Source organism: Macaca nemestrina, chromosome 12, assembly GCF_043159975.1.
Source record: "Macaca nemestrina isolate mMacNem1 chromosome 12, mMacNem.hap1, whole genome shotgun sequence".
NCBI lineage: Eukaryota > Metazoa > Chordata > Mammalia > Primates > Cercopithecidae > Macaca > Macaca nemestrina.
In genome coordinates this window covers 117777380-117899782 of record NC_092136.1, presented here as the reverse complement: position 1 = coordinate 117899782, position 122403 = coordinate 117777380, and the positions used below count along the sequence as shown (strand labels likewise).

General features: G+C 46.0%; 2 protein-coding genes and 1 long non-coding RNA gene across 7 annotated transcripts; 2 read left to right on the top strand and 1 right to left on the bottom strand.

Annotated features, from left to right (window-relative positions):
* The first annotated feature begins 8646 nt into the window (after positions 1-8646).
* LOC105476424 (small integral membrane protein 35) lies at positions 8647-77830 on the top strand. Its single transcript, XM_024791137.2, has 6 exons — positions 8647-14632; positions 39890-40037; positions 57328-57444; positions 58390-58423; positions 59231-59407; positions 77678-77830. Exons 1-5 carry the CDS (start codon positions 14507-14509, stop codon positions 59328-59330), a joined length of 525 nt encoding a protein of 174 aa, XP_024646905.1. The 5' UTR covers positions 8647-14506; the 3' UTR covers positions 59331-59407; positions 77678-77830.
* On the bottom strand, positions 72053-87381 carry LOC105476423 (interleukin 10 receptor subunit alpha). Its single transcript, XM_011732377.2, has 7 exons — positions 87232-87381; positions 85156-85276; positions 84046-84224; positions 80130-80299; positions 79391-79541; positions 77830-77951; positions 72053-74828 (listed from the first exon to the last, which is right to left on the bottom strand). Exons 1-7 carry the CDS (start codon positions 87296-87298, stop codon positions 73896-73898), a joined length of 1743 nt encoding a protein of 580 aa, XP_011730679.1. The 5' UTR covers positions 87299-87381; the 3' UTR covers positions 72053-73895.
* A 42-nt stretch (positions 87382-87423) lies between these two features.
* LOC105476422 (uncharacterized) lies at positions 87424-122156 on the top strand. 5 transcript variants are annotated; one of them, XR_011611098.1, is made up of 5 exons: positions 87424-87592; positions 89701-89886; positions 92099-92240; positions 97495-97559; positions 119561-122156. It is a non-coding gene; the product is annotated as an uncharacterized lncRNA (long non-coding RNA). The 5 variants fall into 5 exon arrangements; XR_011611099.1 differs by lacking the exon at positions 119561-122156 and adding an exon at positions 102805-104982 and having other exon boundaries at positions 92123-92240; XR_011611096.1 differs by lacking the exon at positions 119561-122156 and adding an exon at positions 102805-104982 and having other exon boundaries at positions 92104-92240.
* The last annotated feature ends 247 nt before the right edge of the window (positions 122157-122403 follow it).

The following is a 122403-nucleotide window of genomic DNA, read 5'->3' as shown; positions in this document are numbered from 1 at the left end:
CATTCAAAATTCTGAAAATCACTATTGGTGCCCTGGCTAGAGCCCATGTCTCCTTGTCCACAGGGTCATTTCTTTCTTTCTTTCTTTTTTTTTTTTCTTTTTAAAGACAGGGTCTCTCTCTGTCCCCCAGGCCGGAGGGTAGGGGCGCAATCTCAGCTCACTGCAACCTCTGCCTCCCAGGTTCAAGTAATTCTCATGCTCCAGCTTCCCGAGTAGCTGGGACTACAGGCGTCTGCTACCATGCCCAGCTAAGTTTTGTGTTTTTGTATTTTCTTTTCTTTTGAGACAGAGTCTCACTCTGTTGCCCAGGCTGGAGTGCAGTGGCACGATCTTGGCTCACTGCAACCTCCACCTCCCAGGTTCAAGTGATTCTCCTGCCTCAGCTTCCTGAGTAGCTGTTGGAATTACAGGTGTTGTGCACCACCATGCCCGGCTAGTTGTATTTTTAGTAGAGTTGGGGTTTTGCCATGTTGGCCCGGCTGGTCTCAAACACCTGGCTTCAACTGATCCACCTGCCTCAGCCTCCCAAAGTGCTGGGATTATGGCGTGAGACACCACACCTGGGCCCACAGGATCATTTCCGATTCATGCTCTGCCACATCCTGATAGCTGGAGCTGCCCCCCTGGCCAGGGGATGCGCAAGGTGAAACCTTATAGCCACAGACATTTTTCTGGGAGGGACTTGGATAATTGTCCACATTGTTCCTCCATTCTGTGGGTGACAAAACTAAATTCCAGAGAGGCAAAGTCAATGACCCAAAGTCATGTAATGAATTAGTGTCTGGTTCCATATGAATCTAGATCTCCTTCCATTTCTCAGACCTGACCCTCCCAGGAGACCAGCCTGGGTTAGACGTGTGTATTAGTCCTTCTGTTGATAACGTGCTTCTATGTATCAGCCCTTTAATTCTCCAAAAACAACAACCCCAATATTTTGTTTCCATTTGTCAGCTGAGGAAACTATAGCTCATGGACATGAAGTAGTTCGGGGCAGAGTTGGGGCTGGAACCTGGTTCTCTTACTGGTTCACATTGCCAGCCTTGTGAACATGCTAAATGGAACACAAGTGTCTGAAAGCTCCGGGTTTGTGGTTTGGGATAATATGGCCCATGGAGGACCCCAGTGATGTCTGAGCAGGAGGAATACCGGGTCAGTGTAACGGATTGTTGGCCAAATCTTGGCTGATGAATGCAGTGTGGCCTTGTACTTGTCTCTGAGCAGCAGAAATCTGAAACTGGCCTGAAGGGCTCTGGAGCCAGCGCAGTCCCAGCCCTTCCTTACTCAAGGCTGGTGGCCTTTAGAGTTGGAAGTCTTGGGCAGAGACAAGAGCCTGTGATCTCAGGAGACCTCAGGGTCAGGGATGTGATGATCCAGGCAGGCACCTCCCCAGCAGCAGGGCAGTGAGAAGCCAGTGGGCCACTGGGAGCCACGTTTTCAGTTGTCTTGGTTCCTCTATGTGCCAGGCTAAACATCTGGTCCACAGGTTTGCATTGCTTCACCTGGTGCTCAGGTGATGAACCAGGAAAGAGGCAGCTGTCTGGGCATGAAGGCTGCTGGGCATGGCTGGTTGGAGGGATGATGACTCAGCCTTCCTGGCTTCTGCTCCCCGTTTGGTCTGGGAATTTGTGGAGCGGTCTGGGAAGAAGGCGCATGAGCAAGACTGGGCAGGGTGGTTGTGATGCCTGCAGGTGGGGGTGAAGGTTTACAGAGGGAGGCACAGGGGCCTGGAGAGAGCAGAGGCCCCCCTCTCCCAGGTGCCGGGGAAAACCAGCTGGACCAGAGCCCACTTTTTTTTTTTTTTTTTCTGAGACAGGGTCCTACTCTGTTGCCCAGGCTGGAGTGCAGTGGTGCAATCTCAGCTCACTGCAACCTCCACCTCCTGAGCTCAAGGAATTCCCCTGCCTCAGTCCCCCAAGTAGCTGGGATTACAGACTTGAGCCACTATGCCCGGCTAATTTTTGCTCAAGCCACCATGCCTGGCTAATTTTTGTAGTTTTTTGAAGAGACAGGGTTTCACCATGTTGGCCAGGCTGGTCTCGAACCCCGGAACTCAAGCAATCCACTCGCTTTGGTTTCCCAAAGTGCTGGGATTACAGGTGTGAGCCACCACACCCGGCCCAGAACCCCCATTCTCCCAGAGGAAGCCTCAGCTCCCTGTCAGCTCCGTCTTGCCTGCCTCTTTCTCTTGCCCACCCATCTCTTTAGATTCTCCTCCCATTTTTCCTCCCTTCTTTCCCTCCCATTACTACCCTTTTATCTCTTCTTCTTTATTTTTGACATTTTTTCTCTTCCTTCTTCTCTTTCCTTATCTGTTTCCAGCGTGTGTGTCAAGATCAGAGGCAGAGTTATCATGAAACTCCTGAATCTGAAGCTTCAGAGCCCGTCAAATGCACGGCTCCTTCCAGGGCCCTGGGAAAGGGACCAGCAATATGTTCACACTATCATAGGTTTTTGCAAATTTTGCCGAATATTTCTTTGATATGCTTTTTTTTCAAGAAAGCCCCTCAAGAAGTGGCCTATCCCTGTGAGTGAAGGCCAGAGCCTTCCTCACCCAGGCTGGTCCCATACAGGTGACCTCAGTTTTAGGACCAAGAGGTCTTGTCCAGCTGAGAGCTCCATGCACACCAGATTCTGAGAGGTGTCAGCAGCACTTCAAAAAACTTTGTTGTTTGTTTTCTGTGAGGTTTCTGGACCATGGACTGAGCTCAGACACATCCTGTGGGAGAATATTATTTCTGTAAAGATGGTTATTTAACCCTCCTCCACCCCATCATGGCGGCGCTGCTGAGGGCTGACCCAGAGGCCAGGGCAACTCACTGGTGTCCATGGAGGAGGTCCGAGGCCTATTGCCACAGCCCTCCCGCCTTGCACAGCACAGAGGCGGTCACCCCAGGGACAGGCAGGCACCCGGCTGCTCCTCTCGCCCTTCCTGGAGGAGGCGCTGCCTTCTGTCCCTGCAACTGCCTTCCTTATGGGCCAGCCTGACACTCAGACTTGTTTGAAGCTGCACCGGTAGCTTTTTTGTCTCTTTTCAGCATTCACAACAGCCAGGGACTTGATCTGAATGTATTTTAAATCACATTAAGTAAAGAGTCTGTTGCTTTTTGAAAAAAACCCAAGCCCCTCAAAATGGGTAAGCTTCAGGCCTCTTAAAACCTGGATCCTCCTTGGTCAAGAGCATGAGCTCTAGTGGCCTGGGGTCCTGCCTCCTAATCTCAGCCACGAATGATTTGTGCAACCATGGGCATTTTATTTAAACCTCTTGCACGCCACCTTCTTCATCTGTAAAGTGGGGATAATAATAGTACTGACTTCATAGGGTTGTTATGAAGATTAAGAGATAATCCTGGCTGGGCGCAGTGGCTCATGCCTGTATTCCCAGCACTTTGGGAGGTCAAGGCAGGCAGATAACTTGAGGTCAGGAGTTTGAGACCAGCCTGGCCAACATGGCGAAACCCCTATTAAAAATACCAAACTACTCTACTAAAAATACCAAAAAAATTAGGTGGGCGTAATGGCGGGCGCCTGTAATCCTAGCTACTCAGGAGGTTGAGGCAGGAGAATCGCTTGAACCCAGGAGATGGACCCAGGAGGTTGCAGTGACCCAAGATTGTGCCACTGCACTCCAGCCTGGGTGACAGAGCAAGACTCTGTCTCACAAAAAAAAACCAAAAAACAAAAAACAAAAACCAAAACAAAACCTTCACTTCCATGTGAAATGTTTGGTGCCTAAGAGAGAAGTTGTAAATGGCACTCTTATCCCCATTCACTTCACAAAACGTGTTTATGTAGCTCATGCTAGGCCTACCTCTTGTGTTAGGATCTGTGGATTAAGAGGTAAAACACAGGCTCTGAATACACACACCCCACAGTCTACTGAAGGAGACAGGAGACATCCATACATCATAGTAAGCTTAAAAAGATGTTCTAGTAGAGATAAAAAGAGAACATTTGGGGGTTTGGAAACCTTTTTTCATTTTTACAGTTCTCTCTGCTCCCTTCCTCCTTCCTTTCCTCTCTGCCCGATTTCCTTCTTTCTTCCTGCCTTCATTTTTCCCCTAGATATTTTTACTTAGCTACAGTAATTTGTAGGATGGTATATCAATTGCCAGTTGTTTCTTTTTGAAGACGGAGTCTAGCTCTGTCACCCAGGCTGGAGTGCAATGGCATGATCTCGGCTCACTGCAACCTCTGCCTCCCAGGCTCAAGCAATTCTCCTGCCTCAGCCTCCCGAGTAGCTGGGATTACAAGTCCCTGCCACCACACCTGGCTAATTTTTGTATTTTAGTAGAGACGGGGTTTTGCCACATTGGCCAGGCTGGTCTTGAACTGCTGACCTCAGGTGATCCACCCACCTTGGCCTCCCAAAGTGCTGGGATTACAGGTGTGAGCCACGGTGCCTGGCTGCCAGTTTTTTCTGATTGTACATTTGATCTCAGTATCAGCAGTCACCCACTCATCCATCTATATGTGCCTGGCCATCCATCCACCCATCCATCCAGCCAGCCAGCAAGTATTTTCTCTGATGATACCAGACAATGTGGTTAGACACTGTGGTTGGGGAAAGCAAAGTATCTTCTGCCTTGAAGAGCTCAGTCTGCCCATATACTGCACCTCCCTTCTAGGAGCTTCTGAGAGCAGCAAGCCCTGCAGATCCTTCCTGCTCAAGGTACGAGTGCCCATGGACCCAGCAACGCCACCAGTGCTGGAAGCTGGTTGGAAGTGCAGACTCTCAGCACGCCCCACTCTTACTCAATCAGAGTCTTATTCAATCAGAACCAAGATCCCCAGGTGATTCGAATTTACCTGAAAGTTTGAGCAATGCTGTTCTAGGTCTCTTCCCACGCTCAGGAGTGGGTAGAGGCTGTTATTTCTGAAGTGAGCTGAATTCAGAGACTGGAGCTTGACATAGAAGAACCCCTGAGGTTCCTTCCAGCCAGCAGAGCCTATGGTTCTTCCCTTTGAACCCAAGTAAATTGAGATCAGTTTCAGTGACTGGCTCGTTTGTTCACATCTCTTCCAAGAAAGTAGGTAGAGAAGGGTGCAGTTGGTGGGCATGAGCTGGCAACAGCCCAGGCTCACTCATACCAAGCAGCTCTGGAATGCGGCGTGGAGGGAACCCAGTGTCTCTTTCACAGAGGCCAACGGGGGCACCTTGGCTCACTGTGCAAGCAGGCTCCCTGTTGATTCACTAGCTTTCTAGAAAGGATTTTTACTGCTTAGCAATCCTTCTCCTAAGACATTGTTTAGGCTCAGAGGTGGTTGAATTGAGCCTCAATTATCTGTACCAAAGAACCGAGGCAATGGAGAATCCCAAACCTGGATCCCAACTCTGAGCCCTAGTCACCTCTGTTTGGTGGGAGCCGACCTTCCTCTGGCCCCTGCCAGGATGAGCAGGTGTTCCCTTCCACATGCCTGACTTAAGGCTGAGGGTGGGGGTGAGGGGAAGACAGGCATGAGCCTGACAGAATGGTAGGACACGTTTGCTTCAAATAAGCCACACATGGTAAGGAAACAGTTACCACATAATGTGTGCTCTCATGTGCCAGGCTCTTATGCCTGTGTGAAGTCTCATTGTCTCATTTTGTCTTTGCAGCCACCCTATAATGTGGGTGCTGCTGTTACCTCCGTTTCACAAGAGAGTAAACTGAGGCTCAGGCAGGGTTGAGATCCAGGTCGCTGTAACCCAGGATGCCTAGGTCCTTTGCCCTAGACCATGCACTGTGGGCCCTGCGCAGATCCTGGAGGGGTCCTACACTGGCTTCTGCAGCCCGCCAGGGACCTCTGGAAAGCAGTCAGGTTCCTGTAGCACCAGAGTCCTGTCTGAGTTTGCGTCTGTTCCAGGGGACAGTTTCCATATTGTCCATTAATTTGCTAGCAGTCTCAGTGAACATCTTGTTCACTCAGTCCTCTCCCCTTTAATTAGACAAGGAACGAATTTCAGATTATTTGTGAGTCCATAGCGTTTCTTTTCATCTGTCTCTCCAGGATAGTCTTAATTTCACCCTGGGGCAGCCCAAGGGTTAGAAGACACAAGAGGGACAGTGGAGCTGGGACATATTGCTTTCCATCCTACATGCGCTGTAGACTCCAGACCATGAACATACAGTGCTTTGACAGTGTTTTTAATAAGAATCTGGCTAGAGGCTGGGTGTGGTGGCTCATGGCTGTAATCTTGGCACTTTGGGAGGCCGAGACAGATGGATCACCTGAGGTCAGGAGTTTGAGACCAGCCTGGCCAACATGGTGAAACTCCGTCTCTACTAAAAATACAAAAATTAGCTGGGCGCGGTGGCGGGTACCTGTAATCCCAGCTACTGGGGAGCCTGAGGTAGGAGAATCGCTTGAACCTGGAAGGCAAAGGCTACAGTGAGCCAAGATCGTGCCACTGGACTCCAGCCTGGGTGACCTCTGTCTAAAAAAAAAAAAAAAAAAAAAAAAAAAAGAAAAGAAAAGAATCTAGCTAGAGAGTAAACAGCATAGATTTGCTTTATCCCATTTATTTTTCTCAGGATCTGGATAATGAACAACATGTACATGGAATTACCTCCATGCATAGCTTTAAATCTTAGCTCTGTTGCCTCCCAGCTGTATTGCCTTGGTGAGTGGCATGATCTCGACTCATTGCAACCTCCACCTCCCGGTTTTGTGCGATTCTCCTGCCTCAGCCTCCTGAGTAGCTGGGATTACAGGCGCCTGCCACCATGCCCAGCTAATTTTGTATTTTTAGTAGAGACAGGGTTTTGCCATGTTGGCCAGGCTGGTCTCAAACTCCTGACCTCAGGTGATCCACCTGCCTCGGCCTCCCAAAGTGTTGGGATTATAGGCATGAGCCACCATGCCTGGTCTTATATGAACTTCTTTCTATCCTTTTATAAGGAACCAGTTCCCAAGATAACAGCATGAATCCATTCACTGTGCTCTCATGGCCTAATACCCTCTCCTTAGGCCCTACCTCCCAACACTGTGGCATTGGGGATTAAGTTTCCAACACATGCTTTTGGGGAGACACACTGAAACCACAGCAATATTCTAGCTAAAACCATCTCCAAAGCGTATCTGGAGCCCCTGTGCTGAGCTCCTTGGGAGATCTCCCCTTTATATCTGTGGCACCAGCACAGTGCCTGGCAAACAAAAGGTGCGTAAATGCTGGTAGACTGAATTTGGTTTAAAACATAACTCCTGCCACAGAGGAAGATAATTCCGGCAGTGGTGTGGGGGCGAGGCAGGGAGAGGGGATTAGAGACAGTGCCAATAGTTCAGGCGAGAGATGGAGAAGATCTTAATTAAGGCCTGATCCAACGGCATAAAGACGAAGAAAAGGAAGATGAATATTATTTACTGACATTCTACTCTGTGTTGTGCACATATAAGATATCTAATAACCTTGCAAACGAAGTCTTAATGTTCCCATCTTACAGATGAGGGAACTGAGGGGGTGGCCCGATACCTCACAGCCTGTACTTGGCAGGCAGACCCAGAGCACAGGTGGTGCAGTGTGGGATGCTGGGGTGCTGGCATTCACAGATGCTGCTGATGCAGAATAGAGAGGACTGGAGGGGGGAGGACCTGGGGATGATTTAGTTTTCCATGAGGGTGATGAGTCGGTGGTGGTCCATTAACAAATGAGTTCTTTGGGTTGACCCTGTTGGAAGAGAGAATGCTTTTAGATCGTCGTGGTTGGACCTTGCCAAATCCCACGGATGATAATGTATTGATAATGCTGGTACCTCTGGCTCCACTGAGTGCTTTGGGCCATGGAGTGATGTGTGGGGAGAGACCATGGCTCCTGGATGCCGCGGGGCCTCTGTGGGGTGGCCGAGAATGCAGACACAGCGCCACCAGGTGGTGGAAGGTCACTCTGCTACCCCGGGTTTCTCCCTTTTCCCAATAGACCATCTGCAGCCTGAAAGGCCAGCAGGGAACAGCGCTGTGAGGTTCCACGTGCAGGTACCATCCTGGCTCACCCTCCCTGGCCTCGCTCCTTCATCCTCGCCCCAGCTCATTTCCCAGGCTGCCTGCAGAGGGGTGGGTTCGGGCTGAGAATGAAAGTACTTGAAACTGAAATCCTTGGGCCCAGACTGTCCCTTGGCCTCACCCCCGTCTCTGTAAAAGCCTCTCATTCATCCAACGTTTACGAGCACCTCTAGTGTGCTGGACACTGAGGACACACAGATGAATAAGGCGCTGTCCGGAGCTCTTTCACAGGCCGGGAGGGAGACTCGACACAGAGATCGTGCTGTCCTCCTGCTGGCCAACTCTAAGAGGAAAGAGCACACAGAGTCGGAGGGCTCCTTCCCCAAGGAGAGAGCATTTGGATTGTACTTAGGGGAGGAGCAGGACTTTGTCAGGTGGAAAACCGGGGGTGCAATGGGAGGAAGAGCATCCGGTCCAGAGAGGAGGCTGTGTGTGCTGGGGAAATGGTGACTGACCCACAGATACTGAGCATCCTTTCTGTGGCAGCTTGGCGCTGGGGCCGGGAAGATGAATCATACATGGCTCCAATTATGAGAAACTCTTGCAATAGATATTTTCTTTTGAAGGATCTGTACACAAGGAATTTGGACACAGACCTTATGTACTGGAAGTCTGTGATACTAAATATATATATATATATATTTTTTTTTTTTTGAGATGGAGTTTCACTCTTGTTGCCCAAGCTGGAGTGCAATGGCATGATCTCGGCTCACTGCAACATCCATCTCCCGGGTTCAAGTGATTCTCCCACCTCAGCCTCCTGAGAAGTTGAACTATAGGTGCGCCACCACGCCTAGCTAATTTTTTGTATTTTTAGTAGAGACGGGGTTTCACCATCTTGGCCAGGCTGGTCTTGAACTCCTGACCTCAGGTGATTGGTCTGCCTTGGCCTCCCAAAGTGCTGGGATTACAGGCGTGAGCTACTGCACCCAGCCAATTTTTTTAAAGAGACAGGGTCTCGCTATGTTGCCCAGGCTGGAGTGCAGTGGCTATTCACAGGCACGATCCTACTACTGATCAGCACGGGAGTTTTGAGCTGCTCCATTTCCCACCTGGGCGAGTTCACCCTTCCATAGGCAACCAGGCGGCCCCCTGCCCCTGGGAGGTCATCATATGGATGCCGAACTTAGTGTGGACACCTGATGAGCATAGCAAACCGAGGCCCGGAACTCAAGTGAGGACTCAAGCGATCCTCCTGCCTCAGCCTCCCGAGTAGCTGTGACTACAGGCACGTGCCACCGCACCTGGTGCATTTCTAATATTTAATATACAGGTTGGCCTCATGTCTGCACTTGGTCCCTGTTCAGTGGCCCACATGTGCGCATCTGTGAGGGTCTGAGGAGGTTAGCATATTGTGACATGTTTACACGTGGTCTGTGAGGTGGATTTATCAGTGATCTCATCTGGTTTTAACTAAATTAATCCTCATACAATGGACAAGATATTTAGCAAATTTCCTGAAAAGATATCAGGGATTAAGAGAAGGCCAGTAATGCGGGTAGGCACAGCAAATGGCCAGGCTCTTGCTCCCCTACTCAGAATGGGCTCTCATTATCTTTCTGTCTTGAGTATAAAATTGTAACAATCTCATTTTGCTTGATAGAAGCTGGCCAAAAAAAAAAAAAAAAAAAAAAAAAATCCAGAATTATCAAGATAATGTTTTGATTTTTTTTTTTTTTAAGTCAAGGTCTCACTCTGTCACCCAGGCTGGAGTGCAGTGGCAGGATCACGGCTCACTGCAGTCTTGATCTCCTGGGTTCAAGTGATCCTTTTGCCTCCTGAGTAGCTGGGACTCAGGCATGCCACCATGCCTGGCTAAGATAATTTGAAATATAGTCTCAAGTCTCCTGATGTTAGTACTACTCTGTCTCTCAGGGTGTATTATGCCTTCAGATATTGGCTAGTGATGTTAATATACATAAATATAATTTATACATAAATAAACAGACATATATTAGAGATGTGTGCTAAAATTCTTTTGTTATTGACAGAAATCAAAGAACTTTGGAGACCACAGCTCTAGGCAATAAGGAGCCAGCAGGAGTTGTTTAAGCAGGAAGAGGAATTGTTTTTGTTTTATTTTGAAAGATCACTCTGGTAGCTGTGTGGATGGAGAGCCTGGGGTAGAGAGAATAGTAGGGAACTCATGCAGAGGTCCAGGTGAGAGATGAGATCCCAAACCCATGGTAGGGCAGCCAGGAGGGCAGAGCAATTTCACATGCATGTTGGACTTGGTGACTGACTAGATTTGGAAAATAAGGGCAAAGAGATCCAATCCCAGGGTACTTCCAGGTGTCTGGGTGATTAGGCAAATAATGGTACCACTTACCAAGGTGGCAGAGGTGGGTTTGGGGAGAAAGATGAAGAGTCTGGGACTGAAAGCTTGAGTCAGAGGTGCCAGGGAGAGCCCTGGGTGGAGGTCATACTTCCTGGGGTCCTGTGGCTGGTTTGGGGCTGCAGCCACCTCTTCCCCAGCAGGGTCCGGGTGAGGGAGCGGGCTGGGTCATGGTCATGATGAGTAAATCAGGCAGTAATGGTGTCCTCTGTCCAGACCTCCTGATTCTAGCCTGGTCACTGGGTGCTGCATCCCAGGTATCAGACCCTGATTGTTATCAGTGAGGGTGTCTAGGTTCTTGGCGCTTCGAACAAAGAATTGGACAAAATGCACAAACAAAGCAAGAAAATAATGAAGCAACAAAAGCAGAGATTTAATGAAAACGAAAGCACACTCCACAGGGTGGGAGTGGGCCGAACAAGCGACTCAAGGGACTGGTTACAGAAGTTTCTGGGGCTTAAATACCCTCTAGAGGTTTCCCGTTGGTTACTTGGTGAACACCCTATGTAAATGAAGTAGAGGATCACAATCAGTCTGATTGGTTGTGGAGAGGGATCAATCAGAGGTTGAAGTGAAATTACAAAGTTACACCCTATGCGAATGTCTGATTGGTCGTGGAAAGTGACCAGAGGCTGAAGTGAAGTTACAAAGTTATACTCCTATGCAAATAAAAACTTGGCCAGCGACCAGCCTGATTGGTTGCGGGAGGGGACCAACTAGAGGTACTTTCAGTTTTTCATCTGCCACAGAAAAGGTAGGATGGGGGGTGATTACAAAGGGAGTAGCCTCTGGTCCTTTTGTTACTGGAGTGTGAAAGTTGGGGTTTTCCTTTTGATTTAGTTCTAGGAAGTCAGCATAAATTGGCCTTAGGTTCCCTGCCTCCAGGCCCTATTCTCCTGCCTCATGATCACTCTGTATATTTCACTTCTGCAAAACCACTCAAATGCAGGTACCCTGTCTTCCTCCTCCTCTGAGCCATCATGGACGTGACAAGGTTACTTCTTCATGGTGCTCTAGGCCAAAGCATTGGGAAAGCCGGGTTAGGTTGGGAGTGTCCTTGCTGTCACCGGATGCTGAGATAAGCAAAGTGAAATGCAGTGGAGAAGCGGGTGGGGCAGGGCAGGTTTGGGTGCTGTGCAACTGTCTAGGTTGGGGAGGGATAGGTGTTTGACCACTTGTAGATCCAAGCTAATCAGTGTCCAGCAGCCCAGGTCACAGGAACGGCTGTGGGGAACATGAGCAGGTTCTGTGGGGTCACAGGAACGGCTGTGGGGAACATGAGCAGGTTCTTGCCTCTGTGGAGGCCAGCGGGATCTGTGGGTTTTTCCCAGGGTTCAAGTGAAGTATCCTCCACCCCTCCCACTTCCTTTGATCCGACTGTGTTCATCTGGTAACCTAGTTACTGATTCTGCTTCTCAGGAGCACTAATGCCAAGAAGAAGGTAGCTCCAACTGGGGACCTGCCACTCTAGTCCCTGAAATAATTTACTACTTAAAAAATGCAATACATTGGCATAAAAGTAGCTAGAAATGCCACTTATTGAGGGAACACTTGCTAAATGCCTTCTGTGAATCGATCATCCAATCTTTTCAGTCTTGTGAGGTGGGCATTATTTTCTCCATTTCACCTACAGGGAAACGCACTAAGATCTGGGGTTTGCAGCTAGGTCTCTCTGCAGCTGAAGCCTGGGGTCTTAACCACTTCCCTTCTTGGAAGAGGCAGGGTTGAAATGATGCTGGGCTTGCGTCTTGGCCTGTCTAGAGCCTCTCAGTCATTCCCACTGTGGGTGTCATGTGTCTGTCATGAGTGGCAGTGCTCCCGTCCTGGAACAAGCAGGGCCACGACCATATGCTAGAACGGGTGACTCAGCAGAAGCGGTGCCTCTGGGAGCCTCTGCTGGCCTGGATGCCTCCCACTGGAGTTCCTCAACCTGCAACCAGGACACTGTGATGCAAGGCCACGGGGCTGGAGAGGGGCAGCATGGAAGTGCTTTCTCTGTCCCTCTCTTACTTATAGATCAAAAAAGGAAAATTAAAAGGGGGCCAGGGTGGGTGTCTGCCTGGGGATCCAAAGGATGAGGGCAGCCATGTGGGAGGGGTGATGGGAGGACCCATGTCTGGCTGGCTAGGAGAGACTTGGAAGCCAGACTGGAACTAGCATTCCAGAGAACCTGGAGCTGGCAGGGAATTAGAGGAAGGGGTGGGGAGGGGAACAGCCATAGGGACACCCTGGCTTCTGTAGAACGGGGTCCCAGACAGCCATTTGCAGTTGCTCTCCCAGACCCCCCGGGGGCCCAGAAGAACACAGGATGCTAAGCCTAGAAGGGAAAGGCTGCCAAGGGCAGTCTCCCAGGTGAGCATGGCAGCCGTCCCTGGGTTTCCACCACTAAGGCTTCCCGGGGCTGCCTGGCCCCTGTCCTGCCCTCCACTCCCAGCCTGAAAGGAAAAAACTGCCTATAACACTGGCCGAATTGAAACAGACGACAGCAAAGCTCTGACTCATGCCTTCCAATGCCAATAGACCTGATTTTGTATTTCCCAACGCTTTTATGAGCACCAAGAGCTATTAGAATTGCAAGAGGTGTATGGGGAGGTGGGAGTGGGTGCGCACACTCACAGCATGGGAAGCGGGGCTGAGACTCTTGTCGGGGGAGAAAGACCTCAGCCTCCCACCCCATCCCCGTTCACCTGAGAGGTGGTGGGAAAGGGAGTGGTCTGGGCTCTGGGCAGAGGCTCTAGGCAGGCCATACGGGTGGGGGACCTGGAGGAGAGGCATGTGAGTGGATATGGTTTGAGGGAGCCCCTAGAGCATGGGAATTGGGTTGTCATAAGGGGACTGGGCTTGGGTACAGCCCTGGCTGCCTCCTAGCACCCCACTCAGACTCCTCTCCTCCTGGGCCCTCACAAGTGGGTCTGCAGGTGTGTCTGCCAGGTCAGTGCAGGTTCCACTCGCTCCCAGGCCCAAGGCTACGAGATAAAATGCGAATCATTCCCTGCCTGTAGGCTCCTAGCTTGCTTCAGTACTTATCTTCCCTGTCATGGAGGGAGTGGGAGGTCTCCGATCCCTAGGCCGGCGTGGGAGCCGGAATTCTAGACCAGTTTATCCAGTAGGATTGAGCAGCTCACTCTGCATCTCAGATATGGGGGCTTGTAGCAGCAGTTCGGGTTTCATCTGGGCGCAGAGTGAGGCAGAGCTCTGGGATTCCAGGCTGCTTTTCCAGGTGAGGTGTCCCGTCCCGCGGGATCGTCAATGTAGGCCCTAGAAGAGGGAGTGGGAACTCGGGGGGACAAGAGACACGAGAAATGGAGACAAGACAGTATCCTGATCAAGTCTCGTTTATTGGTGGCAGTGTAATGCCTTATATAGACCGGCAGGGGCGGAGGTTGGGCCAGGGCGATGATGGTGGCCCTGCGGTGGGCGTGGCCAGGTAGGTTTCGGTTTCTTCGGTCGGACGTCATGTTGCGCCTGCGCCGTCGGTTGGTAATTTTCCCGGGCGCGGGGTGGCGCCTGCGCTGTAAGTTGATCATTTTCCCGGGCGCGGGAAAATGGGTGATGAAGAACCCCGAAGAGCGCCATTTTGTACTGGCGTATGAGACAGCAGAACAGGGAAGAAAGTAAATCTAGGGAGGAGGCATAGAGTGGAAGCGTATAGAGCTCAGGCGTCAGTCGTCAGTTATAATCGCTATGGCCGGGCCACGCAGCTCCGGACAGTGAGGCGGCAAACGAATGGAGGTAGAGCTACGTGGGAAGACCTGCCAAGACTGGAAGATCCTGACAGACCTCAGGGCACCCCAAGGCTTATCAGTTAGTTGCTTGCCTGGGCCCCATAGCCACTGTTGCATGTTGCATGCTTTTGGGTTTTTAACAACAGCAGCCAACTTGTGTGTCATGCTTCACAGTTGGCAAAGACCTTTCACACATTATGCACTCTGAGGTGTGTCTATGAGGCTGCTCATGTTCCACGTAAGAGGTGAGCCCTCGGTGAGTGGCAGAGCCCAGACCCCTGCAGGGCTGTGGGCTCCACGCTGGGTGCTCTTCCCTCCTCTCAGCACCTGCGTGAGGAGTGAGGGGCACCACTTTCCCTCCCAGACTGAGAACTGCCCCCGCCCCCATGCCTGTGCATCACAGGTGACAGCGTTCTTCACGTGACCTCACCTCTTCTAGAGACTTCTCACGTCGGGGCAATGTCATGGGATGATATTTACTGTGAATAGGAAGTCCCACGCCCTCCGGGTTATAACTCCTCTACGGGATGGCCAGGGGCTTGAAGATGTTCTCAATCACACACTCTGGCTTCTGCAGACCCTAATGCTGGACGGGGTAGGTGCCGGCAGTGCCTGGTGACTCAGACTGAGGCTGTGTGTAGACGCCAACCTGGGACAAACCCAAGTGTGGAGGAACTGGGAAGGCCCCTTTCTCTGGACAAGACCCTGGCCTGGTGGGAGGCCGCCCCCCCAGCTCTGCCACCGCGCTCTGGGGATGTTTCTGATGCATTTGTCGCTTGCCCCACTTGCTCTTTTTGACCTGTCTCCTGCTTCTCTGTAGTTACCAGCAAAGCCTCAGAAGCACTCGCTGCTTTAGGGATAGGAAGGTGGGGAGAGGCTCTGAAGCTGCGGCTTCCTCTTCTGCAGAAGGACGACTCCCACCCCATTCCTTCCCCAGGTCCCCGGAGCTGGGCTCTTGGTCACCTCCCAGAGCAGTTTGGCCTGGAGGCAGGACGTGTGCAGCGCCGCAGGCCTCAGGTCCTGGGTGGACCTAGATGGGTGCCCTGGGTTTTTGGTTCCCAGTCTGCACTGCCTCTGCTTTGATAGAGATGCACCTGCCCTGAGTTCCCTGAGGATTTTTCTCTTGTGCTTACAACCGGATTTCTGGTTTTGCTTCTACTCCAAGCCTGGTCCCTGGCATTTGCCTCTCACCTGTGGTTTTGCATCCCATTCCTCGCCCTGTCATTTCTTCTTGTGCCAAGGCTGCAGCTGCTTGCTGGTCCCTCATCCGTAGCTGCCCACCTGCCCAGGCCTGCGCCTCTCCCACCTTGGATTCATGTGCAGCGCGTTCCCCACACTCCTGGCCCTGGGGTGAATACTGAACCTGAGACTGGGATAGGAGGAGAGAAAGCTCTGTGCAAGGAAGGGTGGGCCCAGGAAAAGGAGACAGAGATCAGCTTGGGGGCTGCAGGGATGTCCTGAGAGGTACATGGCAGCCCATGCAAGCTCTGTTTCAAGGACCCTGCTCTCCTGGCCCAGCAGAACAGTCCTACAACAGGGTGACTGGCCCCCAGGCCACGGGGACCTGAGACAAACTTTTAACATAATTACAAAACTTGCTCTAATTAGGCAGGACAACTAATTAGCTGTCAGTATGACCCTACGTCAACTAGGTCACAGGGTCAATAGAGTTTAATCCCCTGCCTGCGGTTACCCTACCCTGCAGCCAGGTATCAAATTACAGACTTGGATGAACTGGAGATGAATGTCATCGTTTATTTTGAACAATAATGTCTGTTTGTGTTTCATTCCACAAAAATTGCCTCTTGGCATCATCAAGCTCAGTCTCTGGTCAGTCATCCTCCAGTCCTGCGCTGCCATCCTTCTAACCTTCTCACCCTCATGCCTGCATTCTGCCTGCTGTCTGCCTCATAAAGAATCCCAGTTCCCAACCCCTCCGATTTCTCTCATTTCATCCGCTCCTTCCTAGCGTTGCTTTCAGCTCCCAAGGTGAATCCCCTCAACATACCATTCACTTGCAAATATAATACCTTCATCCTTGTGCTTCTCCCACACCTGGCCAGCAACACTGCAGTCCTGGGGCAGGCCAGCCATCCACCGACACCACCCCTGCACCTGGGTGCTGAAAAGTCCTTCAGCCACGGGGCGGTGACCACAGCAATGGCACTGCCTCCAGCGCCCAGCGGAGTCTCCCACCCCCAGCAGTGTATCACCTGTGGTCCAGAGGAGCCTCCTGAGCTCTAAATCTAGATCTCCATTGCCCAGTGGACATCTCCTCATGGGGTCTGGCAGGTACCTTGAGCTCAACAGGATGGTAGAACTGCCTTCCTGCATGTCCCCAGTTTGATCAGGGGCACTGCCATCCACCCTGTTGCCTAATCAACACCCAGGTCTCCCTTCTCTCCCTAACTTATTACCTCCAATTGATCACCCAGTTCTGCTGACCCTCCCTTCCAGATGTCCCATCCACCTCTCCCCTGTCGCTTGCCCTGGGTCAGGCTCCCACCGTCTTTCCAGGATGACCCTTGTGGCTGCCTGGAGGGCCACCTTAGCCTGGGCTCGCTACTCCCAGCATGTCCCAACCCTGGCCGAAGTGAGCCTCTCAGGGGCCAATAGAATCCCGCCTCTCCTCGAGGAGCAGCAATGCCTCCATGACCTGCCCCGTCCACCACTTGATCCTCGGCCACTACCTGGCCACATGGAACCTTCAGGGAACCGTGTCTCTCCTGCCTCTCCACCTTCAGCCCAGATCCTCTTCCTTCACCACATCCTCTGCTGGCAACTGACTACTGACCGTCCTTCACAATTCATCACAGACCTCACGTAGCCCAGGGGTGCTTCCTTGACATCACCCTCAAATCTGGGTTTTGGGCTGTCCCCCAGTGCTCTCCAAGCCCCCACGTTTACCTCTTACAGCACAGATTACTTGTCAGTGTGGGCTATCTCAGCTCCTCTTTCTCTCCACCAGAGGTCTGCGGCTGTTTCTCTCATTTCCAGATGCCTGGCCTATGTGGGAAAACAATAGTATATGATTATGGAATCAATAATCAAGGAGGACTTCCTAGAAGAAGCAGCTATTAGGTGGTGTTTTGTAGGCAGACACGAACTGGTGTGAAGAGGAGGATGAGAATGACTTGCATAGAGTAGAGTCTCTGACTCAGAGCCCTTCAAGAGCCAGGGGAAACTGAGGGAAATGACTAGACATATTTGACAAAGGGGGGACACCAGCAGAAGACATGCTCCACCAAAAGACATCACATTCAGGTATGAATTCAGCACTGCAGAGGCCAAAAACGCACAGACAAAGCATGTCTTGGTTGGAGGTGGCAGGGCCAGGGTGGTGGTGGCAAGTGTGGCGTAGAGTAAGGCTGTTGAAATGGAACAGCTGGTAGGGTCCTTAGGAAACCAGGAATAGGGCATGACTTCCTGCAAGATGGGGTCTCTGTCGTTCATCCCGGCCCTGGCAGAAAATCCAGGTATCTTGGAGGCCCTGGAATTTGAGGGATCCACTCAGAGGCTGCCAAACTGGCCTTGGCAGCCACAAACAGGAATGTCATACCAGAGACATAGGAGGCAGGGATGGCCTTCCGTTTTTGGAGCTGATCATAATTCCAAAAGACACAATCCTGAATGTTGAAATCCTGAAAGTTCAAAATCCCAAAAAATAGGCCAGGCGCAGAGGCTCATGTCTGTAATCCCAGCACTTTGGGAGGCTGAGGCAGGTGTATCATTTGATACCTCACTTGAGGTCAGGAATTTGAGTCCAGCCTGATCAACATGGTGAGATCCTGCCTCTACCAAAAAATACAAAAATTAACCAGGTGTGGTGGCGCACACCTGTAATCCCAGCTTCTCAGGAGGCTGAGGCGGGAGAATCTCTTGAATCCCAGAGGTAGAGATTGCAGTGAGCCAAGATCATGCCACTGCACTGCAGCCTGGGCAGCAGAGCAAGACCCTGTCTCAAAAAACAAAATCCTGAAAATATAATTCTGGAAAAAATAATAAAAACATTCATTAAAACATATTCATTTACATTTAAAAGGGGATTTATATTGGAAACATATAAAAACACAACAGAATACTTTATAGTGTACATTACACAATAAAATAGGCAATGATAACATATATATTTTTGCAAGCATAAACACTCAGGTAATGACGGTTGCATGGTTATAAGAGTCATGAGCAGATGAACCATATTCATAAAGAAACAGGTCAAAAAGGGCAAGACATAAATGCATGTCACCAAGGTTGGTACTTGTGTGCACCCAGCTTTATAACTGTGGTCATCTGAAACAACAGGATGAGCAACCAAAGTCTTTCAATGAGTTTGATCAAAAACTTCGATGGATCACCACCAAAAATGCGGTTGTTTATGCGTGGAGCTGCATTCCAAGCTGCGAGGAGCTGAGATTCCAAGAAAGTTTAACTTCACAAAGGCAGATGTACAGAAAGGACATCTCTGTAACTACTGAGAAAATTTCAGTGTTTTTTTGTGCATACACAATGCATCCACAAAAGTTGACATTGTGATAATGCACTTTCAGGGAGCCAAATTTGAAAACAAACAAACAAGAACAAACAAACCAAAAATCAAAAACCAAACCAAACAAACAAAAAAGCCCAAAACCCTTCATAAAACAAATTAGAACTCTCTAAAAGTCTATACAACTTGGCCTCCAGTCTTGCAAATATCGCAAAGATGAAATACCTAGAATAGGGAATTGTGAAAAATAATGCTCAAAATTTAAAATAGTGAAAAAGAAAAGAAAAAAACAACAAAAAAACTATCCTGTGATTGTGATTTTGGGGATTTTAGATGTTAGGGGTTTTAGACTTTAGAGATTACGATCTTTCAGGATTTTAGCATTTGAGGTTAAGCGTTTGCGATTTTGTTTTGGTCCAACTCTTTTTCCTCTCTGAGACCTTATAGGCAGATGTGGAGACCACATCACTGTCAGGGGAGCAGGAGCTGGGGTGGAGGTCTTTGGGACCTTGAATGAGATGAGTTCTCAAAGCTCCTCTCAAAGAATAACAGAAATTGTAGGACTTAAGCCTCCAAGTGAATAAAAGCCTCGTAAACACATTGCTTTAGGAGGTTAAAGAGCTACGCTGGATATCCCAGGAATGCCCCACCTGTTGCCTCTAGTTTTTGGGGGAAGACACCATTTTAGCCACCAGAGGGCGCTCAGGTTGCAGGAATGGTTTCTCAGGCCTGCTGCTTGGAGGAGTTGAAATAAGGAATCTAAGGAAGGGTGGCTGGAGCATGGGAGCCACGCAGATGGGACTCCAAGACTGAGTCCGACCTTTTCAATCACTCTGCCATTGTCCCCAGCTAAGGCCATTAATTAATTCATTTATTCAAGGAACATTTGCTCTGTACCCAGGAGCCCTGAGCTAATAAGCTTTGTTTTTGTTTGTTTGTTTTGAGACAGAGTCTTGCTCTGTCACCTGGGCTGGAGTGCAATGGCATGATCTTGGCTCACTGCAAGCTCTGCCTCCTGGGTTCAAGAGATTCTCCAGCCCAGCCTCCTGAGTAGCTGGGATTACAGGCGCTCTGCCACCATGCCTGGTTAATTTTTGCATTTTTAGTCAAGATGGGGTTTCGCCATGTTGGCCAGGCTGGTCTCGAACTCCTGACCTCAGGTGATCCACCCGCCTTAGCCTCCCTAAATGCTGGGATTCCAGGTGTGAGCCACTGCACCCGGCTGTGAGCTAGTAGGCTTTGGAGACACAGAATCAGATAGACCTGTCTGGACCCTGGAGGAACCACAGCCTGGGCTGGGAGGTGGACCTTCAACACTGCAGTCCCCTGCGGGGTATTTGTGCTATGACAGAGGGACATGCTGAGCATGGTGGCAGCGCCCAGGAGGAAGTGTTGATTCTATCTGGGACCTGGGGGAAGGCTTCATATTGTTGGAAGTATTTGCTGTGGGTCTCGGAGGGTGAGCAGGAGTGCGCCAGGCTGAAAATTCGGGGAGAGGCAGGCAGGGGCACATTATAAGCCAATGCCTGCCTAAATTTGGAGAGAGAGGGAAATGCCCAGGTGGGGCTCATGAGGTGCGGCTGGAAGGTGGGGAGCATAGGCGATCAGGTTAGGGAAGAGATGGGGGCTTATCTCAGAAGAGAGAAACATTCTCTGTGGGAGACAGGGCAGACTCAGGTTCTGTGGGGACCTGAAGCTTACATAGTTTTGAGGCTTTCTTAGATGAAGAATACAAAATTATAAACACAAACTTAGGAAGAGGGGCTTGGAAGGGTCCGTGCAAGTGAGCAACTAGAGGCTTAGCTTATTGGCCTCCTGGCGAATCCTCCTCTGCGTGAGAGACACATCTTCCACAATCTCCCTGCTTCCCTGCAGGGGCCCGGCCTGCCCTCAGCAGCTCCCTGCTGGCAGCAAACCACTTCCCTCTCACTCCTGCCTCTCGTCCTTCTTGGGACCCCTGGAGTCTTGAGTAGCAGTAGAAAGCCAGACGCAGGAAACTGGAGTCTGAGGTTTCGTCTGGGGAAAGGGAGGCAGAGCTGCACAGCTGTTGCCTGAGGTGGTGGGTGGGAACGACCTTTCCTATGGTGTCTGTGGAAATAGCACCCCCTACCCCCATTGTTCCAAGAGCTGCCTTTGAATCTGGCCAGCAACTCTTATTCACGCTTTCAACAACGCAGTGTGGAAGAGTTTCCCCTCTTTGCCAGGCACTTTCATGCCTCTCATGTCATCTGCGCCATGTTCCAGGGAGGCAGGCGGTACTGTTCCCTCTGCAGAAGGTTCACGATTCAGACACATGGCAGGTGGGACCTCACACCTAGCACTCTCCCTGCGTCACCCGTGTCTCTTGTTCACAATCAACCCAAGAGTATTAGTATTAGTATTAGCATTAGCATTAGTATTAGCATTAGCATTAGTATTAGTATTAGTATTAGTATCAACCTAAAGTAAGATTGCCCTGCTGGGGCACCAGTGCAGGAAAATGAGTCACCGTAGACGTGAAACCACAGATGACATGGCTGGCTTTGTTTTTCTCCCCTTCCTGTGGCGTGTTTTGATGGTAAAGGTGTGCACAGGTGGGGTGGAGCTGGCAGCCCTTGTTACAGTGTCTGCACTGTAGTGAGAGTTCTCACCTTTACCCCCTTCTTGGGCTGTCGGGAGAGCTCTCGCCTGGGTTTAACCTCAATTTCAGGCTATCACCAGTGCAATGGATCGCTGAGACTCAGCACTGATTTGCAAGATCTGCTGGGTGTTCAATTTGATGTCTCATCTAGGGCATGGGGAGCAAACAGGTGACTACTAATTTCAGTAGCCTTTAATCAAATAAAGAGAACTGAGCATCCACCTGTGTTAGACTGTGCTAGGATAGTGCCCAATCAGGCATGGCCTTGTCCTCATGGCTCACTTCAGCATCCATGAACCGCTCCTGTGTGCCAGGCAGTGAGCTGGCCTATGTGAGACCCAGGGGTGGGTGAGCAAGCTGTGTGGCTGCGAGTGAGAAGTTCCCATCTGTTTCAGGATGTCAGCCTTTGTTATACATCCACAGAGAACAATACAAGGCATAGCATCGTCTGTACAAAACTGGATAGGATAGTTTCTTTGCTTCTTGTGCCACCAGTTAGAATGAAAGACAATGCCTCTGATATCCACTGGTCCTTTCTTGACTCTGCATACAGGCAAACATGAGCCTGCCTCTACCTCCCTCACACATCTTCACAAAAGCCCAGAGCAATCCCTTCTGTCTCTCATGCTTCACTGAAGGATAAGAATCAGAAGTAGGGGAATGGAATGAGTCAAAGCATCTTCCCTGCCCCCAGAGAAGCTCTTTTGCAGATGGGGTGGGGATGGATTGGGGGAGGTCACTGGAGCCATCTTCTACAAAGGATGCTCAAAGGTTTGGAAGTCCAGGGTCTGGGATTCAAGAAGCATCCCAGTGGCAGAGGTGACAAAGGAGAGAGAAATCATCCAAATATTTAGGTGTTTCAATGCTTTGGGCAGATCTACAAAACCCCAAAGCTTCTGAACTTGCAACCAATCAAAGCAGCCCTGATTTATCTTATTTTCTGCAGCATGCATGCATTGGCCGGCACTTACGGTGAGGAAGCAAGGACAGGGGCTAGAAGAGTGAGTGAAATGGAGGCTTTGAGGCAGGAGGACTGCAGGGGTGCTCAGGTTGGGTGACCGCCACTTTGTATGTGTCAGTTGTTTTTGCTCCTCACCTTCCTGCCCAAGGTCTGTTGGGGATAAACGGAGAGCCAAAGCTGCCTTGGGTCTGCAGATGGCAGGGGCGACTGACGGTTGGTGTCAGTGGCTGGGTGCTGGAGCCCAGCTCACCTGGGCTGTGCATGACTCTGGCCCACTTGAGCCTCTGCTTTGTCTGGGCAGGGGCCTTGGCCTAGGTTCCCCCAGCTGGCAGCCCGTCTTTGTAGACCTAGGAGCACAGGAGGCCTGTGGGGCAACCTGTGCCTGGGATTCTGCCTGGGTGAAGGAAGATGTTCTACGATTCCCCAAAGGCCATTTCTTCTTCCGTTACTTCATGTGACTCTCACAGCAATAGCACAAGGTATACACCACTCACCAGCCTCTTCATTTTATGGGAGACAACCTGGAAGGTTGGAGTGGCTCACCTGAGATTGGACAGCTGGTGTGTCCCAGGGCTGGGGCTGTAGCACATGCTCCTCTGAAGGCAAACCCTATGCTCATTCCAGTACTGAGAGACTTCAAAGAGCCTCTCTATATCCGTTCCCCACAAGGATCCTGGGCCCCTTGGTACCTTCTAGGCTCCAGTGACTCCACTACAGCATGAGGTGGTTTGAACTCAGTGGCACAGGTCTCCACAACACCTCCCTGACTATCCTCCCTCAGCGTCTAGTGTGGGAGGCACAGTTTGCAAGGCAGACACACTGACAGCAATCCAAAGCAGGAGTAGTTAGTGAGGAATGTGGACTTACCTTTGCCAAACTCTTTCGATCATGCCTCCCATCAATAAACAATTTTGCACGTGCACTCTGATATTTATGTATTTATAAAGTATATTTGTACTTATACTCAAACATATATGACTATTAAAAAGCACACATGCAAAAAATAAATTAAAAACATTAAGGATGGGCCAGGTGCGGTGGCTCACGCCTGTAATTCCAGCACTTTGGGAGGCCGAGGTGGGTGGATCACCTGAGGTCGGGAGTTCAAGACCAGCCTGGCCCACATGGCGAAACCCCGTCTCTACTAAAAATGCAAAAATTAGCTGAGTGTGGTGGTGCGCACCTGTAATCCCAACTATTCAGGAGGCTGAGGCAGGAGAATGGCGTGAACCTGGGAGGCGGAGCTTGCAGTGAGTAGAGATCACGCCACTGCACTCCAGCCTGGCTGACAAAGCGAGACTCTGTCTCAAACGAAACGAAACAAAACAAAACAAAACAAAAAATTAAGGATGGAACAAACATGTGAGAATTGCAGCTTCCCTTCAAATCATTCCCAGACAGTTCTGGGGTCCTCAGCCAGTGTCCCATATTCAATGTTTGGACCAGCCTCCCGGCCACTCTTGGCAGGGGCCATTGCCCCTCTCTGGCTCTGTGCAGCAGTGTCTCCTGTGGCCCCTGGTGCCAGGGCAGTGGCTACCCTGTGGAGGCCTGGAAAAGAGCCCTGGCCCCTGCCCACACCTGGTGTTGCTGCTAAAGCTCACGCTGGCAACGTCCCTGGGAAGTTTGGTGAAATAGCACTCTTACTTAAAAATATATGTTTTTGGTTGCGAAAGTAGTACATTATGATTATTGGCAAAATCATCATCATTTTCACTTGCTCTTTTACTTTATTTTATTTTATTTTTTTTGCATTTCTTCAGCCTGTGCCATAGGCATGAGGCTGCAGGAGGAAGGAAAGCTGAAGGGCAGGTTTTCCCCTTCCCCATCCTGGCCCAAGACCTGTGACACTTCGTTCCTTTAGGTCATGTCCTTTCCAGAAGACACCTCCATCTCTTCCGGGATGGCCTCCTGTTTGGCTATCACTCATGTGTTTAATCTAGAGCCGTGGTTTGTTTTTTGTTGTTGTTGTTGTTGTTTTCCCATACTTTATGACTTTTGCCTCATTCCAGAGCCAGTTGTACCATTATTTACTTAATATTTTTCTTTCTTTCTTTTTTATTGAGATGGAGTCTCACTCTGTCATCCAGGCTGGAGTGCAGTGGCGCAATCTTGGCTTGCTGCAACTTCGCTGCCCGGGTTCAAGTGATTCTCATGTCTCAGCCTCCCGAGTAGCTGGGACTACAGGAGCACACCAGCAGGCCCAGTGAATTTTTTTTGTATTTTTAGTAGAGACTGGGTTTTGCCACGTTGGACAGGCTGGACTCAAACTCCTGACTTCAGGTGATCCACCCACCTCAGCCACCCAAAGTGCTGGGATTGCAGGTGTGAGCCATCGTGCCTGGCCTAATGTTTTTCTTAAATCTGACTCACTTTTTAAAATTAATTACCTCCTTTAACCTTGTTCTAAGAAATAAAATCCACAAAATCAAGATTTGATATGCTAGTTAGGTCTCTTCTTAAATATGTGAAAATAAATGCATAGCTATTAAAACAATAAATGGCTCCTGGGTACCACCTCCCGTGTTACCAATGGAGGCACCCCCACCGTGGGGGCGGTGATGGGGAGGCATGCAGAGAGAGGCCTTGGTGAGATTCCATCTGAGCCCCAGAGGCACCTCCTGAGACTGTCCATAAGCCACTTGAAACATGCTGGGCTGCTGCCTGCATCTGCTTCTTCCCAAGACACAGACCCTGCCTAGCAAAACTTAGGCACTCAAGCCAGTACCCTGGGACAAATGTGGAGGGTCACAGAGATCCCCAGCCCACAGAAGGCATTTGCTTAGGCCGCTGTAAAGGAAGCTTTGCCTTGACTCCCCCCAAGGTGAGTGGCCATAGCTTATACTCAAAGTCTCATTTTGGCTGCTGAAATAACTTATTTGCTTCTCTGTCCACGGGGCTTCTCCATCCACTAAATCCTTCAAACAGAAGCACTATGTTCTCCGTCTCTCCCAGCCCTCAGTCTCTGGACAGGACAGTCTAAGGTCTGGGGTATACATCACTCACCAGCCTCTTCGTTTTATGAAAGACAACCTGGAAGGTCAGAGTGGCTCTGAGATGGCTGTGGCTGGCTGCGGGTGTATTGCCCATGCCTGCTCCTAGATGACATCTTGGCCGTCCTGAGCCACCATCAAGACTCTGTTCAGGAAAAGCCAGGACAGAGGAGCTGAGCTTCAGGGTGTCATCTGTCAAGAAGGCCCCAGAATGCCAAGCTCCAAAGCCCTGACTGGGGCCAGGGTTCATTCTTTGTATATTTTCTCTGTCTCTGTCTCTCTCCCTTTCTCTCTGTTGTCAGACACACAACAAGTGTGTGTATTCTAGAATCCTTGTTAATTGGTTAATTTAGTTAAAACCAGATGAGATCACCGATAAATCCATGTCACAGAACACATGTAAACATGTCACAATATGTAACCACCTCAGACCCTGGCAGATGCGCACAACATGTGGGCCACTGACACAGGGACAAAGTGTGTGTCATTTCTCCCAAGGTCACCGCATTGGGGTGGTGGCTGACTGTCAGCAGCCGGTTTACTCCTAAACTCAGTCAGTAGAAGGGAGGCTCACTTCTATTCCTTGACGTCGTCTTGCTTAGGGAAGTAATAAAACTGAGTGTTCTTGGGACTGGCTTCTACAAAGAAATTTAAAATGTTTATTTATCTTAAACTCCTTGACTCAAAACAATACATTTTCAAATCTAAACATCCTTCTCTCTAAACTTAAGTATATTCAGTATGACTCTCACTTTCTTCCTCCTCAATGTAAGATAATCAGAACTAATTACTTTGGGAAACTCCCTATACCGACTCTCATGTGAATGGACTTTGATGGACCCGTTCCTCTGTCCTCCAGACCCAAATGGTGTCAGTCTGGCTGTGAAAGAATCCCCTGGGGAACTTACTGAAAATTACAGATTCTTGGGCCCACCTCTGGAGAGCTTCCTTGGATAGGTCTGGAGTGGGTCCCAGGTACTCCATTCTTTGAAAGATCCGTAGGGAACTCTGAAGAATTTGGGAACAGCTGCTCTACACCTGCCCTGACTTGCCTTAATTGTAGGGACAACTTGGCTCAGACTCAAGGCAAAGTTCTTGATACCCAGGGGTCTGTTGAGATGGAGGGCTGAGCAGGCAGGAAACTACCTGATGTTAAGACTACATTTCTGACATAGCCAGGCACCAGGACTTACAGCTTCTTGAGGCTTCCTGGTTCTTCATAAACCCTATCATCAGTGCAAAGGTTGATGCCAATCTTCCTGTGTGCTTGGAAGGAGATCACACATCCATCTAATCTAATGTGGTATCAGACCAATGTGGCATCGTCACTTAAAGAGAAAGGGGCCCGACTCTGAGCCTTGTTTTATGTCACAGGAAATTGTGATCTGTCAGGGGCTGTTTCTATCCATCTCATTCTTGTATTAGAGATCAAAGGCAGACTTTTGGTTGTCAGTAGGTGGAGATCTCTATGGGCTCATGTAACTTGGTGCCTAACTGGTCTCTTTCCAGAGGAGGACAAAGGCTACTGATAAATTAATGAAGAGCTGCCTACACTCTTATGCTGTTCTAGAAAATTTCACTCTAAGTGAAGGAAAATAACTTATCGGATATCTACCATGTGTCAGGAACCATGTAACTCTCCTTTCACACACACGTCTCACTTAATCTTCACATTAACCTTGTGAAGTTAATATTTTAATTCCCATTTCAACATAAGAGAGGATTAAAACTCAACCTTGCCCGGAGTAATGATATTTTAGCTTCCAGATGGCCTGGCTCTAGGTCTCTTTCCATCATCACACACTGCTAAGGCACATATCCCAATGGTCAAGAGTTACAAAGATCTGCCTGAAATCTGCTGTCTGTTCATTCATTATACTGGGTTGAAAGATTCGGCACTGTACATTATCAGAGAGGGAGTGAGGGTAAAGTTTAGAGAACAGTCAACAAACCAGTGGGTCCAGTTTCAAACAGGAGATACTCGATTTTGTATTGTTATTATGTGATTGGTTCCTTTTTCTTCAGCAATATTCATCACACGAATATTTCTATTGAAAAAGATGAAAATCATATGAAATTGATGGTACTTGTTTTGACCTTTAAAAATGGCAATTTTATATGTTCAAGCTAATACTAAGGCAAAACTTGAAAGGCTCTTTTTACTTCTACTCCCTACCCCACTCCCCTGGTTCTTCATAAACCCTGTCATCACCTGCTTTACACCTGCCCTGTCTTACCTTAATCATAGGGAGAACCACAACTTGGTGAGACCCCCCCCCCTCTCTTTGTGTGTGTATGTGTGTGTGTGTGCATGTGTGTATACCACAACTAGAATTATATGATATCTATTCTTCTGCAACTTGAACTGATCTTTAAAAAATGGAATTGATGAGCAACAAATGAGCAACAAAGGAAGAATTCTTGATTCCAGCTGAAGAAAAGTGTAGGCTCCATAAAACCTGATGTATTGAGGGTGAGGGGGCTTAGAAGCCAATGGAGATGAAAATGTTCCATTTTTCTTGCCAAACCTGGACCTTGGGCAATATCATCTCCACATCTGCCTCCACCATTGATCCTAATAGTAAAGCCTAGGGCCTCCCACTAGGGTTTGTTGTACTCAGGTTTTGAGTTTTAGAACTTCCTTCTGGTTTTGTTTGATGTATTGCTAATCTTGCAGGGGGTTGTGCTGCTCGCTTGTTCATTTTTTGTTTTGTTTTGTTTTAAAGTTCCTTGTCAGTATGATCTAAAAGCTAGAGAGGTCCAATCACCTGCTGGAGGTTTCTTCTAAGTGATCAAACTAGGATTTTTAAATTTTTAAATTTTTTGTTGGTAGAATGAACTTTTTTTTTTTTTTTTTTTTTGGAGACGGAGTCTCACTCTTGCCCAAGCTAAAGAACAGTGGTGCGATCTCAGCTCACTGCAAACTCTGCCTCATGGGTTCAAGCAATTCTTCTGCCTCAGCCTCCTGAGTAGCTGGAATTACAGGTGCCTGCCACCACACCTGGCTAATTTTTGTATTTTTAGTAGAGATGGGGTTTCACTGACCTCAAGTGATCCGCCCACCCTCAGCCTCCCAAAATGCTGGGATTACAGGCATGAGCCACCGCACCCATCCTAGAATGAACTTTAAATGGGAGTTAGAGGGGCATTTGGAGAGAAATCATGATTTAGATGGGCAGTGGGATGACCACGTGCAAGATCTCCTGGCCTTAGGTCAGTTCATCCAAATGGCTTGGTAAATAGTAAGGTTCATAATGGCACCATTGCCTTCATGCTGCTTGGCATGTACTCATGGCTGTATTTTTTTTTTTTTTTTTTCAATTCTGCCAGACTTCTCAGTGACTAAGATTTGGTTTCTGGAATGTGAGTAGATAAGTACAATTAGGGTAGATTCCTACCCTAAGTGTAAGGATCTTGATACTTCTGCTTTTTGCGTGGGTTTTGAGCGTTATGTATCTGCAGGAAACCTGGATTATAGAAAATGTATTTCAATGCACTTCTTCAAGTTTAAGAATTTAGGAAATCCTCTGTCCGCAGGATAATTTAGACAGAGATACATATAGGCTGACATTTTATTGCTTTTTTTTAACAGCTTTGTTTAGATATAATTCACATAACATACAAGTCACCCATTTGTTTTTAATATAGTCACACATATCTGCAGCCACTATTACAGTCAATTTTAGAACACTTTCATCACCTGAAAAAAAAAAACCCATACCCTTTAGCTAAGATAACCCCCTCTTTTTCTCCCCACCTCCCCTGGGCCCCCATAATCTACTTTCTTTTTCTTTCTCTTTTCCTTTTTTTTTTTTTTTGAGATGGAGTCTTGCTTTGTCATCTAGGCTAGAATGCAGTAGTGCGATCTCGGCTCAGTGCAACCTCCGCCTCCCAGGATCAAGCGATTCTCCTGCCTCAGCCTCCTGAGTAGCTGAGACTACAGGCATGTGCCACCATGCCCGGCTAATTTTTTGTATTTTCAGTAGAGAGAGGGTTTCACCGTGTTAGCCAGGATGGTCTTGAACTCCTCACCTTGTGATCCGTCGGCCTCGGCCTCCCAAAGTGCTGGAATTACAGGTGTGAGCCACTGCGCCCAGCCTCTACTTTCTTTCTCTATGGATTTTCCTCTATAGATTTTCTGGATATTTCATATAAATAGAATCATATAATATGTGGAATTTTGTGACTGGCTTTTTTCACTCAGCATAATGTTTTTGAGGTTAATTCAAGTAGCATGTATCAATACTTCATTTCTTTATATGACTGAATATTCTGTTATATGGATATACCACATTCTGTTTATACATTTGTCTGTGGATTCCTTAAGATTTTCTTTTCTAAAAAAAAAAGAAAAAAGAAAAAAGAAAAAATCTTTTACCAAATACCGAGACTTCAAGGAGAAGGATTTTCCACGTATAAGACTGTGTTATCTGTGAATAGGGATATTTTCATTTCTTCTTTTCCAATCTGGATACCTTCTATTTCTTTTTCTTGACTATTTCCCTGGCTAGAACCTCCAGTACAATGTTGAACAGAAGTGGTGAGACCAGACATCTTTGTCGTGTTACTGATCCTAGGAAGAAAACATCTGTCTTTTACCATTTAGTATGATTGCTGTGGATTTCTCATAAAGGCTCTTTGTCAGGTTGAGGAAGTTCTCTTCTCTTCCTAGTTTGTTGAGCGTTTTTATCATGAAAGAGTGTTTGATTTTGTCAAATGCTTCTCCTGCATCTATTGAGATAATCATGCGATTTTAAAAATTCTACTGGTAAGACGTATTACAAGAATTGATTTTCAGATGCTAAACTAATCTTGCGCTCTAAGGAGAAATCCAGCTTGGTTATAATATGCACTTATTTTTAGATACTGCTGGAATTGGTTTGCTAGTATTTTGTTGAGGATTCTTTTTTCTTTTTCCACATACAATCGTTCCCAATTGTTGAGGATTTTCGCATCCATATTCATAAGATATATTTTTTCTCTGGTTTTCTTTTCTTGTGATGTCCTTGTCTGGTTTTGGCATCGGGGTAATATTTGCCTTATAAAATGAGTTGGGAAGTGTTTAGCCTCTTCTATTTTTTGGAAGAGTTTGTGAATAACTGATATTAATTCTTTAAATGTTTGGCAGAATCAGTGGGAAAGCTAACTGGGCTTGGGTTTTTCTTTGTGGGCATTTTTTTTAATTGCTAGTTCAGTCTCTTTATTTGTTATGCCTATTCAGACCGTCTGTTTCTTCTTGAGTCAGTTTTGGTAGTTTGTGTGTTTCTAGGAATCTGTCCGTTTCATCTATGTTATCTATTTTGTTGGTGTACAGTTGTTCATTGTATTTATTTATTATTATTTTTGTTTCTGTGACATTGACAACAATGTCCCCTCTTTCATTTCTGATTCTAGTAATTTGAGTCTTTTTTTTCCTTGTTTAACTTAGCTAAAGGTTTGTCAGTTTTGTTGATCTTATGCCAATTTTTTGTTTGTTAGTGTTCTCTATTGTTTATTTTATTAGTTTCCACTCTAAGCTTTATTATTTCCTTTCTTCTGCTAGCTGTAGTTGAATTTGTCTTTCTTTCTGTCTCTCTCTCTCTTTTTTGGTGACACAATCTCATTCTGTTGCCCAGGCTGGAGTGCAATGGCACGATCTTGGCTCACTGCAACCTCTGCCTCCCAGGTTCAAGCAATTCTCGTGCCTTAGCCTCCCAAGTAGCTGGGATTACAAGCATCTGCCACCATGCCCAGATAATTTTTGTATTTTTAGTAGAGACAGGGTTTCACCATATTGGCCAGGCTGGTCTCGAACTCCCGACCTCAAGTGATCCACCCATCTCGGCCTCCCAAAGTGCTGGGATTACAGGCATGACCCACTGTGCCTGACCTGTCTTTCTTTTTTTAGTGTCTTAGAAGATCAGGTGGAAGATTAGGCCATTGATTTGAGATCTTCCTTCATTCCTAAAGTAGGCATTTACAAATATAAATTTTTCTCTGATCATTGCACCCCACAAGTTTTGGTATACCGGGTCTTCATTTTCATTCATCTCCAAGTTTTTAAAAATTTTCCTTTTGATTTATTCCTTAATCCATTGGTTATAGGTTGTATTTAGGAGTGTGTTGTTTAATTTCCACATATTTGTAGAGTTATTCACATTTATTTTGCTATTGGTTTCTAATTTTATTTCATTGTGGTCAGAGAATATACTTTGTATTATTTTTATCCTTTAAATTTTATTGAGGTTTGTTTTATGGCTTGGCCTATGGTCTATCCAGGGGGATGTTTTATGCGCACTTGAATGCATATTTTGTTGTTGAGTGTTTTACAGATGTCTGTTAGGTGTAGTTGGTATGTAGTGTTGTTCAAATCTTCTGTTTCCTTGATCTTCTACTGAGTTATTCTATCCAATATTAAAAGTGGAATTTTGAAGGTTTCACTTATTATTGTTGAGTTTTCTATTTCTTCCTTCATTTCTGCCAGTTTTTGCTTCATGTATTTTGGTGCTTAATGTTTTAATGCTTTTTTCACTATTTTAAAGCAGTTACTCTAGGATTTACCATATATATCTTAGCTTACCAGAGGTCACTTCAGATAGCTTAATACCAGTGCTGTATAGAAATATTACTCCTATATAGCTCTAGTCTCTTCTCCTCTTTTGTGTATTATTGTTATATATGGTATATATTATATATTATTATATTATACAATATATTATTGTTATACATGTCACATCTATTAATGTTACAAACTCAGCAATATATTGTTATAATTATTACTTTATCAACTACAGTCTTGTCTTTTGCTCTATACTGCTTTGCTCCCATCCACCCCTTAGTGCTCTTATTGACAAAAATATTACATTTCTATATGTTATAGGCCTAACATTACATTATATATTTTTTAGATATACATAATTTTGTATGATTGCTTTTTAAATCAGTTATGAGGAGAGAAATATGCACTTATACATTTAAAAAATTGTTACTAGTCCCCTTTGTTTTTGTGTGTATGTATTCAAATTAACACAAGATCATTTGCTTTTAGCCTGATGGATATCCTTTGGTATTTCTTGTAAGGTGGGTCTGCTAGCAACAAATTCCATCAACTTTTGTTTATCTGGGAAAGTCTTTAGTTTGCCTTCATTTTTGAAAGATAGCTTTGCTAAACATAGGACTTTTGGTTGACACTTTTATTTCTTTGCGCATCAGTCCCTCTGACCTATAATGTTTTTGCTGAAAAGTCAAGTGCTAATCTTATGAAGATTCTCTCACAAGTTCCCAATGAGTTCTTTTTCTCTTGCTGCTTTCAGGATAGTCTCCTTGTCTTTTACTTTCATCATTTTTTACTATTATATGTCTGTTTGTGAATCTCTTTTAGTTTTTCTTACTTGGAGATTATTTAGCTTCTGGATATGTAGGTTATTTCTCTATTTTTTTTCTGAGACAGAGTCTTGACCTGTTGCCAAGGCTGGAGTGCAGTGGCATGGTATCAGCTCACTGCAACCTCCGCCTCCTGAGTTTAAGTGATTCTTGTGCCTCAGCCTCTCAAGTAGCTGGGATTACAGGTGTGCACCATCATGCCTGGCTGATTTTTTTTTTTTTTTTTTTTTTTGAGATAAGATCTTGCTTTGTTACCCAGGCTAGAATACAGTGGTGCAATCTCGGCGCACTGCAACCTCCATCTCCCTGGTTCAAGCAATCCTACCACCTCAGCCTCCCTAGTAGCTGGGATTACAAGCATGTGCCACCACACCTGGCTAATTTTTGTATTTTTAGTAGAGATGGGGTTTCACCATGTTGGCCGGGCTGGTCTCGAACTCCTGACCTCAAGTAATCTGCCTGCCTCAGCCTCCCAAATTGCTGGGGGAGCCACTGTGCCTGGCCAGGTTATTGTTTTTCAATAAATTTGATAAGATTTCTGCCATTATTATTATTGTTTTGAGACAGGCTATCACTCTGTCACCCAGGCTGGAATGCGGTGGTGTGATCATGGCTCACTGCATCCTTGACCTTCTGGGCTCAAGTAATCCTCCCGCCTTAGCCTCCCAAGTAGCTGGGGCCACATGTGTGCACCACCACACCTGGTTAATTTTTGTATTTTTTGTAGAGATACAGTTTCACAATGTTTTCCAGGCTAGTCTTGAACTCCTGGGCTCAAATGATCTACCCGCTTCAGCCTTCCAAAGTGCTGGAATTACAGGAGTGAGCCACTGTGCCAGGTCACTAGCTCCTCTATTCTTGTACAGCCTTAAAGAGGCCATTACAGAACTCCTGGACTAGGCAATAAATTCTGTGTTGGTCTGATCCAGTTTCCTAATTAACTGAATATAAGCCTTAATGTTATGTCTCCCACCAAAGCTACCTGTTCAGATAACTGGGTATTTGGTACTTATTCCATGTATTCCATGGCAGAGACAATAATTCCTCAAGGTTAAGTCACCACCTTCTCTTGCCTCCCAATTAGTCTTCCTCCCTTCATTTTTGCTCTGCTCTAATTTATTCTACACATGGCAGCCAGAGTTGTTTTAGAAAGGGCACATTTGGTCATGACGTTATACTGCTTAAATATTTGAGTGGTCTTCCATTTTTCTTATAATAGAGCCCCAAATCCCTAAAATGGATGATAAGACCCTGTTTATCTCTCCTGCTTCTTCTCATGCCCCTTTCTCTCTGTGCCCCACTCTCTGCTCCAGCCCCATCTTCACTCCACACCTTGCATGTACTCCAGCCACACACAAATCTTTCACATTTTTATTGTCCAAGTATCATGCTCTACCCTGTTTTGAGCCCTTTGTGCATGTTGTTTGCTTTGCCTAAAATGTTGTTATTATTTTCTTTTCTGATTCCTATCATTTTTCAGGTCTTGCTTAAATGTCAGATTCAGGAAAGGCTCTCCTAACTTCCTGGAGTAGTTCAAGTCCCCCTGTTTTTAATTTTTATTTTTTGCTTTCTGTTATGAAAACAAAACAAATGCCCCAGGAGAAGGGTCCATGTTACCAGAAACATCAAAGAGTGCTTTCTACTGTTTTTATTCTGTTGTATTGAGGCCAGCATTGCGATAAACAAGCTAAAACTACTTACACTGGACTCATTTGCAGTAACTGACATTTACAGGAATATACTAGAAATGGCACCAAAAAGTTTAAGAACAGTGATGGTAAACTTGCACGTACATCATATAGAAAAGTAACATTTTAAATGTAAAAAAGAAAGACTTCCTGGAATTGTTATGCCAGGTATTAAAGAACAGTGCCACACTGGACGTGACCAATTCTTTACGTGGGTGTTATTCTTTCCCAAAAGACTGTCAAAAGCGTGAATGCTGCAAAAGAACAAAAATGAAAACAAACACAAAGGAAAACGTGTCTTACAGTTTATAAACAGGACGACACTGACCAGCACAAAGAGGGGTCTGGAGTCCAGTTCATGCCCGAAGCCTGCCCTGCCGGCCTCCGGGGGTCATTCAGAGCATTCTCAAATCCATTTCCGACACACAACTTGTCACAGCTCCTCTCCCCTTGAAAAAAGCATGTTAGAAGCTGCCCTACAGGTCTGAGCAGTGGGACAATCTAATTGAATCACTGAGGCCTCCTAATACATAAGAAATGGACATGATCATCACCCTCAGCCCCACGGCAAGGGTGTTGAGGAAGTCATCAGTCCTCCAAAACTCTGAAAAGAAACTAGAGTTGAAGTCTGGACAGAAAGCCTTAAAAAAGTGACAGCACCAATGCAGTCACTCAGTGTGCCCTAGGTGGGCTGTCAGGGTCAGCAGCTTCTTTCTAGATGAAAGGAGTGGAGGCGACAACAAAAGAGTACCCATTCTTCCTTTTGTTATTGGAGCAGGAGTACTAAGCAAACTAGGTACTGGCATTGGCGGTATTACAACCTCTACTCAGTTCTACTATAAACTATCTCAAAAACTAAATGGTGACATGGAACGGGTCGCTGACTCCCTGGTCAACTTGCAAGATCAATTTAACTCCCTAGCAGCAGTAGTCCCTCAAAATCGAAGAGCTTTAAACTTGCTAACTGCCAAAAGAGGGTGAACCTGTTTATTTTTACGGGAAAAATGCTGTTATCATGTCAATCAATATGGAATCATCACTGAGAAAGTTAAAAAAATTCGAGATCGAATACAACATAGAGCAGAGGAGCTTCAAAACACCGGATCCTGGGGCCTCCTCATCCAATGGATACCCTGGATTCTCCCCTTCTTATTATTAACAAAAAGTAATTAAAAGTTTAACAAACTGGCTGAAAACTCACCAAGTGTCAGACTCACCAGCAATCAGAAAAATGGTAATTTACCAGCATTTCCTCATTGGAGTTCTGTCTCTGGTAAGGGCATATCTAGATCTGTAAAGGTCAGTGGACTCTGAATCAATTTTATGGTTTTCAAAAAATCACCATGTATTGGCTGGGCATGGTGGCTCACGCCTGTAATCCCAGCACTCTGGGAGGCCGAGGCGGGTGGATCACTTGAGGTCAGGAGTTTGAGACCAGCCTGGTCAACATGGTGAAACCCCATCTCTACTACAATATAAAAATTAGCCAGGCATGGTGCTGGGCGCCTGTAATCCCACCTACTCGGGAGGCTGAGACAGGAGAATCACTGGAACCCATGAGGCGGAGGTTGCAGTGAGCTGAGACTGCACCACTGCACTTCAGCCTGGGAGACAGAGCGAGACTCGACTCTTGTCTAGAAAAAAACAACAAACAAACAAACAAACAAAAACCCACCACGTATTAGGATACTAATGATAGTCCCTATATCCATCCAGAAGTTCCAGAACTGCTGGCATAAAGCACTGACTACTCCACGGCTCCACACTTAGCGCCTGCCTGGAGGCTCCCGGACGCCGAGGTCCAGGAGAATGCCTGGTTTCAGTCATTTCTGGGCTGTGACAACACGTGAGCAGGGAGCACTGTGTGAGTCTCTGGGAGGGAGTCCTCCTGGGGCCCAGAGACTCCTCCACCCCTAAGGAGGGCAGACAGGTTGGGGAGAGCCTGGCCAGGGCCCTGGAGACAGGCAGGGGGCAGGCATGCCCCACCCACGCACGTCCATCTGTTCTGATAGCACCTGGACCCCCTGTACTTTTTCGTAGAACATAAGTTTTTGAGCAACTGATTATTAGGGTGCTCATCTGTTGAACATACCTCCTCATGGAACATGAGCTCCATGAAGGCAGGGCTCCTATGTGCCTTGACCACTCTATGCCCAGTGTCTAGTACAGGGCCTGGCACATAGTAATAACTCCATACATCCTTGCTGAGTGTGGAAATTAATGCTCTTTGGGGCACAGAATTCAAGGGCTGGCATGGGAGGTGGGTAGGGAGAAAGTCCCGGGGCTGTACTTAGAGCTAATGTGGACCTGGTGGAAAAGTTGTTTAAATCTCAGATGGGCAATTTGGGAGGCCGAGGCGGGTAGATCACTTGTGGTCAGGAGTTCAAAAACAGCCTGGTCAACATGGTGAAACTCTGTCTCTACTAAAAATACAAAAATTAGCTGGATGTGATGGCGCGTGTCTATGGTCCCAGCTACTCAGGAGGCTGAGGCACCAGAATCGCCTGAACCCGGGAATTGGAGGTTGCAGTGAGCTGAGATTGTGCCACTGCACTCCAGCCTGGGTGACAGAGTGAAACTCTGTCTCAGAAAAAAAAAAAAAAAATTCAGAAGGAAACTCCTCACCACTTGTATCCATAACCGCAATTTGGACTTACTAACTGACAAGTCTAATGGGCACATATTCCAAGGGGAACTTTCCTGAGAGTTCCACCCTGGGCTAGTGTTATAATAAGGTAGTTGGCTCCTCGTTCCCCTTGTCATTCTTTGGGTGAATAGCTTGGTGCATATAGAAAGTAGCCATTTCCCTCCTACTTTCACCCTTCACATTGTGGACACTGAGCCTGTTCGTTTGTTTGTTTGTTTTGAGACAGGATCTCACTTTGTCACCCATGCTGGAGTGCAGTGGCACAATCTTAGCTCACTGCAACCTCTGCCTCCCAGGCAATTCTCCAAGTAGCTGGGACTACAGGTGTGAACCACCACGCCCAGCTAATTTTTGTGTTTTTTGTAGAGATGGGGGTCTTGCCATGTTGCCCAGGCTGGTCTCGAACTCCTGAGCTCAAGCAATCTGCCTACCTCGGCCTCCCAAAGTGCTGGGATTACAGGCATGAGCCACTGGGCTGGGCCCTCTAAGCCTATTGTAACCCATAATTGGAATGGTGAGTTTGGGAATAATATTCATTGAGTGCTCTATTTGTAGCAGACATGTATTATTTTATTTTATTTCTTTTCTCTCTCTTTTTTTTTTTTTATATGGAGTCTCGCTGTTGTTGCCCAGTCTGGAGTGCAACGGCACTATCTCGGATCACTGCAACCTCCACCTACTGGTTTCAAGCGATTCTCCTGCCCCAGTCTCCTGAATAGCTGGGATTACAGGCGCTTGTTATCATGCCTGGGCTAATTTTTGTATTTTTAGTAGAGATGAGGTTTCACCATGTTGGCCAGGCTGGTCTTGAACTCCTGACCTCAGGTGATCCGCCAGCCTCAGTCTCCCAAAGTGTTGGGATTACAGGCATGAGCCACCGCACCTGGCCTATTTTAGATTAATTCATGGTAATTCCAGGTGTTAGGTACTTTTATTATTTCCATTTCATAGATAAATGAACTGGGTTTTGAAGAAATTAAGTATCTTGCTCATGGACACATTGTAAGTAACTGGTAAAACTGAGATTCCAGTTCACGTCTGTCTGGCACAAGCACCCAAACACTTCACTTTTGTTCTATATTGCCAAAGGATTGTAGAATTCTATAAATGATTTCTTTTTGTCTGATGGTCTTTTGAAATTTCATTTACACCTTTCACCTGAAGTGCCTTTTGAAACTGTCATCTTGAAGTCCCCCGAGGGAGGGAGGCACTTTTCTTTTGATATCAGATCACTGAAACCCCAAATCTGTGTTCACCGTTCCATGTTTGAGTCAGTGCAGGCCTTGCGCTCAACTTTCTTGATTTTACAAGGACATTTTCCAGAAGCCAAAGCAACAACGACAACAGAAAAAGTCCCTTGACTATACAGAGAAGGCAGTTTGTAAAGAAATAGGAAAGAAAATACACAGGAATTTATTAAATTTAAATTATATTTAAACAGATAATGTTCAAAGGCTCTAAGTCTGATGCTTGTCAAAGGACTTTGACCCAAACAGAAAGGTAGATTTTAAAAAGTATTCCACAGGGTAAGGTTTGGGTGAGAAAAAAGTCATCGAAACATAGACCTAAATTAATAAATAAGGCTTTTCTCAGCTACATGGTCCTGACGAAACAGCTTTGAAGTCTGTCTATGTGTTCTAGAATCCTTGTTAATTGGCAACCAAGAACAATCCCTCATACAGATCTTTCCATTAAAAAGCCTAAATTAAATAAAATACCAGGTAAAGACTTTCTGCTACCAAAATTGTTCAAAGCCTGACTTAATTGATGAGAGCTGATCCTTCTTCACTTTTTGCCTTAACTATAGAGAAAAAAATAAAAATTTCAATATGTGTGCATGCAAATATCTAACATTATTATGTATTAGTTTTTTGAATGTAAAAAAATTAGAAAAACAGAAATGACACATAATCTCATTCTCCAGAAAACTCCTTTTTTTGTTGTTGTTTTTTGTTCTGAGGCAGAGTCTCATTCTGTTGCCCAGGCTGAAGTGCAGTGGCATGATCTTGGCTCACTGCAACATCTGCCTCCTGAGTTCAAGTGATTCTCGTGCCTCGGCCTCCCGAGTAGGTGGGATTACAGTCTCCTGCCACCACGCCTGGATGCTTTTTGTATTTTTTGATAGAGAGGAGGTTTCACCATGTTGGCCAAGCTAGTCTCAAACTACTGACCGGAAGTGATTGCCACACCTCAGTCTCCCAAAGGCTAGGATTACAGGTGTGAGCCACCATGCCCAGCCTCCCATATTTGCTTTTATTAGAGTAATACATGTACCTGTTTAAAAAAAAAATGAACTATGCAGGAAGATATAAAATGAAAAACCAAAGCTCTTTCCTACCACCACCCAGTTCCTCTCCCAGATCATCACATTAATTTTCTTCTGCATCTGTCCAGGAAAATAAGGTGTATATATACATTAAAATGCATATCATGAAATATATAGTCTTTTAAAAGAATTTTACCATATCCATTTAACTTTGCTTTTTCATATATAATGTCTTGGAGATTTTATAAACCAGCAAATAGAGACCAATTGCATTTTAAAAGTTATTATTTTTCATTTTGAAATGATTACAAACCTGTAGAAATTTGGAACTACTGTGTATTAAACAACAACAACAACAACAACAAAAATGTTCTTGAGTGATTTGAAAGTTACTGACCTGATGCCCCATCACGCCTGAATACTCTAGAATGTATTTCCTACAAAGATGTTTCCCTACATAACCATGATACAGTGATCAGTATCAGAAAATTAATAACAATACACTATTCCCATCTAATTCTCACATTATTCAAGTTTTGTCAGTTGCCCTGATAGTGGCTTTTATAGCAAAAGGATCCAGTTCAGAATCACAAGTTGCATTTAGTTGTCATGTCTTTTTATTCTGCTTCAGTCTGGAGTATTTTCTCGATCTTCTCTTGAATGATCTTTATACTCAGGCTGGAGTACAGTAGTGTGATCTTGGCTCACTGCAATCTCTGGTTTCTGGGCTCAAACCATCCTCCCACCTCAACCTCCCAAGTAGCTAGGACCATAGGCGTGCACCACCACACCCAGCTATTTTTTTTATGTTTTTGGTATTTTTTGGGTAGAGACGGGGTTTTGCCATGTTACCCAGGCTGGTCTCGGACTCCTGGCCTCAAGTGATCCTCCTGTCTCAGCCTCCCAAAGTACTAGGGTTACTGGTGTGAGCCACCGTGCCTGGCTGATGCTGGGTTCTTCTCCTCGCCTCCCCTCAGGTGGTATGCCGTTTCTGTTTCTCATTACTGATGAAGCTCACTGTGGTCACTTGATTAAGGTGGTGTTTGCCAAGTTTCCCAACTGTAAAGTTATTATTTTTTTCTGTTTGTAATTAGTAAGTACTTTGTGGAGAGGAATTTGAAACTAAGCATGTCATTGCGCAGCAAACTTTTATTTAATTAATTAATTAATGTCTTTTGGACTCATGGTTTCTATTTTATTCAGTGGGTTGTTCCCACCATCACTTATTTGGATACTCAAATATCAAATCAAATTTTGATACTCTCGCTTTCCCTTCAAAACCCAACAGCCACTGCTTTGTCCAATAGAAGCTAGCTTATATGTCTTTTGACATGCCCCCATTGTTGTTTAGGACCTTCCTTATTGTTGCTGTTATTGTTTTGGCACAGAAAGATGATTCAAATTCATCTTTTACTTTCCCTGCTGGTACTGAAATCCGCCATTTCTCCAAGGGACCCTGGTTTCTTTGAGTGGAAAATGGCATTTAGAAGCCAAGATCTTGGTGGTAGATGTGTCTATTGATATTGGGACATTGCTGCCTCAAGCCCTCTTAGTGGACAGAGCTACATACATCCATACACGTCTACGTTCATTTCTATATCTATTTATATGAGGTCACGCCAATAACTTCAATTCCAATCTAACACCACAAGGTTTATTCTAGGTGTCTCTCTTTTTGTATTTGTAACTCTTGTTTCCAACAGTGTGAAGTCTGGCTTCCGTTAGTCTTAACATACTTACTTAATCCTTTGTACATAATCAATATCGATATTGTTATTGATTGATCAGTATCAATCAATATCCAGTCTTTGCTGCCACGTCCCCTCTAGCAGTAATGCCTGTCTTTTTCTGTTTGGGCTCTGATACCTTATGCTGGGCTGCTCCATCATGGCCTTTCTTTTTGCTCTGTTGGGCTCTGACTCCACTTGCTGGGCCATAATCCCCAACACTGCCATGGATGTCCTCTTCATCCCATTCAGGCTCTGACTCCACATACCAGGCTATCCTCCACCTAGAATCCTCCTCACCCTGCTTTGGCTCTGATGCTCCAGGTTAGACTACCTCATTCCCTATGCCTTCCTCTTCCTGCTCAGCCCTGACTCCCCACACCAGGCTTCCCATCTTCATGGACACCCTCCTCCCCCAACTTAGGATCAGGCACCTTGTGCTGAGCAGCCCTCCTCCATGGACCCTGCTTCACACTGCTCAGGACCACCATGGTGCCACTCCAGCACCAATGGCTGCTGGGCCCGAGAAGAACATGTAGATGTTCTATTATTTAAGTTCTTTTATATTTGAAAATGTCTGTCTTTTATCTTTATATCTGAACATGTTGGGTTGTTAAAGTGTTTTTGGATTTCATCTTTTTTCTCTTAGAACCTTGTAGATTGTGCTCCATTGTCTCCCAGCATTATGTTTCTGTGAAGAAGCCTGGGACCAACATAAATTATGGTGCAAGTCGGGCGCAGTGGCTCACACCTGTAATCCCAACACTTTAGGGGGCTGAGGCGGGTGGATCACTTGAGGTCAGGGGTTCAAGACCAGCCTGGCCAACATGGCGAAACCTCATCTCTACAAAATACAAAAATTAGCTGGGTGTGGTGATGCATGCCTGTAATCCCAGCTACTTGGGAGGCTGAGGTGGGAGAATCACTTGAACCTGGGAGAGAGAGGTTGCAGTGAGCTGAGATCATGCCACTGCATTCTAGCTTGGGCGACAGAATGAGACATTGTCTCAAAAAAAAAAAAAAAAAGTTCTATCTCCCTGCCCATTCCCCAAGATATTTTTATGTTTCTGCATGGATAATCAGGGTCTAGTTAGGAAACATAAGCCACAACAATCATTTTACCAGAGAGAATTTATTCTAGAGAACTGTTAACTAGGTAACTGAAAAGACAGACAGAGAACACTTGGTGATGTGGAGGTAGCAATGCAGGAGGCAGCTGCTAGCATTAAGACTGGGGAAACGAAGGGAAGAACTTGGAAGTATCAAAACACAGAGCCTGGGGGAGGACCTCAGGCCTCTGGGAAAGTGGGCTTTGGCAGTCTAGTGCTGGTGTTTCTGGGGCAGAAGGTAGAGTGTAGCGAGACTGGTTCCATGAATTTGGGAAAACTGCGAACTAGACCCAACTGATACTAGAAGAAACTGCTGGGGTGAAAAAGAAACACTGGGTGATGCTGACAGTGATATGACAATAGGAAGCAGATAGGGGGTAAGTCCCCTCTTCATCCTCCAGCCTTGTAGCCTCTCTCTATTGCCTCCTATTGGCAGAACTTCCCCCAGCTGGCAAGAAGAAACTTTTGCAGAGTCCTCACTGTAACATCACAAAGCCAAATGGAGAGAGTGGGTTTGAAATTGAGAAACAATAGCTTAACTAGAACAACACTTTAACTAAACTATATCTTGGTCTTGAGTATTAAGCTAACCTCCCACCTCAGCCTCCTGAGTAGCTGGGGTTACATGCGTGTGCCACCATGCTTAGCTACTTTTTGTATTTTTGTAGAGATGGGGTTTTGTTGGCCAGGCTGGTCTTGAATTCTTGATCTCAAGTGATCAGCCTGCCTTGGCCTCCCAAAGTGCAGGGATTATAGGTGTGAGTCACTGCCCTGGCCTCTTAAGTAATATTTTATTGTATATCAGATTCTTTGTCCCTCTTTTGCGTTTGGTTTTATTTACTTATGCTCTACTTCACACGTGTGGTTGCTATGTCCTTTATTTGAGTGATTAAGTCCAGACATTCTGTTTGTCTGACATTGATGACAGACTATTCTCCTGTATCTTGATTCTATTTTCAAAAAGTGAAATTACCATTTTTACCCCAAACAATATAGCCACGAATTTCTCCTCCTCCTCCTCTTCTTTTTCCCCTCCTCCTCTTCCCTCCTCCTCCTGTCCTCCTTCCCCTCCTCCTTCTTCTCCCCCACCTTTTTTTTTCTTCTTCCTCCTCCTCTTTCTTCTCCTCTTCGCCTTCTGCTTCTCCTCTTGTTCCCCCTTGTTTTTTCTCTTCCTCCTCCTCCTTTTGCTTCTATTTCTCTTCTTCCATCTCCTTCCCCAACCTCCTAATTTACCCCTTGACCTTACTTTGTTTTTAGACTTTTTTTTCTCTCCACCTTCTCCTCTTTCTTCCTCATCATTCTAAGTAAATTTTATGCCAATTTTCTTCTTTACAAACTGAAAACCCACGTTTCCCATGTCAACATTTTATATATGAATAAGCATAGTTTTATTTGTAAAATCAATTTGTAATTTTTTAAAAAGGGGTTTTTATAGAATTAAGATAGTATTTTGCTCAGACCCAGGAATACTGGAATCTTGTCATTGACTATACAAAATATGGCAGAGACACATAAAGAAACAGGAGATAAATGTCAAAGAAAAAATAACATATCATAGGACTCGTATCCCAAGTCCCCACAGGCCTGTCTTGTAAACTTGGCTGGAGCAATGACCAAGGTTAAAGAGCCTTAGGGCATGTTTTTCTCCTCCTTAGCCCAATACCAAATCCTGGGTCTTACCATGCTTTGGTCTGCAGGGGCAGGGAACTGTCACAATGAGCGTGACTGCATGTAAATGCGGGGAGATGGTGGTGTCTACACTGGCTCCCTACTGCTCCAGTCATATGGAAGGAGGCAATGGAATAGAAGGGCCGTAGTTATGCCCTCTGAACATATGTTGATCCTGCCTGTCAGTAAACTTGGCCCAACTGGCATGACTTCAGACAGTGAAGCAGGGAGGAAAAGTGGATGTAAAGGGTCATCTTGAATGCATCTCTTGCCCTAGAGCCCCATGCTGCTTTCTGGGATCAGGACTAAGAGACGATCACAATTATATTGACTCTTCATGGGCCTTTGACTACATGGCTGGGGATCCACATGCAACACTTGCGTCTTAATGGTAAGAGTGGAGGTTGGGAGAAATGGCTCCCCCTAGGCCAAATACTACTGTGAGTGACACAAAACAGGACTCTGGCTGGGCGCGATGGCTCACGCCTGTAATCCCAGCACTTTGGGAGGCCGAGGCGGGCGGATCACAAGGTCAGGAGATCGAGACCACGGTGAAACCCTGTCTCTACTAAAAATACAAAAAAAAATTAGCCGGGCATGGTGGCGGGCGCCTGTAGTCCCAGCTACTCAGGAGGCTGAGGCAGGAGAATGGCGTGAACCCAGGAGGCGGAGCTTGCAGTGAGCCGAGATCGCGCCACTGCACTCCAGCCTGGGCGACAGAGCGAGACTCCATCTCAAAAAAAAAAAAACCAACAGGACTCTGTTTTGAAGAACCTCATTCTCTCAAACACCTTTGTGGTCTGAAACTGCTTTTGGATAATGTGGATGTGTGCCTCCCTGCCACAGGTGTTGGAAGTGTGAGTCCTTATGTAGACTGATGGCAGTGGGTAGATTGGATGAGGGGACTCTTCAGGAGTCAGTGGGTATGGTTATCTAACTGCTAACATAAAGAAGCTCCATATAGGCTGCTCTAAAAGTCATAGCATAGTTCTGGAGATGTCTTCTAAAATTTATTTTATTTTATTCATTTTATTTCTGTCTAATTGCCTTATAGAACAAGTAATTTTAAGCAATAAAGAATAAAGAATAATGGAAAGGACATGGGTTTTGGCGACAGAAAGAACTGAGTTTTCACTGTGGCTTTGGCATATACAGCTCTGTGAATTGGGTGATTACTTAACTACTAGGAGCTCTATTTACAGTTTCCTCAACTGCAAAATAATGGGCAATAATAATGTAGTCTAAAAAACTAAAAACTACCGAGCAAAATAAAAGTGGTGGTGGAGTTTTAAAAAATTCACATAGCTGACAGCCTGTTGGAGAAATATCTGAGAATTTTCACCTGTAGCAACATCTGTGGGGCAAAGGTTTTATTGACCCTTTCTTAAATTTGGATTTTGTGGAGAGGAATATCAGTTTACTATAGATTCTTGGCTACTGAGACTTGCATAAGACCTGCATTTTATTTTATTTATTTTATTTTTTTAAAAAAGAAACAGGGTCTCACTGTGTTGCTCAGGTTGGTCTCAAATTCCTGGGCTCAAGCAATTCTCCTGCCTCAGTCTCCCAAACTGCTGAGGATTACAGGCATGAGCCACCATGCCCAGCCTAAGACCTGCATCTTAATGAATGCAGAGTCAGTAGATACATTATTTCCCTCTGTTAAATCCTAGGTAAGGATTCATGTGCCCATCTGATGTCCCAATTATTTTGGCCAGTAATTAGAATATATTAATTAATCAAGCAAGAAATTTATTCTGGCAAGATCACCAAGAGTGATTTTTCTAAAGCCAGATGTTCTAGTGGGAGTCCCATGATAACACATCTGTTTGGAATATATTAACCCAAAGAAATCATCTTTAATTATTCATATAGTAGAGATATCCTAGACATATTTCCGAGAAAAACTCTGGCTGTGTCTGAAGATTGGCCCACCTCAGTATAGGCATTGTCCAGGAGAGAAAAAGGGTCAGGCTTCTCCATTTCTATTGAGAAAATACCCCCTCATCCCCAACTTATTCATTTTCTATGTTTAGTTCTAAAATATTTGGCTTTACCACAGGCATCACATTACCCAACTTCAAACTATACTACAAGGCTACAGTAACCAAAAGAGCATGGTACTGGTACAATGAGACACATTAGACCAATGGAACAGAATAGAGAACCCAGAAATAAAGCTGCAACCATTGGATCTTTGACAAAGGCTACAATAATAAGAAATGGAGAAAGGAGTCCCTATTCAAAAAATGGAGCTGGGATAGCTGGCTAACCATTTGCAGAAGATTGAAACTGGACCCCTAAGTTTCACTGTATACAAAAGTTAACTCAAGATGAATTAAAGACTTAAGTGTAAGACCTAAAACTGTAAAAATCCTAGAAGAAAAGCTAGAAAATACCATTCTGGACATTGGCCTTGGTGAATAATTTATGACTAAGTGCCCAAAAGCAGTTATGACAAAAATAAAAACTGACAAATGGGACCTAATTAAACTAAAGAACTTCTGCACAGCAAAAGAAACTATCAACAGAACAAACAGACAACCAATAGAATGGGAGAAAATATTCATAATCTATGCATCCAACAAAGGTCTAATATCTAGAATCTATAAGGAACTTGGGCAATTTGACAAGCAAAGACCAAATAACCCCATTAAAAAGTGGGCAAAGGACACAAACAGACATTTCTCAAAAGAAGACATACAAGTGGCCAACAAACACAAAAAAACGCTCAACATCAGTATCATTGGAAAAATGCAAATCAAAACCATAGTGAGATAGCATCTCATGCCAGCAAGCATAACTACTATTAAAAAGTCAAAAAATAACAGATGTTGGCAAGGCTACAGAGAAAAGGGAACGTTTATACACTGTTGGTCGAAATGTAAATTAAAATGTAAATGTAAAATGTAAAATTCAGCCACTGTGGAAAGCAGTTTGGAGATTTTTCAAGAAACTCAAAACAGAACTACCATTTGACTCCACAATCATATTACTGGGTATATACCCAAAAGAAAATAAGCAGTTCTACCAAAAAGTTACATGCACTCATATGTTCATTGCAGCACTGTTCACAACAGCAAAGACATAGAATCAACCTAGGTGCCCATCAACAGTGGACTGGATGAAGAAAATGTGGTACATATACACCATGAAATACTACACAGCCATGAGAAAGAACAAAATCTTGTCCTTTGCAGGAAAATTGATGAAGCTAGAGGTCATTATCCTATGCAAATTAACACCGGAACAGAAAATCAGATACCACATGTTTTCCCTTACAAGTGAAAGCTTAACACTGGGTACATATGGACAGGGAAAAATAGAAACTAGGGACCACTAGATGGGGGAGAGAGGGAGAGGAGCAAGGGTTGAAGAACTAACTATTGGTACTAAGCTCACTACCTGGGTAATGGGATCATTTGTACCCCAAACCTCAGCATCATTCAATATACTCATTTAACAAACTTGTACATCTACTCCCTGAATCTAAAATAAAAGTTGAGGTTGGGTGCAGTGGCTCACGCCTGTAGCCTAGCACTTTGAGAGGCTGAGGCGGGCAGATCACCTGAGGTCAGGCGTTCGAGACCAGCCTGGTCAACATGGTGAAACCCTGCTTCTACTAAAAATACAAAAATTAGCCAAGCATGGTGGCAGGGACCTGTAATCCTAGCTACTTGGAAGGCTGAGACAGGAGAATTGCTTAAACCTGGGAGGCGGAGGTTGCGGTGAGCCAAGATCACACCATTGCACTCCAGCCTGGTGACAGAGCGAGATTCTGCCAAAAAAAAAAAAAAAAAAAAAAAAAAATTGGCCTTACCCTTTATAAGCAATACAGTAAACATGCAGCCCAGGACCTTACCAGACACCACACCCTTGACATGTATATTTTCCAACCTATACTATGGTTTAGTTAAAAAGAATGATTCTTATGAAGGATTGGTTGAAAGGAAATGTAGTCTATTTGTTCCTGAGGATAGTTTAGGCCTTCCTTGATGTAATAAAAAAAGAGTTATGGTATCAACCATGGACACTAGAATTCCTCATAGGAAAAGAAATGTCTTGTTTGAACAAATAACTTGATAGGTTCTTCAAAATTGGAAAATTGTTGGCCATATCTCATCAATTTTTTTTTTTTTTCTGTTTTCCCTCGTTTTCTCCTTCAGGGAATCTAATTACACATATATTAGGTGGTTTGAAGTTGTCCTAAACCTCACTGATACTCTTTCCTCCCTCCCTCCCTCCCTCCCTCCCTCCCTCCCTCCCTCCCTCCCTCCCTCCCTCCCTCCCTCCCTTCCTTCCTTCCTTCCTTCCTTCCTTCCTTCCTTCCTTCCTTCCTTCCTTCCTTCCTTCCTTCCTCTCTCTCTCTTTCTCTCTTTCTTTTGTGTCTCACTCTATCACCCAGGCTGGAGTGCAGCACAACCTCCAGCACCCATGTTCAAGCGATTCTCCTTCCTCAGCCTCCTGAGTTGCTGGTATTATAGGTGCATGCCACCACATCTGGCTAATTTTTAAAATATTTTTGGTAGAGATGGAGTTTCACCATTTTGACCAGGCTGTTCTGGAACTCCTGACCTCAAGTGATCCATCCTCCTTGGCCTCCCAAAGTGCTGGGATTACAGGCTTGAGCCACCACGCCCAGCTTTTTCATTTGTTTTATTGCTTTTTTTTCCCTCTATGTCTCATCTTGGATAGTTTCTATTGCTATGCCTTCAAGTGCACTATTTTTATCTTCTGTAATGCCTAGTCTGCTGTTGATTCCATTCAATTTAATTTTCATCTCAGGTGTTGTAGTTTTCATCCCTGGAAATAATTTGGGTCTTAAAAAATTTGGGTCTTTTATAATTTGAGACTTATTGAATCTCTCTTTCTCCCTTTCCCTCTTTTTCACACACACATGAAACTGAGACTCTTCGTGGTTATATAACTTGCTGAAGGCTTCAGACTGATAAGTAAATAGGATTCAGACCCAGGCTGCAGGATTCCAAGGCCTGTGCTCTGTTGATTGTTCTGTTCATTATGAGTCATTTTGCTCTGCCTCTCTGAGTGCCTGGTAATATTTGGTCGAATGAGGATATTGTGAATTTTTACTTTGCTGAGTGCTAGATATTTTCGTTTGCCTATAAATATATTGGGAAGCAGTTAAGTTACTTGGAAGCAGTTTGACCTTTTTGGGTCTTGGTTTTATGATTTGTTAGATGGGTTCAGAGCAGTAGACAAATCATAAAACCAAGACCCAAAGTGGTGGAAGTAATTAGCCTTAGGCTGAACAGTCTAAGGCTAATTATTCTCACCACTAAGGAAAGAGCTTCCTGAGTTCCCTATCCAATACCCTGTGAATTATGAGTTTTTCTAGTCTGGCTTATGGGAATAGGCACTGCTTCTAGCGCTATTTGAATGCTAGACACTGTTTCCCACGAATGCTTTCAGATGATTCTCTGGCCTCAGGTAGCTCCTTTAACACACATACACTCATTACTTATTGAATACTTGAGGGGGTCCCTCTGCACATCGCTAGATTTTTTACCCGATGCAGCTTTTTCCTCTGTCTTGTGAACTTTAGCTGCCTTGGACTGTCTCCTCAACTTACATTTTTGATATGTTGTGTTTTCAATATCATTCAGATCCAAGTATTTTCTAATTTCCCTTGTGGTATCTTCTTTTACCCAGGATGATTTTAAAAGTGTGTTGTTTAATTTCTGAATATTGAGATGTTTTCCAGATATCTTTTTGTTTTTATTTTCCAATATAATTCTGTGGTCAGGGAACATATTGTATATTATTTTAACTTCTAAAAATTTATCGAGATTTATTTACTTAGACTTATTATTGGGCCAGGCGCGGTGGCTCACGTCTGTAATCCCAGCACTTTGGGAGGCCAAGGCAGGCGGATCATGAGGTCAAGAGATCAAGACCATCCTTGCCAACATGGTGAAACCCCTTCTGTACTAAAAATACAAAAATTAGCAAGGCATGGTGGCAGGCACCTGTAGTCCCAGCTACTTGGGAGGCTGAGGCAGGAGAATCACTTGAACCAGGGAGGTGGAGATTGCAATGAGCCGAGATTGCGCCACTGCACTCCAGCCTGGCGATAGAGCAAGACTCAGTCACAAAAAAAAAAAAAAAAAAAAAAAAAAAAAAAAAAAAAAAACAGACTTATAGTTTTATGGTTTAGCATATGATCTGTCTTGATGAATGCTCCATATATACTTGAGAACAACGTGTATTCCACAGATGTTGGATGTAGTGTTCTGTAAATGTCTACAAGGTCAAGTTGGCTGACAGTGTTATTTGTGTCTTCTACATCCTTACCTGATTTCCTGTTCTACCAATTGCTGAGAGAGAAGAGTTGAAATCTCTAATAATAATTACGAATTTTTAAAGTTTGTCTTTCAGTTTTATTCATTTTTTCTTTTTATATTTTAAAGCTATATAATGAAATGTCCTCTTGATGAATTGTCCCTGTTATCATTATGAAATGTCCTTCTTTATCCTTGGTAATATTTCTTGTTTTAAAATCTTTTTTGTCTGATATCAATATAGCCACTTCAGCTTTCCTTTGATTAGTTTTTATATGGAATATCTTTATTTTCCCTCTTATATGTGACTGTGATAAGTTAAAGATACATTTTATAAACCCTAGAACAACCAATAAAAAATATGGGAAAGATGTATAGCAAATGATATAAAATTAGATATAATGGAAAAATTTAACAAATATTGGAAATTATAAAAAAAGTTAAAAGTTAAAATTATGGAAATGAAAAACAATAACAAATTAAAACACTAAGGATGATTAATGGCAGATTAGACACAGCTGAAGAGAGAATTAGTCAGGTAGAAGATAGGTCAGAAAAAATATCTAAGACTGAAGTTTAGAGTGACAAAAGTAAGTAAAAAAATTTTATTGTTAATGTCAAACTTTTAAACTGAATTTTCAGTAACATTCCCAATAATTTCCAATGTTTTACCTCCTACAGAGTAAGCTTCTAAAAGCTTTACTTTGACTTCATGAGTTAGATGAAAACATTGAGCTACTATTAAAATTAAATTAACTGTTACTCTTTTCTTATACCAGCCATAACTCTTTAACTCATGTCCGTCTTAATAAATAGTAAAAAAAAAAAAAAAAAAAAAACACCTTACCCTGTGAATTCGGAAACTAAAAAGGCACTGCCAAATACCTCAAGGGTTAAAGAGGATATCCCAGTGGAAATTACAAAACATTTAGATCAGACAAAGGTAAAAATATTACATATCAAGTCTTATAAAATTAAGCTAAAGCGATGTTTAGGAGTACATTTAGAGCATCAAATACATATATCAAAGTACATTATACTGGAAGTTCTAACGAATACAATTAGACAAGAAAAATAAATTGAGACACATAAGAACAGAAAGTAAGAAACCAAATGACCTTTATTTGTGGACAATATAATAGTCTACACATCCAAGGGAGACCAGAAGAAAATGATTAGAATGAGAGAATTCAGCAACACTATTACATGGAAGACCAATGTACACAAAACAAGCTCCCATTCACACTTACAACAACATTATAAAGTACTGAGGAATAAATCTAGTAAGAAGAGTACCAAGCATTTAAGGGACAAATTATAAAACATATGATAGTCTCGGCCGGGCACGGTGGCTCAAGCCTGTAATCCCAGCACTTTGGGAGGCCGAGACGGGCGGATCACGAGGTCAGGAAATCGAGACCATCCTGGCTAATACGGTGAAACCCCGTCTCTACTAAAAAATACAAAAAACTAGCCGGGCGAGGTGGCGGGCGCCTGTAGTCCCAGCTACTCGGGAGGCTGAGGCAGGAGAATGGTGTAAACCCGGGAGGCGGAGCTTGCTGTGAGCTGAGATCCGGCCACTGCACTCCAGCCTGGGCGACAGAGCGAGACTCCGTCTCAAAAAAAAAAAAAAAAAAAGAAAGAAAAAAAAAACATATGATAGTCTCTAAAAGATGACCCAAAATAAATGAAAACATTTGCCATACTTGTAAGTCTGAGGACTCAGTATCTCAAATATATAAGTTTTATGCAAATAAACCTATACATTTACTGCTACCTCAATCAAATTCTAATAGAGATTTTCACTGACCTTGAAAAACAAATTCCCAAATTCACAAGAAAGAGCAAAGTACTCAGAATAACTAACATGCTTATGAGGGAGGATAGAGTGGAGCGTTTATTTTACCAGTTATCAAGATTTATTTATTTATTTATTTATGAATGATTGAGTCTCATTTTCTTGCCCAGGCTGGAGTGCACTGCTGCTATCTCGGCTCACTGCAACCTCTGCTGCCCAGGTTCAAGCAATTCTCCTGCCTCAGCCTCCTGAGTAGCTGGGATTACATTTGCCCACTACCACACCTGGCTAATTTTTGTATTTTTAGTAGAGACAGGGTTTCACCATGTTGACCAGGTTGGTCGCCTTGAACTCCTGACCTCAGTTGATCCCACCATCTCGGCTTCCCAAAGTGCGGGGATTACAGGCGTAAGTCACCACGTCCAGCCAAGATTTATTATGAGGCCATAGTAATTAAGATAATGTAGCAGTGTTTGTCATTACATGTCTAGTGTCCAGTGACAGACATGTAGACAAATAGAAGACAGGGGAAAGTCCAGAAAAAGAAGCAGGCACATCTGTATAACTTGATATATGAAAGCAGCAGCAATGAAGGGGAAAAGGATAGAAAATTAATTTCCATATAAAAATTATGGAGAAAATGTAAACAAAATGAATTCCAGGTTGATTAAAGTCCTAAACTGTAAAAAACAAAATGTTAAAACTTTTAGAAAAAAATTAAGAAGTATGTCTTGGAGTAGAGATGGATGTCTTAAATAAGATTTTTAAAAAGCACACATATGGATAAATTTGATTAAAATATTAGTTAAAATTCTGCTCAAGAAAGACACTATAAGCAAACTTAAAAGGCAAGCCACAGCCAAAGACTTTGGGGGATCCCTTTGCAGATCTCTGTGGGTCCTTGTCTCTGTCCAGCTCCCTTCTCTCTGGTGTTTTGTCCTATAAATTTTTGCTTCCTGGGCTTCCCGGAACTCTAAATTGACTCCTCCATTTGACTGCTGGGCTCTTTCTGGGTTTTCCCTCCGGTGCTGGAACTTAGGGAACTCACCCAGGCAATAAGCTAGGCAATCCTAGAGAGCTCTTCATTTTATTTCCTTCCTTCAGGGATCACTATTCTGTACTACCTTTGCCCATTGTTTTAGATGGTTTGTTGGTTTTCTAGTTACTAAAGTAGGAGAGTAAACCTGGTCCCTATTATTCCACCATGGCCAGAAGTGGAAGTGGTCCTAATACAATTTTCATGAAGTTTGAAAACATGTAAAACAATGCTATATATCTCTATATCTACATAGATATATAGAATTTATTAAAAATATGAAGTAATTATATAAAAAAGGTGTATAGAAGAGATAAACACCAAATTTGGAATGGTATTTACTTGGAGAGAGAGATAGGAGAGGACTACTCTGAAATGGAGCTACTTTATAAGTAAGAATGGTAACATTTTAGAATTCTTTGAAAAATTAGTAGTAGGCACATGGCTGGCTGTTCTTCATGCTATTTTATGTACTTCTTATAGGCATGAAATATTGTATAATAAAAATGTACAAGTATTAAAAAGAAGACTAAAGAATATTAGGTAAAGGAGCATCCCAGAAAGATCAAGAGGTAAAATAGAGTGATTGTTTCTGCAAGCTGCCTAAGTCAGAAGGCACTGTGTAGAGGGGACAAAAAAGTAACAATGGAGACATAGCATCTTCTTCCCTCACCTTGGGGTCTCTGGAAGGCCTGTGATTTCCCTGCTGGTGCTTTCCTACTGGTATTTCCTACTTTTGGACAGACTTTTCTTTAATGAAACCCTTCAAACCCCAACTTCCACAAACACCACCAGTATCACTATGACGCTGTGTTGTCATCTGTCCGTCCACCTGTGAGTCACTAACCCTTAGTTCTTGAAGATTTGAGCCCTTGGGTCACTGTTCCTCTCTCTGTCATCCACAGAGATGATCTTCTTTGACCTTGGCCTCTTAGTTCCTTGCACTGCTTTCCTGCAATTACCATCTCTTGCTTGGATATTGCAGTAGCCTCCTGACTGGCCCCCTTTCCCCAGCATCATTCCCTACCTCTTTAATTCTTAACACAGTAGCCAGTCAGAGACATCATTTTAAGGCATTGGGTCATGTCTTTCTCTGCTCCAAGTCCTCAAGTGACTCCCCATCTCACTCAGAGGAAAAGCCAAGCTCCCCTCATTGTCTTCAGAACACTACATTATTTGACTCCTGGACCTCCTCTCCTGCTGCCTTCCTGCTCATCACCCTGGACTCCTGGATGCTTCTGGAACCTGCTAGGCATGCTCCTGCCTCATTTGTACCCACTGCTCTCTCTGCTTAGACATTTTCACTCTAGATACCTCTAAGGCTTGTTTCTTCTCTCACCTCCTGATATGGTTTGGCTGTGTCCTCACCCAAATCTCATCTTGAATTGTAGTTCCCATAATCCCCATGTGTTGTGAGAGGGATCAGGTGGGAAGTAATTTAATCATGAAGGTTGTTACCCTCATGCTGTTCTTCTGATAGTGAGTGAGTTCTCATGAGATTTGATGGTTTTATAAGGGACTTTCCCTGCTTTTGCTTGGCACTCTTCTCCTTCCTGTCATCATGTGAAGAAGGATGTGTTTGCTTCCCCTTCCACCCTGATTATAAGTTTCCTGAGACCTCCCCAGCCATGCTGAACTGTGAGTCAATTAAACCTCTTTCCTTTATAAATTATCCAGTCTCAGGTATGTTTTTATTAGTAGTGTGACAATAAACTAATACACCTCCTTTAGGTCTTTGCTCTTCAATTGTTACATTTGTCATAAGACCTTCCTTGACCACTTTATTTAAAACTGCTCTCTCCCTGTACAATGCTTTCTTTCTGCTTATTTGTTTTCTCTAGCATTTACCACCCTCTAATATGCTATATAATCAATTTCTTTATTTTGTTTATTGCCTGTCTCCCTTCACTGGAATGTAATCTCTGTGAGGACAGGGGATTTCACATATTTTATTGCTTTAATACAAGTGTCTGGAACAGTGCCTCGCACAGAGAAGATGCAGTTAAATACTTGCAGAAAGACTGGAAGCTACTTGGGCTTGCAAGAGGCTATTCCATTGTTCCCCTCCCCTTCCCAACCATCTGTAGCTGCCTCCCTTGAAGCACCTTCCAGTTCCCACGGCCACTGCCCACACACGCTTCTCTGCCAGCATTTAAGCTGTTCTTGTGTTCTGGGGTCCTGGGACAATAGCTCACTTCCATGCTGGACTCCAGGATTGGGGTCAATAATAAGCCTTTCTTTCCATAGCACAGGAGTGTGTCATCTCCTGCTTCTTCCTTTTACCTGGCTGTCTAGCTAAAAATGATTGCATAGAGTCAAATAAGATTAGTAATTACATTGGTCAAGCAGGCTAAACTGCTGTAACAAGCAGATCCAAACTAATTATGGCTGAAACACAACAGAAGCTTACTTAGACCTCTAGTCTAAGTAGGTGTTCATGTCTCTGATGGCTGTCCTCCACATGGTGACTCAGGGATTCAATTTGATAGCAGCTTTGGCATCTTCAGCATGTGACTTCCACATTTGTCCAGGCTATTATCATTCCAGTTGGCACATAACTGCAAAAAAGCCTGAGGAGAGTGGATTTTGGTGGACAAGTAGTTGCCTCCACACAGTAATAATATTTGTCATCTTCATCATCGTGGTCTTAGTAGGAGGCATACATTTCAGTGGATAAACTCATGTATGCAAGAAATGTAACTTTGTTTTTTCTAAAATCTAACTTCTATTTTCAGTCTCAGCCTGTTAAGATAGCATAATTTTAATTTTAGTCACTGGGAGATCCCTGTTCCCCTCTTTTCTTGGGGAGGGGTTAAAGGGTGGGGGTAGGGAGAAGTGCATAGTTCCTGATGTCATCTGCTCACACCAGTACCCATAGGGATGGCCATCATCTGGAATAGGCTTTGAGCGTCAGTCCTAAAGGATGCTGCAGAAGTGTCCCTAGATCCCAGCTCTATGGCTCCTCCAGGTCTGGAGGGGCTCTCTATGACTTCCCTGCCTCTCTTGTGGATACAGGAATCATTTGGTTACTCTCATGTCATGACAACAACTTTTCAAGGCTGCATGAGGCTCCATTTGGCAAGGCACCCCATGCAACTATTCTTATCTGGGCTCTTGCTGTCTTGGAGCTCAGCCCAGCTCTTGGATCCCCCACAACTCCATCTGGGAATTCTATTGCCTTCCCGGGGCTTGACTTTGAAGCAGGGAACAAGGTTGCTCTCTCTGGGACCCATCAGCATCTTTATAACCTGGCCTTTTTCTTTATCTCTTTCATCTCTCTGGGTTGGGTATTTTTTCCTAGTATGATGAGGAGGGTAATTCTGGTTCTGGCTCACTTCTTGTCTATGCTGTGAATTCTTCCCCTCTCTCTAAGGGCATGGGTTTTTGGAACTTAAAACTGAAAGGAGAGACCGCTTCCCTCTGCATTTGGCTGTTACATTCTCTTCACTGAGTAGAGAATAACCTGGTTGCTAGTGAGAGGAAGGACCAAGGGGCATAGCATGGGCATACCATTTTTAATGGGAGAATTGTGAAATACTTAAAAAATACAAGTGCACCATTTGATAATACTAATGACAACAATAATGATGTAATTTATATCTATTGAGCATTTAGTGTATGCCAGATCCTCTCCTAAGTGCTCTCTACATATGGTATGTCTTTTAATTGTCACAACAAATCTATGTGTATTTAATATTAGTCTTATTTTCCATCAGAGCAGTTGAAGTTCAGAAAGGTAAAGGGACTTGCATGTGTCAGGGTCTCACAGTTTGCAAATAAGCCAGTGGATCTAGGCTTCAGATGCTAGCCTTCACCTAAAGTCTGAGCTCAACCACTGCAACTCCTGGCCTCTTGGCAATATCCCTGGAACCTCAGGACACCAAATGGGGAATCATTTCATTCTTCCACACTCCTGGCATCAGGCGGGAGTGGGGCTGGCCTTCCTGATTCCCTGCCCCAGCAGAGGTGGGTTGTCCCTAGGGTGCCCCTACTGTCAGCCTCTTCCTCAGAACCGGTTGCCCTTTCTGCTTCGACCACGGCCTGTCTCATCTCCCTGCAGGTTTCCAACCTCTCTCTCTCTCTTTCTTGGTTTGGCTTTACAAATAAAATGTAAATTTAGCTAAGAGCTCATACCACAAAAAGGGAAGAAGTGGTAAGTACAGGCAGCAAACAGAGCTCAAGGGTTAACACCCTGCTGCCACTGGGTGCATGGGCTTTGCAAAGGGGAGTGGGGACTGAGGCTCCTAGGTAGGTGTTCTTGGACCCTCCAGGTGGCCCCTCCGATCACCTGGCTCATGCTGAGGCGGGACGTCCCAGGCTCTCCCCCAGACAGGCAGAGCCTTTTCCAGGTAGAGTGCCTGTGGCTTCAAAAAGACCTCAAACAATCTCTACTATCAGATGACTATTCCTTTGGATTAATAAGCTCCAAATACTGGATAGGCTCACTCTAAAAATTCAGGTGTCAAACATTTTCATCTTAGTCTAGCTGGGCTGAATCCTCGGGCTCAGAGCAAGGCTCCCAGGGGAGTTATGTTGGTGGGCAGTGGGAAGGGAGGAGAGGAGCTTTGGAATGTGGTGCAGGTGGCTTGGTGCAGGGGGCTGTGGGAGGGTGCACAACTGTGTGTCTCTGCAGGTGAGGACTCCATCAGCACCTTGGGCCTGATCCTTGGCGTGGGGCTGTTGCTGCTGCTCGTGTCCATCCTCGGCTACAGCCTGGCCAAGTGGTACCAGCGCGGGTACTGCTGGGAGGGTGAGTGTGCACTGGGCCCTGTCGCCCCAGTTCTGCCCAGCTCCTCCTCTCCCATAGCAATGCCTGGCAGGGCTGCAAACTCTTCAGCATGGTGGGATGCAAAAATATTTCCTGTGGTGGTTGCAGTGGTTGAAGACTTGAGTGGGTGACTGAGCAGTTGAGGTGGTGAGGTGGGGCAATGGCGCCTTTATCGAGGGAATGGGGGCTCCTCCCACCCCAGCAAGCCGCCAGCTTCCTCCTCCTTCAGCGTCCATGCCAGGGGTCTGTGTGGACCCCCAAGGCCAAGAGCAACAGGCTAGACAGGCCAAGCTCCAAGTGGTCTAACTCTGGCTCCTTTTGTGTCTCTGCCCCTGCCTATGGGTCTTGGGGCCCTCTCCTAAGCTTGTGGAGGTATCAGCTTCTCTGGGAGTCTCCTGGAAATTGCTGTGGTGTTCCCAACTCTAGACACAGCTGCACTTTTCACTGGATTCTGGGAAAGCTGGAAGGGTGTGCTGGAATGCCAAGAGGTAGAGACTATTTCCTAGATCTGCAGTTAACTTTAACAGAGTCCATGGATATTTGTCAGGCACCTACTATGTGCCAATGCACTTTCATCTAATATGATTTTCTTTAAAATTCCACATGAGAAAGACATTATTATAGGCTTCATTTTTAAAAATGGGGACATGAGGCTAAGGTCATGGAGTTAGAATGAGGTGGAGTCTGAATTCAAACCCAGGTCTGGTTCTTTTGGGGTCCAGGCTAGGACTGCCTTCATCCCAGGATAATCAGAACCCTTAATGGGGGGCCCTGAAGGAGGCTGGGATGCTCCCACCCCATCCTGAGGTCCAGTCCAGCCACCTTCCTCCTCCAGACAAGGGAGAGGGAGCACCAGACATTCTTAGAAGGGTGATGGACTGCTTCCCCTGGAGGTACTAACCCTCTCTTTTTGGATTGTCCTCCTAGGGCCTAATTTTGTCTTCAACTTATACCAAATCCGGTGAGTAAATTCAGGGAAATCTGGGTGATGTGGGGGTTGGGGGTAGATATAACAGAAAAACAATCAAAGATAGAGTAAGAACTGACTGGTTCCCTTTCCTTTCTTCTGTTCATGCCCCTAAGAAAACAAAAGAAGGGCACGGGAATCCATTTAGAAAAGTCCCATGAATTAAAATTTGAACACAGACAGGACTATGTGAAACCCTGATGACAATGATCTCCTTAACACTCACCCTTAGGCAGGGAATATCCATCCATCCTTCCATCCATCCATCCATCCATCCATCCATCCATCCATCCATCTCTTCCCCAAGCAGGCAGAGCCTGCCTTCCTTCCTTCCTTCCTTCCTTCCTTCCTTCCTTCCTTCCTTCCTTCCTTCCTTCCTTCCTTTTCATTTATTCAGAAAGATTCTATCATAACCACCACTACTGCGGTATTAGTTTCAAGGAGTACAAAGATGACTGGGCATAGTCTCTGTCTTCAAGCATTTCATGTCTCTGCTGGAGACAGATCTGATTACAGATAATGTAATCTCAGGCACAAGATGGTATCAAAAAGAGGAGCATATGAGAAAATCAGGGATTCAGGGAGTGCGAGCCAGAAGTCCTCTTGGCACTGGTCATCTCATCTACTTGCCACAGACAGGGCTGTACCTCCTTTGGCCCTGAGAGATGATTACAGTAATTGGCCCACTTGCTTTTCTGGAAGACAAGTCAGTGAGTTGGTGCCCTGGAGTCAAGGGAGATGGGGTCCCAGGGAGAGGCTAGGTTATCAGCTCCAGTAGCCTGATTGGGTCATCTTTTTCAGGAACCTGAAGGATCTAGAGATGGGTCCGCCCTTCACCATCAGTGGTCACATCAGCAGCTCAGATGGTGGCTACATGAAGTTCTCCAACAGGCTAGTCTGATGCAGAGGCAGCAGCTTGTGGAGCCCTGGGGAGAGGAGTTGGAGTTGGGAGAGCTGCCGAGTGAGCCTGATGTCCAAGTAAGGTCTTAAGACAGTCCAGGCACCCAAGCCTCGCACCAAGGACCATTTGGAACCCAAAGAGATTATCTGGTTCATCCCCTGTCTTCTAGTGCTGATCTCAGGCTTGGGGTCATGTTTTCCCCCACCCGCTTCTGGCACTAGGCCTGCCCTGTTTCCTCCTGTCCACCCAATCCATGCCCAGCCTTTCCTTCCCAGGAAGGTTCTGTTTGTATTCAAGGTGGAAGCTTCTAGAGCAGAGCTTTTTATCTCAGCTCTTGCTCTGAGATGAAATATCCAGATGGCCAATATCTCTGAGAAGCATCACTTCAGTTCTGAGCTTTCCACGCCCAGGAGCCTCCCCTGCTTCACGGCCCACCGATCATTTGGCCACACCTTCCCTTAACTGCCTTCAAGCCAATCCCTTCCCCTCATCTCAGATACTTTTTCCCATCCAAACCATTTCTCCCTCCGGCAGTTCTTGCCCCTCCCAGACTCCCCTGGACTGCCCTCATCCCCTTGGATCTTCAAGGCCTGGCCTAGCCTCTCATTGTGGAGAATGAGGGGGTCTCCTCTGAATATGCCATCAGCCTATGGCATGGGAGTCCTGGGGAGTCAGGCCTCCGGGGATGGAGTCTGGCTGGGCAGCAGCGGCTTTCTCACAGAACTAAAAGAGGCCGCCATTCCTCAGGAGGGAGCTGGATCCCGGGAAGCCCCTGAGCCTGTAGGAGGGGTCAGAGATGTCCTGGAGAACCGGCCCTGCCCAGTGCAGTCCAGTGTGGGCGAGGCCTCCAGACACCAGTGGGGAGTTTCTTTATGGGGTATCTCCAGTCACCTCCCCTTGTACGGTTGACCAGGGGCCAGAAAGTCAGTCATAGCTTCAAATAGGCAAATTACACAGAGGTGATTCCAGACATGGTTTTAACATTCCCACCTGAGGCCAATTTCCCTGAAGCCTGAGCTGGGCCTCGACTCTGCCCCGCCCCACTCTGTACTTGGTTCCAGCACTTTCAACCCTCCCCTTGCCCCGTCCCCAATCTGGGCCTGTTCTCTTACTGCTGAAGGCCTTAGTGCATCCCAAACATGACCAACTCCCAATTTTGATGTGCAGTGCTGAGAACAGTCTAGAAACATGTTCTTGTTGCCTAGGCCCCTGCGATGGGGTGGGTACGGGGGAGTGGGTGAGTGCCACCTTACAGTGTTCTGCATTTCTTGTGCAAAGCCTGCCCTGTGGCAAAAGGGGGCCGGAAATGGTGGGAGTGTGAAGAGGAACCCAGGCGAGGCTGAACAAACCAGATAATGCAGCAGGGAAACCAGGAATCTACTGTAGTTTGGTGGACAGTGGGGCAGTTCCCCTCGTGAGTCATCATCCTTTTTCCGGTCTGTGCCCTGCTGGACTGGAGGTGGAGTGTGCATGGGACATCAGCTCAGAAGGTGCTTAGTGCAGACTTGTTCAAACCAGAGAGGCAGTGTCCTCAGGGCTCCTGTGGTTGGAGTAGGGCAAGAGAAGGGGGCCTGTCACTGCTGAAACCTGCAGTTAGAACAGCCATCCACCAGCCCCTCTGCTAGCAGCCCAGCAACAGATGCAGGAGCCCAGTACAGCAAGGGGGAGGAGGAGGGTAGCTGTGTGATTTCTCTTCCTATGCTCCCTTTCCTGAAGCCTCATTTCTCTTTTTGGGTTGTAGCAGATTGTAGAGGAAGGAAGGCGAGGAGCTTTACCAGCCCTTACCCCATTTTCTGCCAGGGTCTGGCGGCCATCCTCCCAGCATAGCCAGGCTTTGACTTAACTACCAAGTCTCTGGATTTGGAGGTCTTCAACTGAGTCTTCTGTCCCTGAGTAAGTGGGAGTGAGGAAGGCCCCTTAATGGTTCTGGGACCCCTCCCTTCCTTGAAGGCCTCTTGGAATAGCAGGGAGGGGAGATGGGTTGTCTTCAGCTTCCTTCCTTGGATTTCAATTCTGAGGACTGGGGCCTGTTTCCTAATCCCTGAGGTTCGGGCCCCAGTAATCCATCCATCCATCCATCCTTCCTTCCTTCCTTCCTTCCTTCCTTCCTTCCTTCCTTCCTTCCTTCCTTCCTTCTTTCCTTCCTTCCCTCCCTCCCTCCCTCCCTCCCTCCCTCCCTCCCTCCCTCCCTCCCTCCCTCCTTCCTTCCTTCCTTCCTTCCTTCCTTCCTTCCTTCCTTCCTTCCTTCCTTCCTTCCTTCCTTCCTTTCTGACGGAGTCTCACCCTGTTGCCCAGGCTGGAGTGCAGTGGTGGGATCTTGGCTCACTGCAACTTCTGTCTCCCAGGTTCAAGGGATCCTCCTGCCTCAGCCTCCCAAGTAGCTGGGATTACAGGTGCATGCCATCATGCCCAACTAACTTTTATATTTTTAATAGAGATGGGATTTCACCATGTGGCCAGGCTGGTCCTGAACTCCTAACCTCAAGTGATCCACCCACCTCAGCCTCCCAAAGTGCTGGGATTACAGGTGTGAGCCGCTGCACCTGGCCCGACCCCAATAAAACTCTCTACCCACACCGTGCCTAGCAGGGATCCTGGGTCTGCAGTCCATGCCTGGCCTATGCCCCTGGAAGTGCTCAGAACTCAGTAGCCTTGGGGAAACTTGAAAGGGAGGATGGGGCCCAGGAGCCAGGTGGCCCTGGCCTCAGGTCTGTGGCTTCAGGTGAGGAGATGGGGACAGCTGCCCGGGGCTGGGAGCATGGAGGGTATTTCCCATCCTCGGGAGCAGAACTGATACTGGGCGACTTCCTCTTTTAGGGCCCTCTGACGCACCCTCTGTCCCCTCAGCCTCCCCCTCTTTTCCTTACTTCCGCAGGCCACTGGCGAACACAGCTTTCTTCACCCTTGGGGCCTGGGCCCCACCCCTGGACTCTGTGTGTTTCTGTTGAGAGCTCCAAAGGGCAGATTCCAGCTTGTTTAGAAACGATTGGGGAGCAGATGCCTGGAAACCCAGCCACAGGTTTGGCTGAGCCAGGCACTGGTTGGGCACCCAGACCATGGCTGTGCCAGGGCCTCTCCCAGCACCTTCCTGCTACCTTTTTACAGTTCTTCTTTCCACTGGCCCTAAGAGCCCAGAGGTAGTTACAGGGTCCGAGGGCCCAGGGGCTGGCTGCTCCCAGTTCCCCTGCCACCCTTTGGTGCCTTCTCTGGGGCTATTCTCCAGCCTGGGTGCACTTTTGTCCCCACAGCCCCTCCCCTCCTAGCCATATCTAGTCTCTGTGGGATGGCTCAAGTCCATCTTTGCTCTGACTTTGCTCAGCGTTCGAGACTTGATACCACCCATTTTGATCTGAATTGCAGGTGACCACATTTCCTCCATTTGTGCTGTTCCTCAACCAAGCTGAGCCCTCTGCAAGCAAGGTTATGTTCTGTAGGTCTTTAGTAGCTCCTAAAACTGGAGCGTGCTGGAGGAGGCCAGTAACTTTACTTGCCGAGTAGAAAAGAGACACCCAGTGTAGCCACAGAAAGCTTCTTTGTCCTAGAAAATCATTTAAAATCATGATGAGGCTAGGAGGTGAAGAGGGAGCTTTTCTCTCCTCTATGTTCTCCTTGAAGTCTTAGTGATCTTCTCCCATGCCAGTGGCATTGGAGGGGGCCAGGTGACAGAAGCCAGGAGGCCAGAGTCTATGGTGCCCCTCTCTCTGCTTCAGGAGTCTGAGAAACTCGAAGTAGGAGCAGATGGGAGGATCATTATTATATTTTTAAAAACTGCTTAGTGATCAAAAGGAGGAGCAGAGACTGTTTGCACAGTCCACAGTTCACAGAGCACAAAGCCTTTTCTCGCATGGTACTGTGTTTGAGCCTTATGTCAAGCTTGAGACACAGGGATTATTCTTGGTCCTGTTTTACATATACGGACACTTGGGTCAGAAAAGCAGCATGTTTTACCCAAGTTCCACAGCTGGCTACTGGCTGCACCAGAGCTGAGCAGAGTCTGCGCCCTCACGGATGCAGCTGACATCAGGGCGTAAGGATGAGGACTAAATGTAATATAAGGTCTGGTTCTGACCCTGCCCTGACGTGCTGTGTGGTCATGGGCTACTTAGTCTACCTCTCTGGACATCTATTTCAGCATCTGGAAATCAAAAGTTTGGACTATTTTTCCAAGGTTTCTCCTGGTTCTTACTTGTAGAAGAGCAAAGACCTTATCTATTTTTTTTTTAAAGCCTCCGCATTCTCAGTTCTTAGCATATAACCTGGTCCATAGTAGGTGCTCAGTAAACAATTAAAAGATGCAAGTACAAAGTGTCAATGTATCTTTCTAATTTAGGAGATGGCAGTTGAAAGGTGATGGCTGCAGTTCCCTAATGGTCTAGGATTCTAAGCATTACTTAGCCTTTCCTTGACTCTGAATGTGTCTGACCAGGTTCCAAGTCTGGCCCATTCCCAGCCAAATTGTTCTTTACCTGTAGGGTGAAACGCTAATGTTTGCTGAGCATGTATCAGTGCAGGGACGAGGCTTATGATGCACAGCCTGTCTTCATCCTCACAGCCTCACAGGTGAGGGAACAGAGGCTCAGAGCGCTGTGAAGTGATTTGTTCAAGGCCAGGCAAGAATCTATTTTCCTTATAATCCTTTGTCACCCACTTCTAGCCTCAGTCCAAACTGGCAGCTATCCTGACATCCTTGGCCCCCAAGAACATACTCCTCCCTCTAGATGGTCTCTAATCTCTTTCTGGGGTCTCCTTGTGTGGTGAGAAGGGAGCTCAGGAGCCCAGTCATCCCTAGGCCCCATCCTTAGCTCTGAGCTTCCCACTGACCTACTCCCCTTTCTTCCTTTTGTTTTTTTAGACCTTCCTTGACCTCCAAATCACCAAATTCTGCCCATTCTTCATGCCAGCTCAAATTTCCCTTCTCCAGGGAGCCTTCTGTAAGACCCATGGATCTTGTACTCTGCTGATTTTAAATACAGATAGTCTCAGGCTCCCATAACTTTATTATTGATTATTTCTTTGCATTCATTTATTCACACTGCTTCCATAACATGCCAGGAACTATGCTAGGCACCATGGGGGCATCCAGTCTCCCTGAAATTAACCTTGTTTTCTCCTATTTGATGGGCATTTCTTGCAGGCAGAATCAGGTTTTAAACCTCTTCTGAGTTCTCCACGGTACTTTGCATGCCTCTGGCCATAGCCAGGAACTTCTCAGGAAATTGTGTTGAAATCTCTCTTCAGAACATCTTGATCATTGCTTCATCCCTGGTGCAATCCCAGGTGCTCTGAAAACCAAAACTTTCTCTCTCTCCTCATCCTTGACTACATTCAACCTTGTGCTCATGATCAGTTACATTTCTGAGAGAGAGCACATAGATGACGATTTTTCTATCTTGAAGTATAACTAAGGAATGATCAAAACCATGACGACGCTGGCAGGTGAAGAGGGAGCTTTTCTCTCCTCTAGGTTCTTCTTCAAGTTTTAATGATCTTGTCCCATGCCAGTGGCATTGGAGGGTGCCTAGTGCCAGGGACCAGGAACCCAGAGTCTATAGTGCGCCACTCTGTGCTCCAGGAGTCTGACAAACTCAAAGTGGGAGCAGATGGGAGGATCATTATTATATTTCTAAAAACTGCTTAGTGATCTAAAACCATCTAGAAGCTGTGATATTTAAACAGATCTGATACAAAACAGGAAGCTGGTGGCCTGGTGAATTCTCACACTTGGAGACCAGAAGTGAAAATGTTCTGCCTGCCTGGAGCAGCAGCAGGCCAGCAAAACAACAGGTGGGGCCGGGCGCAGTGGCTCATGCCTGTAATCCTAGCACTTTGGGAAGCCAAGGTGGGAGGATCACTTGAGGTCAGGAGTTCAAGATCAGCCTGGCCAACATGGTGAAAACCCATCTCTGCTAAAACTACAAAAATTAGCCAAGCGTGGTGGCTCGTGCTTGTAATCCCAGCTACTAGGGAGGCTGAGGCAAGGGAATTGCTTGAACCCAGGAGGCAGATGTTGCAGTGAGCTGAGATTGTGCCACTGCACTCCAGCCTGGAAACATAGCGAGACTCTCACTGGAAAAAAAACCAAAAAAACAAAAACCGTTTGGGCAGTGCTGGAGGTGAGTTTTCATCTGCAGAGCTATTGGGCTTGTCTCCTCCTTTCCAATCAGGAGGATGCAGTTTCTCACGATAAGCAGGGAGCCACTGGGGGAATGATGGTGGGCAATATAAGAAGTCGCATCTTTAGCCGGGCACAGTGGCTCACGCCTATAATCTCAGCACTTTGGGAGGCCAAGGCCGGCAGATCACAAGGTCAAGATATTGAGACCATCCTGGCCAACATGGTGAAACCCTATCTCTACTAAAAATACAAAAATTAGCTGGGCGTGGTGGCACGTTCCTGCAGCCTCAGGAGGCAGAGGTTGCAGTGAGCCGAGATCGCACCGCTGCACTCCAGCCTGGCAACAGAGTGAGACTCAGTCTCAAAAAAAAAAAGAAGTCACATCTTCTATTCTAGTCCCATTTCCTCCCCTTGTAGCTGGTGAGCGCAAGCTTTGAGCCCCTGATGCTGTGTTTGTATAAGGCTGCCATTGGACCTGAGGACTCTGAGGTCCCTTCCAGCTGGGAGGCTATTTCAGAGCTCAGGTAACTCTGAATAATCCTTTTTCACCCACTTCTACCCTCAGTCCAAGCTGGCATCTACCCTGACATCTTCGGCCCCCAAGAACCTACTTCTCCCTCCAGACGGTCTCTAATCAGTTCCACAGTGCTGGGCGGGGGTGGGGAGTGGAGAAGGAGGTGGGTGGAGACACCCCTGCGTATGCCTGTGTGTGTGTACTACACAACTGAGCCAACGAGGAGAAGGATCATGTCAGATCGCCTTTTGTGTTTCCAGAGAGCCCGCCCATGACAGAGGCTCAATGTTTGCCCAAAGAGTGAATGCATGTTGAATGTTTTCATGGTCCTTTGCCTTGTCTCTTGACCACATCCCCTTGCCTTAGTCTTCCTGTTTGGTCTGTAGCCCTGAGTTCCTACAACACCCAAGAGTTGTAGGGTGAAAATAGCAAGGAAGGGAATCAGCATGGTATAATATGCCTTGGCTAAGAAGATGGCAAGCCTGAAGATAAAATCTAAAATCATAGTTAGGTACAGCCTGCTTTTCTTTAGGCTCAGTCTAAATGCCTCCCAAGTGTCTGTTCAGCCACAAGCTACCATCACCACTGTTACCTTCTCGTGTTTGGATACTATGCTTCTTCAAGTTCCTTCCCACGAATGGAAGAAATTCATTCATTCATGCATTCATTTATTCATCAAAATTTATTGAGCACCCATTGCAATGTGTTAGGCATTGACTGGGTGCAAAGGACACAGAGAGAAATCAGAGGGGTTTCTGCTGTCCGGGAGCCCACAGTCAGTACTGCATGTAGCACACTCAGGGAGAGCAATGTGCCCAGGGCACTAATGAAAGAAGTCAGCTTGAAGACTACTCTGTCCATTTCACAGATGAGAAGACTGAGGTCCAGAACTGACATGATGGTTTCATGTGGAGAGAACAGATAGTGGCTCAGCATTCTTTCTACTCCCTGGGGCTGTTGCCTCTTCCTGTTTGCCCTTGGAGCATTTTCAGACCAACAAGCTTGCTGTGGCAGTCCATCCGGCCATTCGCATATTATAGCACACCATGTGCGGGGTGTTCCTGGAGCTGTCAGTGCTGCAGAAGCAGTTGGAAGTGGAGTCAGTGAATCTTTCAATTATTTCAAAAAGTTGATTGTGAAGGATGGGAGAGAAGGTGGTGCTGGCCAGGAAGTTTTCAGAACCCTTGGCTTGTCTTCCCCAAGGAGGCCTCCCAGAAAGCACCAGCTGGGCCAAATGCCTGCTGTCCACATGCCTTTGATCCCTGTGCACATCCCCATGACAGCCCATACAGTCAGTGCCTCCTGTCCTCCTGGCCTGACAAAGTCTTGTCTCCAGTGCCCACGGCCTGCCATCTGCTTACTGCCTGGCTCCTCCAGTTCCGGGGGAGCCCATGCAGCCCTGTGCACTACATCAGGAGGACTGAGGGATGGAGATTAGACTGAGGGAGCAGGAGTGGATGCAGAGGAGCAGGACAGAACCTCATGGTGGTCCAGGGGAGAGGTGACAATGAATTTGACCAGATGACAGTGGGAGGTGGCAACAAGTGATCGGATCTACCATTTATCTGGAAGGTAGAGCTGATAGGACCTACTGAGGAGTTTGATGGGGCAGAAAGGGCTGACTCCTGGATTTTTGGCCTGAACTAGGGGAAGGGTGGTGCCATTTATCAGGTGGGGAAGACTAGGGGAGGAAGGAGTGTCAGGGAAATCATGAGCTCTGTTGTAGACACTATCATTTTGAGATGCAATGCTAGACATCCACATGGAGCTGCTGATGAGGCAGCTGGATAGAGTTCTGGAGAGAAACCCTGTTTGGACATTTGGAAGCCACCAGCATCCAGATGACACTTAAAGTTGTGGACTGGGTGATACCAAGTAGAGGGCAGTGGGGAGAAAAAGGACTGATTTTAACAGAACAAGCGGCAAATCATCAGGTTGTTCCTTAAAGGGGTGACTCAGTGTGTGCTGGAATCACCTGCAAGGTGGTCACTGTAAGTTGTTTCCCTAGCAGGTCCTTGGGAACCAGCATTCAGAAATTCTGGGTCTTGGCGAGCAGCTTAGGAAGACAAATACTCCCAAGTAATTCTGACAGAGGCAATCGTCTGGGAAACTCTGCCTTAGGGGACAGGTAGAGGGGGTGTGGGGAGGTGGAGGGCAAGGGACACTTCCAGGGCTGGGGTGACCAGATAGTAGGATCCTGAGGAATGTTCCTGTTCTCTCCAGGGTCACTGCGAGGTCTTAATCTCCACCATGCCCTTCTGCCCCATGTGGGTAGAGGTAGACAGGTGTGGCACCCTACACCCAGGCCTTTGCTGATCATGTACTAGTCTTTACCCCTCCCTGAGCCTCTCAGCTCTACAGATTGAACAACTTACTAAAGGGAGCCCTCAGCTGCATCCTTGATGATGGGCTGTGATGGACCAAGGACCCCCAGTGAGGCTCCTGGCTGGGGTCTGCAAGACAGATGCCAAATACAGCCACGGCTCCTGTGACTCGATGAGTCGAAGGGATGGCAGCCTGCTTTTCCTCAAGGGAGGAAGTCATCACGTGAATATTCTAACTACCTGTTGGCTGCAGGGGTTTGGGGATCTTCTCCAAGCCGGTGTCCTTACCTTCACACTAAGGGCTATGGGCTCATTCACTCTCACATGGGAATCCCCAGCCCTGAGCCTCACAGATCCAGGCCAGCCTTGCCAATTGCTGAAAGACATTTTCTGGGATGACTTGTCATTATTAAGCCAGAATTCATCATCTCCCCTCTCCCTCCACACGTGTGTCTCCCTTCCATGTCCGTATTTTGCTTTTCTCAGCATTGGGTTCAAGTGTGACCAGCACTTCTGAGACCTTCTTTCACTCTGGCCTGTCGCTCCATCTTGGAAACTCTTTCTTTACAATGTCTTTGAGTCTGTCCCTTTCTCTCTGTTCCCACTGCCCCTGCTCAATACTCTCATTTGATTAGACAATTGTATAAGCCTCTCTTATGAACTGAATATTTTTGTCTTCCCCATATTCATGTTGAAGCTCTCACTCCCAGTGTGATGGTAGTTGGACGTGGGGCCTCTGGGAGGTAATTGGTTGAGATGAGGTCATGAGGATGGGGCCTCCGTGATGGGATTAATGCCCTTGTAAGAAAGTGGAAGAGAGGCCAGAGCTCTTTATCTCCACCATGTAAGGCCACAGCAAGAAGGAGGCTGTCTCCAAGCCAGGAAGACAGCCCTCCCAGGAAACTCACTCAGCTGGCACCTTGATCCTGCACTTCCCCACCTCCAGAACTGTGAGAGATAAATGTCTGTTTTTTAAGCCACTCAGTCCATGGTGTTTTGTTGTAGTAGCCCAGTCTAAGACAACCTCCTACCCTGTTTCTCTGCTTCCTGCCTCATCCTTCATGTGGAATATTAGTTTCTTTCACACCACTTATCACTGATTGTAGTAATACTTTTGTTGTGTTTATTTGTTTGGTGTTTATCTTCATAACCAGATGACAGGCTCCATGAAGTCATGCTTCTTTAGTTCACCGCTCTGTACCCAGGGCTGAACACCATGTCCAACACGTAATACGTGCTTCATAATGTTTCTTGACAAAATGAAATGCTGACTACAATAAAAGCCTCCAGCCAGGTCTCTCTGCCTCCTGCTCTATTCTCTCTGATTAATGTCCGATGTTTGGCCAGAGCCATGTTCTTAAAACACGGGTTTTACCCTACCCAACCCTTCCTTGGCAGAGTGTTTATTGGGTCCCACCACCCTTTTTGGAGGTTTATGGGAAATTAAGTGAAGTTAGGATCGAGATGATAGTGGGAAAATGTGGTGTGGGTCATTAATAACAACGCATTTAATTGTAAATTGGGGTTTACTTCAAACCCAAAACTGTGGGTTTGCTTTTTTAACCCATGAGCACAACAGGAAATGAATGAGTCAAGCTTCCTAGTATCTAGGGTCCTCTAGGTTGAGGCTTGATCAAATCAGCCCTGACTGCCCGGACCTGCCACTTACGCAGCAGACTGCCAGTGGTCCCAGGTGGTCATGGCCTACAGCTTCCCTTGCTGTGCTGTTCACATGTGGGGCTCAGATACGTTCCACCCAAAGAGCAGTGTGGGCTCAGGGGGTGGGGCCCAGCCTCCTAGGGACTGTGTGTCTTCTGTGAAAGTGTGGACACTGAGGTGGGGGAATGGATATATGTTGGGTAGACAAGGCACACCCTGACTATGGCTATTTACAAAGTTGGGAAAACACAGTTCTGTTGAATTTCCTCTTCAGTCACTGGTGGCCCATTTACCCCCTCTCCTTACTAAGAGGAAGTTCCATTAGCTCACAGAAAGACAGCATCACGCATTCCTCAGCTTGGAAAAGCCCTTGAAGGAGATTGCTCAGTTGAAGAACAGCTGGGGCCTTCTGTTGGCGACTGTAATCCGAAGTCCCAGGAAACCTGCAAGTGTCTCATCAGCCCTAGCTGCTTGGAAGGACTCACTCAGTTTCTCCCAAGGGCCTAGTGTGAGTGGTTACAGAGCAGCCTCAAAGCAGAGGTGAACCAGCGCAAACTCCTACTCATTCCACAGAAACGGAGCAGGCACGGTCCACACCACGGGCTGCATCTTCTGACTTCCTTCTGTCCTGCAAGCTGCTCCTTGATCTGTCATATCCAACCAAACTGGCTGCAGTTCCTTGAATGCAATTCCTTTTACTCTCTGAATCTTTATATTTACACCTCAGGGGCCTTTTCCATGCGGAAGAAGCCATCGCTAACACCTCATTTCCAGGAGAAAGTGACCAACGCTACTTTTCTTTCCAGTCTTGACGAGGAGGGCTCTAGGGCAAAAGCCTGAGCAGGTCTGAAATGGTGTGATATTAGTCAAGTTCTCTGAAGATGATAGGATCAGCACTTCCTCAGAACTAGTTATTTTCTCAGAATGAATGGGTTAAGGCAAGATTGGAGATGACACAGGGCAAAAGAGGTGAGGTGTCCCCATTTACCTGCTAGGGGATCCAGGTAGGACAAAGAGAAAAGCCACCCAGTGGCTGGGCGTGGTGGCTCATGCCTGTAATCCCAGCACTTTGGGAGGCCGAGGTGGGCGGATCAAGAGGTCAGGAGATCAAGACTATCTGGGCTAACACAGTGAAACCCCATCTTTACTAAAAATACAAAAAAAAAATTAGCCGGGCGTGGTGGTGAGTGCCTGTAGTCCCAGCTACTCGGGAGGCTGAGGCAGGAGAATAGGGTGAACCCAGGAGGTGGAGCTTGTAGTGAGCCGAGAGCCGCCACTGCACTCCAGCCTGGGCGACAGAGCGAGATTCCATTGAAAAGAAAAGAAAGAAGAAAAAAGAAAAGAAAAGAAAATAAAAGAGCACACCCAGGAAGCTCAGGCCATGGGCCTGGGTTTGTTCTACCCACTGGGCTGAGCATGGGGAGAAATTCAAACCCACGTGGGGTTTTTCATGATGGAGCAGGCTGCTTCTAGAATAGAGTGCAGAAGACTTCCACACTTGGGACACACCTCCTGGGTGACGGGAGCCAGGGACAGGGCTCCGAAGACAGAGCTCCGGGGAGGTCCAGTTTGCTGTCTTCCTGGAAAGGAGGGATTTCCAGGTTCTTCTCTCCACATTGTCAGAACTCACATCCAAAACGTTGCATTGTGCTTTCCACCGTTTCCTTTTCTGTCTTCTGAAAGAGCCCCGCTGCATGCTCCTTATCGCTTTCATTTTCACCTGCTTCCAAGAAAAGCTGCCCATTTCTCTTTACAGCCTTAACAGCCAATGACAGCTATTTGCACATGGGGACCACCACATGCCTGGCACCATGTTAAACTTTTTATGTGCAATTTCATTTAAACCTCACAACATCCCCATGGGGAGTTGTCAACTCCACATGACGAGTGGGGAAATGAAAACCTGGAGGGGATAAGTAATGGGCCCAAGGTCACAATACAGGTAGCACGAGGACTCCCTGGGTCTGTCGGATTTGAGCCTGAGTCCTCGGCCCTGTTTCCTTAAAGTGACATCACACATCCCACCCATTATCACCCTCCTCATTATCAACAACCAAGTCCTCCATAAGCCACTGTGCCATCAGCAATCTGACTGGTTTCACACGATTCCTGTGATCTTGACAATTTATTGGAATAAAAACATGTATCACTCATTGACAGAGCTTTGTGTTCAAGGCACATTCATACCCATTTCCTCAGCAGAACCTCACATCCCTATGGATTAGACAAGTCAGTCATTATTTTTCAGATGAGGAAACTGAGGCTGCAAGAGGATAAGTGACTTCCCCAAGGTCACATCCCTGGGAACAGCAGAGTCAGAGCTAGAACTTCAGAGCTCCTGAGATATCCAGAATTCTTTCACTGTGCAATGCTGCCTCTCCAATAAATAAAGGAACAAAATAAATAAATAAAGCTTTCAAGGGAACCCTGAGGAATCCTCCCTCAAGCCTGTCTCCAGAGGGAGTTCAGTTGCCAGACTGGCACCTAAGAGCACTCTGGCAGAGGGGTAGGGGTCATGGCTGGATTCCCTGGGCCGGAATGTCTGTTTTCAGAATGCTCCAGAGAAAGGTAGGGCTCAGAGATGACTCTGGATGGCACGCACAGGCCTGTCCCCTCACAGCTTCCATGCCTGTGGACTGAACTGCCTTTGTTTGAAGACAGATTCCAAATGGCCTATGGGGAGGCAGGGCCCATAATGCCCCCTTCTGGGGCCGTGTCTGATACTGTCTTGGCATGACACCATGGACTCCCACTGGATCTGTTAGCCCCTGGCATGAGAAACAAGCTGGCTTGGTAGTCCATGGACAGTATCTACTTTTTCCCAGGGCCAGCTTGGCTAATACCCAGCAAACATGGAGAACCCCCTAAAGGTGGAGTCCTTATTTCACAGAAGGGGAAATTGAGGCCCTCTGACAAGTGGCTAGTCCAAAGTCACACAGCTGAACACCAAGAAGGCAGGGACCCCAGCTCAGTGCCCAGTGGCTTATCCTCTGGGTCTGTAGCTGGATATTAGCAGCAAACACAAGCACAGACCTCCAACCCTGACTCTCTGGGGCTGGCATGAGCTGGTGTCCAAGCCCAGAGGCTGCCCAAAGGGCTGAGTTATGACCAATACAAAAAACCACGGCTTCTCTGGAACTTGTCAGCAAGATGGTGCGGCAGCAGGGTGGGGATGTGAGTGGCTGGGCCACAGCCAGTGCCCCAGGGGAATGCCACTCCATTTGCTGGACAGAGGGAGATATTTGCAGATGGGCACCACAGCTACCCACCAGAGGGATGGGTTCTGAGCTGGAAGCCCCATCAGGGGTCTCAGCTCCCTTTGTCTCCCCCCGGTGAATCCATTATGATGTGTTTGAGTGTCCAGAAAATATATACCTTAAGATCTTCCAGTGACAGGCTTCCTGCCTCAGAGGCCTGATGGGGGAACCCATGTGACCACCCCAGAGATCAAACTCGGCCTCCATATCCTCCTTTTTCCCCTAAAAACCACCCCAGCAGCAAGGCCCTGAAGCTTCCATTCCCATAGCCCTTCTTCCTGCTGGAGGCCCTGATGCTTGGGTGGCCTAAGCTGGGAGGTCTGGCTCTGAGCTGACTTCAACCTGGCGGCCTCACCACAACAGAAAGCCCCATGGTTCCCCTGAGCAAATAATCCTTTATGATACAAGAAAGAGTTCCGAGGAGGGAGAAGGTCCCTGCCTTTGTCAGCTCTGCCAGAGTCTGCAGGGCCCCAGTCAACAGAACGGGTCAGTGCCCCCGACACTCTGCACTAGTTCAGTGAGTTGACCTCCTCCTGCCCCAGGCATCCTGACCAGCCCTGCAGGGCCTGACTGGGGCCGTCCCCAGTGGACTTGCAGAAAAGTGCCCAGACTGCCTTGTGCCTTACTTCGGCCTTGGTTGTCCCTCCTCCGGGTCCAGGCAGAGGAGCAGGCATGGTTAAAACCAAAAGCAGCCTCTCAGCTCGAGTCACTCGAGTGCAGGCTAGAGATGAGGGGCAGGGTGACCAGGTCTGAGTTAAAGCTGCCCAGGAGACCATCTGGGGCTGCCACACAGCCTAGAGGGGCAAGGTCATGGGCAAAGCTCCAGTCAGATGTTCCCAGGTCACTGCAGCTGCTCAAGGCCAGGAGTGACCATTCCTCAGTGGGCTGGTTCCACTGTTCAGTTGGGGCCCCCGAGGAAGCCAGAGTCATTTCTAGGGGATCCTGTTTCAAATAGCCCTTGGCCAGGGCTGATGGATGCAAGCCTGCTTCGTCATCCAGGCATCCCCTGAATTTGGGCCCAAGGCCACCTGTCAGGGGCAATTCTTCCTCCAGGCAGCCTGTCTTGGTTGCCTTCTCCTCAGCGCATCTGGTCTGCCTCAGGTAGCCCCGGAATACCACAGCAGTTGGGTCTTGTTCCGCAGGCACCTCAGGCTCTGGGGCACTGTCGTGGCCCAAGGCTGAGCCACCCTGTGTGTCCCCAGCCTGGCCCTCAGAGTTTTGAACTAGGCCAATGCCACTGTCATCCTGGCCCCTGCTGTCGCTCCCCACCTGCTGCTCCCAGGTGGGCCCAGTGCTGGGGCTCAGGCTGGGCTCCTGCAGGCAGATCCCGCTGTCCGTGCTATTGCTGCTGCCACTACTGCAGCTGTTGCCCAGCTCAGGGGGCTCTCCGTTTCCCAGCGTTCTGTCAGCCTGGGGGTGAGGGTCAGGGAGGAGGAACTGGGGCTCTTCGGTCTGCAGGGATGGTTTGGTACTGCCAAAGCCACTGTCCGTGCTGCCATGCAGGTCCGAGTTCCTCAGCTCTGGTGACACCTTCAGGAAGGCCTCCTCATCAAGCGGGTGGATGGTGTCTTGGGTCTCTGGGGAGGGACGCTGGCTGATGAAGATGAAGGCGTTGGGCTTCTTGAAGAGCTGGGGAAGAGAGGGCAGAGTGAGAGAGGCAGGAGTCACCTTCCAGCACCCATCCCAGTGCTGCCGGGGAAGGCCAGGCCCAGGAGGAGAGCTCAACGGAGGGGACTACAGTCTTAATTACACTGCAATATGTTCTGTTTTGTTTTCAAATCCAGCTTTCCTCCTAATGCTACTCCCAGTTTGGCTCAGTCCAGATACATAAGAAGCTTGTATTCTTGGGCCCAGATGGAGTAACAGGCAGAACCAGGGTCTGCTGAGCATGGTGAGAACTCTCAGGTGGCTCCATCCACAGTGCTTTTCAAACCTGAAAGCAGGCTAGACCCACCTAGAAGCGTGTTTCAATCTTTTTTGACTATGACTCAAAATCAGAAATAAGTTGCATAATGACTTGTATATATACCCGTATGTAAATAACTGAAACCAGTTTCACAAAATAATACTCATCATTATGAGCTGTGCCACAATATTTCTGCAGTTCTTATTCTTTTGTATCCTACTCTATGCCCTCCTGCCCATTTCATTTTCTAAAATTCTGGATGTGAGACACCAGATTAATTTCTCTATGCCCCCAGTCATGACTCACACGAACACGGTGGCTGCAGTGTGGGGCAGTGGCACAGGTGTGGAACTCGCAGAGAAGGGGCTGCTCTCCGTTAATTGCCAAGGGTTTTAAGGAAGTCACATAACCCCTCTGCCCTAGCCACACTGGTGTTCTTTCTGTCCCAGAACACATCAAGCACCAGACTGCCTCAGGGCCTTTGCACATGCTCTCCCTGGTGCTTGAAATGATCTCAGCACTTTATATGGCTGTGTCCTGTTCATGGTTTAGGTCTCAGTTCAGATGTCACTTCTTCAGCAAAGCCTTCCTGAATACCTTGACTAAAGCAGTACTCCTGCCACTCTCTCCACATTAACCCTGTTACTTCTTCCTAGCACTTTGTTCCTAGAATTATTTTGTTTGTTTTCTGTCTCTCACCATACACACACTCACTTACTCCACATTCCCAAAAGAACACAAACTCCTTGAGGGCAGGAACTGTCTAGTGTTGTTTACTACCCTGTCTCCAGAGTCTAGACTGAGCTGGCACACAGTAGGCCCTCCTAAGGTCTGCCGACGGACTCACTGACTCACTGTTGCACATCTGCCCTCATTTCCTTGGTACATGATGATTCAAATGCAGCTCTGATTGGTTGAGTCCCTATTCCTATCACATTGTTTGGTGATTTAGGATGTGTCCCCTAGAGCCAGACTTCATGGGTTCAAATCCCAGCTCTGACTCTTATCAGCTTTGTCACCCTGATCAAATTACTTCCCCTCTCTGTGCTTTAGCTCCTCATCTGTAACATGGAAATAATGACAGAACCTGCCTCCTTATGTTGTAGTTAATGTGTCTACAGTGCTTAGAACAAAGTGTGGTACATAGAAGGTGCTCAATAAATATATGTTGAATTGAACTTTACCCTCCAATAATTCTGTAAGAGAAGTATTATTACCTCTATTTCCTAGAGGAGAAAACTGAAGCTCAGAGAAGTTAAATGACTTGCACAAACAGTAAAGAACACATCTGGAATTCATACTCAACTGTCCTGATTTGAAATTCCTTTCTTGTCCAATAATACTTACCTTGATGAACTGTTGAAAGATTAGATCAAACAAGCTAATGAACGAGAACAAACTAATGAATGTGCCAATGCTCTGTGCATTAGAATTTATTCATGTGGTGATGACTACGCTCATCAGATGAAGGGAACTGTGTTATATTTATCCTGAAGAGAAAAAACCCTCAAGGACAAGACAGTTCTGTGATCCAAAAGTACAGAAGGGGCAGAGTACGGTGGCTCATGCCTGTAATCCTAGCACTTTGGGAGGCTGAGGTGGGCGTATCACTGGAGATCAGGGGTTCGAGACCAGCGTGGTCAACATGGGAAAACCCTGTGTCTACTAAAAACATAAAAATTAGCTAGGCATGCTGGTGGGCACCTGTAATCCCAGCTACTCGGGAGACTAAGGCAGGAGAATCATTAGAACCTGGGAGGTGGAGGCTGCAAGTGAGCTGAGATTGCGCCACTGCACTTGTCTCTCTTCTTGTTTTCCCTAGAGATCCCAGGATCCCTCTGGAGATTCCCCTTCCAGTTGTGGGGCCCCTGCCTTGCAGATGGAGCTGGGTCCTTCCCAGCTGATCCCTTGGCCATCATGCAGTAGTGCCAGCTATGGGGGCTATGGTGGGCAACCTTCTATGTGGCCTGAACTCCAGGCCAGAGACAGGCCGAGGTTTGGAAAATGCTGCCCAATCTTTGCAAGCTGAGTTTTGGAGGCTGGCTTGTCACAAATGTATCATTTGTCAGTACAATGTAGCAAGAGGACACACCCTGGGAGGGGAGGAGGGCTTGGCCTCCTCATGAGCCCCTCCCTGCCTCAGCCTGCATCCCCTCTCCACTGGCCCAGCATCCCCACCGCCCCCCAGCGTCCTCTCTCCTCTGGCCCACTCTGATAGCAACCCAAGGACCAGCACTTCTGGCCTTTCCTTCTTTCTCTGTTGTGGAATACCCATGGCCACTAGCTGTGGGAAAGTGGGCTCCATCCCTGATGCTTCCTGGTTGTGTGGTCCTGTGTGTGTAATAATCTCTCTGTGCCTCAGTTTCCTCACTTATGAAAAGGGGTTAAAACTGTGCCTCATTATCAGAGATGCAATGCACAGGGGCTAGTCCATGGCCAGCTACTAGTAGATCATACCAAAATGGCTCGTGGTCACTTGAGGTTTGTGATTCCATGTGTCTTATCTGAGCTACTGGATGGCAACATTCTTGGTACTGGGCTTCATGTTCACTTCCTCCCTCTGTCCCTACAGAGACTGATGAAGGTATCTCCCAATCACACCAGGGCTGAGAACAGAGGCGAGCTGAGGCAATGGACTGTCTGGGAGGAAAAGAGCTCCCTGCCCTCCTAGAAGCTCTGGTGTGGCTGGGAAGGATGGGGCAGTGACCTCCTTGCAAGACTCACCAGGACCCTGGGCAGCTTCTTTCGGCGCCGCACATACAGCTGGAGGGCCAGGCAGTAGGCCAGGGCTCCGGAGAGCAGCAGGACAAAGGCAAAGAAGATGATGACGTTGGTCACGGTGAAATCTGCAGGCCAAGAGAGATGTGTTTGTGGCCTGGCCCCATGGAGCATGGTGATTCTTGTCATAGGACTCTGGTCCCATGAAATCCATTGGCCACTGTCAGGAACCATTCAGTGGCCCAAGGCAACCCACAGGCCACAGCTCTAGATGAGTCTAGGTTTCTGCGAATCCCCACCTGGTCTTCCAAACCATGCCCTGAAGGATGCCCTTAGGAGATGAACTGACTGCTTCCAGCTCTCTGCACACTACTCTCATCACAGCAAACAGAACAGCGAGGCAGGATGGTACAGCAGGTAAGAGTCGAGGCTCTGGGGGCTGCTAGATCCGGGTTCAAGTCCCAGCTTCACCACTTACTAGCTGTGCAATTGTGGACAAATTACTTACTCTCTCGGAGCCACCAACCTCATAAGGCAGTTGTGAAGTACACAGCACTGACCACGTACCAATACCATGAGATTCTTTTAACTTTTATACTTATAGGAGGTAAATACTATCATCAGCCCCATTGTTACAGATTAGTATCCTGAAGCACATAGAAGTTAAGTAATTTGCCCAAAGTCATACACCTCAAAAGTAGTAAAGCTGAGATTTGAACAGAACTATTTCATGTATCAGTGAAAGAATGTATGAAAAACTCTTAAGGCTGCCTGATACCCACTTAGTGCCTTACTCTGCATTGAGACTTAAATGACACTGAGCTGTTGAGTGTCCTTCATCAACTGAAATTTGTTGCAGATCTAGCAGGAGTCACTTTCGTCTTTGCCAGACCCTGCCCACACTGGACGGGGCCCTCCCAGAGCACTTACTGTTGGCCTGATTCACTGGGCGCTGGACATCTCATCAGCTGTCCAGAGAGAGTTGCTTGTTACAGTCTCCTCTGTGCACACTGTATCTCCCCAGCCGGGACGCGAGATCCTCCTAGGCAGGACCTTGGCCTCCACGTCCTCTATTCTCTCCCTCCCCCCATAGCCCCGGCACCTGACTGACAGCCTGGAGCAGGATTTGCTGACGTTAGCAGCTCTGATGAGGAGCGGAGCAGAGTAGGGGAAGTAAGGAGAAGCCCTTTGTATCCCTGGCTCTGAGGAAGAACAGCAGAAGACCTTAACAACAGGAACTAGCACAGCTGACTGACGACGGCCTGGGGGAGGGGGATGTTGTTGGGAAACATCACTGTGCTCCAGTGGGAGGACCCTAGATCACAAGAGACCTGGTTCTGCCACCAAGTCCTAGCTGTGCAACCCTAGGAAGCTGCTAATACTGAGTCTCAGTTCCCTCATCTCTAAAACGAGGACAGTAGGACCTCTCTCCTATTAAGGATGCAGAGCTATATGAAGCAGCACCTAACACAGTGGCTGGCACCAGCTTCCCGGGTGCACGCATTTTGGATTGCACCAGGCCCTCCCAGTCTCCCTCCCCATGCTGAGAGCAGCCCGGCTGACTCACACTGCCTGGTGAGGGAGACGCACTCCTCTTTAGACCACATCCCCTTGTTAGTTCGGGAAGTGACAGATGGTTTCACCTGGACACAGAACTCTCCCACTTCTCCAGAGGTTAGGAGGCTGAAGTTTTCATGTTTTACTTTCTTGTGTGTGAACTGGAACAAAAATGATAGCAATTAACAAAATCATTTTATTTCATGGCACACAGACACTGAGAGCTGGCGGGCCTTTAGAGGTGATTTCAGCCAAACCCCTTCAGTATCCTTTGTGTAAGATAACAACCCTCACAATTACCAAGGCAGCACATGATCTCTGTAATGACCACAATTTTATTTTGTATTTTAAAAGAAAAAGCAGTGTTTGATAGATGCTGAAGATCTTCTCAGAAGGGGCTGAAATCAGCTGTGGTGAAGAGGAAAGAGGGTGGATTTTGTAGATGCCAGCTCTCCCATACCAGGGGTGCCTTCTGTTAGGTTACATAGCCTCTCAGAGCCATATTGCTTCATCTAGAAAGGCTCTGGGGTGCCCAATTGCCCTAGTAGGCAATGCCTTTGAGGAGCATCTCACAAGAGCATAGCTCTGAGGGCTGAGGTGGGTTCTGCTCCCTCCTCTGCTCACCTACCATCCCAGACCCTCCCTTTAGTCCACAAGCAAAGTTCCCAATGGCACACAAGGGTGCTTCCAGCCCAGGGGACAGGGAAGCCAAGGGAGCTCTGGTTCTGGGGCCTTGGGGAACTCCATACCGTAAAGTTTCCCGGCACCTTGCGAATGGCAATCTCATACTCTCGGAAGTGACTGAAGATGCTTTCATATGTGTCATTTGCAGGAGCCATCTTGGGCCTGGGGGGCTGAATCTTCCCAAGGATGAAGCCATTGTGGATCTCTAGCTTCACACTGCCAACTGTCAGAGTCACTAAATGGAGTGGAGTGGGGGGGGCAAAACCATGAGACCTGAGGGCTGAGGAAGGCTTGGGTGTCCCCCCACAGACTTTGCCTCCAGAATTAAGCTTAATTAAAACCTAGGCCACAGGTTTGTCAATGTGGCAGAATGTAAGGGCATCTTGGGGAGCACATTAAAAATACATATACCCTAAACTCAGATGCATCAACCAATGGAATATGATGGAGAGCCCAGAGATAAACTCACAGTTGATTTTCAACAAAGGGGCCAAGAACACACAATGGGAAAAGAACAGTCTCTTCAATAAATGGTGTTGGGAAAACTGTATATTCACAAACAGAACAATGAGAATAGATCTTTGTCTCACCCCTTACATAAGAATCAACTCAAAATGGATTAAAGACAAATGTAACACCTGAAACTATAAAAACCACTAGAAGAAAACCTGGAGCAAAGTTCTAAGACATTGGTCTGGGCAAAGATTTCTTGGATACGATCCCTAAAGCACAGGCAACAAAAGCAAAAATAGACAAATGGGATGGCATCACACTAAAGAGCTTCTGCACAGCAAAAGAAACAATTACTAGAGTGAAGAGACAATCTATGAATGGGTGGAAAATATTTACAAATGTACATTGAATAAGGGGTTAATATCCAAAATATACAAGGAACTCAGACTACTCAATAACAAGAAAACAAATAAACCTGTTTTTAAAATGGGCGAAGGACTTGAATAGACATTTAAAAGAAGACATACAAATGGCCAACAGATACATGAAAAAATGGCCAACATCTCTAATCATCAGAGAAATGCAAATTAAAACCACAATGAGATACCACTTCACACCTGTTAGATTGGCTATTCTCCAAAAGATGGAAGTAACAAGTGTTGGCAAGGATGTGGTGAAAAGGGAAACCCTTGCATGTCGCTGGTGGTGAATTTCTCAGCCATTGTGGAAAACAGTATGGATATTCCTCAAAAATCTAAAAATAGAACTACCATGTGATCCAGCAATTCTCACTACTGGGTATATATTACTTAATTAAGAATTAAGTAATAGAGTGCTTGGAATTTTCTTTAAAATGCTAACGTAAATTTCATGGGGGGATATTGATGACCCTCCCTACCACCAATTACTTTAAAATTGGCCTAGTGTTTGCATTTACTAAAGATATTGAAATTAGTGTATTGAAGAGATACCTGTATCCCCGTTCACTGCAGCATTATTCATGACAGCCAAGATATGGAAATGCCCACCAACAGATGAATGAGTTTTTAAAATGTGGTATGTGTATACAACAGAATCCTGTTCAGCTTTGAAAAACAGGAAACTGAGGCCTGGCCCAGTGGCTCACGCCTGTAATCCTAGCACTTTGGGAGGCTGAGGCGGGTGGATCATTTGAGGTCAGGAGTCTGAGACCAGCCTGGCCAACATGGTGAAACCTCATCTCTACTAAATATACAAAAGTTAACCAGGCGTGGTGGCATGTGCCTGTAATCCCAGCTACTCAGGAGGCTGAGGCAGGAGAATCTCTTGAACTCGGAAGGTGGAGGTTGAAGTGAGATGAGATCAAGCCATTTCACTCCAGCCTGGGTGACAGAGCAAGACTTTGTCTCAAATTGAAAAAAAAGGAAACTGTCATTTGGGAAAACACAGATGGACCTAGAGGACATCATTAGCGAAATAAGCCAGGTGCAAAGAGATAAATACCATAAGATCTCACTTAGGTATAGAATCTAAGTAGAATTATTTTAGAATTCGATTCCTAGAAGTAGAGAGTAGAAGGGGTTACTAGAGGCTGGAAGGAGGCAGGTGGGGGGACGTGAATAGGGAACAAGGAGAGGGGTACCAAGTTACAGTGAGACAGGAGGAATAAGTTCTGGTGCCTATTGCATGGCAAGGTGAATGCAGTAATAATAATGGACTGTATATTTCAAAATAGCTAAAAGATAACATTTTAAATGTTTCTGGCACAAAGAAATGCTAACTATTTGAGGTGATAGATATTCTAATTACCTTGATTTGATCATTCCACAAGGTATATATGTATTATGTATACATAACACTGTACCTCATAAAAATGCAGAATTATTACTTGTCAATTAAAAATAAAACAAAAACTTTTTTTATAAAATGTTTTCAATACTTTACTGTTTTGTTTTTGTTTATTTGTTTGTTTTTTTGAGACAGAGTCTCCCTCTGTTGCCCAGACTGGAGAGCAATGGCTTGATCTTGGCTCACTGCAGCCTCTGCCTCCTAGGTTCAAGTGATTCTCCTGCCTCAGCCTCCCTGAGTAGCTGAGACTACAGGTGCATGCCACCAGGCCCTGTTCATTTTTGTATTTTTAGTAGAGATGGGGTTTCACCTTGTCAGCCAGACTGGTCTTGAACTCCTGACTGCAGGTGATCTGCCCACCTCGGCCTCCCAAAGTGCTGGGATTACAGGCGTGAGTCACCGTGCCCAGCCCAACACTTTACTGTTAAGCATAATATTTACGGTAGGTGTGTGTAGATAGATACCTTTCTACAGGTTAGGACATTTTCTTTCTACTTTAACTTTGCTGAGTTTCTCTTTAAATGTCGTTTTCTTTTCTGAATAGTTAATGTGATAAATTGCATTGATTACATTTTTATGTAGAAATTTCGGATAGACACAAAAGTAGAAGAGAATATAATGATTTCCAAAGTCCCAGCTTTAGTAATTGCAAATGCTAGGCCAATTTTAAAGTAATTAGTGGTGGGGGAGGGTCATCAATATCCCCACATGAAATTTACTTTAGCATTTTAAAGAAAATCCCAAGCACTGTATTAGTTAATTCTTAATTACTTAAGTATGTATCTCACACATATCACACCTTTGTAAATATAACTACCATGCTGTTATCACCTATAACAAACAAATACCTAGTAATATGCCCTAAAAACCATTTCATATACAAATATGGCCAGTTCCTCAAAAACGTCTTTTTATAATTGCCTTGCTCAAATCAGAATACAAAGAAGAACCAAACATTAAAAAAAAAAAATACAGATGCCGTGGGCCCATTCAAGACACAGTTAGCTTGGATTTCTGAGCCTGGGCCCTGGAAATAGGTATTTGAAACACCCTTGCTGGGAAATGTTTCTGCACCAGCTGAGCAGTGCCCGGTGAGCAGGCACTGGGGAGCTAATGACCTCCCAGACCATCGGCTCTAACTCTGAATCCTACAGCAAGGTCTCTGTGCACACAAAACTTTCTTAATCCCAACTGGTGGGATGCAAAATCCCATTGAGTTGGGGGCTTATCCTTTCTTCTTACCTCTCCAGAAAGGGATCCGTAACTTCTCTTTAGTAGCACTTCCCATTTCAAAGGGATGACCCCTGGGTGTTCACCCCTAAAGAAGCGGGTGGCTCACCCGAATTCTGCCTACTGCTTGCTGCCCTATGCTGAGTGTTCATGGATTCGCTTCCTCTCCCTGAACCCTCCCTCAAAAAACAAGTTCACAGGCCTGGACCTGGTGACTCAGCTGCCCCAATCCACCCCAAGACCTCTCTTCTGTAGGATAAAAAACTCCAGTTCCCTTTTAAATCTTAAACAACTTGGGCTCTATTTTATCTAACGTCCTCCAAAGTTCTGCCTTATTTGGGCAACTAGTCCTCCAGCCAGGGAGCCTGGCTGGCGTGGTAAGCTATGGTAATAGACAGAAAAGCTCTAGACTAGAGTTCCTGGCTGGAAGGGACTTGAGAGACATGTTCTAAATCAAGGGAGGAAAAGCACCTTCATCCAAAGAGAAGCGGGTGTTGGTGACGGTCCAGTTGGAGTGCCGGCTGCCGTCCACAGCACGCACTCTGGCCCGGTAGCCATTGCTGTGGTACAGGTCCAAGGTCACCGCGGTAAGGTCATAGGACAGGGCCTGGCTACAGTTGGAGATGGAGTTCCAGCGCCCTGTTCCATACCTGAAGAGATACGAGGTTAGGCACTGGAAAGGAGCTTGTGCTCAATCCTACCTCCTTTAAGGGAGATGCAAGAGGCCAGGAAGAGAGCTCCCACAGTGGGAGAAACTGGGGCAGCCCTCAGGCTATATCCTCTAGTCCACGGCAGCTCATTGTGAGGGGTCTCCCTTGGTCCTGGGACCCTGTACCAATTTCCATGTGGTCTAGAAGATTTTTAGACAGGAATACGAGTAGTCCCAGCTCTTCCAGAAAGCCTTGCTAGCTCCTATAGCACAGCCCAGTCTCTCCCTTCTCATTGTGTTTGCAGTCATTAGGGTTCCCCTGTTGTCTGGCTATACTGTGGATGCTTCTCCTGCTTTTCCAGTAAGACAGAAAAGCCTTGGAGGCCAGAGGTGGTGGCTCATGTCTATAATCCCAGCACTTTGGGAGGCTGAGGTGGGCGGATCCCCTGAGGTCAGGAGTTTGAGACCAGCCTGGCCAACATGGTGAAATGCCGTCTCTACTAAAAATGCAAACATTAGCCAGGCATGGTGGTAGGCTCCTGTAATCCCAGCTACTAGGGATGCTGAAGTGGGAGAATTGCTTGAACCCAGGAGGCAGAGGCTGCAGTGAGCTGAGATTGCATCACTGCACCCCAGCCTGGGGGACAGAGCGAGAAGCTGTCTTAAAACAAAACAAAAGAAAAAAAAGAAAAGCCTTGGTGCAAAGGCTTTTCTTACTCTGGAGTGAGCAAAGGCTCTGGCCTTTTCACCTAGAGCTCCGGCATATTGCTCAACACAGGAGTCTCAATCAGTACTTGCCATCTGCTGGCTTTGTGTCAGGGGCCCTCAGGCACTCACTTCATTAACAAGGCAGGTATCTTCCCATACTAGGGGAGTGTGGGACTAGGCAGGGATTCACTCTTCCCTCCCCTTCCCTCTTCCCCTTTCCTCACCTCAGGAGTGCCACTTCATAGCAGGTACTTTCAGACTGATTTGGGATGGGTGTCCAGTGGAGGATGTGGTGGAAAAATTCTGCTTCAAACCACACAGATGGCGGGCTGGGCAGCTCTGTCCCTGGGGAGAAGAATGTCAGTTCCACAGCTGGGAGGACCCAGCCCCCAAGGATGAGGAGGAGGCTGGGGATGGTGGCAAGCAATATAACAGCTACCATTTCTTGAGTGCTTTACTATGAGCTGAGTGCTGGGCTAAGTACTTTACATATGTTCCATTTAATTAGCACAGTAGCCCTACACAGCAGGCATGGATGACCCCAATTTTATCAAAGAAGAAAGGCAGGTTCAGAGAGGTTGTGACTCACCCGAGGCCAGTAGAGCCAGTAAGGGGCAGAGTGGGCATATGAATCCAGATATATCTGATTCTAGAGCTAATGTGTCTCCCTAAATCACTGTCCTGTGCTGTCTGTGATCAGAAGCTGCAGTAGAGGCTGAGAACAGCCAAGCTGAGTCTGATGCCTCCCAGGGAAGAAGGCAGAGGCCGAGGGCTAAGCAAGTTGGCAATAAGCTCTCAGATGTGTTAGTCGCTGGCTCTGCCCCATCCCTGTCTCTGCTCTAGCACTATTCCTAGGCTTGACCCCATCCCCACACCTGGTCCCCAACTTGGCTTGGCCCAGGCTCCAGCTCAAAGCCATCTCATTAAGTACACAGACAGCCTGCTTGCTGACATCTGCCTGCTTCTCTTCACAGGTCTCCTGGGCTCCCCAAGCTAAGTGCTTGCCTCATTCCCTAGTTTCTAGAAGGGCTTTGCCTGTAGCCAGATGCCCAATCCCTGGCTGGGCAAGGACAGATGGAATAAGTCAGCTCTGGCTCTACACATGACTGAGGACATCCCCACAAGAGCTGGCACCCGTAGCTCCCAGGCAAGATACTCAATACCAATTCCTAGCTCCACTCTCCCTTTACCCCTAGTACACACCATTCACCATGGGAAACACTGCTGAACCCATTGTCTTCTTTGTAAGAATGCAACAAACATTTCTACTTTAAGAGTCTTGCTGATCAAGCAGACAGAAGTATGTGCAAGGCCAATGGCTGGTTGATTCCCCTTCTCTCCTCCTTGACCCCTAAGTTCTCTCCATTTGACAGCGACTCTGCTCCGCTCCCTAGTTTTCTAACTTCTCGACATCTCTCTAATCATGCACCTGTTTTTTATTTATTTTTTCGGGGATGCTGTCATCTGTCTCTTGCTTTCTTTCTTATACCGTCTTTGATCTTCGCGTCAGTGCCTTGATTTCGAAACATTAGACAGAAAGTGAAAAACGCAGGGAGTCTTTGTGGTGTTTGGGCTGCACGTCCCCGACTCAGCTCTCGATCACGTGAATGGCTGACTGCATGTTTTACTTTGTATTTTGGTGTCATGAAGAAGCAGTTTCGGTCATTGCTCTCTGTCTCTGCTCTTGGTCCCTCCAACTCCGGGCTCTCTCATTCTCTCTCTGGGGTTTACTTTTCTTAGTGGCAGAAACTTGGCCAGAGAACTGCCTGGGTTAGGAGCCTGAACTAAGGGAAGAGGGAGGCAGGTGGCAGCGGGAGTGAGTTGGGGGCTACAGGTGGAGCACGGGGGATCAGATCGGGGAGATCAGGGAGGGATGAAGGTGAGATGGGAGGAGGACAGAAAGCGGTTAGTTGAAGGACTAGGAGAAGGGAGAGTCAAAAGATCAAAATTATTCCCCAAGGGGACAAGAAGTCCCGTCATTTGAACCTAAACAGCAAAAAACCTAGATCTAAACTTAAGGCTCATGGAGAAGTGGGTGGATGATGAGGTTTGCGGGGTGGGGGTTTGGCCTTGCACATACTTCTCTATCCTTCCCAATCCGTCAGTTCCTGTCAGCCTCAGCCTCTTCCACTTCCACAACAGGTAAGCCTGAGATTCAGGTTTGCCAGAGTAAGGGAGCCCGGCCCGGCACCCGTCTCCCCAGAGGGCCAGCCAGCCAGGGCTCTCCACTGGATGGAGAACTTTAACGGAGCGGGCGCGGAGAGGGCAGGGCAGGGAAAGGCCGCGTCCCAGAGCCTTACCATGAGCGTCTGAGCCAAGACGGCGACTGAGGAACGCCGCCAGCAGCACTACGAGGCGCGGGAGCATCCTGGGCACGCCGCATCGTCCGGGGCCGGAGCCGAGCCTGCCTGCGCGCCTCCAGCGACCCTTAGGCTGGGACTGACAGCTGCGCCGTCCTCTCGGCCCGCGCCCAGCCGGGCTGACGTCCGCGGGGCGTTGCCTACAGACGCCCCGCCCCCGAGGCCGTGGATGGGGAACCACGTCCCACAGGTAGCCCGCCTGGGGCAAACCCGAGACTGTCCCGGGGCGGAAGCGGGCTCCGGCCACCCCTCCTTTCCCTTGCCCCTGGGCCTCCAGTGCCTTCGGGTCAAAGTGGTACAGGTAGCCCTGCAGGCCGTGCGTGCGTGCGTGTGTGTGTGTGTGTGTGTGTGTGTGTGTGTGTGTGCAAGTGTTGGGGGGCAGGTGGCCAGGCTCAGCCTCGCCCCTGAGTGCGGAAGGTCGGGTGAGGGCGTCCGACCCGCTTTTACTGGGCGTGCCACGGCTTGGCGTTGAAGATGTGGCCGCGGCCGCTCCAAATGGGGAGGAGGTAGTTGCAGGCGCTTGAGGGCAAGGGCGCCAGGACGGGGCTTTGGGTCTTGGCGTTGCCCCAGGGCCTCCGTGTGGGGGTCTGAGGACACCGATGAATGAGTACTGCGTAGTCACCTACTTAATTGTTGGAGGGGGGTCTACGACTAAGCAGTTTATGCAGACCTGCCCCCAAAGTCCCAGGAAACTGAGAGGCCCAAGAAAGAGGCTTTTAACCAGCAGCTTAATAGCTGAGCCTCAAACCGCGATTTTTTTTTTTTTTTTTAGACAGAGTCTCGCTCTGTTGTTGCCCAAGGTGGAATGCAGTGGCACAATCTCGGCTCACTGCAACCTTCGCCTCCCAGGTTCAAGCGATTCTCCTGCGTCAGCCTTCCGAATAGCTGGGATTACAGGCATGCGCCACCACGCCTGGGCTAATTTTTGTATTTTTAGTAGAGACGGGATTTCACCATGTTGGCCAGGCTGGTCTCGAACTCCTGACCTCAGGTGATCCACCCGCCTCGGCCCCCCAAAGTGCTGGGATTACAGGCGTGAGCCACCGCGCCTGGCCTTAAACCGTGTTTTAAACTTAGTTTTTCTTCTTTCCTTTTTTCTCTCCCCTCCTGGGCCTCAAGATATCACTTTGAGATAAACTGTGTGTATGTTACCTCTCATCTTAAAATACAGCCTCAGGATGTGCTGTGAACATCCACTCCCTTTCCTGTCCCATACTGTACTCCTGTGCCTTATGCACGGTTATTTACCTACGTGCTTGTTAGGCACACGCTATGCTCTTTTCTGGTCATATATTTCCTTAGATGCCTCAGGTGATGCATCCTGATAGGGACAAGGCACCTCCGGAATTCTCTCTCCAGCAAAAGCTTACTTCCGGAATTGAACCTACACCCTGCTAAAGAGTAACTAATTTATAACCTGGCAGGATCCACGATTGCACCAGCCCCTCCACCAATTAAGACCATAATTAAAGAGGACCACCCGAACAAGTCATGCTACCTGGCACCTCCTAACCTCACCCTTGCCTTTTCTACATTTCAGATCCTTAAAAAACCCCTGTGCTCCCCCCGTGAATTGAAGAGTGGAATTGTTTGCTGCTCTTCCCCTGCTAGCATGGCAGCTAGCAGATTTTCCTTTATTATCCATTCTTTCTACAAGCAGCAAGCAGCCAGACCCTTTTGCAGGAACTGACACATCCAGTTCCTTAGAAAAAAAACATTTTGTAAGGACATAAACAGAAGCCACGTTTGTGTCTCCACGCTTCACTCCCAGGCCCAGGGCAAACAGACCATAGGGGAAGGGTGATTCAGAAAAGATGTGTAGGACAGTTGAAGTATGGTAACATCAAAGTTATTTGACCTAAGGGCCAGATTTACAGTAAGTGCTTGCACTTACACAAGGAGCACTTGATAAGCTGAGAATCTCAGAGGCCTTCTGGGAGACTCAGAAGCCAACATGGCCAAAACTGTGGATTAGCATCCAACATGGAGTTGCTTTAGCCTCCATAAGGACTTCTCCCAGCCTCTTTTGGGTTTCCCTCGCCCGCTTGAAATCTGATATTCAGACCAATTTTTGTGTTGGGTAATAGCACTACTGGAGTGCTGGGTAACACCTCAGCCCATCCTCAGTCTCTCATACCTCTGTGTCACTTGGCTCATCTGAGGCCATCTCCAGATGAACCAAAGATGTGAGGATATGGGAGACAGACTGTCCATCACTTTTTCTTGGAGGCTGACCCCTGCTTCAAAGAGTGTGTGTGCATGCACTTGCAGTCATATGATTTGCAGTGGCCAGTCTGTGGATTTGGATTTCATTGTGGTGTGGAGCACGTGTCTGTAAGTCTGTTTGTCAAGTGCATATGCATGCTTGGGACTGTGTGTGCATCCCTGGAACTCTGCCCTTTTTCTCAGAGAAACCAAAGAAGAGGGACTCAGGACATTTCTGACCAGCAACGCCCCCCTCCAGGTCTGATGCCCCACCCACACGGCCACACCCCACCCTGCCTGTATTGTAGTTTGTACCTTCATTTGGTAGTTCTTGTTCCTGAGCTCTTGTCCTGTGTTCAAGAGGAATGAGGATTCGCTGACAGTTGAAAGGTAAGGATGGGCAGAGAATAATTTTATTGAGTGATGGACCAGCTCTCAGCAGAGAGGAGATGGGGAGGGGGGTGGTTCCCCACCCTCAAAGTTGGGTGTTTTTTTTTTTTCTCATTGTGGCTGGGTCCAGGGCTTTTTCTGGACTGAGAATAGGGAGTGCATGCTGATTGGTTTGTGAGTATGCAAAAAAGGTTAAAGTGAAGACACCACTCAAAGGTAAGCACAACAGTGTAGAAAACCAGTTAGGAAAGGGTAGGTGTATGTAAAATAGGTGAAGGGTGGGGATCAGTCAGAGAAAAATGTGCCAAATGGGAAGACAGGTTCTCAATCTGGTCCGAAGATTTAACTTGTAGCTTGGCTTTCAGGTTTTAAATTGTCTTCGACTTGGAGGTGGGGTTTCACCAGGGATTCGCCCTATCTGCCTAGGCATTTGACTGCCTTCTGTAACTATCACCTGCTCCTGGGAAGCTTCCCTGGCAGTGCCCAGTGCCCACATGGAGGGCCTTATTTACTGCAGCTTTTGAGAAAGGGCCCCAAACTTAGGTGTATGACACCAGAACTGTGCGTGGTCTAGGAGTTAGTGAGGCATTGTCCCCATGGTTTGTGGAGATATAATTTCCACCCTATTTCAATATTTTCAGAGTGGAAATCTCTCTGCCCAGTGGCCTGGACTGAGAGTGTGCCAGGTTGGCTGGGGGTGGGAGCTGGGAGATCCCATCCTGCATCTAAGAGTCTACACTGGGACTAGAAAGACCTCACTCTTGATGATAGTCAGCGAAGGCAGGGGTGCCTCAGCTACACAGATGGGGGAGAGTGGTATCTGCAGGCCTACCAGGACACATGATCAGCCAGGGCCGCCCTCAGGAGACAGCTCTTGTTGCCACATCCCCAGATGAGTGGAGAGGGCAAGCCCCAGCTTTTTTAACGTGTGAAGATGTTTTTTTATATTCTCTGTTGCTCAAGTGAGAAATAAGATGGTAAATTGCTCAGGAGTACCCTGTCATGACCCAAGGGGTGTGGCTGCCTTCTGAAACAACTACTTAGTTCTCCCTGACCTTTTAAAAGAGAAAGACACTGTGATGTTTCTTCCTGAACTTTTTTTTTTGTAGACAAGGTCTCTCTCTGTGGTCCAGGCTGGAGTGCAGCAGCACAATCTTGGCTCACTGCAACCTCCACCTCTCAGGTTCAAGTGATTCTCATGCCTCAGCCTTCCAAGTAGCTGGGATTACAGGCACCCACCACCATGCCTGGCGACATTTTTGTATTTTTAGTAGATACGGTGTTTCACCATGTTGGCCAGGCTGGTCTCGAACTCCTGACTTCAAATGATCCGCCTGCCTCAGCCTCCCAAAGTGCTGGGATTACAGCCAACACACCCGGCCAGTTCCTGAACTTGTCTTTACTTTTATTTTTTGTTGATGTATAAGAGTCTTACACGTTACCATTTTGAAGGAGAATCAAAATTTTTAATTTGTTCATATGACAATATTTACTGGACACTCGTTGTGGGCCAGATGCTGTCCTGATGCTAGGAATAAAATGGTGATCACAACTAGGTCCCTTCCCCCAAGAAGCAATCTGGCTAGAGACAGAAAGTGAACAGAGATTTTGATACACAGTGGTAAGTGCTCTGGGAAGGCAAGTACAGTCTGATGTGGGGAGAAAAGCCACGGGCACTCAGCCACACTTGGGATAAACAGATAAGGAAAGCTTCCTGAAGGAGGTGGCATCTAAGTTAAGACTTGAGGGAGGAATAGGAGGTAGCTAATGAAGAGTGGATAGGGAGGGTATTCCAGACAGAAGGAAGTGTTTACTTGGAGATGAGGGAATATGGCCCTTTTTAAGAACCCTGGAAAGTGGGTAAACTGGCATTCTTGTTTTAAGATGAGAAAACCACAGTGGCTAACACAGGTTAATACCTTGCTCAGGGCAGAGCCAGGATTTGAATGCAGGCTATTCCAATGTATCCTGCTGCCTCATGGAGAGCACCCAGAATGGGAGTTATGTCAGGCATGTGATTACTGTACTTGAAAAGGAAGAAAAAGAAACACAGAACCCACATGTTTATTTTGTTTTGTATTCAGTGTTCTGAAAAGTCTACCCTAAAGTTCTGTGAATTCTGGTATTCATGCAAGTAGAGAGACATATAGGAAGCAATCATTAAAGGATATTCTCTTTTTTAATTTTTATTTATTTATTTATTTTTTTTGAGACAAGGTTTCACTCTGTCACCCAGGCTGGAGTGCAGTGGATTGATCTTGGCTCACTGCAGCCTCTACCTCCCAGGCTCAAGCGATCCTCCCACCTCAGCCTCCTGAGTAGCTGGGACTACAGGTGCAGGCCACCATGCCCAGGTAATTCTTTTGTTTTGTTTTGGTAGAGATGAGGTGTTACCATGTTGCCCAGGCTGGTCTGGAACTCCTACGCTCAAACAATCCTCCTGCCTCAGCCTCCCAAAGTGCCAGGATTACAAGTGTGAGCCACCACACTGGGCCATACCTTCTATTAATATTTATTGAGTTTTTGTGACCTATCAAGCACTGTGTGAAATACTTCATGTGTTGTAGCAGAGAATAGCCAGATGCTTAGCAATCCCAGTTCCTCTTCCTGGGCACATGGGACAACTCATATTTCTCAATCTCCCTTGCAGTTAAGTAGAATATGTGGCTGGCTTTTAACCAATGTAAAGTTGAGTTGATGGGTGCCGCTTCCAGGCCTGGCTGCTAACTCTGTCTTTGCTATTCTGCCAGCCATCTGGAGGAGTCCAGTGGAGGACTCCAAGGGAATAGAGGGAGCTTGGACCCCTGAATCACCTCTTGCAGGACAGCTGTACAGAAAAGACACCCAGTTTGCATCAGCCTATTGATTGGGTGAGGAGTACACCCTTATTGTATCAAGCCACTGAGATTGTGAAATTTTTTTCATAGCAGCTAGTGTTAACTACCCTGAATAATCTGCAAACCTTATTTCAGTTAATCCTTATAATCACTCAGTGAGATAAGCATCATTATCAGTGTTTTACAGATGGGAAAATGAGGTCAGAGACTGAGTTACTTGCCCACGTCATTCACTCAGTAAGTAGCAGAGCTAGGAGCCTGTCGGACTGGTCTGTTTGACTCCAGAGCTCATGCTTTTACTAGCACATGAACAGTGCCCTTCTAAATCTTGGAAGAGTTCTTGCAAGAGACAAATGTCGAGTAACTGAGGGAAAGAGAGAATGGGGTCGGAGAGAAAGAGAAGGGGGAGGGCAAGGGAGGAGGAGCAGCTGAGGGCTGAGAGTCTAGTAGAGGGTAGAGGGATGTGGTGAGCCCAGGGAACCAGGGAACCTGCTGAGTGAACATCTCGCCCCAAGGGCTACCCTGGGAAATTTTGAGGGCAGACTTGGGCTCTGGGTGGTTCCATTGTCTCATTTTCATTTTACTTTATCGTGGTGTTCAGGATGATGCTGTTAAATGGGCATCCCTGGGGAGTCGGGTGGGCATCTGAGTGGGCAGGAGGTCTGAGCTTGAGTGTGTGAACAAGCACAACTTGCAGTTTCTGTCCCTGGACTGGTGAGTAGGGGAGTTCCAGGACTGTGATCACCGTGTCAGAGCTGCACATAACAGGGAGAGAGACAGAGGGAACTGACCGTGAGAAGGAGACACAGAGAAGGAAACTGTGTGGGTAGGAAACTTGGTAGTTGTTGGGTCCAGGAGAATTGCAGATGCACAGTGAGGGGCTTGCCCAGCCTCAGCAACAGCCCTGGGAGGAGTCTCCAGCTGCCGAACCTAATGAGTGTCCACATCCCTTCACCTTCTGCCTGGCTCCCTCCTGGAGGAGCACCAAAGAGCTCAGAAGGGACAAAACCCCATTCTCAACATTCCTCTCGACTCTGTGTGGTGGCTCAGGCTTGAATGGGGAGTTCCTAGAACTTTAGCTGGGTACGTGAAAGGTATCAGTGAAGGGTTTTAGGCAGGAGAGGGACATGGCAGATTTGCATTTTAAATAGAAGAGGAAATCTACAGCATGAAGGTGACTAGCCAGGGTAACTCACTAGTTAGTGACAGAATTAAAACTTTGGTCTTCAGATCAAAGCCCAACTCTCTGGCTATCAAACCACAGCAGCTGAGTTTGTGGAACTGTGAAGGCTGCGTGGGGTTGTCATGCCCATCAGTTTAGGGGGAAAGGGAAGAAGCACTGATCTCCCAGGTGAGGGAATGCCCCTGCTAATTCCTTTAAATCGGCAGAGCTGGGGCTAAGAGCCTTCTCATTCCTATAATCTGCCTGGGACACTGTTCTTGGTCACTGCCCAAGGTGGGAGGAGCCTGGGTACCTCAAAACCAACAGACCTACTTCTAGCCCCAGTTTGGTCACTACCAGTCGTGTGCCCTGGGACCGGTCCCTTTGGCTCTATTAGCTGTTGGCAAGAATGGAATCCGGGTTGTTGTAAAGCCAGACACAAAGTGTTCTGATAACTGATAATGGCTTCTCAAGTGAGAGGGAATGGGTCTGTAGAAACATTGAGCAAAAAGCACGCTGACTAGAGGGATCTAGCCCCTTTCTTTCATGGCCTGGATGTGTTTGGCCTCACTCTGGGTTGTACGTTGTGCTGAGGCCCACCACCCCATCTCGGGACAACTGGGGCCTTTGGCTGTACTTGGGACACCTCCCTCCCCCAGAATGATTTTAAGAAAATCACCTGGTCAGGAAGGCTGTGGGCCTGGTCCATTGTCACTGATCATGAACTTAGTCCTTCGTCATTGCTTTATGAACTTGGGATGCAAGAAGTGAAGAACAGAACATTGACAGAAATATCTCGTGTCATTTCAAGACACAGTCGTGTCTTCCTTCTGCAGCCCAGATGGCCTTGACTTCTCCAGTTTTTAAGGGAGTCATTTCCCCTTAATTCTAAAATAACAACAGTTTGAACTCCCATCCCACAAAAGCAGGAAGTTCATCTGCTCTTGGGTTTCCAACCCAAGAGCCATCCTGGAGGGCTTGCAGCTCACCTCCGAGCCACATGGTGGTGGCCTCTGAGCTGCAGCTGTTTCTTTGAAGTATGGACACGGGCCCATCACATTTGAAAAATGCTGTTGGAAGCTCTCAAATAACAAAAGTACCAAAGAGATAGTCGGTTACAGCTGCTCAAAGCAGTAGTTTCAGAGCACCCACCAGTTCTGCTGCATTTTGCAAACCCTCCTTAAGTTTCTGGCAGTGTTGGTGGCAGGGAGAGGTCAGTGAACTTCCTGCCTTTGGAAATCTCTAGGCCTTTCTGAACACGCTTCTTGCCCATAAAGAGAGGAGAGGCCTTCCTCTTCCTGCCCAAAGACCACCTGTTTTGTTTTTCACTTTTTGCCTCAAGATGATTCACAGCAAGAACATCAATATCTTTCAAGAGAAATTCCTAGACCTATTCTGAAGGTATAATCTGGCTCCAATGGCTCACATAGGGCTAGTTGCCTTAAGCCTGCCTTGGCCTTAAATAACCCTGCAAGTGGGCCAGCAGCCATGTGGTCCAGATAGTGGCAAATCAGGCCCAATCCAGGGCCTTCCCCTAGTCATTCCTGCCCGGAAGGGAAAAGACTTGGTCTGCCTACTCTTCCCGTGGTTGTCTGGGCTCCTGCCCTGCAGTGAACAACGACTGGACAAAGGATAATGATTTTCAGCCATGGGGCAGCCTAAATTGAGACTTAGGGAAACCATTTCTGTAATTCCTCAGGGGCATGGCTCTGCTAAAGAAACACTCCACTGACATTGCTAAATGAAACCGGTAACACTTCAGTCTGAGGACTCTGTCTTGGACCCATCGCAGATGTTTAGGATGTCTTCAGAACAATGGGCATGCATGTTCTTTATACTGACAAGACCAAGAAAGTTCATCCAATACAGGGAGGCTCCCATATGAAGACAAATCCTAATCACTACTCTCTCATGCAGAAATGTCTTGTAAATCCTTGAATTACAGTTCCTCAGCTTCAAGGATTTAAAGCTGTATATTCTTCCCTGTCTCTGGCAGCAGACCAAGTGCTCAACGGGAAGACCCAAGCCTGAGGTTCAAGCCCCAGGTCTGTCAGTTGCCATCTGTGACTTTGGGCAAGTCATGAATTCCCTAGGTCTCGGATTTCTTAGCTACGAAAGGAGGATAATACCACTTCTTCCAACCAATCAGCGTTGTTGAGAGGATGAATGCAAGCAAACATTTGTTAAGTACTCTTGCCTAGGCATGGTAGGATCCAAAAATTAGTAAGACACCGGCCTTATCAGGCTCATGCACTTTTAGGGTGTTTAGACTTCAATAGGTAACTTCATTATGATATGAGAAGAAACAGCTTAGATCTAAAGTGTTTTGTAAACTCTAAAGTGTTATATACTTGTGGATATTAGTACTGCTGTCATTTTTCCTATAAATTGGATTTCCTTTCTGTTCACTGCTGGACCAAACGTGTCTTGAGCAGCTCACAGTAGGAAGCCTCTTCTCCCTGTCCCCCAGGCTCCAGGAGGTCTCCCTGCCCACCGTGGAACCCTAGAATCCTCTCAGGGAGCTCCTGTCATCTACCTACATGCTTCCATTCCAGCACTGTTCCCAGGACACACTGGAAGTACAGTCTTTCCTCTTTCACAGAATTAATGACAAATATAAGAAATGGTCATTGGAGGCCAGCCAGGGATGGCGAATGGTGAGCGTGTACAAGTGCCCAGCAGAGGATGTGTGGGGGGCGGGCATGAAGAGAGAAGCTCTGCAGTCCTAAGGAATAGTGGAAGTTTTATAATTTATAAGAAAACGAAAGTCAGAGAGGAAGAGCTATCTCAAGAGCATAGCGGGTTCACACCTCGCCCCCAGATTCATTCTGTGGCGATCTGACCTTTTGGGACAGAAGAACAAGACAGGTGATGTTCTTCGCACCTCCTTTTCCAAACTCTTTTAAACAGGCCAACATTTGGGTGATTTTGATGGGGGAGGTCCTGCTGGTATCCCTGATAGTCTGTAGCCACCCCTTTTTCTGTCTTCACTAACCTGCCCCTCTGTCCTACCCCAGCCTTTCTTCTCAGGACACCCCAAAATTCCAGTGGAAAATTACCAGGGCCATGAAAAAAAATTAGCATTTCTTCCAAGCATTCTTTGAGTTCTTGTATATGGTGAGGTTATCTTTACATTAAAAAAAATTTTAAGCTAGCGAGGTACAGCGGCTCACACCTGTGATCCCAGCACTTTGGGAGGCTGAGGCGGGTGGATCATCTGAGGTCAGGAGTTCAAGACCAGCCTGACCAACATGGTGAAACCCCGTCTCTACTAATGACCAAAAAAAAAAAAAAATAGCTGGACAAGGTGGCACATGCCTGTAATCGCAGCTACTTAAGAGGCTGAGGCAGGAGAATTGCTTGAACCCAGGAGGCGGAGATTGCAGTGAGCTGAGATTGCACCATTGCACTCCAACTTGGGCAACAAGGGTGAAACTCTGTCTCAAAAAAAAAAAAAAAAATTTAAACTTTAATTAGTAAATGTGTTCAAAACCCATACAAGTTCTTTAAGTAAATACATATTCAGAAATATACACAGTTTCGATCGACACTTGATGCACAGTATGAAGTTTCAAAGAGGTGACTCGTGTTTACTGTTGCACATTGTAGAAATAAATTCTCAGCCTAACTTTGGAAAGCTGAAGTAAACAGATGCTGAGATTCGTGAAATTCTGGTAAGTGGTCACTATGTGTGTCTATATTTATACATTAACAGAAGTGTTTCCACGTGTTTTCTGGGGACTCACCCATCCACTGTCCACTCACAAAGCAAAATACTGAGGGCGGTTGGTCACAGCCTCTTGCTATTACACCACTTTCTTGAGCCCCAGACTCAAGATTACTTCCCCCTCTCCACTCAGTTCTTCTCCCTAGGCCAACTGTGGTCACTACATATTAAAGCATAAGTCAGTTGCACAGCTCTTCTGAGATCCCAATTTGGTGACAAAGTTCATAATTGCCACACCTTCCTCTTGGATCAGTAGCTCAAATCTGCAAACACTCATTGTGTAGTCCCTCTGTCAGGCACTGTGCTAAGCACCTGGTGACAAAAACAGAAAAGATACTACATTTGTCTTGGAGGATGTTTAGTTAGAAAGAGTGGGGGAAAGGAAACCTACGTTTTATTGTTGTGCTGGCCAATTTGCTACTACGTACTTCCTCTGATTCTGTGTGAGAGAGGTCTTCTCTTCCCATTTTACAGAGGAGGAAACTGACTCTTAGAAAGGTTATATGCTTTTCCCAAGGTAACTCCGTAAGTGGTGCAGCTGGCTTTTAAACCCAGGTCTGCCTCTAACTATTCCTGTTGACTACTCCTGCCAGTGCCAAGCACACCAGCCACAGACAGAAGGCAGCAAGTGGACAACTCCAGCAGTAGGCCAGTTGGAAGGCTGACAGAAAGAACCAACTTTGGGGACTACTGGCAGGTGTTTGGGTGCTGCCAGTTCCCCCTGTGGGAGGCTCACAGACCAAGGCAGCCAGGGGTGGGGTCTGTGGGAATGAAAATTACTAGAAAGTATAAGAAATGCCTTGACAGGGTTTGCATTTGGCACGGAGGACCTGCAGAAGTGGCTGGGCTGGTGGCTTCTGAAGTAGAGACTTTATCATCCTGCTCCCATCACTCCCACCTGACGGTGCTCACCCCAGCGCCTCCATTTTCCCGGAGAAATGCCCCCTGAGAGTGTTTATTCTTCAGTAGCTGTTGGTTTCCTGCCACATCCCAGGCTTCATTCGAGGCAGACAAAGCAAACAAAACTGCCACATGGAGTGTTCATTGTAGCAGGAGGAGACGGACACCAAGAGTCAATAAATGAGAGAAATGTGTAATATGTCAGACAGTGATAAATGCCACCGAGAACAATAAAGTAAGAAAGGGGTTTAGGGAATGGGGGAGTTGCCTTTTTTTTTTCTTTTTTTCCTTTTTCCTCCCCCACTGCCATTTTTTTTCCTTTTTTTCTTTAGATTTATTTATAAAGACAGGATCTCCCTATGTTGCCCGAGCTGGTCTTGAACTCCTGGGCTCAAGCGATCGACCTGCCTTAGCCTCCCAAAGTACTGAGATTATAGGCGTGAGCCACTGCCCCTGGCCTCCACCTCCATGTTAAATAGAGTGGGCAGTTTCCCCAGTAGGTGACATTAGAACAAGGGCCCAAAGGAGGTGAGGAATGAACCATGTGGATATCTGGACGAAGGGTGCTGTGGGCAAAGGGAACGGCAAGTGCCAGGCCTCCAGGTAAGGGCGTGTCTGGCCGGTGTGGGAGGGGTTGGCACCTAGTGAGTGAGGCCTACCTGGGTGAGGGCTGGCTCCTTCATGGGGATCATGGCTACCGGCTGACAGATAGAGAGACAGACAGGGGACTTGAGAACTCTCAGCCTCCCCCACTTCTGGAGAACATTCCCTGGAGGAGAGGTGAGGGAGGCATGGACATAGGGCTCTTCTTCCTCTGGCTTCTGAGTAAATTACGATCCCCCTACACAGTCAGGCTCTAGCCCTCCTTACATGCACCCTCTCCTCTCTTCTTGATACCCCTTTCTTTTTTCCTTTTAAAATTATTTCAGATTATTCTAGATTATTCCTTCCCCCATAAATCTGAGGTGCTTAGACACGGAGAAGGCAGGAGGGTTTTGGGGGTCAGGATGAGGAGGGTTTTGGAGGTCAGGTGTATTTGTTTCCCATGGCTATAACAAATTATCACACACTAGGTGGCTTAAGATGACAGAATGGATTCTCTCCTGGTTCTGGTAGGTCTGAAATCAGTTTCATTGGGCTTCAATCAAGGTACTGGCAGGGCTGGAATGTTCTAGGAAGGAATGTGTTCCTTGCCTCTTTTGGCTCCTGGTGGCTTGCCTTCGTGTGTGTGTGTGTTTGTGTGTGTGTGTGTGTGTGTGTGTGTGTGTGTGTGTGTGTGTGAGAGAAATCTCTCCCTGCCTCTTTCTTATGCCAAAAATTTCTTAAGCACTGCAATGCAATTGCATTTAGGGCTCACTTTGATCATCTAGGATAACCCCCCCATCTCAAGACTCAAGATACAAAGACACTGTTCCCATATAAAGTAACACACAGGCTCAAGGGATTAGGTCTGGATATCTTTTGGGGGCCATTTTCATCCCACCACAGAGGGTGCTCCTTTTAGGAATTCAGTCATTCCCTATTCAACACAGGGTCACTGGCCATTTCCTCAGTGCCAGGCAGTATGCAGGATGCTGGGAATACACGGTGAGCAAAGGAGAGCCCCCCAGGAGCTTGCAGTTTGGAAGGGGAGATGGATGTGAATCAAATAGTCACTCAAATAAAATGCAGAGTTGCAACTGTAGTAAGTGCCATGAGAACCTGTATTTGAGGCTTTACCTGGTAAGGAGGGCCAAGAAAGCTTCCAGGAGGAAGTGCACTTAAATCTGCAGGAGTTGGGGTGACCTTCCCTTCAAAGAGGGAAGGAAGAGACTTCCAGGTGGAGGGGACAGATGGCAGAACAGAGGTATGGCTGGCTCTGGCAGGTTGTGCAGGGCTTGGGGTGGCCTGGGGGTGCTGGTGGGGTTTCAGAGATTGTGTGAGGACCAATGTGGCATGCCTCCTCCCCACCGTCTAACCCAGTCCTCACCCTTGGCTACTACTCTGTGTCCAGGGCCTCTTCCTCCTTATTCCCGACTCAGGCCCATCCCTCCACTTCCTGCTCACTGTGGTTTATGGTTTAGTAAGGAAACTCCGCTGGCTCAGTGTTGGGGCAGGTCGCTAAGCTTCAGTCAACAAAAATTTCTTATGAGTCTACTGTGTGGCACACATTGTATTGGGAATTACAAGGAATAGGATGAGAAAACAACATCATTCTGGTCCTTGGGGCAAGAGGTTGTATGGTGGAGGGGAAAACAGAGAGGGTTAAGTGCTGAATCGTCTGTTGACTTGGGTTGAATCTCACTTCTGCTACTTACTGGCTGTGTAATCTTGGAAGAGTGACTTCACCTGTCTGTGCCTCAGTCAGCAAACATTTATCAGCTACTTCCAGTCAACAAACATTTAGTGTGCACCCCCTGCGTGCTAGGCAGTATGCCATATGCTGGCAACCCGCAGAGACATATCTGAGTGGGAACAGAACTCTAAGGTTGGCTGTTTCCTCGCACAGGCCACCAGATGATTTCCGTATGGGGACCCCAGCCAGGCAGAGCACTCCAGGAGATGGCAGTCAGAGAGTGGGGACACAGTCCTGGGAGTGTGGAGCCATTTGGCCTTCTTTGTGCCTTCTCTTCCCCCTTCTGCACAATACTCAGCACTGCTTATCGAGAACCTTCCTTGGTTAACACTAGACATTCTAACCTTCCTAAGTGCTCCAGCTTTGGGAAGAACATGCTGTTTTGACTAACAGTTTCATGTGCATCTTTGTTGATTGGCCACTATTATTAGGTGCCTCTACTCGATGTTTTTTAATGGGAATGGTTCCAGTCTTTTCCACTGAGCCATTCCATATAAAGCCCAAGATGGCGTTGGACAGCATATTCACTCACTGGACCATGTCTGGCAAATCACGTGACGTCTCTAAGCCTCCATTTCTGTGATAAAGTGAGGGTATGAATCCCTGTCCTGCATGCTCCTAAGGCTTTTGTAAAAATCAAATGAGATTCTGCACCCAAGCTGTCTTTTCACCTGATTGTGGTGCCCAGCACAAAGCACTAGGGATGGTATTAAGGAGGGGTGAAACCTTGAGCGTTAAATGGTTCGTACTTGTGAAAATTGGCTGAGCCCCATCATACCTCATGGGTCCTCCTTTAAGGTTGTTTTGTGGGCAGGTGGGTTAACCGTCCACAAATTGTTTGGTTTGGTTTTCTTTTCCAACCATAGTGGTTTCTGAGTCTTCAACTCCCTCCCTGCCCTCTTGCCTTTTAACATCTGGGTGGGGGATTTTGCTCAGAGTGTGAAACAGACTTCTAGATCTCTCAGGTCCTCATAGGTGTGAGGTGCTGTTTTTGCCCTTGGGTGGCAAGGGTACTTTATGTGTGAGTGGAGGTGTCAGGCTCTGGCCCCTCATTCCCTGGGACTGTTATGGTGGCCAGGGTCTCATAGTCTGTGTCGGAGAGTTCAGGCACCTGTCAGCAATCACGGAACTGAATTCTGGGGTTGGCTCTGGAGCATGCTGAGGTGGGCACCCAGTTACTACACAACCAGGTCCAGCAGGGAAGGGAGGGTGGGGAACCAGAAATGCATAAACAAGACCAGTGAGAGCAGGGCTCACCTAGCAGCACAAAACCCACATGGACAAAGACGGCAAGGAAATTCACTGAAATTTTAGAAGTATGGCACGCAAGGTACACACGGGAATGCAGCAGGGCTCACCAGTAGGGTTCTGATTCTTTATGCATAAAATGGGCATAATAATAGTACGCAGAGTTATTGCAAAGATTAAATGAAATAAGATATGTGAATGATGTTTAGCACAGTGCGTGGTACCAAGTAAGTGTCCAACAAATGTTAGATATGAGAAGATCCCGCTCTGAGTCTATAAACTGTTATCAGCCAAAGGGATATTCTAGTACAAGCTATTTCCAAACACCCTTTGGCTGATAACAGTTACAAATTCTGAATAAAATATTTAGAACTTCAGCTATTAGAAGAGACAGATCTCCCATGTCCAAGAATTTCGTATCACTTACATAGATCATCTACCATCAGTGGTGGTGGAGGAAGAAAACCTTCTCACTCTTTAAGTGCAGGCTGTACATAGTGACTTCCTAAGTGTGGGCTGTACAATGACTTCCTTCCAGAGAATACAGCATAGAAAGTGGAGGAAGAATAACTTCATAGTGGAGAAGCTGACAAACAACGTCAGCCAGCTGATTCAGATGAAAATCAATAACAGTAAGTTACGGTGATAGTATAAACCCTTCATGTGATGTGACAAGAATGGCATTTAACCTCTGTAGTCTTCCTCCCAGAACACACAGCCCCAGATAACCATGAGGAAACCATCAAATGAATTCCAACAGTGGGACCTCCTACACAGCACTTGACCAGTATGCACCAGAACTGTCAAGAGCACCAAACCCCAGAGACTCCCACAGCCAAAAGGAGCCTACGGAGACATGGCAACTAATTATGACACCCTGGATCAGATGCTGGAGTAGAAAAAGGACATTAGGGTTGGGCACGGTGCCCCATGCCTGTAATCCCAGCACTTTGGGAGGCCAAGGCAGGAGGATCACCTGAGGTCAGGAGTTCGAGACCAGCCTGGCCAACATGGTGAAACCCCATCTCTACTAAAAAATACAAAAATTATCTGGGTGTGGTGGTGGGCACCTATAATTCCAGCTACTCAGGAGGCTGAGGCAGGAGAATAGCTTGAACCTGGGAAGCAGAGGTTGCAGTGAGCCAAGATTGTGCCACTGCACTCCAGCCTGGGAGACAGCAAGACTCCGTCTCAAAAAAAAACAAAAAAGAGAAAATAAAAAGAACATTGAGTAGTATGGACTGTATAGTCAGTGATGATACATCACTGATTAATTGTAACAAAAGTACCACACTAATGTAAGATGTTAATAATAGGGGAAACTGGATGTGGGGTATGTGAGAACCCTCTATAGTATGTTCTCTCTCTTTTTTTTTTTTTTTTTTTGACATGGAGTCTCACTTTGTCGCCCAGTCTGGAGTGCAGTGGCACAATCTTGGCTCACTGCAACCTGTGCCTCCCAGGTTCAAACAATTATCCTGCCTCAGCCTCCCGAGTAGCTGGGATTACAGGCATCCACCATCATGGCCAGCTAATTTTTGTATTTTCAGTAGAGACAGGATTTTACCATGTTGGCCAGGCTGGTCTCGAACACCTGACCTCAGGTGATCCGCTCACCTCGGCCTCCCAAAGTGCTGAGATTACAGGGATGAGCCACCACACCCACCCCCATCCCCCTCATTTTTTCTTGAGACAGAGTCTCACTATGTTGCCGAGACTGGAGTCAAACTCCTAGGCTCAAGCAATCCTCCTGCTTCAGTCTCCCAAGTAGCTGGAACTACAGATGTGCACCACCACACCCAGCTGTTTTTGTTTTTGTAAATGTAAAACTGTTCTAAAAAATAAAGTCTATTTAAAAATATGTATATATATGCATACACACATATCGCTATTTCTATTGATCATCTACCAACAAGGAACAGCAGTCATGGAAATGTGCTAACAACAGATGAATCTGTGTAAAGTGTATACAGGAGTTCTTTGTATTATTCCTGCAACCCCTCTGAAAGTTTGAAATTGTTTCAAAAATATATATATCATCTGCAAAAACAAACAAACAAATCCAACTATTTTGAAGGCACTAGAGCACAAGCAAGAACCAACGGCGTTGAGAGGGTCGTGTTAAGTAGAAGGAGTAGAGCAAACTAGTTGAGGTCCCTGAGAGCTCACTCCAGTTCCAGGTGGCACCTGGGAGACCAGATTCCACATGAGGGTGAGTGCTGCTGGGCTGAGAACTCAGTCACAGATCAGGGTTCCGAGCTGCCTAAGCAGCCGGAAACTGAGAAGGAAAGATCTCAGAAAGAAGGGAGTGGTAGATTAGGGAGCCCCCAAACTGCCTGCAGATTCCCTTTAAATCTTTAACTGACTCTAATATTGTGCATTCGCCCATGGAGGATGAGCCTCCAAGGAAGCCGGCAGGGAGTTGGGAGGCAAAGATTCAGTTTCCTTAATGGATGTCAGAATATCCCAGTACTCTTCTGTTTCTTCTTCTTTTATCTTTGTGAACTTGGCTTTTTGAAGAATTTGTCCATTTCATCCAAATTGGAATAATGTTGTTCAAAATGTATTGTCTAGGATCTGGAGTAATGTTGCCTTTTTTATTCATTCCCAATATTAGTAATTCACTCTTTCTTTCTTTCTTTCTTTCTTTCTTTCTTTCTTTCTTTCTTTCTTTCTTTCTTTCTTTCTTTCTTTCTTTCTTTCCTTCTTTCTTTCCTTCCTTCCTTCCTTCCTTCCTTCCTTCCTTCCTTCCTTCCTTCCTTCCTTCCTTCCTTCCTTCTTTCTTTTTCTTTCTCTCTCTCTTTTCCTTCCTTTCTTCCTTCCTTCTTTCTCTCCCTGTCTCTCTCTCTCTCTCTCTTTCCCTCCCTCCCTCCCCTTCCTTCCTTTTTTTTTTTTTTTTTGAGATGGAGTCTTGCTGTTTTGCTGAGGTTGGAGTGCAGTGGTGCAATCTCAGGCTCACTGCAACCTCTGACTCTGGGTTCAAGCGATTCTCCTGCCTCAGCCTCCTGAGTAGCTGGAATTAGAGGTGCCCGCCAACACGTCCAGCTAATTTTTGTATTTTTGGTAGATACGGGGTTTCACCATGTTGGCCAAACTGGTCTTGAACTCCTGACCTCAGGTGATCTGCCTGCCTCGGTCTCCCAAAGTGCTGGGATTATAGATGTGAGCCACCGTGCCTGGCCTCTTTCTTTTTCAAAATCAGTCTTGCTAATTTTTTTTTTCAAATTTATTAATCTTTTTTAAAAAAACAAATTTTGGCTTTTACAATTTTAAATTCTGTTTTCTATTCTTAAACTTCTGCTCTTTATCATATCCTACTTTTTTTAGGTTTGAGGTGGTTTTTTTTTAATCATCTTGAGATGGCAACTGAGATCACTGATTTTCTTCATCTCTAATTTTTTTCCCTTTGGGCACTGTTTTAGTCACATCTCAGAAATTTTGTTAATGCTATATTTAAAATTGTGCCAGGCGAGGTGGCTCAGGCCTGTAATCTTGGCACTTTGGGAGCCCAAGGCAGGAAGATCACTTGAGCCAAGGAGTTTGAGACCAGCCTGGGCGAGATCCTGTCTCTACAAAAAAATTAAAAGTTAGCTGGACATGGTGGCTTGGGCCGGTAGTCCCAGCTACTCAGGGAGCTAAGGTGAGAGGTTTGCTTGAGTCTAGAAGTTCGAGGTTGCAGTGAGCTGTGATTGTGCCATTGTACTCCAGCCTGGGTGACAGAGGGAGACCTTGTCTCAAAAATAAATAAATAAATAAAATATTTTAAAATTTCATTATGATTTCTTCTGGCCCTTGGATTATTTAGAAGTACATTATTTGCTTCCCAGTCAGTTGAGGATTTTCCAATTTTCTCTTTTTTATTAATTCATAGAATATCCTCTAAATGATATAACTTTTGAAAGTCATTGTGGCTCGATTTATGTCCCGACATATGGTTAATTTTGGTATTTGATATTTTTTGATGCTATTATGAATGGCATTGTTTTATAAATTTTAACTTTCAATTATTTGTTGTTAGTATATAAAAATACAATTGTTTTAAAATATGGATCCTGCAACCTGTTACCTTGTCTGTTATCAGTTACAAGTTCCAGTAGCTTTTTTGGCAGATTCCATCAGGTTTCCTACCTAGATGATCATGTTACCTGAAAATAAAATCAGTTTTACTTCTTCCTACCCAGACTAGATGTTTTCTATTTCTTCTTCTGGCCTGATTGTTTTGGCTAGCACCTCTGGTAAAATGTTGAATAGAATTGGTGGAAGAGGACAACCTGTCCTGTTCCTGATCTTACGGGGAAACATTCAGTCTTTTGCCATTAAGAATGATCATAGCTAGCTGGGTGCGGTGGCTCATGCCTGTAATCCCAGCACTTTGGGAGGCCGAGGTGAGTGGATCATGAGCTCAGGAGTTCAAGACCAGCCTGGCCAAGATGGTGAAACCCCATCTCTACTAAAAATACAAAAACTAGCCAGGCACTGTGGCAGCTGCCTGTAATCCCAGCTACTCAGGAGGCTGAGGCAGACAATTGCTGGAACCTGGGAGGCAGAGGTTGCAGTGAGCCGAGATTGCACCACTGCACTCCAGGCCTGGGCAACAGAGCGAGACTCCATCTCAAAAAAAAAAAAAAAAAAAAAAAAAAAGAATGATCATATCTGTAGGTTTTTTGGTGGATTTTTAAAATTCAGATTGAAGAGGTTCCTGTCTATTTCTAGTTTGCTGAGTGTTTTTAAAATCAGGAATGGGCCGGGCGTGGTGGCTCGTGCCTGTAATCCCAGCACTTTGGGAGGCCGAAGCGGGTGAATCATGATGTCAGGAGATCGAGACCATCCTGGCTAACAGAGTGAAACCCCATCCCTACTAAAAATACAAAAAATTAGCTGGGCATGGTGGTGGACACCTGTAATTCCAGCTACGTGGGAGGCTGAGGCAGGAGAATCGCTTGAACCTGGGAGGTGGAGGTTGCAGTGAGCCAAGATTGCACCATTGCACTCCAGCCTGGGTGACAGAGCGAGACTCCATCTCAAAAAAAATCAGGAATGGATAAAATGGATGTTAAATTTTGTCAAGTGCTTTTTCTGCATCCATTGAAATGATTACATGGTTTTCCTTTTTTAGTTGTTAATTTTTTTTTTATCGTCTTGATATGGCAACTGAGATCACTGATTTTCAGCTTGAATTTCAGGTGAATTATGCTGAGGGATTTTCAAACGTTCATTCAACCCTGAAGCCATGAGAGAAACTTCGTTTGGTCATGATGTATTATCCTTTTAGTATATTGCTAGATTCAATTCCCCAAAGTACTGTTTAAAATTTTTGCTCTGTGATCATAAGCGATTTTGGTCTTTAGTTTAGTTTTGTTTTTTTCTGTAAATGTCTTTGTCTGGTTTTAGCATCAGGGTAATACTGACCACGTAAAATGAGTTGAGATGTATTCCCTTTGCTTCAATTTTTTGAAAACGTTTGTGTAGACTTAGTATTATTGCTTTCTTAAATGTTTGGTGAAATTCACCAGTGAAGCCACTGGGGCCTGAAGTTTTCTTTGTGGGAAGGTTTTTAACTACAATAGGGCTGTTCAGGTTATCTTTCTTTTTAAATGAGCCATGGTAATTTGTGTTTTTCAAGAGAATTAGTCTATTTCATGCAAGTGTTCAATTTTTTTTGACATAAAGTTCCTCATAATATTGCTTTATTATCCTTTCAATATCTGTAAAATCTGTCGAATGAAGTCACCTCACTCATTTCTAATACTGGAAATTTGTGTCACCTCTCTTTTTACCCTAATCATTATAGCTACAGGTTTATCCATTTTATTAATCACACAGAACCAGCTTTTGATTCATCGGCTTTCTCTATTTGTTTTATTTTGTTTTCTGTTTTATTAATATTAATTTCCCTGTTGATCTTTGTTATTTTCTTTTTCTGCTCCTTTGGGGTTTAGTTTTCTCTTAATTTTCTTAGTTTCTTGAGATGGAATATGAGCATATTTACTTAATACTTCTTCTTTTTTTTTTTGAGATGGAGTTTTGCTCTTGTTGCCCAGGCTGGAGTGCAGTGGCGCAATCTCAGCTCACTGCAATCTCCAACTCCCAGGATCAAGTGATTCTCCTGCCTCAGCCTCGGAGTAGCTGGGATTACAGGCATGCACCACCATGCCTGGCTAATTTTGTATTTTTAGTAGAGATGGGGTTTCTCCGTGTTGGTCAGGCTGGTCTCAAACTCCTGACTTCAGGTGATCTGCTTGCCTCAGCCTCCCAAAGTGCTGGGTTTACAGGTGTGAGCCACCATGCCCAGTCGATACTTCTTTACTAGTATGGGCATTTAGTACTATGAATTTCCCCATAAGTACTGCTTAGCAGCATCCCACAAATTCTATGTTGTGTTTTCATTTTCATTTATTTCAAAATACTTTGTAATTTCCCTTTCAGTTTCTTCTTGGGTCATGACCACGGGTCATTTAGAAGTACGGGACTCAGTTACCAGACTTTTGGGGATTTTCCAGGTACCTTTCTGGTATTAATTTCTAATTTAATTCCATTGTGGTCAGAGAACATATTCTGTATGACTTAAATCCTTCAGAACTTAGTTAGATTTATTTTATGGCCTAGAATATGATCAGGCTTGGTAAATGCCTTGTGTACACTTGAAAAGATGGTGTATTCTGCTGTTGTTAGATGGAATGTTCTATAAATGCCAATCTGGTCAAATTGATTGATAGTACTACTCAAATGTACTATAATCTCATTTATTTTCTACTTATTCTACCACTTATTGAGAAAAGTATATTGAAATCTCTGACTGTAATTGTCATTTGTCTGTTTGTCCTTGCAACTCTAGCAATTTTTCCTTTCTATATTTTAAAGGCACATAAACATTTTAGAATTGTGTCCTCTTGATTAATTGATCCCTTTATAGCTATAAAATGACCTTCTCTAGCTCTGATAATATCCTTTGCTCTAAAACCTACCTTGTCTGATAGTAACATAGGTAGTCCAGTTTTCTCTTGACTAGTGTTAGAATGGTTTACACTATCCCATCCTTTTACTTTTAGCCTATATGTACCTTTATATTTAAAATAAATCCCTTCCCTTCCCTTCCCTTCCCTCCTCTCCCCTCCCCTCCCTCCCCTCCCCTCCCCTCCCCTCCCCTTCACTTCCCTTCTCTCTCTCTCTTTCTTCGGTGGAGTCTCACTCTGTCGCCCAGGCTGGAGCGCAGTGGCGCCATCTTGGCTCACTACAAACCTCTGCCTTCTGGGCTCAACTGATTCTCCAACCTCAACCTCTCAAGAAGCTGGGACTATAGGCGCAGGCCAGGGCCATCACGTCTGGCTAATTTTAGTATGTTTAGTAGAGACAGGGTTTCACCATGTTGGCCAGGCTGCTCTCAAACTCCTGACCTCAGGTGATCCACCCACCTTGACCTCCCAAAGTGCTGGGATTACAGGCATGAGCCACCGAGTGCAGCCATAGAATGAATTTCTTGTTGGCAGCATATAGTTGCATCTTGCTTTTTGGGTTGGGTTTAGGTCTATCGTCTTGCTATTTCTTTTCTCTTTGTCTCATCTGTTCTGTCTTCCTTTCCCATTTTTTTCTGCCTTCTTTGGAGTGAGTATTTTAAAATATCCTTTGTTGGCTTATTAGCTATAACTCTTGGCTGTTGGGGATTTTTTTTAGTGGTTCCTTTTGGGTTTATGGTATACATCTTTAAGTTATCACAGTTTACTTCAACTGATATTATGCTACTTTATGCCTAGTAAAAGAACTCTACAATAGCATACTTTCATTTTTATCCTTTTTAGCCTTTGTGCTGTTTTTTTTTTTTTTTTTTGAGACGGAGTCTCGCTCTGTCGCCCAGGCTGGAGTGCAGTGGCCGGATCTCAGCTCACTACAAGCTCCGCCTCCTGGGTTCACGCCATTCTCCTGCCTCAGCCTCCCGAGTAGCTGGGACTACAGGCGCCCCCCACCTCACCCGGCTAGTTTTTTGTATTTTTTTAGTAGAGACGGGGTGTGCTGTTTTTATCATGCATTTTGCTATTACAAATATTCTAAACCTCACAATATGTTATAACTGTTTTTAGTTTAACAGTCCTTTATCTTTGAAAGATATTTAAATAGTTTTTAAAAATTCATATATTTACTAATGTAGTCACTACCATTTCCAGTATTCTTTATTTATTTGTGTCAACCCAGGTTTCCATCCGGTATTCTTTTCCTTCTGCCTGAAGAATTTCCTTTTACATTTCTTATGGTGTGGTTCTGCTGGTGGAAATTCTCTCAGCTTTTGTAGGTCTGAAGATGTCTTTATTTATTTATTTATTTATTTATTTATTTTGAGACGGAGTCTCGCGCTGTCACCCAGGCTGGAGTGCAGTGGCCGGATCTCAGCTCACTGCAAGCTCCGCCTCCCGGGTTCACGCCATTCTCCTGCCTCCACCTCCCGAGTAGCTGGGACTACAGGCGTCCGCCACCTCGGCCGGCTAGTTTTTTGTATTTTTTAGTAGAGACGGGGTGATCGAGACCATCCTGGTTAACACGATGTCTTTATTTTTGAGAGATGTTTTTGATGGGTATGGAATTCTAGATGGACTGTTTTCTCTTTCAAGTGCTTTAAAGATGTTGTTCCAGTCTTCTTGTTTCCATTGTTTCTAATCAGAAATCCTTATCTTAATTCTTCCTCTGTATGTAACATGTCTTTCTCTAGCTGCTTTTAAGATTTTCTCTTTAACATTAGTTTTTAGCAAATTGATTATAATCTGCCTCACTATAGTTTTCTGCATATTTTTGTGCTTTGGGTTTTGTTTTATTGTTTGCTTATTTGTTTGGTTGGTTGGTTGGTTTCTTGGACCTCTGGGTTTACAGTTTTCATTAAATTTGAAAACTTTTTGGCTCTTATCCTTTCATATTTTTCTGTTTCCCCTCTCATTTGCTTTTAGGGAACCCAATAGGCTGCTTGAAGTTGACTCACAGCTCACTGATGCTGTTTTCTTTTTCCTTTTCATTTTTGATGATTTTTTCCCCTGTGTTTCACTTTCTGAACTATGAGCAGTTTCTATTGCTAAGATTTCAAGTTCACTTAACTTTTCTTTCTTTTTTTTTTGAGACAGAGTCTTGCTGTGTCGCCCAGGCTGGAGTGCAGTGGCCGGATCTCAGCTCACTGCAAGCTCCGCCTCCCTGGTTTACTCCATTCTCCTGCCTCAGCCTCCCGAGTAGCTGGGACTATAGGCGCCCGCCACCTCGCCCGGCTAGTTTTTTTGTATTTTTTAGTAGAGATGGGGTTTCACCGTGTTAGTCAGGATGGTCTCAATCTCTTGACCTCGTGATCCGCCCGTCTCGGCCTCCCAAAGTGCTGGGGTTACAGGCTTGAGCCACCGCACCCGGCCACTTAACTTTTCTTCTGCAATGTCTACTCTGCTCTTAATCCCATCTGGTCTATTTTTCATTTCTGGCATTGTAGTTTTCATCTGTAAATTAGAATTACGTCTTTAAAAATATTCTTCCATGTCTCTACTTAGCTTTTTGAACATATGAAATACAGTTATAATAGCTGTTTTAACATCCTTCTCTGCTAATTCTAATATCTGTGTCAGTTCTGGGTTGGTTTCAATTAACTGATTATTTTGTCATTATGACTCTTGTTTTCCTCTTTCTTTGTATGCCTGGTAATCTCTGGTTATATGTTAAATGCTGTGAATTTTACCTTGGTGGGTGCTTGATATTGTGGTATTCCTATAATTATTCTTGAGCTATGTTTTGGGATGCAGTTAAAGTGTCTTGGAAACAGTTTGATCCTTTGTGTCTTGCTTTTGTGATTTGTTAGGTAAATTTGAAGTACTGTTTAGCCTAGGGCTGGTTACTTGCCCCTACTGAGGCAAGGTCATCCTGAATACTCCACCTAATTCCCTGTGAATTATGTTTCTCTCATCTGTATAGTGGAACAGGCACTATTCCCAATTCTGTGTGCATACCAGATACTGTTCTCTCTCATTCTTTCAGAAGCTTCTTTGCCTGGCCTTAGATAGTTTTTTCTGATGGGTATAATAATCAGTATTCTGCTGAACACTTGAAGGAAACCCTCTTTAGATTGCCAAAATTCCCTTTGTGTTCAGCTCTCTCCTCTGGCATTCTGTCCTATGAACCCCACCCACATAGGAGTTGAGTTCCCCTCCCGACCTCCACCCCTACCCATGCTGCGGCCTGGAAATTCTCTCAAGGCAATTTGCTGGGGGCAATCATATGGCTCTACTTACTTGTTTTCTGTCTCCCAGGGTCCCAGACATTTTTTGCCTGATGTTCAAAGTCTCAAAAACTATTGTTTCATATGTTTTATCCATTTGGGTAGGGCATGTTTCTGGTGGGAAGATAAATGCAGGTCCTGTAACTTCATCTTGGCCAGAAGGGGAAGTCCTTACTTTCATTTTTGAAATATATTTTTGCTGATTATAGACTTCTAAGTTGGAAGTTATTTTCCATCAGCACTTTATTTTTTTAATTTTTATTTTTTATGGGTACATAATAGGTGCATGTATTTATGGGGTACCTGAGATATTTTGATATAGCATGCAATGTGTAATAATCACATCAGGGTAAATGATGTACTCATCACCTCAAGCATTTATCCTTTGTGTTACAAAAAATCCAATCATATGCTGTTAGTTATTTTAAAACGTACAGTTAAATTATTATTGACTATAGTCACCTTGTTGTGATAGCAAATACTAGGTCTTATTCATTCTTTCTAACTATTTTTTTGTATCCATTAACCATCTGCCCTCCTTCCCAACTCCTCCCCCACTACCTTTCCCAGTCTCTGGTAAGCATCCTTCTACTCTGTCTTCATGAGTTCAATTGTTTTAATTTTTGGCTCCCACAAGTAAGTGAGAACATGCAAAGTTTGTCTTTTTTGTGCATGGTGTATTTCACTTAATGACCTCTAGTTCTATCTATGTTGTAGATAATAGGATCACATTCTTTTTTATGGCTGAGTAGGACCCCATTATGTATATGCACCATATTTTCTTTATCCATTCATCTGTTGATGAACACTTAAGTTGCCTCCAAATCTTGACTATTGTGAATAGTGCTACAGTAAACATGGGACTGCAGATATCTCTTTGAAATACTGATTTCCCTTCGGTTGGGTATATACCCAGCAGTGAGATTGCTGAATTGCATGGCAACTCTATTTTTAGTTTTTTGAGGAACCGCTAAACTGTTCTCCAACAGTTGTCCAACACCAACAGTGCTCAAAGATTCCCTTTCTCCACATCCTTGCCAGTATTTGTTATTGCCTGTCTTTTGGATAACGGTCATTTTATCTGGAGTGAGATGATATCCCACTGTAGTTCTGATTTACATTTCTCCGATGAACAATGATGTTGAGCACCTTTTCATACACCTGTTTTCCATTTGTATGTCTTCTTTTGAAAAATGTCTATTCAGAACTTTTGCCTATTTTAAAATTGGATTATTAGATTTTTTTCTATAGAGTTGTTTGAGCTCCTGATGTATTCTGGTTATTAATCCATTGTCAGATGGGTACTTTGCAAACATTTTCTTCCATGCTATTCATTGTCACTTCACTTTGTTGATTGTTTTCCTTACTGTGCAGAAGCTTTCTAACTTGATTTGATCCAATTTTACTTTGGTTGTCCGTGCTTGTGGGGTATTACTCAAGATACCTTTGCCTACTCAAATGTCCTGGAGAATATCCCCAATGTTTTCTTGTAGTAGTTTCATAGTTTGAGATCTTAGATTTAAGTCTTTAATCCATTTTGATTTGATGTTTGTGTATGGCAAGAGATAGGCATCTAGTTTCATTCTTCCGCATATGAATATCCAGTTTTTCCAGCACAATTTATTGAAGAGATTGTCCATTCCCCAATGTATATTGTGATGGTTAATACTGAGTATTCACTTCATTGGATTGAAGGATATGAAGTATTGTTCCTAGGTGTGTCTGTGAGCATGTTGCCAAAGGAGGTTAACATATGAGTTAGTGGACTGGGAGAGGCAGACCCACCCTCAGTCTGGGTGGGTACCATCTAATCAGCTGTCAGTGTGGCTGGAATAAAGCAGGCAGGAGAAGATGGAAGAGCAGACTTGCTGAGTCTTCCAGTCTCCCTTGCTGTATGCTTCCTGCTATCAAGCATCAGACTTCAGGTTCTTCAGATTTTGGACTCTTGAACTTACACCATTGATTTCCCAGGGGCTCTTGGGCCTTTGGCCACAGACTGGACTGCACTGTTGGCTTCCCTACTTTTGATGTTTTGGGACTCAGACTGGCTTTCTTGCTCCTCAGCTTGCAGACGGCCTATTGTGGGACTTCACCTTGTGATCGTGTGTGTCTATGCTCCTTAATCAACTCCTCTTCATATATACATCTATCCTATTAGTTCTATTCCTCTAGAGAACCCTGGCTAATACATACATTCTTGACACCTTTTTTGAAAATGAGTTATCTGTATATGTATTGATTCTTTTTTCTGTCTTCTCTATTCTGTTCCATTGGTTTATGTCTCTGCTTTTATGCCAGTACCATGCTGTTTTGGTTATTATAGCTCTATAGTATAACTTGAAGTCTGGTAATGTGATTCCTCCAGTTTTATTCTGTTTGTGCAGGATAGCTTTGGCTATTCTAGGTCTTTTGTGGTTCCATATAAATTTTAGGATTGTTTTTTCAATTTCTGTGAAGAATATCACTGGTATTTTAGCAGAGATTTCATTTAATCTGTAGATTGCTTTGGATAGTATGGACATTTTAACAATACTGATGTTTCCAATCCATGAACATGGACTATCTTTTCCCCCACTCCTTTCTTTTTCTTTTTCTTTTTTTTTTTGGTGTCCTCTTCAATTTTTTGCATCAATATTTTATAGTTTTCATTATAGAGAACTTTCACTTCTTTAAGTTAATTCTTAAGTATTTTATTTTATTTGTAGCTATTGTAAATGGGATTACTTTCTTGGTTTCTTTTTCAAGTTGCTTACCTTTGGCATATAGAAATGCTACTGATTTTTGTATGTTGATTTTGTATCCTGCAACTTTGCTGAATTTATTTATTTATCCATTCTAATAGTTCTGGTGGAGTCTTTAGGTTTTTCCAAATATAAGATCACATCATCTGAAAACAAGGATAATTTGACTTCATTCTTTCCGATTTGGATGCCCTTTATTTCTTTGTCTTGTCTGATTGCTCTACCTAGGACTTCCAGTACTATGTTAAATAACATGGTAAAAGTGGGCATCCTTGTCATGTTCCAGCTCTTAGAAGAAAGGCTTTCACTTGTTTTCCATTCAGTATGATATTGGCTGTGGATCTGTTACATATGTCTGTCAGCACTTTAAAGATATCATTCCACTGTCTGCTGGCTCCTATTGTTTCTGTTAAAACGTATATTAAGTTTCTAGGGCTTTTGTAACAAAAGTGCCACTTGGGCCTATCTAGAGGAACAGTTTTGGGCCTTTGGCTTAAACAACAGAAATTTATTTTCTTGTAGTTCTAAGATCAAGGTGTTGGCAGGGTTGGTTTCTTCTGAGACCTCTCTCTTTGGCTGTAGATGACCATCTTCTCCCTCCATCTTCACATGGTCTTCCCTCTGTGCAAGTTTGTGTCCAAATCTCCTCTTCTTATAAGGATACCAGTCATACTGAATTATGGCCCCACTTTAATGACCTCATTGTAACTTAATTATCTCTGACAAGACACAGTCTCCAAATACAGCCACATGCAGAGGTACGGGAGTTAGGATTTCAACATATGAATTTGGCAGGGGGTGGGAGATACACAGTTCAACCCATAGCAAAAAGTTAGTCATCTTATTTTTGTTCCTTTTAAGATTATTTTTTTCTTTCTGTTTTTTTTTTTTTTTTTAAGATTTTATATTTGACTTTATCTTCAGCAGTTTTACTATGATGTGCCTAGGTGTGGTTCTCTTTGCATTTTTCCCGCTTGGAGTCTGTTAAGCTTTGTACAAATTGTGCTCAGTCGCTCATCAATTGTTTGGAATTCTCTTGTGTTCAGTGGCAGCTTTGTCTGTGCCCCATTCCTTGGATTTTGCATGCTCTGGTTCCCTACAGCTGGCTCCTTAACTCTCCCACTTTGAAGATTCATCCCCTTTTAAGTACTCTAGGGACAGGCAACACTAACAAACCCTAGCATTTGGAAGCACTCCCATCTTCTAAACAATGGGATTTTGCAATGGTTTCTTATTTAAAAGAAAATATGCTTTTCTTCATTTAAAAGGGGTGCACTTTATTAAAGAAAATTTGGAAGTGCAGAGAATTTACAAAGAAGGAAAAATAAATCATTCATAGTCCTGTGACATAACCACTGCTGCTAGTTTTTGTTTGTTGTTTTTTGAGATAGGGTCTCTCTATGTTGCCCAGGCTGGACTTGAACTCCTGAGCTCAAGTGATCCTCCTGCCTCATCCTCCCAAGTAGCTGAAATTATAGACATACTCTGCTGCTAGTATGTTGATGTATTTTCTTCTTGTCTTTGTTTTAGACGTAGATTAAGCAGTCTTTTAAAAATATAGTTTTATTCATGCCAGACGTATGATTTTGTATTTGCCTTTTATATTTCATATTCTATCATTGTATTTTTCTAGATTATCAAAGGGTGGCTCATATTTATTGAAAACTAAAAGTTGAACATTGTATTAATGTATTTTTTATTAATTATCTTACTTAATCCTCACAACTATAATATGAAGTAGATACTATCATTATCCTTACTTTACAGGCAGAAAGTTGGGGCTTAGACAGGTTAAACAACTTGTTTAGGAATTGGTAGAGCTGGTGTTTCCAACCCAGATCCGTTTGAGTTCAAAATACAGGCTTTGGACCACATTCTATACCACAGTAATTTTAAAAAATTGTGACATAATTATATACAGTAAAATCCACAGATTCTAAATGTATATTTTGGTGAGTCCTGACAGATGTATGTACCACACAACCACTTTTACTGTCTGTATAGTTCTTCTCTGAGTCTTATTTGTGTTTTGTTTTTGTTTTCGTTTTGATAGAGTCTCACTCCATTACCCAGGCTGGAGTGCAGTGGCGCTATCTCAGCTCACTGCAACCTCCACCTCCCAAGTTCAAGCAATTTTTGTGCCTCAGCCTCCTGAGAAGCTGGAGGCGCATGCCACGATGCCCGGCTAATTTTTGTATTTTTAGTAGAGATGGGGTTTTGCCATATTGGCTAGGCTGGTCTTGAACTCCTGACCTCAAGTGATCCAACCACCTCAGCCTCCCAAAGTATTGGGATCACAGGCATGAGCCACAGTGCTGGGCCATTATTGGATTTTCAGCTTAGTAAATAAGAGCAGAACCATCCGTGCAGCACCCAATCTGTCCTCCACTCCAGGCTGCCCTGAGCATCGCTCCCGAACCTTTCCACAATTTGGCAACTAAAAGGTAAACACTTGTATGGGGAAAAGAGAGTCGTGTTTCTGGGAAGCCAACCCTGACTGCTTGGCTTTCCTTCCCTCTCGTAATGGAGACATCGGATGCCTCCTCCAGCACACGGGGACGCCTTACAGACCAGCAGTGCCTCCCATTCATCTTTGCATCTTAAAAGCTCGCACAGCCTGGCACATAATCAATAGTTGTTGAATAAATAAAATGAGTATCCCCTATCTACTCTGCAGAAGGCACTGCTCTAAGTTTGTTCACATACAGTATCTTATTTGATAGCCATAACAATCACAAGAGGTTGGCTTCATTATCTCCATTTTCACAGATGAGTAAATTAAGACTCAAAGAGGGAAGAAATTTGCCTGAAGCCACGCTGCTAATAAACTACAAAGTCAAGATTTGACTCCAGATACAATATTTCTTTCCAATCATTGGAATACTTAATACCATAGTGTCATGTGACATGAAAGTCAAACCATTTTCAAAACCAGTGGCTGGGGCTGTCCGTGCTAAAGTTGAAGCAGACATTGAGTTTCCAAGGCAAGGACTGTGGGTCCAGACATCCAGGGAGGGGAGACAAGACTCTCCCCCTTTTTGATCTGGTGCTATTGCTATCTCTATCTTAGTCTTTGTAGAAACCAGCGAGGTACAAAGAGAATTACAGCCTTTACATTCTAGGGCTTCTCAGAGAATGGGCCTGAGACCACCTGCATCAGAATCCCATGTATGAAAAATGCACATTCTTGAGCATCCCTAGAGCTATTAAATGATATTTTCTAAGCATTGAACTCAGAATCTGCATTTTAACAATTTCACCAAGTGACTCTCATGAACACACACTCAAGTTTGAGAACCGTTGCCTTAGAAGAAAGGGTCCCTCATCAGAGCTGAAGGCCCAGTGGAAGCGCTTATAATCAGGGACAGGTGTTCCCTGCTCATATTTGGGTTGCCAAGGCATACGAGGACTGCCCAGCATGACTGAGAGAGGGCCCTGGGCCTATCACATGTAATGTGTCGCATCTTTGACATTTAGAGCTTCTCCGTGCTGTGATATCACCAAATCAACAGTCCCATCTCAGTTGACATTTGTTGGAAGCAAGATGTCTTATGCTAATTACCAATGACATTGTCACTGGAAAACAGACCAGAGAAGTGGTGCCAGGTTCAAAGCACCAAGTTCATCTGTTTACTTTTCCTTCGTGCTCATAGAAATATTTTTTCATCTACACCTGGCTTCTGGGTCATGTCCTGGGGCCAGAGATTGCAAGGGCAGAAAAGCAGGGTGGGGTGGGAAGTAAAGGAGGGAGGGAGAGACACTTAATAACTTTTCAAGAGAGGAAGTAGGTGGGGCCTCATGTTTTATCGAAAAAACCACTAGAGAAAAATGTCAGCTGTGGTTGTTTTGGGTAGAAAAGACTCTGAGGTTAAACAATTGATGTTTCTTCTAACTTTTCTATATTTTCAGATTTTCTTCAACAAACTTGAAACAATAATACCTAACATTTATTGTGCACTCTCCGTGTGTCAGAAGCTGTTCTAAGCACTTTCTATGAATTAACTCATTTCATCCTCACAACCACACTATTTTAACTCCTTCTTACAGATCAGTACACTGAGGCACAGAGATGTTAAGCCATTTGCCCCGGCTACATAGCTAGTAAGTGGCAGAGGTAGGATTGGACAGTTTGGATGAGAGCCTGTGTGCTTAGCTACTGTCATACTAGCTACTGTATGCTTAGATACTATCATTATCCTTACTTTACAGGCAGAAAGTTGGGGCTTAGACAGGTTAAACAACTTGTTTAGGAATTGGTGGAGCTGGTATTTCCAACCCAGATCCGTTTGAGTTCAAAATACAGGCTTTTGACCACATTCTATACCATAGTAATTTTAAAAATTGTGACATAATTACATATAGTAAAATCCACAGATTCTAAATGTATAATTTGGTGAGTCCTGACAAATGTATGTACCATACAACCACTTTTACTGTCTGTATAATTCTTCTCTGAGTCTTATTTGTGTTTTGTTTTTGTTTCATCTACGAAGGAAGGAGCATGAAGGAAAAGTAAACAGATGAAACACTACGAAGTTCACGCACCTCTGTTGTGAGGGTTTGTTGTACACTGCGTGAGCAACTGGTTTCCTGAGGGTTTGCACTATACACTACTACATACCATGTGTATAATGTGAAAACATGAATAAAAAGAAAACCTTGTTATGTAACTACTCAGTCACCTGCGCACTGTCCGTTTGAAGTGAGGAGGTAATAATGCCAACATTTGCCATGTACCTACTTGGGATCAGCTAATTTACCTCCATGCGCTCATTTGGAGCTATGGTCCTGAGCGGTAGCTACTCCCCATGTGGCTGCTGGGCACCTGAAAGCTGCCTAGTGTGACCTGAGATGTGTCCCTGTAGTCCCAGCTACTCAGGAGGCTGAGGCAGGAGAATGGCATGAACCCGGGAGGTGGAGCTTGCAGTCAGCAGAGATCGTGCCACTGCCCTCCAGCCTGGGTGACTGAATGAGACTCCGTCCCAAAAAAGAAAAAAAAAATACACACTGAATTTCAAAGAGTTCATATATATGTGTGTGTGTGTGTGTGTGTGTGTGTATACACACACATATATATATGTGTGATATACATATCCCATTCATTCTTTAATTGATTACATATCAAAATGACAATATTTTGGGTATCCTGGGTTAGATAAAAGATATGACTAAGGCCAATTTCATTAAAAAAATTTCTGTGACATGTGGGTACTACATTTAAAAAAATCACAAAAGAGTCTTGTGTTTGAGGCTTGTGTTCCGTTTCTAATGGGCAGTGTTGGCCTAGAAGGGAAGGATTGCCCTCTGCCTCGCTTTTCGTTGAGGACACTGAGTAGTTAAGTAACCTGTGAGGGTCCCACAGCCGCAAGGGGTGGAGGCAGGGTTGGCATCAAGCCTGTGACCCCCACCTCGCCACACTGGTCTTCTTTCTGTCCTACTAAAGTCTTGAGACTGCACTGGTCAGACAAGCATACGTGCTGGAAACAAGTCACGAACAAGGAGTTTGCACCGATCCCCTGAGTCAGACACGCAAGGCACCCGCTGTGTGGGAAGTGTGGTGTGAGGTGCCAGCTCCTGCTCCCAGGCTCTGTGCAGGGCGTGAGCCCACACACACTGAGTGCTCACCACCCACCAGGCACGGTGTGAGGCATTGCGTGTGTCTATCCTGATCTGATCCTCACACTGACCCCTTCCAGCTGCAGTCAGGAGTCCTGGTTTATAGATGAGGCAACTGAGGCTTAGAGAGATGAAATCCATTGCCCAGGGTTACACAGCCAGTATTCGGTACAGCTGGGATGCAATTCCGACTTTGCCTGAGCTGCCTTGCCAACCCTAGACTTAGTGGGGAGGGTGACATACATGCTCAGGTGACACTAACACAGTGTAGAAAGTGACCGGTGATCTAGCACAGGGCCAGAGTGAAGCAGACAGGCGCCCCCTGAACTAGTAGTACTGAGAAACAAGGGACACAAGAGAGCTAAACTAGAAAGTCAATTCATCCCAGAACAAATCTAGAGACCAGCTGACTTCAGGCTGCAGAAAGACTCAACCACAACTTGGTCTATGTGCCAACAAGAGGAAGAAAGCTTCCGTGATCGGGAGGGCTTCTAGTGCACGGTACAGGTCTCCCTAGGACTGAGAGGCAGAGCTTGAAGGTCGAGTGCATTCAGCACGAGAATCCTTCTAGAAGGGTCTGGTGTGGTCAATCCTGGGATGAGGAAGGTCCTCTGGAAGGCTGAAGAGCCTACGAAGTTCAGGCACCTCTGTTGTGAGGGTTTGTTGCACACTGCATGAGCAACTGGCTTCCTGAGGGTTTGCTTCGGTGGCTGAGTCTGTCTGTAGCCTGAAGTGAGCATCTCTCTGGGGACAGAATTTATTGCTCTGCTGACAAGAACATTCTGGACTCTGTGGCCGTCAGATTTCTTGTGGTAAATGCATGCATGTCACTTTGGATAATTCACTGACCTTTGTTTGTCCTGGGTTCTGTCCCTTTGGCTTTGTCTCTGCAAATCTCGGACTATCTCCAGGTCTGGATCTTTCTAGAAAGGTTGCTTCTGTTTACCTGTTCCCCAGGTGCCACCACAATAGCCCTGGACAGGTAGAGTCAAAAGTGGTGCTGAGCTGCAGGTGACCACCCAGGGTTTACTGCCCAGTTCCCTGGATGGATTCCAGTGGGTGTTTGTGTGTATGTGTTGGCAGGGGCAGGGGAGGGGTCAATAATGGGAAAATTCGTGCTTGTTTTGGGTCGGAAGGGGATAACTCTGTTTTTCTAAACAATTAAAAATCAATTTCTTATGCCTTTTGGTTTGATGTGAATCATTTCTTCAGGACCTTATCATCTCAGAGAATTCACAAACTCGAGGTTCTGGGCTTGACAAGCTGAGAAACAAACCCCAGGCTGAGGTTAAACGATCAAGATAACATCACTCCAGCCAGCCAGCTGCTTCCCTTGAAGACACCCTCTACCAGAGGATTTCTCAGCCTCAGCATTTGTGACATTTTTGTCTGGATAATTCTCGTGGATGGCAGTCTTGTGCATTCTGGGGTTGTTAGCAGTCCCCTGGCCTTGATCCACTTGATGCCAGCAGCATTCCTCACCACTAGTTGTGACAACCAAAAATGTCTAGACATTGCCAGCGTGCCCTGATTGAGAACTGCTGCCCTATGGATTCAAAGGTTCTTTCCAATTTCAACCCAGAGCAACTGCTATGGAAGTTCAAAAGAGAGGAAGTGCTTTTATCTGAATGTTGGGCAGGCGGGCAAAAGAAGCATTCTTTTTTTTTCTTTTTTTTTTTTTTTTTGAGACGGAGTCTCGCTCTGTCACCTAAGCTGGAGT

Bases quoted from the DNA above. Each gene is read 5' to 3' on its own strand.
- LOC105476424 (XM_024791137.2), top strand. From the start codon at position 14,507: ATGATATTTACTGTGAATAGGAAGTCCCACGCCCTCCGGGTTATAACT. The intron at 14,633-39,889 runs GTAGGTGCCGGC...TTTTGGGTAGAG, and splicing joins AGACCCTAATGCTGGACGGG to ACGGGGTTTTGCCATGTTAC. The intron at 40,038-57,327 runs GTATGCCGTTTC...GTGTCTCTGCAG, and splicing joins TCCTCGCCTCCCCTCAGGTG to GTGAGGACTCCATCAGCACC.
- LOC105476423 (XM_011732377.2), bottom strand. From the start codon at position 87,298: ATGCTCCCGCGCCTCGTAGTGCTGCTGGCGGCGTTCCTCAGTCGCCGT. The intron at 79,542-80,129 runs GTATGGAGTTCC...TTTTTGTTCCAG, and splicing joins AGGTGCCGGGAAACTTTACG to TTCACACACAAGAAAGTAAA. The intron at 74,829-77,829 runs GTGAGTCTTGCA...TCTCTTCCCCAG, and splicing joins AGAAGCTGCCCAGGGTCCTG to CTCTTCAAGAAGCCCAACGC.